Raw genomic sequence first — 144,179 nt, 5'->3', positions numbered from 1 at the left:
TAATAGATAACAAACAAAGAACTCTGAGACCTTATTCTGAGTCAGGGTCAGTTAGCTAAAGGGGTATAAGACTTTGGGAATGGAGGATCCAATCTGGGGATGGACAGAGTTTATAAAGAGCTGCCAAAAAACACAGCAACACCACTTCTTGATATTTGAAGAATATAAAAACATTAATTCAAGAAAATATATGCATTCCTACATTTGTGGCATTATTTATAATAGCCAAGACATAGAAGCAGCCTAGGTGTCTACTAATATATGAATATATAGATAATAAGTGGTACATAGGTGTGTGTGGTCATGCCAAGAGTGAGTGGAAGCTACACTGACCTCCTTCCAGGACCAATCTGGAATTACAACTAAAATGTGGAGAATTTATCTAGAGCAAACAACCGAAAAATAGCAAGAGAGAAGCCTTATTATATCAGACAGACAGAAGAATCATCTTCAGGACAACCTGACTGGTAAAGAGTATGGTGGAGACTTGAGAAGACTGGCTGGGCACCTACAGGCAGCAGCACCAGAGGGATAATTAAGTGGAAGGATGGAAGAGAAGAATGGTGTCTAAACCGTAGCTGGGATCCCAGCCTAAAACACTAGAGCCCAAAACGTACACAGATAACTAGCAGCAAAAAACATCAGGGTTGTTCTCTTCCAGAAACAAATGACTTGAGACACAAAAGCCATTTAAAGAGCCAACACAAATCTTCACTTGCTCTCACTTACCTGGGGATCTAGCAGAGGAAGGAGCAGAGTACAATTGAGATGTCTAAGGAGAGACTGGGGAGGAAGACTTGGGGAGAGAGCCAAGAGAGTAGCCAAGGGGATCCCAGTGCTAAGTTATCCCCTAAATGGCAGCAGCCATCATTCTCAGGCAGACCACTCTCCTCCAAGTGGCAGCAGCCTGCAGGAAAACAACAGCCCCACCCACAAGAGAGACTCTGCCCCAGCTCTGTGGTACTTAAGCCTGATTGCTGGGTGCAGAGTGAATAAATTAATAACTGAAGGAGGCTACCACAGATGTAGATCCCTGGCAAAGGGGAGTGGGAAGAGTGGACTAGAGACATTTCAGGAGAGACTGTGGACTGAGGCTAGGGGAGAGAACCAAAAGAGTGGCCACCAGGGTACCAGTGCTGAGTCATCACCAATCCTGCAGCAGCCATCCCCCTCAGGCAGACCATTCCCCTCTGAGCATCAGTAACCTGAGGGAAAACAATAGCCCTAACCCCAGGAGGAGTTCTGCCCTACCCTAGGAGCTTAAGCCTGTCTGCTGAGTACAAAGTGACTAGATTAACAACTGAGGAAGACAACCATAGACAGCAGATCTTTTACAGTCCCACAGCAGACTGCCTAAGGTCAGGCGGGGTCAACATCTAAAATCACCAGAGGTGGATCTAGAAAGAAAAAACAGTGGTAATACTAGAGGCTACCGAGATGAAATCCACTGTGATCTTCTCCATAATTAGTGATATTTTATTTCACGCAAAACTTTTTAACATTCATTTTTTGTCCACCAATTTTGTGTATATTAAGTCACTAGAATTTATACTATAGTTTATTTCTCTCCTTTCTCATAACAGTCTTAATCTCTTTACATTTATATTAATACTGATTCATTTGCTATTGATATTGAGATTGCAGAGTGGAGATATTTTTGCGGACATGTGTTTGATCCCTGGGCTTTGTGCTTCTCTTCTGGCAGCACCTGCACAACAGCATAGAAGACATGGTGGGCAGAGTAACTCTCAGGTGATGAGCTGGGAGTTAGGATCCAATAAAAAAAATGACCCAACAACCAACAAAACCCAATTACAACCAGAGAGCCAACATAAACACCATCCACAAGTAGCAAGTTCAGGAGATCAATGAGACTGCACCACTGAATCTCACAGGCCTCCTACCATTGAAGTTCACACCATTAACTCAGGGAGTCAGAATAGATCAATTTAAAAAGTAGAGGCTAACAAGAAGAGTCTCACAACACTGGGAAGACAAAGAAACAAACCCCAAATGAAAGGAAAGGAGGAAGCTTCAGAAAGAATGCTAAATGAAATAAAAGCAAGTCAACTACCATATATTGAGTTCACAGAAATAGTTATAAGGAAGTTCAATGAGCTCAGTGAGAATTACCAAAAACTACAGGAAAACAATGATGAACTTATTGCAAACTATATAAACATAAAAAAAGAAATAGAAACTATCAACAAGGGCCAAGAAGAAATTAATACAATTTCTGAATTGAAGAACACAATAGAAGGAATCAAAATCAGGCTAGAAGAAGCAGAAGATTGATCGGAGAGCTGTAGGACAAAGTAAAAAAAAATCCCAGAAAGAACAAGAAAATGAAAAAACTCAAAGAAAATGAAGAGGTGCTAAGGGAACTTCAGGACAACACGAAATGTAATAATATCCATATAATAGAGATACCAGAAGGAGAAGAGCAAGGGATAGAAAACCTGTTTGGAAAAGTAATGATGGAAAACTTCCCTGATTTGATGAGAAAAAAAGTCACAGAAGTCCAGAAAACATAGAAGGCCCCAATCAAGAGGAACCCAAAGAGGTCAATTCCAAGACACATCATAATTACAATGGCAAAATTCAAAGACAAAAAGAGAATCTTAAAGGCACCAAAGGAGAAACAGAAAGTAGCATACAAGGAAACCTCTATGAAACTAGTAGCTGACTTCTCAATGGAAACACCACAAGTCACAAGGGAATGTAAAGAAATAAGGATAATGCTAAGTGAAATAAGCCAGGCGGTGAGGGACAAATACCATATGATCTCACCTTTAACTGGAACATAATCAACAAAAGAAAAAAAGCAAACAAAATATAACCAGAGACATTGAAATTAAGAACAATGTAACAATAGCCTGAGGGGAGTGGGGAGGGGATAGTGGGGACAAGGGTCTACAGGAGCTACTAGAAAGGACACAAGGACAAAAATCAAGGGGGAGGGTAAAGGTGGGGGAGGGAGGTGGGATTGGCTGGGGTGGGGTGGAGGGATGGGGAGAAAATGCAGACAATTGTAACTGAATAAAAATTTTTTAAAATTTTTAAAAAAGAAAGAAAGAAAGAAAGAAAAGAAAAGAAATAATCCAAGTAATGAAAGCAAAGGCACACAACCAAGACTACACTACCCATCAAGGCTCTCAATTAAAATGGAAGGCGAAATAAGGAGTTTTCCAGAAAAAAAAAATGCTGAAAGAATACATGTCCACCAAATCAGCACTGCAAGATATACTCAATGAACTGCTTTAAGAAGACAAATGAAAAGTGAGAGAGAGAGAAAGGAACAGTTACAAAGAGGGTGAAATGGCAATGAAGAAGCACCTATCAATACAAAACTTAAATGTAAATGGATTAAATGCTCCAATCAAAGGACATAGGGTAGCCAGTACTACCCATCAAGGCTCTCAATTAAAATGGAAGGCGAAATAAGGAGTTTTCCAGAAAAAAAAAATGCTGAAAGAATACATGTCCACCAAATCAGCACTGCAAGATATACTCAATGAACTGCTTTAAGAAGACAAATGAAAAGTGAGAGAGAGAGAAAGGAACAGTTACAAAGAGGGTGAAATGGCAATGAAGAAGCACCTATCAATACAAAACTTAAATGTAAATGGATTAAATGCTCCAATCAAAGGACATAGGGTAGCCAGTTGCATAGGAAAGCATGACCTGCACATATGCTTCCTAGAAAAGAACCACTTCAGAACAAAAGACCTATACAGACTTAAAGAGAAGGGTTAGAAAAAAATATTCAAAGCGAATGGACAGGGAAAAAAAAGCCAGAGTAGCAATACTCATATCAGACAAAATATACTACAAAACAATGGCCATAAAAACAAGGGCCATAAAAAGAGGTCCAGGAGGTCGCTTCATAATACTCAAGGGAAGAATCAATCAAGAAGGGATAAGCATTATAAACACATATGCACTCAACATAGCAGCACCCAAATGCATAAGGGAAATGTAGGAGGACTTCAAGAAAGACACTGACAGCAACAGAATTACAGTAGGGAATTTTAACAGCCCAGTGTCAAAAATGGATAGATCTTCCAAACAAAATATCAACAAAGATATTGTGGCATTGAATAATGTCCTAGATCAAATGGACTTAACTGATATATATAGAACAATTCTCCCAGAAAAGCAAAATACACATTCTTTTCAAATGCACATGGAATATTTTCAAAGATAACCCACATGATATGACACAAAACAAGCCTCAACAAATTCAAGAAAATTGAAATCATATCAAGCATTTTCTCCAACCACAACAGACTGCAACTAGAAAATAACCTGAAGAAAAATCTCAGATACACTCAAACTCATGGAGATCACATACCATGCTATTAAACAATGAATGGTTTGAGAGTGAGATCAAGGAAGAAATCAAAAAGTTTCTGGAAACAAATTAAAATTAATTCACAACAGTTCAAAACTTATGGGACACAGCAAAGGCAGTCCTGAAAGGGAATTTCATTGTGATACAGGACTACCTAAAAAAGATATAAACATTTCAAATAAAGAACCTAACCCTACATCTATGAGAACTGGAGGAATAACACCAAACAAAGCCCAGAGCAAGTAGAAAGAAGGAAATAATCAAGAGTAGAGCAGAATTAAATGACATAGAGACAAAAAGAACAATTCTAAGAATTAATAAATACAAGTGCTTGTGCTTTGGAAAGATCGACAAAATTGATAAGCTTTAAGCAGAATAATCAAGAAAAAAAGAGAGAGGACCCAAATAAAAACAATCAGAAATGAAGGAGGGGAGACTACAATTGATATCACAGATACACAAGGAATTGTAAGAAATTATTATGAAAAACTACATGCCAAGAAAATTAAAAACCTTGGTGAAATGGACAAGTTTCTACAAAAATATAGTCCTCCAAAACTGAATGAATAAGAGCAGAAGAATGAACAGACCAATAACAGCTGACCAAATCGAAGGAGTAATCAAAAAACTCCTGGTACACAAAAGCCTTGACCACACAGTTTCATGGGGGAATTTTACAAAATATTTAAGGAAGAGCTATCTCCTAACCTTCACAGACTATTACAAAATATCCAAGAATATTGAAGACTCCTAAACTCTTTTTATGAAGCTGGCATCATCCTAATCCAAAAACCAGATAAACACAAAACAAATAGAGAAAACTACAGGCCAATATCGCTGATGAACATAGACACTAAAATCCTCAACAAAATACTGGCAAACAACATCCTGCAATACATTAAAAATATCATACACCATGACCAAGTGGGATTCCTACCATGGATGCAAGGATAGTACAATATTTGCAAATCAACAAACCTAATACATCATATAAACAACAGGAAAGACAAAAATCACATCATCATATCAACAGTTGTCAAAAAAGCATTTGATAAGATACAGAACCCATTTATGATAAAAAAAAAACCTTCAGAAAAGTGGGAACAGAGGGAGTATTCCTCAAAATAACAAAAGCTATATACAAGAGACATAAAGCCAACATCGTACTCCTTGGACAAAATCTAAAAGCTTTCCCAGTAAGACCAGGAACAAGACAATGACATCTGCTTTCACCACTTCTATTCAAAATAGTATTGGAAGTCCTAGTCGCAGCAATCAGAAAAGAAAAAGAAATAAAAGGCATCCAAATTGGAAAGAAGCACGCAAAACTGTCATTGTTTACAGGTAACATGAGAGTGTATATAGAAAATCCTATAGATTCCACCAAAAACTACTCAACCTAATAAATGATGTGGCATAACAGAGGGATACAAAGTCAATATTCAGAAATCAAAGGCATTTTTGTATACCAACAATGAAAGATCAGAAACAGAAACCAGGAAAAAATCCCATTTGATATAGCAACAAGAAAAATAAAGTACCTAGGAATAAACCTAACCAAGGAGGTAAAAGACCTGTACTGAGAACACTACACAACATTGAAGAAAGAAATTAAAGAAGACACAAACAAATGGAAGCATATACTGTATTCATGGATTGGAAGAATTAACATCATCAAAATGTCCATACTACCCAAAGCAATTTGTAGATGCAATGCAATTCCTATTCAAGTACCAATGATGTATATTACAGGTACAGAACAAACATTTCAGAAATTTATATGGAACCATAAATGACACCAAATAGCTGTAGCAATTTTGAGAAAGAAGAACAAAGTAGAAGGAATCACAATACCTGATATCAAACTGTACTACAAGGACACTATAGTAAAAACAGCCTGGTACTGAGATAACAACAGACACATAAATCAATGGAACACAATAGAGACCCCAGAAATATACACATGTCTCTATGTTCAATTAATATTTGACAAATGGGACAGAAGCAAAAAATGGAGTAAAACTAACATTTTCAACAAATGGTGTTTGGGAGAACTGGATAGCTACATGCAAAAAAATGAAACTCAACCACCACCTTACCACATACACAAAAATGAATTCGAGGGGATAAAAGACTTAAATATAAGTTGTGAGACCATAAATATCCTAGGGGAGAACATAGGCATGAAAATCTCAAATATTCCATGCAGCAATATTTTCACTGAGAAGTCCCTTTGAGCAAGGGACATAAAGGAAAGAATAAAGAAATGGGATCCCATCAAAATAAAAAGCTTTTGCATGGCTAAAGAAAACAGCATTATAATGAAAAGAACACCAGGTGTATGGGAAAACATATTTGCTAATGATACCTCCAATGAGGGTTTGGTGTCCAAAATATATAAAGAATGCACATGACTCCACTCCAGGGAGACAAAAACCCATTTAAAAAATGGGCAAAACCTAACCAGGTGGTGAAAGATAAATACCATATGATCTCACCTTTAATTGGAACCTAATGAACAAAGCAAACAAGTAAGCAAAATATAACCACAGACATTGAAATTTAGAACAAACTGACAGTAAACAGAGGGGAGGTGGGGAGTAGTGGGGGGAACAGGGGAAGGGTTTTCAGGAAAAATTATAAAGGACACATGGACAAAACCAAGGCGGGTGGAATCAGGGGAGAGAGGTGGTGATGGCTTGGGAGGGGGGAGTGGTGGGAAGAAAATGCAGACAAATATACTTGAAAAACAATAAAATAAATAAAATAAAATAAAATAATAAAATAAAATAAAATAAAATAAAATTAAAAAATGTTTTAAAAATTGGGCGAAGGACTTCAACAGACATTTCTCTGAGGAGGACACACAAAGAGTCTGAAGACATGAAATGATGCTTAGCATCACTAGCCATCAGAGAACTGCAAATTAAAACCACAATGAGATACCACTTCAAACCAGTAAGAATGGCTATCATAAACAAATCAGCAACAAGTGTTACAGAGGATGTGCAGAAAAGGAAACCCTAGTGCACTGTTGATGGGAATGCAGACTGGTGAGGCCACTGTGGAAAACAGTATGGAATTTCCTCAGAAAACTAAAAATGGAACTGCCCTTTGACCCGGCAATTCCGCTGCTGGGATTATACCCTAAGAACCCTGAAACACCAATCCAAAAGAACCTGTGCACCCCAATGTTCATAGCAGCACAACTTACAATAGGCATGTACTGGAAGCAACCGAAGTGCCCATCAGCAAACGAGTGGATCCAAAAACTATGGTATATTTACGCAATGGAATTCTACGCAGGGGTGGGGGGGAAAGGAACTCCTACTCTTTGCAACACCATGGATGGAACTGGAAAGCATTATGTTAAGTAAAATAACCTGGGCAGTGAAAACCAAATACAATATGATCTCACCTATAATTGGAACCTAATCAACAAAACACACAAAGCAAGCAAAATGTAACCAGAGACATTAAAATTAAGAACAAACTGACATCCGGACTTTTGGTCGGGAAGATGGCAGCGAGATAGGTGGGAGCAGAGTCCACTTCCCCTCAACACCAGTGAAACACTGAGCTGATCTGAGCAGCAGAGCAAACAGCCAATGGTATTCCAGCATATATGAAGATCGGAGACCAAAGATAGAGGACATTGAAAGATCTGACGGTAAGAAGAGTGCTTAAGGACAGTAAGGTCCCTGGAACCAGCGCGGGGACCAGGGGGGCTGAAGCCCCCTGCCAGGGTGCAGGGTCTGCTGCAGGATTCTTGGGAGAGAGCCAGGCTGAGCTGTGTAAGCAGCCAGGTGCTTGTTTGGACCAGGGGAGCTTGAATGGGAAGAATTTATCAAAAAGAAAAATAAAATAGAGGCACTCAGCGCCTAGTTAGAGAACTCTCTGCAGCAGCTGCTGCCTCTGGCGCCCCTCCCCCCTCAGCCCCAGGACTGTGAATGCGGGATAAGCAGCCCTGGTGCTCACCTGAAGCCCGGTTGCAAGCACCCTGATTAGCGGACTGGAGGCCCACACCTGAAACCTCGGGTGGGTGCGCACCTAGAGCAGAGGCTAGCTGCCCAACACACAGGCCCAAGGCGGAGGACCAGGAGGGCGTGCCACTCAGGCCTAAAGCAGCAGATCGGCTGAACAACGTCCTGGCTGCCTGCGAGGGACCACACCTAAAAGCACCGGCTCTGAACAACTACCTAGCCCCTGCCCACAGAGTCTTGCAGGGCCTACTGGCTCTCTGGAACAAAGGCAGAACACCCAGCAAAGGGGAGCTTCGGGGCTAGGGGAGACTGCATTCCCTGGAAAGACTCGCACCAGTAGGGGGCTGAACTACCCCATAGCAGCACCCATAGCACCTAGCATCTAAGACAGCAAAGAGCAAGAAGGGGGAGTGTCCTCACCAGTCTGCATTCCCACCAACAGTGCACTAGGGTTCCCTTTTCTCCACATCCTCTCCAACATTTGTTTGTGGATTTGTTTATGTTGGCCACTCTGACTGGTATGAGATGGTACCTCATTGTGGTTTTAATTTGCATCTCTCTGATGGCTAGTGATGCTGAGCATCTTTTCATATATCTCTGGGCCCTCTGTATGTCTTCCTTGGAGAAGTGTCTGTTCAAGTCCTTTGCCCATTTTTTAATTGGGTTGTTTGTCTTCCTGGAGTGGAGTCGTGTAAGTTCTTTACATATTTTGGAGATCAGGCCCTTGTCTGAGGTATCATTGGCAAATATGTTTTCCCGTACTGTTAGTTCCCTTTGTAATCTGGTGCTGTTTTCTTTAGCCATGCAGAAGCTTTTTATTTTGTTGAGGTCCCATTTGTTTATTCTTTCCTTTATGTCCCTTGCTTTAGGGGACGTGTCTGTGAGGATGCTGCTGCGTGGAATGTCTGAGATTTTCCTGCCGAAGTTTTCCTCAAGGAAAACAGTATGGAATTTCCTCAGAAAACTAAAAATGGAACTGCCCTTTGACCCAGCAATTCTGCTGCTAGGATTATACCCTAAGAACCCTGAAACACCAACCCAAAAGAACCCATGCACCCCAATGTTCATAGCACGATATACAATAGCCAAGTACTGGAAGCAACCTAAGTGCCCATCAGCAAATGAGTGGATCCAAAAACTATGGTATATTTACACAATGGAATTCTACGCAGCAGAGAGAAAGAAGGAGCTTATACCCTTTGCAACAGCATGGATGGAACTGGAGAGCATTATGCTAAGTGAAATAAGCCAGGCAGTGAAGGACAAACACCATATGATCTCACCTTTAACTGGAACATAATCAATAGAAGAAAAAAGCAAACAAAATATAACCAGAGACATTGAAGTTAAGAACAATGTAACAATAGCCAGGGGGGAGTGGGGTGGGGACAGTGGGAAGAGGGGATTACAGGAACTACTATAAAGGACACAAGGGCAAAATCAAGGGGGAGGGTGGAGGTGGGGGAGGGAGGTGGGTTCAGCTGGGGTAGGGTGGAGGGATGGGGTAAAGGGCATACAGCTGTAATTGAAAAACAATAAAAAATAAAAAAATTATGTTAAGATTAAACAAAAAAAAAAAAAAAAGAAAGAAGGGGGAGTGTGAGTTGCCCCTAATTGGTGAAACTCAAGGACAGCACAACTGGTGAACTAAAGGCCTAGTGGGGAGCAGAAGGACCCTGAGGAACTGAACTGGAGGCTGGAAAACAGCGAAGAGTGTGGCTCAGGAAGGGAGAAAAGTGAAACCAATCCTTCCAACCACCCCCTCCTCCACAGACAGGAAGACCAGCAGAACTAACCTGACTGGTTTAAAGCCAGGAGAAGACTTTTTTTTTCTTTCCTCCTTTCCCCCTGAATTCCATCTTCCTTTCTGTCCCTCTTTCTTTTCTTATTCCTTCTTCCTTCCATCCTTTACCTTTTTTATCCCTTCTTCCTGCATTTTTAATTTATTTTTTGTTTTAATTTTTGTTAAAATTCTTTCTTATCTTGCCTCCAATCTTTCTTTATTTTTTCTTCCTTCCTTCCTTTCCTTTTCTATTCCCTTTTTCCCTCCTTCCCTTCTTTTTTTTTCTTCTTCCCCACCCCCTTTCTCTTTTTCCCACAGGTGCAACAATAAAACCCGGAGTGCTGAAAAGACCAGAGTTAGGCCTTGTTACACCAATAAATCTCAGCTCAAGACCAGTGAGCACAGGAGATTAAGGAGACAGCACCACTGAATCCCATTGGCATTCTACCATAGAAGTTCATACCATAAACCCAGGGAGTCAGAATAGATCAATTTAAGAAACAGAGGCTAAAAAGAAGAGTCTCACAAACAATGGGAAGACAAAGAAACAATCCCCAAAATGAAAGGAAAGGAGGAAGCCTCAGAAAGAATGCTAACTGAAAAAGAGGCAACTCAACTATCAGATACTGAGTTCAAAGCAATGGTTATCAGGAAGCTCCCTGAGCTCACTGAGCTCACAAGGAACTACCAGAAACTACAGGGAAACTACAATGAACTCACTGCAAACTACATCAACATGAAAAAGGAAATAGAAACTATCAACAAGGGCCAAGAGGAAATGAAGAATACAATTTCTGAATTGAAAAACACAGTAGAAGGAATGAAAACCAGACCTGATGAAGCAGAGGATTGGATCAGGGAGCTGGAGGACAAAGTAGAAAAAAAACACCCAGAAAGACCAAGAAAAGGACAAGAGGCTCAGAAAGAATGAAGAGGGATTAAGGGAAAAGCAGGACAACATGAAACATAACAATATCCCTATAATACAAATACCAGAAGGAGAAGAGGAAGACCGGGGGATAGAAAACCTGTTTGAAAAAGTAATGAGGGAAAATTTCCCTAATCTGATGAGAGAAAAAGTCACACAAATCCGGGAAACACAGAGAGTCCCAAGCAAGAGGAACCAAAAAAGGCCCACTGCAAGACACATAATACTTAAAATGGCAAAATTCCAAGACAAAGAGAGGATCTTAAAGGCAGCAAGGGAGAAACAGGAAGTAACATATAAGGGAGCCCCAATAAGGTTAGCAACTGACTTCTCAATGGAAATGCTCCAAGCCAGAAGAGAATGGCAAAAAATATTCCAAGTAATGAGAACCATAGGCCTGCAACCAAGACTACTTTACCCAGCAAGGCTCTCAGTCAAGATAGAAGGCCAAATAAAGAGTTTCCCAGACAAAGGAAGTCTAAAAGAATACACTTCCACCAAACCAGCTCTGCAAGAGATGCTAAAGGGACTGCTTTAAGGAAAGGAAGGAAAAGAGAAAGAGAGAGGAACACAGGTATGAAAAAACGGCAATGAATAACTACCTATTGATAATAACCTTAAATGTAAATGGATTAAATGCTCCAATCAAAAGATAGAATAGCTGAATGGATAAGAAAACATGACCCACACATATGCTGCCTACAAGAGACCCACCTCAGGACAGAAGACCTACACAGACTGGAAGTGAAGGGCTGGAAACATATTTTCCAAGGAAACAGACAGGGACAAAAAGCAGGGGTAGCAATACTCATATAAGACAAAATAGACTTCAAAAGAAGGGCCATAAAGAGAGACCCAGAAGGTCACTTCATAATACTCAAAGGAAGAATCCACCAAGAAGACAAAAACATTGTAAATATATATGCTCCCAACATAGGAGCAACCAAACACATAAAGAAAATCTTGGAGGACTTCAAGAAAGATATTGACAGCAACACAATTATAGTAGGGGACTTTAACACCCCACTGTCAAAAATGGACAGGTCTTCCAAACAAAATATCAACAAGGATATTGTGTCACTTAACAATACCCTACATGAAATGGACTTAAATGATATGTATAGAGCTTTTCATCCCAAAGAAGCAAAATACACATTCTTTTCAAGTGTACATGGAACTTTCTCAAAGATAGACCACATGATAGGACACAAAGCAAGCCTCCACAAATTCAAGAAAATTGAAATCATATCAAGCATTTTCTCTGACCACAAGGGACTGAAATGAGAAACTAACCCCCCCCCCCAAAAAAAAACCCCAAAACACTCAAAATTATGGAGATACAGACACAATGAAGAAAACTTCAGGCCAAATCACTGATGAACATAGATGCAGCCATCCCTCCCTCCCTCCCCTGATTCTTCCCTCCCCTTTGGTTTTGTCCACGTGTCCTTTATAGTTGTTCCTGAAAACCCTTCATCCTCCCTGCCCCCGTTTTTCCCTCCCATGTCCCCTGTGGTTACTGTCCATTTGTTCTTAATTTTAATGTCTCTGGTTATATTTTGCTTGCTTGTTTGTTGTGTTCATTAGGTTCTAAAAAGAAAAATAAATAAAGTTATGTGGAATATTTTACCACCTGCAGGGAATGTTATTTGGGCAAAGAGAACAATACACACAAACTTCTGGGCAGGGGTCAAAGCAGTGGATTAAGAAAAAAATGAAAAAAGTAGAATTTTGGTTGCCAGGGATTGGGGGAAGAAGTATTAAGTCTTTAATGTTTTTATTGGGTGCAGAGTTTCAGTTCAGGAAGATGAAAAATTTCTAGAGATGTATAGAGTGAGGGTTGCACAATAATGTGAATGTAGTTAATGCCACAGAATGTTTACTTAAAAATAATTAATATGGCAAATATTATGCCATGTATGTGTTTTACCACAGTAAAAAAAAATCAGGAATCAGGAAATTTAACATCAAAAGAAAGAAGCATATAGGTCTATTTTTTTTTAGACTTTATTTATTTATTTTTAGAGAGATGGGAAGGGAGGGAGAAAAAGAGGGAGAGAAACATCAATGTCTGGTTGGTTCTCGGACACCCTGAACCAGCGACCTAGCCTGTATGTAACCTAGGCATGTGCCTTGACTGGGAATTGAACCAATGACCTATGGTTTGCAGGCCAGCACTCAAACCACTGAGCCACACCAGCCAGGGCAGAAGCACTTTGTTTTGAAGGACAGGTTCTCGTAATGTTCTCTGTCTTTACCCTCCGTCAGCAGGAGGAGCAGAAAGAAAGAGAGCCTCTATCCCAAACACAAACCAATTTTGACTTTCTCTGCCTCCACCAATCCCCCAGGTAACCTGATGGTTGCTTTCTCTTTCTAAAATATTAGTTATCTGACAGTACCTGGGGGTTGATGCTGGCCACTCTCAAAACTGTGTCACATATCTCAGAACATTTAAGGCCTGTCCAGATAGATGTCCAATTCCTGTACCATATTTGAGGTCATGTATTTCCAAAGAACCATCAAAACTAAGAACACAGCAGAGTTATTGCCTGTTAGCAGCTTATTTTACTCTCTAGAAAGTTCTGAAAATTAGGTCTAGGTAGCAAAAAATTTTATATGATGCAAAAGAAAAGCCTTTTCCTTAATCATTTAGCCACAGATCAGAGCTAGAATCAGGTACCAGTGTAGTTATTTCACCATTTGAGAAATGATAGAAGTTTTTTTCCAGCATCTGGCATAGCCCTTTTATGGGTGGTTGAGGGAACCTTGCTGGAAGGAAGTACAGATGCTGTAAAAGACAGAGATGCTGGCTAACATTGTTCAAATGCCTGAGGAACCCAGACTGAGACCCACAAGCCTCTGCTCTCCTGCCTCATCCCACACCTATGACCTTGTCCCTGAGATAATAAACCAGTGCATAAACATGCTTGCTACAGTGACATTCCTATTCTTTATCACTCAATGGTTGTTACTATTGTAACAATCACAACTGATTGTTACTATTTCACGTGTTGGGGGGGTACTAAGACAGCTGGCAATGCACCAATGAGAGAACAGAGTGTCCTTTCTCAGGGAAGGAGAGCCTGGATTGAGGCCTTGAGCAGATATGGGAGGTACATCCCTGAAGGTTGACAATGGGCACAGACCAGCACAGATCTGTGGATAGGTTTCTGCACTGGGAGGTCCTTGACAAAGATGGAAAAAGATAACTGCCAAACCAAAATTCCACATTCAGTGAAATGTATTTCTGGAATATATAAGTCCCTTAGATATATAGTATGATATAAACATGTTATCAGATAAAGAATAGGTACAATAGTTCATTGCCAGCATACCAGCTATAAAAAAAGAGTTAAAGGAAATTCTTCAACAGGCAAAAAACAATACTAAATGTTAAACTGAAACACCAGAAATACAGGAAAATAAATATAAAGATTTCTGTAACATAATAAACAATGTACTCCTCTTCAGTTTTTAAGATACAATTAAACAATTTATGGAGTTTTCAGTGTATATAATTTAAGAGGTAAGACAATTATAACATAAGGGGGGAGAATCAGGGGGTATTTATTGTGGTAAGATTTCTACATCCCACCTACAGTAGTGAAATAATGACCCTAAGTTGTCCTTTAAAAGTTACAAATGTGTATTACAATCCCTAGAGCAAACACTGAAAAACTTTACAAAAGATATAAGTAAAATTACAGTAGATAAAGTGAAATGAAAAATGCTCAAATATCCCATAACAAGGCAGGAAAGCAAAATCAAAGAATGAAATAACAAAAAAAAAATTAAGTGGTAGGCTAAATCCAAGTATATTAATAATTATATTAGATGTCAATGATCTAAATTCAAAGATCTAAATTCAAAAGATTAGTCAAAACTAATAAATTATGACACAACTAAAAGATCTCCCCATTTCAGACACGACATTATTGTTTGTATACATAGAAACATTATATAATTGTATCATGTTCTCAAAATCCCATGCAATCTACCCCCAAATCTTATAAACCTAGAATGTGTTATTTGCAAAGTGATAGACACACAGATACATGGAACAGAATAGTCAAGAATTATAACTGTTCATAGCCTACTGATTTTTTAGTATTGGTGAAAATGCAAGTCAATATTGAAAAAACGGTCTTTTCAACAAATGAATGGTGTTGGAACTATTGAGCTTCCTTACACAATAGAAATGACCTCGAACTCAACATCATATCTTCTGCAAAAATTGACTCATAATGGAATAATACATTAAAAATTTTTAAAGTTTTAAAAAATATTCAAGGCATGAGATTAGGCAAAGAGTTTTTAGATATAACACTAAAAGAAATATCTATTATTTTTAAAAATGTAGTTTTTTGAAGATGGCACCAAAGTAGGTGGAAGTTGAGCCCACTTGCTCTAGTGCCCAACTCAGATTCTTGGCTGACCTTCTGAGAAAAACCTGAAAAATCAACAGAATCTTAGCTGATATGAAGTTCTAGGCCAGGTAGTACAGAAGACGTTTCACAATAAGATGTGGCAGGGGTTGTGACTCCAGGTCAGCCAACTGGAGAGGAGAACCCACCAATGAATGAGCCACCAATAACCAAAGCCCAAGTACAACAAGAGAGCCAAAATAAACTGAACAAAGGGCATCCCTACAGCATCCAGCTTGGGATATCAAAGAGACTGCACCACTGAGTCTCACAGAAGTGCACCCCACAAAGACAAGCTGCCAAAGCAAAGCAATCTGAGATGCAGAAACAAACAAAAAGAGTCACCTAAAATTGGGAAACAAAGAAATAACCCCTAATTGAAAGGGAAGGAGGACTCCCCAGAAAAAGCTAAGTGAAATTTTGGCAAGCAATTTATCAGACATAGAATTTTAAAAAGTGGTTATAAGCATGCTCGAGGAACTCAGTGAGAACTACATGGACCTTTAAGGAAGCTACAAGGAACCTAGTGGAAAATACAGCAGCATGAAAAAGGACATGAAAACAATGAATAAGAATCAGGAAGAAATGAAGAATATACTATCTTAAATGAAGAATACACTAGAAGGAAAACAGGCTAGATGAAGCAGAGGATTGAATCAGCAAGTTGGAAGACAAGGTAGAAATAAACACTGAAACAGAGTAAACCAACCAAACAAAAAGAAACTCTAAAAGAATAAAGATAAGTTAAGGGAGCTGCAGGACAACATGAAATGTAATAATATCCATATCATAGGGATGCCAAAAGGAGAAGAGAAACAAGGACTAGAAAATCGGTTTGAAAAAATAGTAACAGAAAACTTCCCTAGCATGGTGAGGGGAAAAGTCAGACAAGTTCAGGAAGCACAGAGGGTCCCAATCACGATGAACCCAGAGGCCCAATCCAAGACACATCATAATTAAAATAGCAAAATTTAAAGACAAGGAGAGGATATTACAGGCAGCAAGGGAGAAACAGCTGGTAATCTATAAGGGAGTTCCAATAAGGCTATCTATCAGCTGATTTCTCAACAGAAACACTACAAGACAGAAAGGGTTTGCATGAAATAATCCAAGTGATAAAAGACAAGAACCTCCAAACAAGACTACTCTATCCAGGAAGGCTCTCATTTAAAATGTAAGGTGAAATAAAGAATTTCCCAGACAAAAGAAGGCTAAAAGACTATAACTCCAAGAAGCCAGCACTGCAAGGCATTCTAAAGGGAAAGCCATAAGAAAGAGGAGACAGAGAGAGAGAAAGAGAGAGAGAAATACAGGTATGGAGTAAATAACAATAGATAATTACTTACCAACAACAACTTTAAACAAAAATGAATTTAATGCTCCAACGAAAAGATGTAGGGTAGATGAATGAATAAGAAAAATGATCACATACATGCTGTCTACAAGAGTCCCACATCAAAACAAAAGATCAGCACAGGCTGAAAGTGAAGGGATGAAAAAAAAAAAAAAAAAAACCATTCCAAGCAAAAGGACATGAAAAAAAAAGAAAGTAAGGGTTAGCAATACTTATATGAGACAAAATGGATTTCAAAACAAGTCCATAAAAATAGACAAAGACAGTCACAACACAATACTTAAAGGAGTAGTCCATCAAGAGGATAAAACACTTGTAAACATATATGCACTGAATATAGGAGCACCCAAATACATAAGAAAAATCTTGGAGGACTTCAAGAAAGATATCAAGAGCAATACAGTCATTGTATGGGATTTTAACACCTCATTGTTAACAATGGATAGATCTTCCAAACAAAGAACCAAGAGCCCGGGTTAGTGTGACTCAGTGCATTGAGCACCAGCCTGCAAACCAAAGGGTCACTAGTTCAATTCCCCACCAAGACACATATCTGAGTTGCAGGTCAGGTCCCCATTGGGGGTTCCATGAGAGGCAACTACACATTGATGTTTCTCTCCCTCTTCCTCCCTCCGTTTCTTGAAAAATAAATAAATAAAATATTTTTTAAAAAACCCAAAGAATCAACAAGCATATCGTGGAATTGAATGACACTCTAAATCAAATGGATTTATGATATATACAGAACATTTCACACCAAAAGCAAAATATACTATCTTTTCAAAAGTGCATGGAATGTTTTCAAAGATAAATCACATGGTGGAATACAAAAAAATCCAAGAAATTCAAGAAAATTGAAATCATATCAAGCATGTGTTCAGAGCACAATGGCTTGAAACTAGAATCCAACATCAAGGAAAAAAAACCCTCAGAAACATTCAAATACATGAAGACTGAATAACATGCTATTAAATAATGAATGGCTTAACCATGAGATCAAGGAAGAAATCAATATGATCTCACTTACAAGTGGAACCTAATCAACAAAACAAGCAACCCTAGCAAAATATAACCAGAGACATTGAAATAAAGAACAAACTGACAGTAACCAGAGGGGAGGGGACAGATAATGGGGGGAAGAAAGGGAAGGATCATCAAGGAACATGTATAAAGGACCCATGGAAGAAGCCAAAGAGGGGAAGGATTGAGGGTGGGAGGTGGGGGTTAGCGGGGAAGGGGAAAGTGGTGGTGGGAATATGGAGACAACTGTGCTTGAACAACAATAAAAAAATTTAAGAAATCAAAAAGTACTTGGAAAAAAATGAAAATGAACACACAAGAGCCCAAAATCTTTGGAACACAGAAAAGGCAGTCCTGAGAGGAAAGTTCATAGCAATACATGCCTACCTAAAGAAGACTCAAACATCTAAAATAATAACCTAACACTATGTCTACAAGACCTAGAAGAACAACAATATACAAAGCCCAGAGAGAGTAGAAAGAAGGACATGATGAAGATAGAGCAGAATTAAGTGACATAGAGACTAAAAGAACAATTCAAGGGATCAATAAAGCCAAGAGCTGGTTCTCTGAAAAGATAAACAAAACCAAAAAGCCTTTAAACAGACTCAACAAGAAAAAAAAATGAGAAAAGGCCCAAATAAAATCAGAAATGAAAGGGAAAATCAGGGCAGGGAATTCAGGATGGCTGGGTCAGGTCAGGGGAGTGGTGGTAGTGGGGGGAAGCAGACAACTGTACTTGAACAATGATATTTAAAAAAAAAGAAATAATTGAAAAGAAACAGAAATGAAAGAGACGTTAGAAATTATAGCACTAAAATACAAAGGATTGTCCAAAATTACTACGACCACTATATACCAAGAAATTGGACAACCTGGGACAAATGGATAAATTTCTAGAAACATACAATCTCCCAAAACTGAATCAAGAAGAAGCAGAAAGCCTGAATAAACCTAAAACAGCTGGTGAAATTGAAGCAGTAATCAAAAAAACTCTCAGCATGCAAAAGCCCTGGAACAGACAGTTTCACAGAATTTTACAGAACACTTAAGGAAGAGCTATCCCCTATCCTTCTCAAACTATTCCAAAAATTTCAAGAAGAAGGAAGACACTGAAGCTCTTTTTATGAGACCAGTATCATCCTAATTCCAAAACCAGGTAAAGACACAACAAAGAAAGAAAACTACATGCCAGTATCTCTGATGAACACAGGTGCTAAAATCCTCACCAAAATATTGGCAAACATGATTCAGCAATACATTAAAAAGGCCATACACCATAATCAAGTGGGATTCATCCCAGTCATTCAAGGATCGCACAATATTTGCAAATCAATAAAGGTAATACACCACATAAACAAAATGCAAGACGAAATCACAGGATCATATACATAGATGCTGAAAGAAACATTTCACAAATTCCATCACCCATATGTGATAAAAATACTCAGTAAAATGGGAATAAAGGGAGCATACCTCAACATAATAAAGGCCACATATGAAAACATAGTCAACATTATACTCAATGGAAAAAAACTAAAAGATTTCCTCTTAAGATCAGGAGCAAGACAAGGTTGTCCACTTTCACCACTCTTATTCAGCATCGTACTGGAAATTCTAGCAATAGCAATCAAACAAGAAAAATAATTAGGTTAAAGAAACTTTCATCCAGACTGGTAAGAGGGGCAGAAACTGGCAGCCAAGCAGAGAGGACAAGTGGCAAGGCAGTATACCATGTGGGCAAGGAGGGGCTGGCTGAACAGGAAACTAAAGACTCAAAATCACTAGCTGTAAAATACTGTGGCAATTGTGAAGGTGGGAGAAACTCCCAGTCTCACAGGAGAGTTCATTGGAAAGTGGGGCTAGAGTGGAGCACGTGAGAGGCATAGCTCTCTCTCTGATCCCTACCCCAAAGACAGATCCACAACACATTAAAGAGGGTTGCCGTGTCCTGGTGAAAACCTAAGGCTCCATCCCTTACAACATAATAGGTGTGCTGAGCCAAAGAAATATGGCCCAAATGAAAGAACAGATCAAAACTTCAGAAAAAGAGCTAGGAGACAAGGAGATAGACAACCTATCTGATGCAGAGTTCAAAACACTGGTAATCAGGATGCTCACAGGATTTGATTGAGCTCAGTCACAAAATGATGGAAGAAATGAAGGCTACACAGAAGGAAATAAATCAAAATATACAGGGAACCAACAGTGAAGGAAATTAAAACAGGACTCAAATCAAAAATTTGGAACAAAAGAAAGAAAACCAGAACAGAATGAAGAAACAAAAATTCAAAAATATGAGGAGAGGCTTAAGAAACTATGGGACAACTTTAAGCACTCCAAAACATTTTTTTTCATTATTTCATTGTTGTTCAATTACAGTTGTCTGCATTTACCACACACCACTTCCCCCCACCCCAGCCAAAGCCACCTCCCTCCCTTGCTTCCAACCCCCCTGCCCTCGGTTTATTCCATGTGTTCTTTATAGTTTTTCCTGAAAACCCTTCCCCCCATTATCCCCTCCCACCTCCCCTTTAGTTACTGACAGATTGTTCTTAATTTCAATGTCTCTGGTTATATTTTGTTTCCTTTTTTCTTCTATTAATTATGTTCCAGTTAAAGGTGAGATCATATGGTATTTGTCCCTCACCGCCTGGCTTATTTCACTTAGCATAATGCTCTCCAGTTCCATCCATGCTGTTGCAAAGGGTATAAGCTCCTTCTTTCTCTCTGCTGCGTAGAATTCCATTGTGTAAATATACCATACTTTTTGGATCCACTCATTTGCTGATGGGCACTTAGGTTGCTCCCAGTACTTGGCTATTGTAAATTGTGCTGCTATGAACATTGGGGTGCATGGGTTCTTTTGGATTGGTGAATCAAGGTTCTTAGGGTATAATCTCAGCAACAGAATTGCTAGGTCAAAAGACAGTTCCATTTTCAGTTTTCTGAGGAAATTCCATACTGTTTTCCACAGTGAACGCACCAGTTTGCATTCCCACCAACAATGTCTAGGGTTCCCTTTTCTCCGCATCCTCTCCAACATTTGTTTGTGGATTTGTTTATGTTGGCAACTCTGACTGGTGTGAGATGGTACCTCATTGTGGTTTTAATATGCATCTCTCTGTTGGCTAGTGATGCTGAGCATCTTTTCATATGTCTCTGGGCCCTCTGTATGTCTTCCTTGGAGAAGTGTCTGTTCAAGTCCTTTGCCCATTTTTAATTGGGTCGTTTGTCTTCCTGGAGTGGAGTCATGTGAGTTCTTTATATATTTTTGAGATCAGACCCTTGTCTGAGGTATCATTGGCAAATATATTTTCCCATGCTGTTGGTTCTCTTTGTATTTTAATGCTGTTTTCGTTAGCCATGCAGAAGCTTTTTATTTTGATGAGGTCCCATTTGTTTATTCTTTCCTTTATGTCCCTTGCTTTAGGAGACATATCTGTGACAATGATGGCTCATGGAATTTCTGAGATTTTCCTGCCAATGTTTTCCTCTAGGACTTTTATGGTGCCACAACTTATATGCAAGTCTTTTACCCACCTTGAGTTTACTTTTGTGTCTGGTGTAAGTTGATGATCGAGTTTCACTTTTTGGATGTAGCTATCCAGATCTCAGGACACCATTTGTTGAAGAGGCTATTTTTGCTCCATTTTATGCTCCTGCCTCCTTTGTCAAATATTAATTGACCATAAAGACTTGAGTGTATTTCTGGGCTCTCTGTTCTGTTCCATTGGTCTTTGTGCCTGTTTTTATGCCAGTACCAGGCTGTTTTGATTACAGTGGCCTTGTAATACAGTTTGATATCATGTATTGTGATCCCTCCTGCTTTGTTCTTCTTTCTCAAAATTGCTGCAGCTATTCGGGGTTGTTTATGGTTCCATATAAATTTCTGAAGTGTTTGTTCTATATCTGTGAAATATGTCATGGGTACTCTAATAGGGATTGCATTGAATCTATAAATTGCTTTGGGTAGTATGGCCATTTTGATGATGTTAATTCTTCCAATCCATGAACAGGGTACATGCTTCCATTTGTTTATGTCTTCCTTAATTTCTTTCTTCAGTGTTGTGCAGTTTTCTGAATACAGGTCTTTAACCTCCTTGGTTAGGTTTATTCCTAGGTACTTTATTTTTCTTGTTGCTATATCAAATGGGATTTTTTTCCCTGATTTCTGTTTCTGCTGTTTCATTGTTGGTATACAGGAATGCCTTTGATTTCTGAGTGTTGACTTTGTATCCAGCTGTTTTGCCCAATTCATTTATTAGGTCGAGTAGTTTTTTGGTGGAGTCTATAGGATTTTCCACATGCATAATCACGTCATCTGCAAACAGTGACAGTTTCATTTCCTCCTTTCCAATTTGGATGCCCTTTATCTCTTTTTCTTGTCTGATTGCTGTGACTAGGACTTCCAATACTATGTTGAATAGGAGTGGTGAGAGAGGGCATCCTTGTCTTGTTCCTGATCTTAGTGGGAAAGCTATAAGTTTTTGTCTATTGAGTATGATGTTGGCTGTAGTTTCTCATATATGGCCTTTATTATGTTGAGGAATGCTCCCTCTATTCCCACTTTGCTGAGTGTTTTTTTCAGAAATGGGTGCTGTATCTTAAAAAATGCTTTTTCCGCATCTATGGATATGATCATGTGATTTCTGCCTTTGCTGTTGTTGATGTGATGTATTATGTTTATTGATATGTGAATATTGTACCATCCTTGCATCCCTGGGATGAATCCCACTTGGTCATGGTGTATGATCTTTTTAATGTATTGCTGGATGGGGTTTGCCAATATTTTGTTGACAATTTTAGTTTCCATGTTCATCAGCGATATTGGCATGAAGTTTTCTTTCTTCATTGTGTCTTTATCTGGTTTTTGGATTACTATGATGCTGGCTTCACAAAAAGAGTTTGGGAGTCTTCCATCAGTTTGGATTTTTTCAAATAGTCTGTGAAGGATAGGGGTTAGCTCTTCCTTAAATGCTTTGTAGAATTCTCCTGTGAAACCATCTGGTCCAGGGCTTTTGTGTGTTGGGAGTTCTTTGATGACTGCTTCAATTTCATATACTATTATTGGTCTGTTCCGGTTTTCTGCTTCTTCTTCATTCAGTTTTGGAAGATTATATTTTTCTAGAAATGTGTCCACTTCACCTAGGTTTTCAAATTTCTTGGCATACAGTTCTTCGTAGTAATGTCTTACAATCCTTTGTATTTCTGTTGTATCAGTTGTAGCCTCTCCTCTTTCATTTCTAATTGTGTTTATTTGGATCCTCTCTCTTTTCTTCTTGATGAGCCTACTTAAAGGCTTGTTGATTTTGTTTATCTTTCAAAGAACCAGCTCCTGGATTCATTGATCCTTAGTATTGTGCGTTTAGTCTTTATGTCATTTAACTCTGAGCTGATCTTGTTTATTTCCTTCCTTGCTCTGGGCTGTCTTTGTTGTTGTTCCTCAAGTTCTTGTAGGCGTAGGGTTAGGGTGTTTGTTTGAAATGTTTCTATCTTTTGAAGGTAGGCCTGTATTGCTATGAACTTGCCTCTGAGACTGCCTTTGCTGTGTCCCATAGGTTTTGGGTTGTTGTGTGTTCACTTTCATTTGTTTCCAGAAAGTTTTTGATTTCTTCTCTAATCTCATTTTTGACCCATTCATTGTTTAATAGCATGCTATTCAGTTTCCATGATTTTGAGTGCTTTGGGGTTTTTTTTTGGGGGGGGGGTTAGTTTCTCATTTCAGTCCCTTGTGGTCAGAGAAAATGCTTGATATGATTTCAATTTTCTTGAATTTGTGGAGGCTTGCTTTGTGTCCTATCATGTGGTCTATCTTTGAGAAAGTTCCATGTACACTTGAAAAGAATGTGTATTTTGCTTCTTTGGGATGAAAAGCTCTATACATATCATTTAAGTCCATTTCATGTAGGGTATTGTTAAGTGACACAATATCCTTGTTGATATTTTGTTTGGAAGACCTGTCCATTTTTGACAGTGGGGTGTTAAAGTCCCCTACTATAATTGTGTTGCTGTCAATATCTTTCTTGAAGTCCTCCAAGATTTTCTTTATGTGTTTGGTTGCTCCTATGTTGGGAGCATATATATTTACAATGTTTTTGTCTTCTTGGTGGATTCTTCCTTTGAGTATTATGAAGTGACCTTCTGGGTCTCTCTTTATGGCCCTTCTTTTGAAGTCTATTTTGTCTTATATGAGTATTGCTACCCCTGCTTTTTGTCCCTGTCTGTTTCCTTGGAAAATATGTTTCCAGCCCTTCACTTCCAGTCTGTGTAGGTCTTCTGTCCTGAGGTGGGTCTCTTGTAGGCAGCATATGTGTGGGTCATGTTTTCTTATCCATTCAGCTATTCTATCTTTTGATTGGAGCATTTAATCCATTTACATTTAAGGTTATTATCAATAGGTAGTTATTCATTGCCGTTTTTTCATACCTGTGTTCCTCTCTCTTTCTCTTTTCCTTCCTTTCCTTAAAGCAGTCCCTTTAGCATCTCTTGCAGAGCTGGTTTGGTGGAAGTGTATTCTTTTAGACTTCCTTTGTCTGGGAAACTCTTTATTTGGCCTTCTATCTTGACTGAGAGCCTTGCTGGGTAAAGTAGTCTTGGTTGCAGGCCTATGGTTCTCATTACTTGGAATATTTTTTGCCATTCTCTTCTGGCTTGGAGCATTTCCATTGAGAAGTCAGTTGCTAACCTTATTGGGGCTCCCTTATATGTTACTTCCTGTTTCTCCCTTGCTGCCTTTAAGATCCTCTCTTTGTCTTGGAATTTTGCCATTTTAAGTATTATGTGTCTTGCAGTGGGCCTTTTTTGGTTCCTCTTGTTTGGAACTCTCTGTGATTCCCGGATTTGTGTGACTTTTTCTCTCATCAGATTAGGGAAATTTTCCCTCATTACTTTTTCAAACAGGTTTTCTATCCTTCAGTCTTCCTCTTCTCCTTCTGGTGTCCTTATTACACGGATATTATTATGTTTCATGTTGTCCTGCTTTTCCCTTAATCCCTCTTCATTCTTTCTGAGCCTCTTGTCCTTTTCTTGGTCTTTCTGGGTGTTTTTTTCTATTTTGTCCTCCAGCTTGCTGATCCAATCCCCTGCTTCATCAAGTCTGCTTTTGATTCCTTCTACTGTGTTTTTCAGTTCAGAAATTGTATTCCTCATTTCCTCTTGGCCCTTGTTGATAGTTTCTATTTCCTTTTTCATGGTGATATAGTTTGCAGTGAGTTCATTGTAGTTTCCCTGTAGTTTCTGGTAGTTCTCTGTGAGCTTCCTGATAACCATTGCTTTGAACTCAGTATCTGATAGTTGAGTTGCCTCTTTTTCAGTTAGCATTCTTTCTGAGGCTTGCTCCTTTCCTTTCATTTGGGGATTGTTTCTTTGTCTTCCCATTGTTTGTGAGATTCTTCTTGCTAGCCTCTGTTTCTTAAATTGATCTGTTTTGACTCCCTGCATTTATGGCATGAAATTTTATGGTAGAATGCCAATGGGATTCAGTGGTGCCATCTCCTTAATCTCCTGTGCTCCCTGGTCTTGAGCTGACGTAATCGGTCTAACATGGTCTAAGTCTGGTTTTTCAGTGCTCCTGGTTTTATTGTCTCACCTGTGGTAAAAAGAGAAAGAAGGGGAAAAAAAGGAGAAGGGAAGGAGGGAAAAAGGGAATAGAAAAGGAAAGGAAGGAAGGAAGAATGAATAAGAAAAAGATCAGAGGAAAGATAGGAAGAAGTAATTTTAACAAAAATTAAAACAAAACAATAAATAGAAGAAGGCAGGAAGAAGGAATAAAAAAGGTAAATGATGGAAGGAAGAAGGACAAAGAAAGAAAGAAGGACAGAAAGGAAGAAGGAATTTAGGGGGAAAGGAAGAAGAAAAAAAAAGTCTTCTGCTGGCTTTAAACCAGTCAGTTTAGTTCTGCTGGTCTTCCTGTCTGTGAAATGGGAGGCGGTGGTTGGAGGGTTTGTTTTCTCTTTTCTCCCTTCCTGAGGCACACTCTTTGCTGTTCTTCAGCCTCCAGTCCAGTTCCTCAGGGTCCTTCTGCTCCCCACTAGGCCTTTAGTTCACCAGTTGTGCTGTCCTTGAGTTTCACCAATTAGGGGCAACTCACATTCCCCCTTCTTGCTCTTTGCTGTCTTAGATGCTAGGGAGTCTAGGTGCTCTTTTGGGATAGTTCAGCCCCCTACTTGGTCAAGTCTTTCCGGGCACTGTAGTCTCCCCCAGCCCTGCAGCTCCCCTCTGCTGGGCGTTCTGCCTTCCTCCTAACGAGCCAGTAGGCCCTGCAGGGCTCTGTGCATAGGGGTTATGTGGGAGTTGTTCAGAACCGGTGCTTTTAGGTGGGGTTGCTCGCAAGCAGCCAGACCGTTGATCAGGTTGCGTGGCTGATCTGCAGCTTTGGGCCTGGGTTGTGCTGCCAATCCACTGCTTTTGGCCTGTGTGCGGGGCAGCCAGCCACTGATCCAGGAGCGCACCCACCTGAGGTTTCAGGTGTGGGCGCCCAGCGGGGGTTTCAGGTGTGGGCGCCCTGGCCACTTATGGAGGTCCGCGCCCACCCAGGCGCTTTGTGTCTGTACCCCCAGGCAGCTGGGCCACTTATAAGGGTGCGCGCCCACCCAGGCTTTCAGGTGTAGCCCCCAGGCCACTTATTGGGGTACGCGCCCACTGGGGCACTTTGGGTCAGGTGCCCAGGCAGCTGGGCCGCTTATCAGGGCGCGCGCCCACCCGGAGTTTCAGCTTTGGGTGCCCAGTCTGCTAATCTGGGTTCGCGCCAGCTGGGCTGCAGGTGAGAGCTGGGGCTGCTTATCCCATGTTCACAGTCCGGGGGCTGAGGAGGAGTGGCTGGTGCGCAGAGTTCTCTAACTAGCCACTGAGTGTCTCTATTTTCTCTTTTTCTTTTTGAGAAATTCTTCCTATTCAAGCCCCCCTGGTCCAAACAAGCACCTGGCTGCTCACACAGCCCAGCCTGGCTTTCTCCCAAGAATCCTGCAGCAGACCCTGCACCCGGGCTGGGGCTTCAGCCGCCCTGGTCCCCGCGCTGGTCCCAGGCACCTTATTGTCCTTAAGCACTCTTCTTACCATCAGATCTTTCAATGCCCTCTATCTTTGGTCTCCGATCTTCATATATGCTGGAATACCATTGGCTGTTCGTTCTGTTCCTCAGATCAGCTAGGTGTTTCACTGGTGTGGATGGGAAGTGGACTCTGCTCCGACCTATCTCGTGGCCATCTTCCCTCAGGGGAAATCTTTAACTCTTAAGTTCCCCCCTCAAAATTAGAATTTTGATTAAATGATTGAAAATTTTCATTCCAAACTTTTGATCAGTTTTTATTTATAGGTTGTTTATTTATTTAAGAGTTTATAAAACATTAAAATATCTCAATAAGATTTAATGAAGTTTTAAAACTTTATTGATCAACAATGTCTTCTCTGATTTCTCTTTTTTTCTGCTTTTATGGTGTGTATTTCTGTGGCAGAATATCTGTGAGATTCAGTGGTACAGTCTCCTTGATCTCCCAATCTTCCTGATCTTGGGCTGTGGTTTATGTTGACTATTTGTATGTGTTTGGTTTTTGGTTATTGTTGGGTCTTTCTTTGTTGGGTCTTTCCCACTGGCAGGTCAGCCTGTCCCCCACCTCTTGTTTTCTGTTGTGCAGGTGTGGGCAGGTTGTGTTGGAGCTGGTTCTTCTGCATGTACAAGGTTTTGAGGCTTTTCTCTTGCTCTTGTTCAATTGTTTTTTCTTAGTAATTTCTTCACTATTTAGTTGTATTTACAGATAGGTCCTGGGTTGAGTTACTGTGTTTTCCACTCCCTCCTTCACCTTCTCCTGCTCTTAGCTGTTGGTGTTTCCTTTGTTGCTGGGTTTCCTCTTCCAGGACATATCCTCATGTTCACGGCTTCTACCTACTTTTTTTTATGGTAGGTTGTAGGGAGAAGGAGAAATAGTTTAGGAGAGTAGGTGTGTATTATATGATATTTAAAGTACCAGCCCTTAGAGAAGAGATAGAAGATTCTTTGGATATATATAATGTTAACCATGATATTTCACCCACCTAGCCACTTTTTAGAAAGGGTGGAAAGAAGATAAGACTCTTGTGTGTATAGAGGGGTGATTGTGAGTTGGATCTAGACAGGTGTGAGCTTGTGGGAGGTCAGATTACGAGGTGAAGTGAGAGTAAAGGGTAGAAAATAGGTGTAATGTGTGAGAGATTAGATTTAACCACACTAGTAATAAAGTTCAGGAAATAGTGAAGTAGGCTGAGATCTGGGAGAAGTTCTGTGTAGTATTTACAGATGTATGGAATAGCTATTATTTACAATAGTAATGGAGCAACAATCATATGACAGAATCTATGTGATCTGGATAGCTAGAATAGGGAGTATAGGTCCTAGAGTAGTGTGCTAATGAACCCAAGTGAAGTGAAAGACAGTTAATTAACAATACACTGTGAAAGAGAGAACAAGAGGAAACCAGTCAAACAATGCAAATTAACCAGTTAAGCGAAGAAGACTAAACAGAAAGAAGAGAGATACAAAAATACTAATAAAATGAGTGATGTAAGAATGAAAAACCTAATAATAATACAAATATACAATATCTTGCAAGTTCTCTGGAGTAGCAAAGTGAAATTTGTTTCACTGTCTCAGCTGTTGGGATGCCCCCTCTTTGGGTCCAACTTTGGTCTTTTCACAGTTCCTGATTTTACCATCTCACTTGTGGGGATTTAAAAAAAACAAAGAAAAAAAGATGGGAGGAAGAAGAGATATAAAAGCAGAGAAAGAAGGAGTAGAACAAGAAAGAATGGAAGATAGGAAGAAGGTGTTAAGAGAAAGAAAAAATAATAAAAATATAATAATAAAGAATTACGTAAAAAAACAACAACCCCCCCCCCCAAAAAAAAAAAAACCAACCAAACAAAAAAACCCAAGCCTGCTGACCAAGCCAGTTTTGCTGGTCTTTTTTGGCTGTAGCCAACTCAGGCAGCCTAGCCCAGCTCTTCTACGTCCCAACCAGTACTCAGGCAGCCTCCGACCCTGGTCTCCAGCATCCAGGTCCCACAGGTTCAGGCACTCACCCTCCTCCAGTCTCTGGGTGTGCATTTGCAGGGCCTTCCTTGATTCGCATTCTCCCCGATGCCTGTGGTCTCACATCTCTCTGAGTTGCACACTCCCTGGTTGGTGCCTGTGGTCTCGGGTGTCCACTCTCCCCCCAGTGCTTAGGATTTCAGCTTGATACTTCTCACAGCCCTGCAGGAGTGCTGGGCAGCTGGGTGGAGAGAAGACTGGAGCTGTTGCTGCAGGAGAATTCCTCAAACTGCCCCCGAGTCTTTTTCTTTTTGAGAAAATCCTCCTGCTCAATCCTGCCCCTCCATAGAAAGAAGGGCCTGTCCCCTCACACAGCCCACCTCTCCAGCTAGACCGGGGACTGTCCGGGTCAGGGCCCCACAGGACCCAACTCTCAACTCTCCCTAGCCAGCGCTCACTGTCTCCATGTGTTTACCACACTTCATCCTTATTCCCCTCCCTGCGACCTGAAGCAACCAGTTCTCTCTCAGTGCTGCTCAAGCCTTGTTTGGCAGGGGAGGGAGCTGTTAACCAGTCCTGTGGCAGGCCTGGAGGGCATGGGCCTGGGGCTGCAGTCGCCCTGTTCCCCGAGCTGGTCCCAGGGACATTTTTGTCCTGAAGCAGTCCCCTTACTGTTTATTCAGTGTCCTCTATACTTTTTGGTCTCCTATCTTCATAAACGCTGAGGTGATGTTGGCTGTTCGCTTTGTTCCTCAGTAGATTGGCTAGGTGTTTCACCCATTTGCAGGGGGAAGTGGACTCCGCTCCCACCTATCTCGCCGCCATCTTTTCTCTTGGACTGCAACTCTTATCCAACCTTTTTTCAAACCCCTTACCTACCTTTTCTTCCTTTTAGAAAAATGTCAGCTTAAAATGAGATGTTAAGGCAGTTTTTTGAGGGTATGTACCTGCCATCCTCTCAGACAGCCAGCCATCTGAATAAAGCACCCATAAAAATTCAATCCTTGTATGCACTTATTGGTTCTGGTAGTGACAGGCAGCATGAACATCAACTTCCCAAGTTTCAGTTTCAGAAGGAGTAGATATATAGGAAGGGTGAAATAAAATCATCCCACAATTCCCATCCCAGGGGGAATAGAGGAGTAGGAAAACAAATCAGGGCTAAAGAGTTCATCTTTTGGGAGAAAAGGAGTGAAAAAATAATAGTCTTTTTGAGAAGCAGATGTAATAATCATTTTATTTTAATTTAATAACATAAAAATATTTTTATGGGGAGTAATACTCTCTGCTAGATTGACAAAAATGGCTATAGTTCTTTAATCCTACCTATATCCATGCTGTTTGCAAAGATCACCTTGCAATTTGTCCCATGAAGAAATGGAATCTATTTCCCCACTAATGGAATGTGACAGAATGTCTGTGGGAATGTCTGAGCCTTGAGCCCCAAGGACCTAGAGTACATGAAGCCTGATAGCTAGTAATTAACAACCTCTAACCCTCTCCCCTCTGCAGAGATCAGTGGATGGGGGTAGGACTGAAAGTTCCAAACCTCTAATCACATAATTTGTTCTCCTGGCATGGAATACTCATCCATAGAGACCTCACCAACATAAACACAGGTGTCATTGAAAGAGGCTCGTTATGAATAACAAAAGACACTTATTTTACCAGAACTGTTCAGGGAGAGAGACAGAAGACAAAAGATGCTCCTATAAATCTTATCATTTAGGAAATTACAGGAAATTTAGGAGATCTGGCTAGAAGTCTGGAAAGAAGACCAAATATGCATTTCTTATTATATCACAGCACCACAAGTTGCAACCTAGTAACTCACTTTCCTTACTTCAGGATTGCTGGGCTCCTGCAGAAACCAACCTTGAACACAAATTAAAGTGTAGTCATTTATTTGGAATGTGGGCCAGGAAGCACTGGTATGAGAGTGGTGAAAAGTTTTCTTTTTTAAATTTAATTGTTTTTCAAGTATATTTTTCTCCATTTTATCCCTCCCACTCTCCCCCACCCCAGCCATCCCTGCTTCCCAACCTTGATCCTACCCTGCTTTGGTTTTATCCATGCATCCTTTATAGATGTTCCTGAAAGCCCTTCTCCCCTGCCCCGCATTATCCCCTCTACCTACCCTCTGGTTACTGTCAGTTTGTTCTTAATTTCAATGACTCTGGTTAAATTTTGCTTGTTTGTTTGTTTTGTTGATTAGGTTCCACTTATTGGTGACATCATATGGTATTTGAGAGGGAGATTTGCCTACAAGAAATTTCTTGTGGAGCATTCCCAGGACCCACATTTATGAGGCATGAGGGACATAGTCTGGGCAGAGGGTGTAGCTGAACTGAATAAGGATCCATCTGCCAGGTGTGCAGCAAAGCCAAACACTGAAAACCAAGATTTGCAGTGGTAAAATTAAAGCAGCTTTATTTGCAAGGCATCAAGCAAGGAGAAAGTACGGCTATTGCTTAAAAATCTGAACTCCCCAATGGTTTACAATTTAAGATTTTTTAAGGCAAAAAAACATGAGTGAGATGTTTAGTCGTGGTGATGCAGGTGTTCTAGGGGTCCATCACCCACCATGGGTACTTGGCTTGCACAGGAAAGAATTCAAAGATGAAGCATAGAGTTTAAAATGAAAGTGAGTTTGTAAGTGAACCAGTGACACATCTAGCAAGCTACCTACCCACAGGCAGAGCATTCCCCCCTTTAGCAAAATTTGCTCCCTTTACTAGGAATCATTTAATTAATGAATTTTGCCCAATTCGTTTATTAGGTCAAGTCGTTTTTTGCTGGAGCTTATGGGGATTTCTATGTACATTATCATGTCATCTGAAAACAATGACAGTTTTGCCTCCTCCTTTCTAATTTGGTTGCCTTTTATTTCTTTCTTGTTGGATCACTGTGGCTAGAAATTCTAATACTATGTTGAATAGAAATGGTGAAAGCAGACATCCTTATCTTGTTCCTGATCTTAGGGGGAAAGCTTTTAGTTTTTGCCATTTGAATATGATGTTGGCTTGTAGGTTTCTTGTATATGGCCTTTATTATATGCTCCCTCTACTCCCATTTTGCTGAGCCTTTTTTTAAAAATCATAAATGGGTGCTGTACCTTATCAAGTGCATCTAGTGATACAATCTCATAATTTTTGTCTTTTATTTTATTTATGTGATGTATTATGTGTATCGATTCATGAGTATTATAACATTCTTGCATACCTGCAATGAATCCCACCTGATCATGGTGTATGGTCTTTTTAATGTATTACTGGATCTGGTTTGCCAATATTTTGTTAGCATCTATGTTCATCAGCCTGTAGTTTTCTTTCTTTGTTTTGTCTCTTCCTGGTTTTTGGAATTAGGATAACACTGACTGCATAAGAAGAGTTTGGGAGTCCTCCCTATTCTTGGATACTTTGGAATAGTTTGAGCAGGATAGGAATTATCTCTTCCCTAAATGTTGGGTAAAATTCACCTGTGAAGCCATCCAGTCCAGCCTCTTGTGTGCCATGAGTTTTTTGATTATCGCTTCAATTTCACTAGCTGTTAGCAGTCTATCCAGGCTTTCTTCTTCTTGATACAGTTTTGGAAGATTATATGTTTCTAGAAATGTATCCATTTTACCCAGGTTTTCAAATTTCTTGGCATATAGTTGTTCATAGTAAGTTCTTTTTTTTAAAGTCTTTTTTTATTGTTGTTCAAGTACAGTTGTCTCCATTCCCTCCCCAGCACTACCCCCCACCCCAGCCAACCCTCACCCTGAAACTTATCCCCCTTTCTTACAATCTTTTGTATTTCTTTGGGATTGTTTGGAATTTCTCCCCTTTCATTTATGATTCTATTTATTTAGGTCCTCTCTCATTTTTTCTTAATGAGTCTGGTTAAAGACTTGTCGATATTGCTTAACTTTTCAAAGAAACAGCTCCTGGATTTATTGATCCTTTGAGTTGTCCTTTTAGTCTCTATGTCGTTTAATTTTGTTCTGATCTTCATTATTTTTTTCCTTCTACTTGCTCTGGGCTGTGTTTGTTGTTGTTCCTGTATTCCTTGTAGATGTAGGTTAGGTAATTTATTTGAAAAAGCTGTTTCTATCTTTTTTAGGTAGGCCTATATCGCTATGAACTTCCCTCTGAGGATTGTCTTCACTGTGTCCCATAAGTTTGGGGCTGTTGTGTGTTCATTTTTATTTGTCTCCAGAAACTTTTTGATTTCTTCATTGATCACATTATTAACCCATTCATTGTTTAATACCATGCAGTCTCCATGAATTTTAATGTTTTTGAGTGTTTTCTTTGAGGCTGGTTTCTACTTTCAAGCCATTGTGATCTGAGAAACCACGTGATATAATTTCAGTTTTCTTGAATTTGTTGAGGCTTGTTTGGTGTCCTACAATGTGGTCTGTCTTTGAAAATGTCCTAGGTGCATTTGAAAAGAATGTATATTTTGTTTCTTTAGGTTGAAAGGTTAATTCCTTCTAGTGTATTTTCATTTCAGATATTGTATTCTTCATTTCTTCCTGGAATATCTTAGAATATTCCTAAATATCCTGGAATATTCATAGTTTCTATCTCCTTTTTCATGCTGCTGTAGTTCCAACTCAGTTCTTTGTAGTTGTCACTGAGTTTCTTGAGCATCCTTATAACAATTTTTTAAATTATATGTCTGATAGATCACTTGCCTCAATTTCATTTAGCTCTTTTTCTGAGGATTCCTCCATTCCTTTTGATTGGGGATTCTTTGTCTCTTCATTTTAGGTGACTGTTTTTGTTTGTTTCTGCATCTCAGGATGCTCTGCTTTGCCTGCTTATCTTCATGGGGTGGCCTTCTGTGGTAGAAGTTCTGTGGGACTCAGTGGAGTAGTCTCTTTGATCTCCTGATCTGGATGCTCTAAGATTGTCCTTTATTCAGTTTATGTGGGCTCTCTTGTGGTAATTGGGCTTTGCTTGTTGGTGGGTTCTCCCCTCCAGCTGAATGACTAGCAGTCACAACTTCCTCTTTGTCCTGTATATGCCCATTTTGAAATATCTTCTGTACTCTTTGGCTTCCAAACTTCATATCAGCTAAGATTCTGTTGACTATTCACTTTATTTTTCAGGAGATCGGCTAAGTATCTAAATTGGGTGTAAGACCAAGTAGACTTGGGTCCCCCCTACTTGGCCACCATCTTATAGAGGCAAAGTATACTTTTATATTCTTTCCTGAAAGTTGCTTTATAGGATGACCTCCTTTAAACATTCTTTCTTAGTTTTTATTGGCTGCTTTATGACACAACCTGGCAGTTACCACTCTTAAAGGGCTAATTTTGTAATTTTAACTAAAAGCTAAATTCTAGTATATCTAGTCTTTTATGATTTTCTATTGGTTTCATGGAAAATGTTGGGCATTATGTATTCACCATAAAGGCTTCAGCTGATCCTTAGAGCTCTGCAGCCAGATGGCCCTAAAAATATGTCCCCCTCTGGGACAGCAGGCTGGGTCTTTGCACCTCCAGAATCTGTTTTCCTGAGATTTAGCAGTACAAAAAGACATCTGGGAATAGATGCTCCATTCTGAAATCTCTTTCTGAAATTGTTCATCCCCTGAGTATAAACAGTTTTCCATTATCAGTAGTAATCAAGATTGTCCAATAACAACACACAGAACCTTAAGATGAAGAAAAGCAAAGAATAAATACTCATTCGAGAGAGACAGAATATTCCTTAAATGCTTATTACACATTTAATAATTCTTCTCTGGGCTGAGAAAGAAGGTGAAAAATACATTGTGATTAGTTACTGTTTTAAGTTATACCAAGATGATGTGCACTGCCTTCTCCAAATGATGTTTCACATATTGCAAGAAATGGAAATTTCAGTGTAAAATTTGTTCAAGCTAGCTTCTGAATGTCACTGATAAGAACAGAGGACTTACCTGGGTCACCCACCTCATATAAAGTGATAGATGTACAGTATTCACCCATGCAGCTATGGCCCTCAGGAAGGCTCTGAGAAGAGTATACCCATGTCTTTGGAGCTTGTCACGGAGCTTTATGTCTGAGCCCCGTGTCTGCCATGGATGAAGAATAAGTCTACAAAGACATGATCTGCTTGGGGAGGAAAGGTGGCCAATCTCTCAAAGGAGAAGGGCCAAGAGCCTTTTCCTCCATGGGCTTTTATTAAGTTCATTCAGATAGGAATACAGACAAAGCTCATCAATCATTGTCAGGCAGTAAGGGTTAAACAATACATAACTTACAGAGAACTTTGAGGGCTTATTCTGAGTTATAGTCAATTAGTTAAAGGACTATAAAACCTTGGGTGCCAGACTCATCTCAGGTCTGGACCCTTATCTTTTAAGCTGAGGGTATAAATTAAGTAGGTTTCACAGGATTGTATGCATTTTTTCTTAGGCCTGATTCCCCAGGGAATCCGCCCCTCCCAGCACAGGACTGCACTGCCCTCTGTTATTGCTTCAGGCTTAAGTCAGGCAAGGGAAGTAAGGCAGCCAAGAGATTAGGAGACTTCTTGCAGACAGAATGAGGACTCAGGCTATTTCAAAGCTGAGGGGCGAAGGTCCATCACTCCCTTTCTCTGTAGCCCCCAAGTCCTTCCTTGTGGGCATCTTCCGTGACCACACCTGTTTTAGGTTGCTCCTCCCTTGAGGAATCTTACCCATCATTGGCTAACTGGTCAAACCCAGGGCCAAGCAGGGTGAAGTGGGCAGAGGTGGCACAGCTGCCAGGGATATAAGCTTTGTCTCCTTAATGGCTTATGGTTCCAACTCTGACTCAGCCTTAACCATGGGGGGTTACAGCTTCTGAAACCAGGCAGGGCAGTTTCCAACAGGAGCTGACCCCAGTTATGCTGTCTTCTGGGTTTAGTTCCTCCCCCAGATGCACCTGGGTTCAGGCCACATGGAGCATGGGATCCTGAGTTAAGGATGCTCATCAATTCTGGGACTGAGTCTGATGAAAAACACTGTATACCCAGAGGCATCCCACTTGGAGCATAGGGAGTCAGGTGTCACAGGTAAAAGGGCACCTCTTTTTAACAGAGAACAGTAATCTCTGGGGGAATATATACTAGAAGGTAGAAGAGTATGCCACCCCAAAATATGCCACTTTGGTATAAAAATATTTTGAACTAAAGAAAATTGAAAAGAAAGTACAAGAAAAGTTATTTCTCTTCCTTCTATTTGTCTAAAATCAGAGCATAAATTTTTCAAGGAGTACCCCCACCTCTCTCTATAAGGAAGAACAGAAATTAATCAATCACCAGAGGCAACTCTAGACTCTGATCAGCCCAGAGACACAATCTGGCTTATGTCACTCAGCATAATGCTCTCCACATCCATTCATGCTGTCGGGAAGGATAGGAGCTCCTTTCTTTCTGCTATGTAGAATTCCATTGTGTAAATGTACCATAGATTTTTTATCCATTCATTTACTGATGGATACTTAGGTTGCTTCCAGCACTTGGCTATTGTAAATTGTGCTGCTATGAACATTGGGTGCGTAGGTTCTTTTGAATTGGCGTCTCAGGATTCTTAGGGTATAATCCCAGCAGTGGAATTGCCAGGTTAAAAGGCAGTCCCATTTTACATTTTCTGAGGAAATTCCATACTGTTTTCCACAGTGGTTGCACCAGTCTGCATTCCCACCAACAGTGGACTACAGTTACCTTTTCTCCACAACCTCTCCAGGACCTGTTGTTTTTTTAATTTGTTTATGATGGCCATTCTGACTCGTGTGAACTGGCCTCTCATTGTGGTTTTAATTTGCATCTCTCTGATGGCTAGTAATGCTGAGCACCCTTTCATATGTCTCTGGGCCCTCTGTATGTCCTCCTTTGAGAAGTGTCTGTTTAGGTTCTTTGCCCATTTTTTAATTGGGTTGTTTGTCTTCCTGGAATGGAGTCATGTGTGTTCTTTATATATTTTGGATATCAAATCCTTGTCTAACATATCATTTGCAAATATATTTTCCCACATAGTTGGTTCCCTTTTTATTTTGCTAATGTTTTCTTTAGTTGTGCAGAAGCTTTTTATTTTGATGAAGTCCCATTTGTTTATTCTTTCCTTTATGTCCCTTGGTCTAAGAGACATATTGGTGAAAATATTGATGCATGGAATATCCATGATTTTCCTGTCTATGTTCTCCTCTAAGACTGTTATGGTGTTATGACTTATATTTAAGTCTTTTACCCATCTTGAGTTTATTTTTGTGTCTGGTGTATTTTGGTGGTCAAGTTTCTTCCTTCCTTCCTTCCTTCCTTCCTTCCTTCTTCTTCTTTTCCTTCCTTCCTTCCTTCCTTCCTTCCTTCCTTCCTTCCTTCCTTCCTTCCTTCCTTTCTTTCTTTTTCTTTTTCTTTCTTTCTTCTTCCTTCCTTCCTTCCTTCCTTCCTTCCTTCCTTCCTTCCTTCCTCCCTCCCTCCCTCCCTCCCTCTCTCTCTCTCTCTCTCTCTCTCTCTCTCTCTTTCTCTCTTTCTTTCTTTCTTTCTTTCTTTCTTTCTTTCTTTCTTTCTTTCTTTCTTCTTTCTTTCTTCTTTCTTTCTTTCTTTCTCTTTTTCACATGTAGCTTTCCAGATCCTCTAACACCACTTGTTGAAGAGGTTAGTTTTTCTACATTTTATGCTTCTGCTCCCTTTGTTGAATATTAATTGACCATAGAGACTTGGGTTTATATCTGGGCTCTCTATTCTGTTCCTTTGATCTGTGTGTCTATTCTTATGCTTAGTTTCTAAGATGCTTATATAAACATGCTATTTATCTACAAGCCACATATTATTCAGAATCATTAGTCTAGAAACAATGTCAAAAGAATAGTGGGATGTGTTACAATCCCTCACTATTACAGTGCCCTACTGTTACATTGGGAGAGGGAGTTTGACATCTGTTAGTGTGGGCTTTTGGGGGGGGTGCTAAATTATTCCAACAGGGAACCCCCACTTATCTTCCAAGATGTGAAGCAAGACGTTGTCATAATTCTTCCCAGATTAGTATAAATGCATTTGAGGTGCTTACAAGGATTTTGGGAGGATGAGCAGAGTTTTTGGAACAGGCATTCTCATATAACTGTTGGCAGAGCATAAACCAAGGAAGAAACAGAAATGACACCATCTTTTTTTTGCTAGGCCATAAGAAGCTTTGAAGACTTGACAGCAAGATACAGTTATGGTAAAGCTGACTGTTGTGTTCAGGAGAGACCAAAGTGAAGACCTCATGAGCACAAGGAGCTAGGGTATTACATGAGTCCACATGGATACATTGAAGAGCAGGCTGGGAGGTGGCCCTGGGTACACAGTTTGGAGAAAAAGGACTTCATTCACTCTTTCATTCATGTGTTCTTGCATTCTTTCAATATATTTTTGAATAATTACTTTGTGCAAGGCCCTGGGGATGCAGTCTTAAATAAAACAAATTCTTGATATGTGCTACTTCCATGCTAGAGATCTCTGAAAGGAATTACAAAGAATGACCCAATGAGACCTGGAGACTGGCTGGGCACAAAGGATGAGCAAGATGAGAGAGCCAAGTCTTAATCCTTGTGCATATGTGTGTTTGAACACTGCCAGTAATTCCTTCAACATCAGAAACTGCACTAGGTGTCTGATGATGATGATGATGATGATGATGATGACGATAGCTGACACTTCTTGAACACCATTCTAAGTTCTTTGCCTGAATTATCTCATTTAATTATCAGAACAGCCACATACATGTGCTGCACATGTATGCACATACAAATACATGCTATTTTATACCCATTTTCAAGATAAAACCAAGGCACATCAAATATAAATAAATTGCCTATAGTCACCTAATATAATAGAGCCAGCCATAAGCCCACACAGTCTGGTTTCACTGTCCTGAGGGGCTCAAAGTCAGGTGTCAGAGGCAAACAAAAAGCCAGAAATGGAAGACAGCCTTGCATACTCTTATGGAAATATGCCTAATGGAGTGGCATCTTTAGCAACCTGGGCAGAGAGAAAACCAATATATCAGAAGAAATTTTGGGGGGGGAGATGACCCTGGAGCCGTGTCCAAGAACATCAGTAGATGTTAACAAAGTGAAGAAAGGGGGACCATATTCACCAGAAGGGAAGCCTCAAGACTGAGCTAAGGCAGGGATGTAGGAGACCTGGTCAGAAGGCCACATTCTCAAAGGAAGGTAGGCAAAGGGAACCCCTGACTGAGAACTCAGACTTTCTTCTGTGGCCCAGGCATTCCAGTTTGGCCTCAGATCCATGGAAGAAAACCCAGGCAAATCAAAGTCTCAAAGGAAACTGTAGAATAAATTTGTGCTGTTTGAAACCACTGTTGGTGGTAACTTGTTACAGCAGTCAGAAGAAAGTAATGCAGCTACCAAGACAGCTGAGAAGAGGGTTAACTAGCAGTGGAGGCTACAGGAGTGCCAGGAAGGGACCCACAGAACAACCAGCTTTAAATTCCACCAAGTTCATGGAGCACTGAATCTGGAACCAGTAGCAACTTTCCAGTCCCTCTGCCCCTTCGACTTCCCCTAGTACCAGCATTAGAAAGGTCCTTAAACCCATGATTTTGAGATGTGGGAGGTAGAGTAACTAGAGTAGATGAGAGGAAAAAAAAGCAGTAATCACCCCTTCCCACATGCAGGCCTCTAGGAGGTTCAAAGCTCTGGCAATATGGAGAGGTTGCTGACCACATGGAACATCTTAACTATTAGGCTGAGACTGTCTTTATTGTCTGAGAGTGCCATAAAAGGTTGCAGGGGACAAACAGCATGGCTGAGTCCATCTAAAGGGACTGTAGAAAGAGAAAATAAATCAACAGCATGACTACATTTGTAAATGGAGCCTGTTCTCCATACAAGACACATCCTCTGTTTTTGGGGGATATCAGCTTCTCCAAGGGGACGCATGCACCTCCCGAAGTTAAGAATTATTAACACAGCAGAAGAGACCAAGGTTTGTGCCTGAGGGAGGCTTATATCTTGGTTAGCCAGAGAAGTGGGGAAGGGTGACAAGAAAATTCAGAAGGAAGTTCCAAAGGGCAGGGAGGATGTGGTGGCGTTTACCCACTCACCTGTTCATGGCCCACTGCCCTAAGATCCAGTGTCCCCTGTGTCTGTATCACTTCCTGTCACTCCAGACCTTCCACAATGCTAATTGAGTTGAGTTTAGTGAACCGAGGCCCCTGGCCTGGCTTCCACCCAAATAATGCTGGAGCAGCATAAGAAGCAGGGGGTGTTGCTGAGAGAGCAACCCCTAAGAGGGAAGAGATGGATGTTTGCATGAGTGTAGTCTGTGAGACATGAACAGGATGAGAGGAAGTGGGAGTAAGCTTTCCAACCATTGGAAAATCTCCCATTCATCAGGTTCAGCTACAGATGAAGAGGGAGGGGGAGGAGAGCTGTGTGTATCCAACACAGGCTAGCTTAAATCTGGCCAGAATGGTCAGCATCAGTGGGAACCAACTGTCCCCTGTCAGGACGTGGAGGGTGCTCTTTCTATTCCTTTACAGCTGAGGGACAATGGCCAAACCCTGGCAGGCCCCACAGCTTCTACTAGCCATTCTGGTGGCCCTGGTGGCCCTCAGCTACCAAATAAGGAAGAAAACCTTTATGAGTGTCCAAGAAGTACCTGCATCAGAAACCTATGTGATAGCCACCATGCAGTTCGTGACCGACAAATTCAACAGGGAAAGTGATGACAAGTACAGCTTCCGGATTGTGCGAGTCCTGAAGGTCAAAAAGCTGGTAAGTGAGTTCCTCTCCCCTCTCTTCATCATGCATCTATGTTAGGGGACTGCTGGCACTTTGGGGCAAGCCCCCTCACATGTCATTCAGCCTCATTTAGTGTGAAGCGGGCATGTGAAGAGAAACATAAATTCACTGGAGGAGCTAAAGTTAAGTCACCTAAATGGTGCCATATACCAGGGATCAGTATATTGTGGCCCAAGTGCCAAATCTTCCCACTGTTGCTTCTTTAAGTTATTTCATAGGCTCCAAGTCACACCATGTGTGTCATGTTATATGAGGCTGCTTTTGTACTGCAATTGCAGAGTTGAGTATTTGCAACTAAGGCCATGGCCCACAAAGCTTAAATGTTTACTCTCCAGCTCCTTATAGACAATATTTACAGACCTTGTAGCAGAATAATTGGCATAATTTGGGTTCTCTAATGAATGGCTTTGCCCACAGAGTGGTTTCTAGTGATTTCTCCTCTAGTAGCAAAAGAAGGCCTAAGAATCAGATAATTAAAGGAGATCTCCATCATTCTGTCCAGGATGGGGTCCTTGACTTTTCCTACCCACAGAAGTTATGGAGAAGAAGAAGAAATCCTTTTATCTCCTTACCACTTGCTTCCCACAGATTACAGACCACATGGAGTATCATGTGAACTTAGAGATGCGGCGGACCACTTGTCAAAGGCTGGAGACCAAAAACTGCACCTTTCAAGAAGGGGAGCTTTACAAGGTACTGGGTGAAAGCACATTAACTCGGAAAGAACTCATTTTTAATGGGTTTTTTTCTGTGGTTTTAGAATGATGTGGGGTAGAATTATTGGGGATATGTTTAAGTTTACTTAAAAAAGAATGCAGGATAACAAACACCTGCTTTCTCAAGACAGAACAGTGAAGGTGGTAGTGACACAGATCCTGTCTGGCAGACACCAATCCTTTGTTGCTGGAAAAATAATGGGGAGGTTGAAAGGGTTTAGAGGGGAGGGGGTTAAGTGGCTGAGCTGCATTGAAATACTCTGGGGTTCAGGGAAGTAGTTAATTATTAACAATATTTTAGCAACCAGTGGGACCTTGCTGGTGTGCCCAGATGAATATCTGACTATCAGCCTGATGTTAACACACAGTCACTGGGCTACTGGCCTCTGTTCCTTTAATCCAAGAGTACTAAAACAAAAAGGGAGAGGAAATCAGAAAAATGAGTTCAGAGATAGTTTAACTGGTGGTAGGAGTGGGTCTGGGTGGGGGAGGTCAAACCTGTATGTGTGTGATTTGCTGAGGAGCCACCTCCCCCACTGTGGCTTAGTTCCCTACACATTCATTCCCACCAGTGTTGTCATGTCCAAGGGAGGCTGTCTGGATCATCATGCATAGAGGCCTGCAGTGTGCACAGTCGGATGGGCCTGTGTGCATAGGGGCCTTGAAGGTCTCGAAGCCTACAGGCTCTGAACGTCACTTCATTTTACCCAAACAAGTTAAAATAAGGATGATCATATGCCCCACACTGCCTGGAATACTCCTGATTTACACTTAGCTTTTTAGTGACATCATTAATGTCATCCCCGTTTACTACAACATGTCCTGGTTCATAATTTTTATGATAAGCCTAACTATAGTGGCCTAGATGTTCTCAGCATAGAAACATATTCTCATGAGCTCCTCCACACTTTCTTCATAAATAATTCTTCTCTGGAGAAGACCATGAAATCTATGGGAAAATGATTAAAGATAGCAGTAAAGTAACATTAGAGGATCTTACTGATGTGACATATTTAGTGGGTGGAATTAGTATTCTGATTTTTAATTTAGGAGACAGGAAATACAGGGGAGTGGGTAAAAGTGGGTTCACAGTTGTGAGTATGTGAAATACAGTTTATTCTTGTATTTATTAATTGTTGTATTATTTATTTGTATTACAATGGTAAACCTACTTATATCCACTCCTGTAGTTAAGTTTCCCACCACCACTCCCATTTCCCACCCTGGACTTTTCAGTAAAGAGCAAGAGAACAAAATGACACTAAAAATGATAATATGTAAAATTTATTTATTGATTTTTCATAATGGGGAAAGAGGGGAGTAAAAGAGAAAAGGAAACACTTGAAAGAGGATAGGGACAAGGGAAGGAAAGGATGTGATGAATGAGTGTATGGATGGACAAATGAGAATGGGATGAAAGAAGGAAAGATGGGTGGATTGGGTGAAAAGAAGGTAAAATAAAGGAAAGCTACAAGGATGGAATAAGGATGGAGAAGGACGAGAGGATGATGGATGAATGGATAGATGAATAAGTGGATGAAGCCTCAGTGAATTCGTGAGGGGTAAACACTTTATTTCTAGTCTCTAAATTTAAATACAAATAGAAGGACATTTTCTGGGATGATCTCAGGCACAGTACTGTTAAGTAATTAAAATCAAAATAAAGATCAAACCATATCTGAATAGGAAGTGAGGTGGTGTCATTTTCCCAATCCACAAGTATTATTCCTCTCCTTTCCCCTCTAAAATCTTCACTTTGCATGTTATCTTTTTAAAATATTGTTTTGTTTTTGTTTTTTAGCAAATTGAGTGCTTTTTTTCAGTGTTTGTTGTTCCCTGGTTTGAAAAGTACAAAATTCTAAACAAAAATTGCACCAATGGCTAGGTGTGCTGGAGGAAACACCTGCGGTCACTACATGTGAAAGTATCCTGCAATAGCAGTGATTCTCAGTATGGAAAATAAATGTTTTTTCACCTATTCTCGTAATGTGTTTAATTCCACTTTCCCCCCAAACTCTTCAGTTCATAATAATATAATTTGAAGATCCTCTTGGCCAGGGTGGTTTTGGGGTCAAAATTAGGTGACATGAATAATACCTGGCTTTATAGCCTATATAATCTGCATGATAACAGAACTTCAACCCCATCCTCATATCAGTTAGGATTCTCTAGATTTTAAAACAAAACAGAGAAAGGGGGAAGAAGTAGAGGGAGTAGAAAAGAAACTCTAAGTTACTTAACTGAACAGACAATAGATATTGGCATAACATAGAGAAATAATACAAGTAAATAAAAAAGATAAGGGGGCCTTGTTGCTGATAAGGATTTTGTTGCTCTTGGGAGATGTGCCTTATTTATAGGCAAGTGCACTTTGTAATACTAAATTCTAGAATTAAACTTACAGACCCAGCATTAGCAACACTGGGCCACAGCAGGTCTTTTCACAAAGAGATCACTCTCCCAAAGTTGCCAAGGGACATGTATGCCCCCAGTGGGAAGGAGTATGACCTGGGCTACAATGTCCACATTTTCCTCCAAGTTAGACCAATTAGATTAATTCCTCCAAGAAAGAAATTATTGGAGAAATCAAGAATGCTATGTTAAGTGTCTCCTCTTCCATGGATGGCAAATTAGCAATGGAGAATAAGCATCATCCACCCAACAGCGTGATTTAGGATTTTAAACAAAGTCACCAGGCTCATCTCTCCACTCTAATTCCTCCTTTTGCAAAGTTTACTCTGTGTCCTTTCACTGTAATGAATCATAATCATCAGTAGGACTCTATGCTGAGTCCTTCTAGTGAATTGCTGATCCTGGGGGTTTGGACACACTCAAAAGACATGTGTCAGTCACAGAGTTGTATGTACATGGGGAAGAAACAGAGCTCCCCCAAGCTCAGGCCAGAGGTCGGGATGTACCTCAATAACGAAAAGCCTGAGATATGGGCTGAAGTAGAAAAATGTACGAGATTCCCCCAAAGACTTAACAACCCTCTTGCTCAAATTGAACCAGCCCCCTAAAGACCACTCAGTATGTATATGAGTCAGTGTGAGAGTGTGAGTGAATGTGAATATGTGTGTTTTTATGTGAGTGTGAGAGTGTGAATGTGTGTGTTACAAGATCCAGCTGAGGGCAATGACGTACTTCCACAAGTCTATAATAGAAAGTGCACAGCACACCCATCTAAGGTTTCATCAAGGATCTTTGCACGAACCTATTTAGGCCTCCAGACAGGAGTTGTTCCAAAGTTGATAATAGTTCATCCAGGGCACAGTGTACATCAAAAAATTGCAAATGAAACTCTGTGGAAGGAGAAAGTCAAATTCAGCTTTCAGGAGGATATTTTTTGAAGGCAAACCAAAAGTTTCTGACCCCCTGAGGCCCTCACTGGGGAGTTTAGAACCATCACTGAACCTGCACACTAACAATGTGGGTGGGGAGAATCTGCTCACAGTCATCTGGTGGCAGCAGAGGGGGTGTAGGCCCAGAACAGGAATGTCACCTTGGGCTCCCCCTGCCCAGCTACATGGGACCTGGAGCAGGCATGTCTTGAGAGCCCTCCTCCAGCCCCAGTCCTCCTACACTTGCACCCAGGCACAGGGAGAGCCATATATTTGCCCTAAGGTGGTACCACCAAGAGAAACCAGGAAAAGAATGGTCAGATTCTGGAAGACAAGGAAACAATGGGACAGGCCTCAGGGACTTCGAGAGTGCAAGTCAAGATCAGAACAAGGCCCCCAAGAAAAGAAAATGCTGCTTCCACTGAAGGCCAGTAGTGGGCAAGGAGACCTGGAAGCCTGGGACTAGCTTGTGCCAGCCTAGAGGTGGGAGAACTGCCCAATTAGAGAGCCTTCCTCCTACCCTAGCACCTTGGATGGCATCAGCAGTCCACACAGATGGAGAAGCTGTCAATGTCCAATTTGTGTTAACTTAAATGTTTTAGTTTTCTCCCCTTGATCAGGAATCCCTTCTCAGATGACTGCTATCACACACCTTTTTCAAATTCTTTCCGCTTTGAATGGGGCATGAACGACTTTTTGTGCTGTTCTTCTTGCACTTGGTCCTGCTAATCTTCACGGTGACCAGATACTCCACTCCTGTTGTCAGCTACCGAAAACCAATAGCACTGTCAGTTTTGACTCAAAGCATCCAGTTGCTGGCTCTCTCCAGGAAAAGCTAGGATGGAGAGTGAAGCCCCAGGAGGCACAGTCCTTGTGTCTGGTTCATTCACTAAAGCATGGCTCTGTCACCTGCCTCTCGCTGGAGGGTGCACAATGGTACCAGGGCCTCTGTCAGTGCCCAACATGTGCACAACCCATTCCTTTGCACTGGCTCCACTGAGGCAGCCACAGAAGGATCTCACCTATCCCTTGTGCATCCTCAGGAAGGGAAGCAACACATTGAGCTTGGCTGCCTGGTAGTGCCAGAGCACCCCCAGATCTGCACACATGATCCTCACAATGCATAGAGCCAGCAGTCTTTTCCCTCTGCTCCTCCAGTCCCTTCAACCATGTCCTTCTTTCCTAATCTCCTTCCCAACCAACCCAATGGGAAGCAGTCAGAAACACAGCTCAAAATATAAGCTTAGATAATGAACTGATTTGGAGCATGTGTTCTCCATACACTAATGCTGTGACCTTGAGCAAGTGCCTAGCAACCTTTGTTTCCTCACTTGCAGAGTAAATAATCCTATTCTAGAAGTTATTACATGGGTTAAGAGAAGCATCTATTTCACTGAAAGCACAAAATATATTTCAAAGTAAATAAGTAATCATGAATTATTAAATGTTTTAGCAAGTGTCAGAAACATTACTCTGAAGCAGCAAGGGAACTGGGAGAGTGTCAGAACAGAAGACAAAAGAACTGTGCTCAAGTTTTGGCTTTACCCCTGCCAACTCTATCACCCTGGGCAAGTCTTTCCACCTACCTGGGTCTCAGGTTCCTCATCTAGAAAATGAAGAGAATAGTGCCAGTTTCCTCCTATGATGTATATAAATAGTGAATATGTAAACCATGGAGAATGCACACCAGAGCTACTTCCTGTTGTTGTGATTTGGCTTCCTGTACTCATGTTCAAGTGCAAGATCTGAGGATGCAAGGGCAAAAGGCAGGAAAACCCTTGGTGGCAGGAAACTCCTACACCCAAAAGTAAAACTAACAAATGGTTTGTGTTGGAAATTGGACTGGATTCCCAATAACTGTGTGGACTAGAGATTTCTGCCTGGTGATGAGAAAAGCTCCTAGAAGTACTCTTTGTCCAAATGCAGTGGCCAAACAACATACAAAGGCTTGTACTCTCTGGAGTGGTGATAGAGGGAGAGATTACTCACACTGCCTCCGGGAGGACAATGCCCCTAGAAAACCTCAAGGTGTGCAGTATGGCTGGGGGAGGACACCTGAGGGGAGTGCCACCATCCTGGTCCCTGCATCCAACAATAACAACAACAACAAAAAAATCAGGAAGCAAGGCTCCTGAGTTCTTTATCAAGGGACAGTTCTATCCAGGCTTTGGCATCTTATAGGGCTTAAGCCAAGCACTGTTACACTGACCTTCAGCACATTCTGTATGTATAAAGAAATTAAAACACTTGCCATAAATTTAACTAACATTCTAGTGATTGTAGTGTTTTCTTATTCATTATTAGACTTGACTGTTAAATAACAATAGAAATATTCACAATAATTCAAATATGTTCCTAAGTGCTGCTTCACTCTTATCCTGACCACTTTACAGGTGAGGAAACTGAGGCCTGCAAAATATGAATGGCACTTAACCAAAATCCCACAATTAGAAGAATCTGGACATCAAACCCAGAAAATGCCCACCTCCTATATCCCTCTGTAGGGTATTAGTAAAAACACAGTCATGCAGTCACAGGTGTGGGGATGCCCAAGAATCCTTGCCCCAGATCACCCAGCTATGGAGGGGTATATTCATTTTGTCAGTTCATCCACTTGAATGACATCAAAATTTTACTTGCAAACAACTCTTCCAGAGGTAACTGTTAATGACAATGGATTGGGTCCACAAAACAGGCCTCCTTGGGTTGTCAGTTTATACTTGGGAAGACTAGAACAATGCAGTTTCTGCAAGAATTTTGGTCAAGGGCTGCCACCTTGTGGCCAATTCACCTCAATGTTCTCAGCCTTGACGAGCTGTCATTTTGTGGCAAGTGTGAATTACTGAGAAAGAACTCACTGATGCCAACCCATTGTAACATGAGGCCTATTTATTTATGTCTCATTAATACTGCCCACTCTTCTATAACCCCTGCCCTGGCAGTTCTCTCCTGTTGCCAATTGCCCTTCTCTAGTCTAGCAGTTTTCAACCAGTGTGACACAAGAGGAACCCTAGTGTGCTGCAAGAATTAAAAAAAATTTTTTTATTATAGTTGTTCGAGTACAGTTGTCTCCATTTTCACCCCACCATGGCACCCCTGCCTCATCCGTCCCTGCTTCCCACCCTCGAACCTACCCTCTTTGGCTTTGTCCATGTGTCCTTTATACATGTTCTTGATGGACCTTCCCCTGTTTTCCCCCATTAACCCTCTCTCCCCTCCCCTCTGGTTACTGTTAGTTTGTTCTTTATTTCAATGTTTCTGGTTATAGTTTGCTTGCTTGTTTCTTTTGTTGATTAGTGCAATACCTAACATTTAGTCAGGGGCACTGACCTCTTTTCCCTTTTCCCTTGTTCTAGTCTTCCCAAGTATAAACTGACGACCCAAGGAGGCCTGACATGTGGTCTCAATCCAGATTTAAAAATGACAAAGCCAACACAATAATAGCCTATAGCTAATGTAAATTCTTTCAGAAGGTTTACATCTTTCTTTCCCTTCTCCTCATTTGATATGTAAAAATGCTTGCAAACTCCAAAACAAGGGACACATCTGTCTTTCCCATCAAGCCATATGCTAGTGAATTGGACTTCATACCCCAAGACGGGTTTTCATTTTGGTTAGCATTTTTTGACTTTCAACCATGGAAGTTAAAATTTGTGTTTTTAACATTCCTATCTGACCTTTAGGGGAAGTTGGAAAAACAAAAGTAGTTTTCAAACAACTTTTCCTTCCTTTATCATCCTTCAGTTGATATCAGAAACTTTTATACACAAAACAAATGAGATGATCTGATTGAAGCCTAGCCCTTACCCCCCTGGTTTTGTCCTGCAAAAACCCTCTGTATAAGTCCAGGTTTCTGCAGAATACAGCTAGAAAGTCCAGACTTAGATTTTCCAACCCTGGACATTGAAATATTATTGTTGAGGGGAACCTACAAAGAACATTATATGTTTGAGGCTGTTAAAGAAAACAAAAACTGCCCTGGCTGGTGTGGCTCAGTGGGTTGAGTACTCAATCCAGAGCTCAGTTGGCCTGTGAACCAAAGGGTTGCTGGTTTGATTTCCAGTTTGGGGCACATGCCTGGGTTGCAGGCCAGGTCCCTGATGGGGAGGTGGGTGGCATGTGAGAGGCAACCACACATTGATGTTTCTCTCCCTCTCTTTCTCCCTCCATTCCCCTTTCTAAAAATAAATAGATAAAATCTTTTAAAAAAATGTTCTGGTCAATATGGTTATGCAGGTAAATGTGGTATTCAAAACTTCCCACAATTACATCAAAATTACAACTAAATTACAGAACAACCATTATTCAGAATGCCTGAAATCTAGCTAAATAAAAGTCCTATAACTAAATATATAAAGAAGAAGTCACATCAAGACTTGTAAGAGGAGCAGAGGTGCAAAATGGACTGGCGCCACACCCATGTGTTGCAGTTAAAAACTGGGAGGGACATCTTGGTTGCAGAGATCCCCTTGAGGAACCAGGTGTCCCAGCCCCACACCAGGCTCCCCAGCCCAGGATTTCAGTGCCAGAAAGAGAAGTCCCCATAACTTCTGGCTGTGAAAACCAGAAGGGTTTTGGCTGAGGGAGATGGAGGGACTCTGGAGTTCCAGGCATTCTTCTTAAAGGGCCCACCCATAGACTTACAAGGACTCACTTGCTCAGAGCTTCAGAACTGGGGTAGCAGCTTGAAAGTCACCAGGAACATGCAGGGAGGAACTGAATTGTCTGGTTTCAGGATCAGGACTAGAAGGGCAGCTTTTTGCTAGACAAAAGTACTGGCAGAGCCCTGGCTGGTGTGGCTCAGTGGATTGACCACTGGCATGCAAACCAAAAGGTTACTGGTTCAATTCCCTGGCAAGAGCATATGCCTAGGTTGCAGGCCAGATCCCTGGTTGGGGGATGAGCGAGGCAACTACACATTGATGTTTCTCTCCCTCTCTTTCCCTCTCCCTTCACCTTTCTTAAATAAATAAATAAATAAATAAATATTTTCAAAAAGTACTGGAAGATTCCATTGTTCCTTTGCTGAGACCTTCCCCAACAGAGCCTGCAGATGGGCACCATATCTGAGTTTCCATTAACCTGGCTAATACTGGTGGTTCCCTGAGACCTTGTCCCACTCAACCTTAGGGCCCACCAAAGCTGTTCCCAGTGGCTTTTCTATATAAATGGCCTTTCTCGGTTCATGCTTCAGACTTTCCTAAAATCTCACAAATAAGCAGTGTCTGGCCACTGTGGACCCCATACATATTGCTAAGTGGCCCCCAACTCAGCACAAATAGCAGCTATCTGCAGATCACTCTGTAGCTCATGTTGGGTGGCCCCAGGTAGGGCACAAGTAGCAGCTGACCTTGCTCCTCCTGGGAGTCCCCACAGCCAAGACACTGGGTAGACAGCTTTAGAACCAACCACTTTTACAGGTGGTTACAACTCAACCACCTTTACAAATGACACAAAGGTCAGACTTGGAATGCACGAAAGCCCCACTGAAGAAAATCCTGATCTGTGGGGTTGGCCCCTGCACAGCAGCTCTTCCACTGTAGTAACAGGTGGTACTTGCAGCTGATTGACCTGGGGGTCAGTCCCTCCCAGTGATATGCCAACAGCAATCAAGGCCCAACTACAACAAGACAGTGCACACAGCCCAAACAGGGAGCACACAGAACACCCAGCTCAGGTGACTGGGGAGGCTGTTCCACTGGACCCTACAGGACACCTACTAAATTAGGCCACTCTACCAAATCTCAGAGACATTGCAGTTTGACCTAATACATAGAAACAAACACAAGGAAGAAATCAAAAATAAGGAAACAAAGAAATAAGGCCCAAATTAAAGAACAGGATAAATTTCTGGAAAAAGAAATAAATGAAATGGAAGCAATCAAGGTATCAGATACAGAGTTCAAAACAATTGTTATAAGGATGCTCAAGAAACTTAGTAAGAACTTAAACAGCATTAAAAAGGAAAGGAAACCTATTAAAAAGAATCAATTAGAAATGAAGAATACACTAAATGAAATGAATAAATTAGATGAATATAACAGTAGAGTAGATGAAGAAGAGTATTAAATTAGCAATGTGGAATATAAGAAAGCAGAATACACCCAATAAGAATAGCAAAAAGAAAAAAGAACCCCCAAAACTGAGGGTAAGGTAAGGAGCCCTTGGAACAACTTCAAGCACAACACCAACATTTGCATCATAGGGGTGCCAGAAGGAGAAGAGAGACAGCAAGAAATCAGAAACTATTTGAAAACATAATAATGGAAAACTTCCCTAACCCAGTAAAGGAAATAGGCATACAATTCCAGAAAACACAGAGTTCCATATACGATGAACCCAAAGAGGCCCACACCAAAACACATCATCATTAAAACATCAAAAGTTAAAGACTCAGAGAATCTTAGAAGCAGCAAAAGAAAAGCAGTTAATTACCTACAAGGGACCTCCCATAAGACTGTTAGCATATTTATCAATGGAAACTTTGCAGGCCAGAAGGGACTGGCACAAAATATTCAAGGGAAAAGCAAGGAACTACAACCAAGATTACTCTACCCAGAAAAGCTATTATGTGAAATTGAAGGACAGATAAAGAGCTTCCCAGAGGGGAAAAAAAAAAGCCAAATGAGTTCACCACCAACAAACCAGTATTACAAGAAAAGTTATAGGGTCTTCTTTAAGAAGAAAAAGAAAAAAATATTTAAAATATGAATAATAAAATGGCATTAAATACATATCTGTCAACAGTTACTTTAAATACAAACAGATTAAATTCTATGATCAAAAGATGTAGGGTGACTAAATGGATAACAAAACAAGACCCTTACATGTGCTATATGTGTGTCAGGGACTCACTTCAAACCAAAAGACACACACAGACTGAAAGTGAAAAGAAGGACAAAGATATTTCATAAAAATGGAAACAAAACAAAACAAAAAAGGCAGGGTAGTAATACTTATACCAAACAAAATACACTTTAAAACAATGGTTATAGCAAGAGAAAATAAGGACCCAGCAACTCTACTTTGGGTATTTACCTGAAGAAACCCAAAACACTAAATTGAAAAGCAATATACACCCATATGTTTATTGCAGCGTTATTTACAATAGTCAAGATATGGAAACAATCTAGGTGTCCATTAATAGATAAGTGCAAAAAGAAGTGGTACACACGCCATATATATACAAATATACCATATTCCAATATATATAATGAAATATGATTCAGTCATAAAAAAGAATTAAATCTTGCACTTTGCAACAATGTGAATGGACCTAGAAGGTACTATACTAAATGAAATAGGTCAGACAGAGAAAAACAAATGCCATATGATTTCACTTATGTGTGGAACCTAAAAAGAAAAGAACAAAATAAATAAACAAGCAGAACAGAAAAAGACTCATAGATACAGAGAACATTTTGATGAAGGTCAGATGGGAGAGGGATTGGGGAAATGGGTGAAAGAGGTAAAGGGATTTAAAAGTACAAATCGGTAGTTACAGAATAGTCATGCGGATGTAAATTTACTACAGCATAGGGAATGTAGTCAATAATATTGTCTTAACTATGTATGGTGTCAGAGTCTAGATTTATCAGTTGATCACTTCTTGAAATAAAGAAAAACTGACAGTAACCTGAGGGGGAAGGGGGAGATGGATAATGGAGGAAAATAGGGGAAGGTCCATCCAGGAACATGTATAAAGGACACATGGACAAAGCCAAAGAAGGTAGGATTGAGGGTGGGAGGGAGGCATGGGTGGGGCGGAAGGTAGTGGTGGGGCTGGGGAATGCAGACAACTGTACTTGAACAACAATAAAAATAATAATTAAAAAAAACCAAGAATGTCTAATCACAGGATTGTGCACCTGAAACTAAAATAATGTTGTATATCAACTGTAATTTTTTAAAAGGGAAACAGAATCATCTCCATTTTCTTTCACTCTGGTAGGACCTCACTTCAAAATGAAAACAACTCTTCCCAAGGGAGAACAGTTGAGAAACTCAGGGAACATTTTTGCTTTAGACTAAGAGTAACAGACTTTAGGGTTCACTTCAGTCCTTCGACTAGCATTTTGGAAGATGGCTAAAGAAACTTAGGGGTCTGAACCACACTAAAGCTCTCCCATTCCAAGTGAAGACACTTACCAGAAGGTGAAACTATCATTTGGCTTTCTCTGTAAGCCACAACACATCTATGCATGTCCAAAAGGGCAAGAATTAGGGCACTGCTCATATTCAGAGAAACTGAGGCACAAACCTGCATATGACTTTGAAGTAGCTTGTCTATTCGAAATAAGTACATGTCATTGCTCACATTATTGTAGTTTTCAATGAAGAATTTGAGTGTTGAATTCATGTTTTTCTTGCTCATGGACTTCTCCTGGAAGCCTCCCCACCTTTGAAAGTGACCCAATTTGGCTGCCAGGACCAGGGCAGCCAGCAGCAGCAGGGTGTTTCTCCAGCATTCAACTCCCATCTCTGCAGCTTCAAAAATGTCCTATTCACAGTGCCTTCCAGGGTAGAGAGGTGCCAGGGTCAGCTTCATTCACTGTTCCTTGTCAGCCCTCGCCAATGCAGATTTCCTGAAGATAGTTGCCTGCATTTAAACAGAGCCTGAGACCTGAACCTCTCCCTTCCAAGGCCCTGCCCACAATTTGACCAAAAGAGCAGCCAGGGAGATCTCCCTGTATGGCTGTCCAATCCTGCTCTCAGGTAATTTTCCACACCCGTTCAATTCTTTGGTAATGGGCCAGGCATAATTTCTAAACACTTGCCAAGATGGACAAGAGCTCTCCCTACCTTTACATGTAAAAGGGAAAAAATCCCCCAGAATGTACTTTTATAGTACTAAGCAATCCAACCTGCTGTGTCAAACAGAGGAGCATCATTAGTGGGAATGGGAAAAGGCTTATTGAGAACATGATATTTGAACTGGGACATAAAACCCAGGGGCATGGAACAGGATTACGTACATTCTATTTAGCTACTTTGGGTTCATACTATCTCACCCAGACATCAACTATCCTATGCTTCTTTGGAGGTTCTCTTTATTCACCTGCCACATACTTACCACAGATTTCTGCCTGCTGGATCTCACTGTGCCTGCAGGCCCTGGCACTGGCTCTAGCTATCTTGGTATGACCCCAGCAGAGCTTTGTGAGGTAAATCCAACACACCTGTGATGGAGGAATACACTGTGAGCCTTACTTATTCAGAAGTTAATCATGAAGTTTTTATGGTTACCAGATGGGAGAGGGATTGAGAAGATAGGTGGAAAAGGGGGGAGGGATTAAATTGTATAAATTGCCAGTTATAAAAACAGTCACAGGGGTAGTACAGCATGGGGTATATAGTTAATAATATTAGAATAACTACATATGGCATCAGGTAAGTACTAGACTTACTGGGGTGATCACTTCATAAGTTATATAAATATCAAATGACTATGTTGTACACCTTAATCAAATATAATATTGTATGTCAACTGTAAATAAAAATTTTTGAAAGAAAAAGTGACTTTATGATGAAAGCAAATTACAGACAACCATTTAGCACTTACAGACCTTAGCCAAAATCTTAAGGCCCATCTGTCCTCAGACAGGTCTCTTTCTACCTCTCCATGGACCAAATGATGTGCATAAACAGAACCCTGCATTGGCAACCTTAACCATCTGGAACCCTGTCTCTCTCCCTGGGACTACTTCCTTTTTAGAAGGAATCAGGTGATCTCAAAGGGCCTCTGGTCTTAAAAGTGTAAATGTTTTCTTCTGACCCCTTCCACTCCCCAGGGATCCCATGGAAAGTTGGGGGTATGTATGGGAGGACTGTCTAAGCTAACTAGAACAAGAGTGGGACAGAATCCTCAAGGACTGGGAAACAGCAGCAGGGACAAGAGGGTTGTGGCAGGTGACTCCTGGGTTCATGCTGCTTCTTCAAGTCCAGGCTTAAGGCAGGGCTCCTGACAGGTGGGGCCTGCCCAGCCCCAGTAACAGCGGCAGTGGAAGAACTCCCAAGCTCCAGGGATGCCATCTGGCTACAGGTATAGAAAGGCTTCCAGCTGCCCTCGGCCTCACCAAGCACAGTTCCCATGGCCATTGCGTCACTGGTGACTGTAGGCTATGGCCACCCTGGTCACATTAATTACATAGGGGCCCAGGGTATCTATCCACCAGGTAGTCATGAAGATGCCAGCACTTCTCCTCAGAGCTGGAGATGCTCAGGTCTCCCTAGAGCACCATGCCAGCTGCCCCCAGTGTTGTGGTCTGCACAAGATCATCCTGAGATAGGAATCTCCCAGATCTCTGATGTGTGAAGCAGGCACAGACCAGGACAGGCAGGAGATGTGGATGCCCACCACGGGTCACTTGGAAGGCATCCTCTGGTAGATATCAAACAAATGCCTGTCAGTGAGCAGACAGTAGCCTGGGTGGGAGGTAAATGCTGGAGAAGAAGGCACTGGAGGTAGTCCAGAGCCAATGCACTTGGGTGTTGCATGGAAGTGGCCCGTGTAATGGAAGCCATACTATGCCAACTATCACCACAGGCTAGGAAGTGACAGACTGAAAATCCTTGAGTCTGCAGTACCTGGCCCAACCGTAGTGTGCCCTCTATCAATGTATGGGTTGCTTGTTCAAAGCCGGTACGGGCCTTGTAAAGCTGCTCCTGAGGGCCCAGGTGGGGGAATTCCCACTGTGCTCAAGCCTCTGGGGCTTCCTGCTAGGTTCAGCGGCAGTTCCAGTTCCCAGCCCAGTGTGGACACCATTCTTCCCAATCCAGCACTGCCAGGCCAGCAAAGCCAGGTCCCAGGCTATAGTAGATCTGGTAAGCAGCCCATGCTGGGTGGTGGTCAAGGACGCAGCTTGAGGGATGTCCCCATTGTGAGCTGTGCCCCTGGGCCCAAAGTAGGGAAAGAAGCCAAGCTGGTTTCTGTAGAAGTGGCGATATTCTGGCCATGGAAACACTGGGCACAGTTGACTGATACCCAGGGCCTCTAGTGGCAGGTGCACACCAAAACGGGCTCTATAGTGTGCTGATGGTCCATTCCACAGCACGGAGAAGGGGTCTTCAGGGGCCCACAATAGGGGATGGCCACATCCCAGGTACAGGGCCACCCCTAGTACCAAGGCTGCTCCTAGCTGCATGGTCATGCCCCAGGAATGGAAACCTGAAATCACCCACCTGTGCAGCAGCAGCTGTACCCCTCAACCAAGAGGGAGAAATCCCCAGGTTCTACCTGTAGTTCAGGAACCCTAGGTTTCTCCGCAGGTTTAACACCTTCAGTATTGACCCAACTGTTGCTATACTCAAGACATAAATACTTTTCACTACACTTGCAAAAATATTTTGATAAGAGGTATCTCTCAGATAAAATTTACAATCAAATATCACACACTCTAACAAAACATATGTTGTAACCAAACTAACAATTTAAACATTATGGCCTAAAATTAGTCACATACAAATGCATAGCTAGTCATGACCTTGAACCTATGCACCCAATATATGTAATAATATTTAAGAAAATAGTTTGTTTATATCTCTTAGATCAGCTATGACCTCTGCATGGTTAAACAATGAATAGGTCAATGATGATATCAAGAAAGAAATCAAAAGATACCTGAAACAAATGAAAATGAGAACATAACAACCCCAAATTTGTGGGACACAGGGAAAGCAGTTCTGAGAATGAATTCATAGAATTACAGGTCTATCTCAAGAAACAAGAAAAGGTTCAAATAAATAATCTAACTTTACACTTAAAGAAGCTTTAAAATGAACAAGAAACAAAGCCCAAAGTGAGTAGAAGGAAAGACATAATAAAGATCAGAGCAGAAATAAATGAAATGGAGTATAAAAAAATGATACAGAAGATCAATGAACTGGTTCTTTGAAAAGATAAACAAGACTGACAAACCTTTAACCAGACTCATCAAGAAAAAAAGAGAGAGGGCCCAAATAAATAAAATCAGAAATGAAAGAGGAAAAAAATAACAACTGACCCAAAGAAATACAAAGAATTTTGAGAAAATATTATGAAAACCTATATGCCAAAAAATTATACAACCTAAGTGAAACGGATAAGTTCCTAGAAATATACAATCTTCCAAAGCTAAATTGGGAAGGTCAGAGAATCTGAGTAGACAGATTACACCTAGCGAAATTGAAGCAGTAATCAAAAATATCTCAACAAACAAAATCCCTGGACCAGATGGCTTCACAGGTGAGTTTTACCAAACATTCCAAGAAGAATTAACACCTCTCCTGAAACTATTTTTAAAAATTCAAGATCAGGGAAGACACCCAAGCTCATTTTACTCAGCATTATTCTAACTCCAAAACCAGATAAAAATACTACAAAAAAATAAAATCATAGGCCAATATCCTTAATGAGCATAGATGCTAAAATCTTCAACAAAATATTAGCAAACCAAATACAGTAATACATCAAAAGGATCATACACCATGATCAAGAAGGCTTTATTTCAGGAATGAAAATTTGGAACAACTTGCAAATTAATAAAGGTAATAAACTGTGGCAGACTCTAGACAGCAGAGTCTGCGTGTTGTGGCTGAAGATAAGAACAAATGATCTCACCTTTAACTGGAACATAATAAATAGAAGAAAAAAGGAAACAAAATATAACCAGAGACATTGAAGTTAAGAACAATCTAACAATGGGCAGGGGGGAGTGGGGAGGGGACAGTGAGGAGAGGGGATTACAGGAACTACTATAAAGGACACATGGACAAAATCAAGGGGGAGGGTGGAAGTGGGGGAGGGAGGGGGGTTCAGCTGGGGTGGGGTGGAGGGATGGGGAGAAAAGGCACACAACTGTAATTGAATAACAATAAAAAATTTAAATTATTTTTTAAAAAAAGAACAAATGCACACCGACTACAATAGTCCTGTGGAGAAAAAGGGATGGTACGGGTACTCTCTTAAGATGAGAGTCCTGCAGCCACTTCTCTCAAGGGGAGAGCACCTTGGCCACTCTCTCAAGGGGAGAGCCTGCTGACCCTTACCTGGACAGGCTTTTAGTGTTTTTCTTGGGTCTTACATCAAAAAAGGATTTATTAGGGACGGGAAGATGGCGGTGAGGGAGGTGGGAGTGGAGCCCAGTTCTCTGTGTGCCCAGCTGGAACACCTAGCCGATCTTCCAAGGAACAGAGTGAAGAGCCAATGGAATCCTAGATTTTATGAAGTTTGGAGGCAAAAAATTGCAGAAGACATTGAAAAACAGACAGTGAAGAGAGTGTGCTGGGATGGTAAGGTCCCTGGGATCTGCGCCAGGACCAAGGCTGCTGTGGCCCTGGCCCAGCACCTGCTGCAGGAGGGGAAGAGAGTTAGAGCACCAGCTCCCTCCCCTACCAGAGCTGGGAGGGCAGCCCTGCACCAGGAGGGACCTGGGTGCTGGAAGTCACTAGAGGAAGTAGAAATGAAGTGGGAGACACACAGAGGCAGTACACAACCGCTGGGACTGTGGATTCTGGCACAAGAGAAATTGGGGTGCTGGGTGACACCTGGAGAAGGGAGGAGTTGGGCTGTGTTGGACCCAGACTTGGATAGTCTCCAGACTGGTTGAAAAGTGGGGCTGTGTGAAAAGCCATGCACTTTTTAAGAATGTCAGGAAGCTGCTTTGTAAGGAACTCTCCAGCAGTGGCTGGCACACCCTGAGGGAGATTTCAGCTGCGTGCACCGGAGTGAGTGGTAGAGGGGAACTGGGTGCCCCACTAGTCTCACAATGAGTGCCCAAAGACAGTAGCAGAGGGTAATCGTTCATCTCCCTTATCTTGGGCTCCATGCTGGAGATCAGCTCATGCTGTGTACAGCTGAGTGGCTGATTTGAGCCTGGCAGCTCACAGAAGACCTGGGCCAGAGGCTGGGAAACTGTGAATAGTGTGACCCAAACCTGGTCCCCATCCTCTCAGAACCAAAGGAAGGGAGAAAAGCAAAGCCCAGCCACCTCTTCCTGTGGCATCTAGGAAGACCAGCAGAACTCGCTGAACAGGTTTAAAGTCTGCAGGAGGCTTATTATTATCTTCTTTTTTCTTTTTCATTTTGGATCCTCTCTACCCCCACCCCCGACCTTATTTATTTTTTCTTCCTCCAAGTGAGACAATAAGATGCAGAGATACAAGGGTCCAAAGACAGATTGAAAAGGGGAGCACAAGGCTAACTCTCAAAACAGAAACTGAGACAAATGTCATTTTGCTATCCCACAGAGCTGTCATTTTATTGTGTATGTGTATTATTATTATCTTGCAATTATTTTTTACCACTTTTATGAGTATTTTTTTAATTTCTTTTCCTTATGTTTAGTTCTCCTCATTTTATTTCTCTGTTTAATTGCATCGCTTGACTGGTTTTCCTTATTCTCTCTGTATTGCATTTTAATTTTCCTACTTTCACTTCACCTGTGTTCCAATAACACACAACCCTTAATCGGGTACTTTCTATTCTGTTTATCTAAATCATATATTTTTTGTCATATTAATGTTGTTCCAGTACTATTGTAAATAACTGTTCCATACAATTGTACATACTACACAGCAATCTTCCATGATCTTAGCCCACTTCACTTTAAACCTGAGCATTATTATTGTTGTAGTTAAGTCTATTCTCTCTCACATTACATCTACTTTCCATACTTTAATCTCACTATATCTCATCATCTAACCTTGCACAAGTGCTCTGATTTCTGGATTCAGCTCCCAATCATGCTCCCCTTTAACAAGAGTCTTATCTCTCTTTCACCTTTTATAAAAAGTGGCTAATTGGGTGATATAACACAGTTAACACTATACTTATACAAGTATCTCCTATCTATTCTTTACTTGCTAATACTTTAAATCACATAAAATACTCTCCTGCTGTCTTAATCCATTTTGCCTACCCCCTGCCACTGATCACATACAAGAAAAGGTGGGAGCTGCGAACATCAGTATACCTGCTGGAGGAGAAAAACCACCAATAAAAGAACCACCAAAAGGTACTAACCCAAGTACAACAAGAGAGACCACACAAACAGAAGAAAGGGCAAACCTGGAGCATCCAGTCAAGGACATCAGAGACCATACTGCTAAACCCAGTGAAATTCCTACCATATAAGATCATCCTACAAAGACAGCTAACAAAGCAAATTGTCTGGAAGCACAGAAACAAACAAAAAGAGTCAACTAAAATGGGGAAACCAAAAAGGAACATACAATCAACAGAAATGGAAGACTCCCCACTAAAAAAGCTAAACAAAATGGAAGTAACCAAACTATCGGATACAGAATTCAAATTAATGGTTATAAATACGCTCAAAGAGCTCACAGACAAGTACAAGGAACTGAGTGAGAACTACATCAGTGTGAAAAAGGAAATAGAAACTGTAAACAAAAACCAGGGAGAAACGAACAATAAAATCTCAGAAATAAAAAGCACACTAGAAGGAATTACAAGCAGGTTGGATGAAGCACAGGATTGAATCAGTGAGTTGGAGGACAAGTAGAAAAAATCTCCCAGATAGAGGAAGAAAAAGAAAAGAGATGCGGAAAGAACGAAGAAGTGGTAAGGGACCTGTAGAGACAACATGAAATGTAACACTATCCATATGACAGGGATACCAGAAGGAGAAGAGGAAGAGCAAGGGATAGAAAACCTGTTTGAAAAAGTAATGAGGGAAAATTTCCCTAATCTGATGAGAGAAATAGGCACACAAATCCAGGAATCACCAAGAGTCCCAAGCAAGAGGAACCCAAAGAAGCCCACTGCAAGACACATAATAATTAAAATGGCAAAATTCCAAGACAAAGAGAGGATGTTAAAGGCAGCAAGGGAGAAACAGGAAGTAACATACAAGGGAGCCCTGATAAGGTTAGCAACTGACTTCTCAATGGAAACGCTCCAAGCCACAAGAGAATGGCAAAAAAATACTCCAAGTAATGAGAACCAGAGGCCTGCAACCAAGACTACTTTACCCAGCAAGGCTCTCAATCAAGATAGAAGGCCAAATAAGGAGTTTCCCAGGCAAAAGAAGTCTAAAAGAATATACCTCCACCAAACCAGCTCTGCAAGACATGCTATCTTGCAGAGGGGCTAAAGGGGCTGCTTTAAGGAAAGGAAGGAAAAGAGAAAGAGAGAGGAACACAGGTAGGAAAAAATGGCAATGAATAACTACCTACCAATAATAACCTTAAATGTAAATGGATTAAATGTTCCAATCAAAAGACAGAATAGCTGAATGAAGAAGAATACATGACCCACACATATGCTGCCTACAAGAGACCCACCTCAGGACAAAAGACATACACAGACTGAAAGTGAAGGGCTGGAAACAAATTTTCCAAGCAAGTAAACAGGAAAAAAAAAAAAAAAAGCAGGGGTAGCAATACTCATATCAGACAAAATAGACTTCAAAAGTAGGGCCATAAAGAGAGACCCAGAAGGTCACTTCATATACTCAAAGGAAGACTCCAACAAGAAGACATAAACATTGTAAATATATATGCACCCAACATAGGAGCACCTAAATACATAAAGAAAATCTTGGAGGACTTCAAGAAAGATATTGACAGCAACACAATTATAGTAGGGGACTTTAACACCCCATTGTCAAAAATGGACAGATCTTCCAAACAAAATATCAAGAAGGATATTGTGTCACTGAACAATACCCTAGATGAAATGGACTTAACTGATATATATAGTGCTTTTCATCCTAAAGAAGCAAAATAAACATTCTTTTCAAGTGTACATGAAATATTTTCAAAGTTAGACCACATGATAGGACACAAAGCAAGCCTCAACAAATTCAAGAAAACTGAAATCCTATAAAGCACTTTCTCTGACCACAAGGGACTGAAACTAGAAACCAACCCCAAAGGAAAAAACCCCAAACACTCAAAATCATGGAGACTGAATAGCATGCTATTAAACAATGAATGAGTGAAGAACGACATTAGGAAAGAAATCAAAAAGTTTCTGGAAACAAATGAAAATGAACTCACAACAACCCAAAACTTGTGGGACACAGCAAAGGCACTCCTGAGAGGGAAGTTCATAGCAATACAGGCCTATCTTCAAAAGATAGAAACATTTCAAACAAACAACCTAACCCTACGCCTACAAGAACTCGAGGAACAACAACAAAGACAGCCCAAAGCAAGCAGAAGGAAGGAAATAACCAAGATCAGCTCAGAGTTAAATGACATAAAGACTAAAAGCACAATTCTAAGGATCAATGAATCCAGGAGCTGGTTCTTTGAAAAAATAAACAAAATCGACAAGCCTTTAAGTAGGCTCATCAAGAAGAAAAGAGAGAGGATCCAAATAAACACAATTAGAAATGAAAGAGGAGAGATTACAACTGATACCGTAGAAATACAAAGGATTGTAAGAAATTACTATGAAGAACTGTATGCCAAGAATTTGAAAACCTAGGTGAAATGGACACATTTCTAGAAAAATATAATCTTCCAAAACTGAATGAAGAAGAAGCAGAAAACCTGAACAGACCAATAACAGCAGAGGAAATTGAAGCAGTCATCAAAAAACTCCCAACACACAAAAGCCCTGGACCAGATGGTTTCACAGGAGAATTCTACAAAGCATTTAAGGAAGAGCTAACCCCTATCCTTCACAGACTATTCGAAAAAATCCAAACTGATGGAAGACTCCCAAACTCTTTTTATGAAGCCAGCATCATCCTAATCCCCAAACCAGATAAAGACACAATGAAGAAAGAAAACTTCAGGCCAAAAGCGCTGATGAACATAGATGCTAAAATTCTCAACACAATATTGGCAAACCGCATCCGGCAATACATTAAAAAGATCATACACCATGACCAAGTGGGATTCATCCCAGGGATGCATCGTCCACTGGACACTAGAAATGTTCTGTATCTGTGCAGTCCAACACAACAGCCACTAGTTACATGAGGGTTATTGAGCAGTTGAAACGTGGATAGTGTGGCTGAAGAATAAAATTTCACACTTTATTTCATATTTTTATTTAAATTTAGATGGCCTCCTGTGGTAAGTGGCCACAATCCTAGTCAGAACAGGTATAGGCCATGGGTCCTTTGGATCTACTACAGGACAGCTTTTACTTCTACTTGAGGCTTTCACTTCCTCCCTAGTTCACACCAGAGCAGGTCTCTTTCACTGCTCCTTCGAGGATTCCTCATCTGTCTCTTTAGTTGGTCGTTACTCTATCAGGTTTGTCTCTGCCCTGTCACCCCCACTCACCTAACCTCTAGGGAAAATAAAACACTCACTTTACATGTTAAGGTTTGAAAGCTTTTCTCCCACTTGGCTGTGGATGGGGACACTGGGAGTACCTATAGGTTTCCTGTGAGAAAAAAAAAATGAAGGACATACCCAGAAACATAAAAAATTTCACCATATACCCCTGAAACCTTTACATCGTGAGTTTTAGTTTAGAGGAAGCAGTCCATTCCACCTCCCTTCCTGCTGACTCTATTTGAGAATCTAAAATTTTAAGCTTTAGAATAGTCGTGGACAGTGCTTTTTAAAATGTACAATTTCTGGACCTTGACTCTAGGAGATTCTGATACAAAAAGCTAGTGAATTAGGAATTGGTATTTCTTGAACAGCCTTTACAGTTTCCACATTGAGCCAGGATTGGGAACTGCTCCGATTAATGTACCGATGCTGCACTTCAGAGGTTTTGAGTTGGCCCTGCTCCATTAAATCCCCATAGACTCTCTGCTTTTCGAATACTTATGTTCGTTTTTTGTTTGTTTGTTTGTTTATTTTGGTTCTTTTTAGTTTTCCTCTTTACTCCTGCATTTACCGCCACCTCCAATTTCCTGCACCAAAAGTACACAAGTTAGAATAATGCATGTATTGCCAGTGGAAGTCAGGTTCTTCCACGGGATATGAGGATAGCATTCCAAGAACCCATGCCCAGGAAGTTGTGCTATGGCAAAGTTTAGTTGGGAAGGCTGCCCCTGGCTTTCTAATTTCCCATCTCATTCCAACACACCATGGAAAAAGTCCAATTGTGTCTTCAGCAAGGCCAAACAAAGGCCAGTGTCCAGAGTTTGTTTCATATTAAGCTTAGTTCTTTGGAGCCCACACAGTCTGCTGCAGGCCCACATGGCTGCTAGACCCACATGGTTGCGTATGTTCTTGGGTGAGAGAGAGAACCCATGAATGAATGGGGTGATTCTGGGTCACTGAGCAAGGAAAGCTCTTCCTTATTCCCCTAGAGTTATATCCTTTTGGTTTGCAAAAGACCAGGAGTCTTTTTTCAAAATAACTAATCAACTTCCAAGCTTTTGTGGGCTTCTGAAGGGTCCACCAGCTGGCCAATGATCCCTTTTCCAGGTTAGACTGACAGGCCTCTGTGAGTCTACACCATTTTGACTACTATTGCCCATTTACTTACCTCCTCCCAACAATGGTACTGGAGGGGGAAGGGAGGAATGTTAATCTCTGGAGGGGCAATGCTATGATCCCCTGGGGTATGAAGCTGTAGATTGCTGGTGAAGTAAATAGGTTCATGCTCCCTGGTTGATTATGCTCAACAATATCCAATTTCCTTTCCTTCCTTTCTTAGTAATGATTAGCTAACTATCTATGGTAACAAACATAGTAATAGTAAATAAACTGCCTGAAGATCTGAGATTTCCCTCTGTCTCTAGAATCCTGAAATGCATAAACTCTGTGACATTTGCTTTAGTTATCTATGTTTCTAGGAGTTTGGGCCTTCTTACCTTGCTCTCTAAAGCAGGCATAATACATTTTCTTATATATATTTTGTGTGGCAGTGCCCACAGTGTACTTAATTGTTTGAAATTATCAAATGTGCTCATTTGGCAGTCATCTTTAAATTTGTTTTACTACCTCTGTTCTAGCATTGCCAAATGTAAATGGTCTAACTAAACTGTGTATTAAAAAATAACTCCTTCTAGGACAGTCCTGGAAAATTTTGGCAGCTGATAGCATCTATCTATGGATACTTCTCCTTGGAGATTAGAATACTTTCTGGTAGGCAGATATTATGTAAAGGATAAGAGAGATCAGTGGGCCACATCCATTGAAAAGGATTCAGTCAATAACAAGAGTAGACTATAAATATATTGGATATTTGCAACTCAATTACAACCAAGGAAGAGAGGACCAACAGAAGGTTGCAAAATGGGGAGGCTGAAAAAAACCTCTTAATTTATATTGGGGGATTTTCTGACAGCTGTTGCCAGTGGGTAGGTGAGTGGGTTTTTTTTAATGTTATTTATTTATTTTTAGAGAGAGGGAAAAAAAGGATAGAGAGAAACATCAATATGTGGTTGTCTCTCATAGGTCTCCCATTAGGGACCTGGTCCACAATCAAGGAATGTATCCTGACTGGGAATCGAACCTGCAACCCTTTGATTTGCAGGCCAGCAGTCAAATCACTGAGCCACACCAGCCAGAGCAGTATCACATAGTTAATGAAGTTACTTTCAGTGACCGTTTTAGATTCATTTTGCGGAAATCTGCAGTAGGTTGAGCATTCCTTCTGTTGATCCCGTTTCTTCACCCATCCCATTGCCATGTGTCAGTCCTGCTGAGCAGGAATTCCTACACCAAAGTAAGGCTGAGTGTTTGAGGACATCTTTACTGAAAGCCAGGAGTCATTTTCCATTTCCCTCATATTTAAAGGATTAAAGTTTTTGTCCACCCAGGGACCCACCGCCTCCTCCCGCACTGCGCTTCAGCAGGATCCCACCTGGCCTGGCTCTGCACCCCGCAGGTAACTGTGCGTGACGTCTGGTACTGCCCCAGCCGCTGGAGAAGGGCCTGAGACTACATCCCCTCAGTACCTGCGCGCCCCGCCTGCGCTCCGCTCCAGAGTAGGTCCCGAACTACAAATTCCGGCAGGCCTTGCACACTACGCCGGCGCTCTCCGTAGGTCCTAGGAAAGAGCGGAGGCGCGGAAGGTGTGGTTCAGCTGACTCTGGAAGCTGTGGCGGCTGTGTGTAGCAACATGGACAACGCAGGGAAGGAGCGTGAGGCAGTCCAGCTGATGGCGGAGGCGGAGAAGCGAGTTAAGGCCTCCCACTCTTTTCTCCGAGGGCTGTTTGGGTGAGCCTCAGATCTCACGTCCCCTGAGGGGATCTCCATTCTGGGCCCCGTCCCAGTCTCTGGCAGCTGCGGCCGAAGCACCCCCTAAAAAGCCTTTAGGGCCCCCAGACCTCCCCACACCGCGATCTCTAAAACAGCTAGAAAGCCGCTGGGGCCCCCAGCCCCAATGCACTCTCCAGGGATTCTGTAGGGCCTGCAGAGCCCCTCCACTTGTCGCCACCCCCCTATTCCCTCAGCCCCCGCCCTCTCCCTATCCTTTCCCCTCTGCGCTATCCCTGCGTTCCTGCGGGCGTCCCACCGCCTCACGGGTCGCGGCAGCCCTGGGTGTGCGTTGGCCCTAACCGCCGTAGCTAGACCATTTGTTCATTTCACCACGATTGAACCGCATAGCTAAGGAGGCCTGTGTCTGGTCGGCGAGTGGTTGCCAGAGGAAGGCTGAGGGGCGGGTCTTGGGACCCCTGACTCGCGCTTTTGGGGAATGTCCGACTTGGCTCTGCGCCCTGCGGAGAAACGGACGTTGCGCAGCGCCGCCATCCCAGGGTGGGAGTGCCCGTTTGCCTTGCGCCAAGTAGACTTTTAATAAATACCCGTTAGACGTTTTCTCAGCATAGCAGTTTTCCTTCACTAGAGATTGATGTAATAGTCAGGACCTCCTGGTTGATGAAGGATAACGCAGCTCCCGTTTCTGTCAGCGTCTTTTGGGAATAATTTTAATTTACTGTAATTCTTCCATGCTGTTACAGTGAAGGTCTTAAATTCGTACTTTACAAAAAGCAAAGCCTGCGATGACAGTTCTTGGAAGCATTATGGGCAGTTGAATATGTGAATGGTTCAACTGTTTAGGCTTAGAGAAGCAGTTTTTATTTTTTTTCCTGTTGAAAGTGAAAGATCCTTGCCGATACCAAGAGAGTTTTTGGGGGGAGGGGATTGTTTTTTGTTTTTAAGTTCTTGAGAAGGACAAGTGGCCCATACTTAACCACTGCATTATTAGACACGGTTTTATTTCTGTACAAAATCAGTTTGTAATCTGCTTGTTTTGCCAGCTTCATTCTTTTGGTTATAATAGTTTACCATTGTTAACACATCTCCAGGAACTGCTTAAAGGCCGTTTTCATGCAGTGCACAGCAGTGTGCAATACAAACATACATGAAGGTAAGGGTTCCTGTCCTCAAGAACCTTCTAGAGGGTGTTTATCCCAGCTGGGTGTTAAATTTCTCATGTGATGTGTAGTTTGAAATACAACAATGATTTGATTTCTAAGTTTGTTCCCCTTTAAAAGTTATCACAGTACATAAGGAACACTAATACTTGATGCTAATATCAAACAATAGCTCCTTTCTCTGATTCAGAAAACGTTTAAAATTTATTTAGACAAAATTTAATGCCATAGCACCTAATGACAGGGCATGATTTAATGTCACAGCATATTTCAAGTCATGATGTCCTTCCCTGGATGATAAGTTGTGATTGGCAGAAGAAAAAAGCATTACAGCACTTGAGGCTTCTTTCAGGGGAGCACATTGCTTTTTTTTGAAGAGGTGTTGCATTATTATTGTTTTTGTGAAACTAGGCTACATCTTGTCATTAAGCCTAAAAGGATTTTGAAAGCCTTTTTGTTGTTGTTGAAAGAAACATTTTTTTTCCTTGGCTCTTGATCACATATTTCACTGATAGGCTGTATAGGAAAACTTTCATCTTCACCATTCACATTCAGCTTGTACCATCCTAGGTATGACTGGATATAGCACGTGAGTTTATTATCCTAGCTTTGGAGCCTGGGGGCCAGTGACTTAGTCTCTCTGTTCTCAGTTTCCTCTACTGTAAAAGTGAGTAATGATAGTATATCTCATAGTTTGTGAGAGTTCAATGACTTTATGTTTGTAAAACATTTAGACCGATTGGAAATAATGAGCATTTTCATCAAACTTGTCAGTCCTAGTTATTTATCAAGGAAGCAGAGAGCCAGGAAGATTAAGTGACTTCGCCAATATCTTAAAGGTAGACCTTTGGAGCTGGATCATTGGTCTTTTAATGAAATAAAATATTTGAAAGAGATCTCTATGAAATAAGTGTTATTTATACTATCGGGGACTGCGTTATTTTCAGTAATTCTTGGTTCCAGGAAAGCTTAGGGAAGAATACTCAGAGTTCTGTGACTTTTAATAGTAGTGTATAATTATTTGAAGCCAAAAAAACAGGCCTAGTTTCTCTCTTAGTTATAATAGGAAGGCAGATTCTGTATCAATTTTATTTTATTTATTTTATTTTGGGGGGAGTGCTATAGTTTTGAAAGCCTTGTATTTTTAATTTTTTAAGTATATTTTATTGATTATGCTATTATAGTTTTCCCAATTTTTCTCCCTTTATACCCTCTCTGCCCTGCACCCCCAACCCTCCAGCATTCCTCCCCCCTTAGTTGATGTCCATGGGTTATACATATATGTTCTTTGAGTTCTCTGTTTCCTATATCATTTTTGACCTCTCCCCATCTATTTTATGCCTAGCAGTTAAGCTTCTGCCCTGTACCTTTTCCCTCCTATTGCTCCCCTCCCCCTCCCCACTGAAAACCCTCCATGTCATGTCCATTTCTCTGATTCCGTTTGTGTTGTAGTTGTTTGCTTAGTTTCGGTTTTCATTATTTTTCTTTTTTTAGGTTCAGTTGTTGATAGTTGTGAGTTTGTTGTCATTTCACTGTTCATAGTTTTTGATCTTCCTCAATTTCTTAGATAAGTTCCTTTAACATTTCATACAATACGGGCTTGGTGATAATGAACTCCTTTAACTTGACCTTATCTGGGAAGCACTTTATCTGTCCTTCCATTCTAAATGATAGTTTTGCTGGGTAGAGTAATCTTGGATGTAGGTCCTTGCCTTTCATGACTTTGAATACTTCTTTCCAGCCCCTTGCCTGCAAGGTTTCTTTTGAGAAATCAGCTGATAGTCTTATGGGCACTCCTTTGTTTTAGGTAACTCTGCTCTTTCCTTTTGCTGCTTTTAAGATTGTCTCTTTATCTTTAATCGTGGGTAACTTTTAAAAAATTTTTATTGTTATTCAATTACAGTTGTGTGCCTTTTCTCCCCATCCCTCCACCCCACCGCAGCCAATCCCACCTCCCTCCCCCACCTGCACCCTCCCCCTTGATTTTATCCATGTGTCCTTTATAGTAGTTCCTGTAATCCCCTCTCCTCACTGTCCCCTCTCCACTTCCCCCTGGGTATTGTTAGATTGTTCTTAACTTCAATGTCTCTGGTTATATTTTGTTTGCTTTTTTCTTTTGTTGATTATGTTCCAGTTAAATGTGAGATCATATGGTATTTGTCCCTCACTGCCTGGCTTATTTCACTTAGCATAATGCTCTCCAGTTCCATCCATGCTGTTGCAAAGGGTATAAGCTCCTTCTTTCCCTCTGCTGTGTAGAATTCTATTGTGTAAATGTACCATAGTTTTTGGATGCACTTATTTGCTGATGGGCACTTAGGTTGCTTCCAGTACGTGGCTATTGTAAATTGTGCTGCTATGAACATTGGCGTGCATAGGTTCTTTTGGATTGGTGTTTCAGTGTTCTTGGGGTATAATCCCAGCAGCGGACTTGCTGGATCAAAGGGCAGTTCCATTTTTAGTTTTCTGAGGAAATTCTACAGGACTCCACTCCAGGAAGACAAACAACCCAATTAAAAAATGGGCAAAGGACTTGAACAGACACTTCTCCAAGGAAGACATACAGAGGGCTCAGAGACATGAAAAGATGCTAAGCATCACTAGCCATCAGAGAGATGCAAATTAAAACCACAATGAGGTACCATCTCACACCAGTCAGAGTGGCTAACATAAACAAATCAACGAGCAAATGTTGGAGAGGATGCAGAGAAAAGGGAACCCTAGTGCACTGTTGGTGGGAATGCAGACTGGTGAGGCCACTGTGGGGAACAGTATGGAATTTCCTCAGAAAACTAATCTTGGGTAACTTAATGATGATGTGCCTTGGTGTGTTCCTCCTTGGGTCCAACTTCTTTGGGACTCTCTGGGCTTCCCAGCCTTCCTGGAGGTCTATTCCCTTTGCCAGATTAGGGAAGTTTTCCTTCATTATTTGTTTAAATAAGTTTTCAATTTCTTGCTGCTGTTCTTCTCTTTCTGCCACCCCTGTAATTCGGATATTGGAATGTTTCAAGTTGTCCCACAGGTTCCTAAGCCTCTCTTCATTTTTTTGAATTCTTGTTTCTTCATTCTGTTCCAGTTGGATGTTTATTTCTTCGTTTTGTTCCAAACTGTTGCTTTGACTCCTGGTTTCCTTTCCATCACTGTTGATTCCCTGAATACTTTGCTTTATTTCACTTTGGTTATCTTTAATTCGTTCTTTCATTTTTTAACTAAGCTCAATCAGTTCTGTGAGCATTTTGATTACCAGTGCTTTAAACCCTCCATGAGACAGGTTTCAATCTCCTCACTGCTTAGCTCTCTTTCTGGAGTTTTGCTCTGTTCTTTCGTTTGGGCCCTGTTAAGTTGTAAGGGGGAGGGGCCTTAGATATTCACCAGGGCAGGGTAACCCTCTTTGCTGTGCTGCTTGCTGCCTGTGGGAGAGGGGCCAGAAAGGGAACAATGCAGCTTGGCTGCTTAGCTCTAACCCCACTTTCCAAGAACTCTCTCTTATGAGACTGGGGGTTTCCCCCACCACGGCAACTGCTGTAGTCCACAGTCAGCTCTGAGTCTCAGTTTCCCACTGAGTCAACCCCGCCTGTGCAGTCTACTGCCTTGCTGCAGTTTCTGTCCATCTTACCGGTCTAGTTGGTCTGGTTGACTGTTTAATTCCTTGGTTGTCGGAATTTCCTGTAGTTTGATTTTCCGGCATTTCTGGTTGTTTATTGATTTTAGATTGCTTGTTATCCTCTTTTTGGTTGTGCAAGGAAGTGAAGGGTTTCTACCTACTGGTCTCCATCTTGGCTGCAACTCTTCTCTAGAGCGACAGCTCTATATCAATTTTAAATATTTAGAATCTTACATTATATTTGGCACCACTTGCACATATCATCATCCTTCTGGACTGGAAAACGTTACTCCATTTTCTTTTCCCTTAGCTATAGAATTTTCCCAGGTACTTGTTATCTTTTATCTAAATCATAGTGTAGTCCTTCTGCATGTCAGACTCCTGAATTAACAAAACACAAAGTGATATGACTATCATCAGTATCATTTGACCCCGTATATTCAAGAGCTGACTAGCTAGTACTTTAAAGGGGACAGGTGATGCTCTTTTGCAGATGTGGCAGCCATTAAAATGTGCTCAGCATTTTGCAGATATTTTACATCATGGACTCAGTCTTAACTGCAGATTAAACCTACTAGAAGTTCATCTTCTTCACTCAGTTTTTATTCACCACTCACAGTGGTTTTGTGGCAATACTGTAGTCTCACAACCGTTCTCTAGTTCTTTTTTGTGGCTTTTAGTAAAATTAGATGAAAATATGCATTGTGTGTTCCCAAGAAAAAGTCAGTCATGTATTCTTTTATATGTAAAGCACAAGTCCCATGCTTGTTTTAGAAATGTCGGTGTTCCTTCCCCACATTTCCCCATGGGAAAAGAGATGCCAAGGAGACTGAACCATCACAAGAAAGCACTGTTAGTGTGTGTTGTTCTGTGTTCCTTCTTGACTGCCAGTTATACAGTGATGTGTTTTTGTAGTTGTGGAGTTAAATTAAAACTTACTTTTCTGAATGGGTTAGCATACTATAGCAAAACTACCAGCAAAAGAGCAGTGTTTTTATTTCATGTGTTTCCGGGGCTGAGCTATTGAATTTGGTACTTGATTTCAAATTTCAATTTATAATCTTAGTAAACTGCTTAGTATGATCTCTCAGTGAACTGTTTAGTATCACCTGGGTTAGACAGTAAGATAGTTTTGAATGGCTAAGGCCTCTCTTACTGTTCTCTCTATCTTGTTACCAGGAGACCAGATTGGGGATAGCCTATACAAATGCACATTGAAGAGAGTGGCTGCTTAAGAATGACAGTGGGTAGATATTCTGGATGATTATTAATTAGTGCTTTCTTCTCTTGGTTCTGAATGTTCCCCAATTTCATAGCTTACAAAAGAGACATAAATCTGGCAGTGTCAAAGTAAATTTAATGAAATAACCCTGTTGTGTTATCTTGAAATAATTATAAGTCTATAATTTCTTAATCTACTTGTGAATATAGGGAATATATCTTAATCATTGTAAACCATTAATTATCAGTATTCTTTACTCAGCTTTATTTTGACAAAGATTATATATTTTTTAAATTTATTAAAGATTACTTATTTATTTTTAGAGAGGGGAAGGGAAGGGGAAAGAGAGGGAGAGAAACATCAATGTGTGGTTGCCTCTTGCGTGCCCCTCAACGGGGGACCTGTCCTGCAATCTAGGCATGTGCCCTGACTGGGATTCAAACTGGTGACCCTTTGGTTTGCAGGCCAGTGTTCAATCCACTGAGCAACACCAGCCAGGGAAAGATTATGTTTTAAGTTTTTCTAAAATAAGGTGGAGATTGTGATACCATTTGTAAGGCATTTAGGTCTTCTTGAGTTACAATAGATTTTCAAAGGCAGATTGAAATTTTAAAAAAGTCCTTAGCTCAGATTTAGTTATAGATAGATAGTATATTATTCCTTATGTACTAATATAAGAAATAGAATAATCTATATATTGGGTAGCTATTTTACATATTATACAATATATATTTTATATGAACTATAATAACAAATATAACTCTAATTCTCTCATTTACTAATTTGGTGACCCTGGCCAAGTAAATTATACCTGGAACTTCTGGGGTTTGGTTTTTTTCTTTTCAGTTTTCAAATGCGCAGAGATAATATATTTTTCAGAATTGTAAGGGTTGAATGAGGTGTCATAATGCTTCTTAAGTTGCACAGAGCTATATTACTATTAGTTATAATTATTTGGTTTTCAAATTACACTGTCAAATTACAGTTTGTATATCAAATAATAAACTGTTACCAGATTGGCCTTTTTCTGTTTGGATTTTTTCAGTGTTCACCATTTCTTCTCTCATTTTTGTGAGCCCCGTGAGGTAAAGACTTGTTTAGAAAAGGTAGGGATGACCCAGTGGTGGTATGTGGCTCTAGAATGTAAGCTCTCAGGGAGTCTTTCTTATTGCTGTGGCACATCTCATTGTGGTGAGCAAGAGAGCATCCTGGAAAGGAGTCACTCACACATGTTTGTGTCTTTCCACAATGCCAGGTTAATTAGGGGAGACCTCCCCAATAAGCCTATAGAGTCACATGCAGGTTATACACAGAAGGGGAACTTAAGCAATAGAAGTGAGCGGAGTGAGTTGTGGCACAAAGAGGAGAGGTGGACATTAGTCTCAAGCCAGGTGTCTACAGTGGCGGCATATGTCCAGTGGAATGGAAGTCTGGCAGGGCTTTGAGCATGACCCATGCTATAACCAAGCTTGGGTGAGTGGTCAAAGCTCTGAGTTTATATAGCCTACAAAGGGTACAGGTCCCACTCATATCAGTGTCCAGATGGAGTCCTTATCCAAATGTACAGACTTGTAGTTTAGAGTATTCCTAGCCCCTCCTAAGGGCATTCCTGTTACACCCCATTGCCTCACTCTTGACATAGCACTTGACATAACCCATGGCTGACAGTGACCCCATATTGGATTGTCAAAGGTGGCCAAAGTGCTCACTCTGTGTTGCCCTGTATCCTCACCCAGCACATGTTATGCAGTAGGCACTTAGTAAATATTGAAGGAGAGAATGAATGTGTGAATGCTAATACAAATACTGATTTTTTTTAACTCTTTTGACTAGCTTTCAAAAACAAAGGCAGCAATATGAAGGGGAGTTCATGTCACTTCTATGTTTTACTTAAATATCTGTTTATTGTAAACTACTTTTTAAAAAAGATTTTATTTATTTATTTGTAGAAAGGGGAAGGGAGGGACAAACAGAGGGAGAGAAACATCAGTGTGTGGTTGCTGCTGATGTGGCCCCTACTGGGGACCCAGCCCACAGCCCAGGCATGTGCCCTGACTGGGAATCAAACCAGTGACCCTTTGGTTCTCAGTCCATGCTCAGTCCGCTGAGCTACACCAGCCAGGGCAAATATCTGTTTATTATAAATGTAGTAGCTACATATGGTAGAAAAATGGAAGGAACACAGAAATATTTCAATTGAAAAGTAAAATTTTCCCCAAATCTCCCCTCCTAAACATTCCTCCATAGAAGTAACTTTTTAAATTTCTTTTTAATTCTTCTGATGAATTACCATCATAATTCCAAATAATTTTAGAGTACTTACATGTTCTGATTTATTAATTTTAGACAGTACTTATTGGTTCTGCTAAAAATAATGAATTTAGCATAGTTACATGGCCTTGCATTTTCTCCTTTACTTCCTGATTTTACTTAGTTAATTCTCAATGTATAACTACTACCTTTTATATTTAACTAACATGTAAACCTGTGACTGTACTTTAAAATTTTTAAAAATATTTTCCTATTTCTGTGGGTGATAGAGTGGCCGTGAATATATTGTCCAAACTGGGATATTTTTGAGGTAGCGAGAAAATAGATGCAAACTAAGAATGTTCATACAACCAAAGTATAGTTATAGGAGACTTTATAATCTATTTTTATGCTTTCACTTTGTGTTTATTTGCTTTGACGATAAAATCAGTTAAGCTTTTGTACCTTCAAAATTTTTTCAGTGATTGATAATTAGAATTTACAGTAAGGAAACTTGGTAAGAGAATTTCATATGTTAGCCATTCCTATATTTAAATGAAGCTTATTTTAAAAATGGTATTCAATTAAAATCTAACAAATTACAAGTCAGTACTTTCTTGGATTCAACTATATGTTTTTTCATGGTAAGAAAGTACCTGTCAATTGCTGTTTTCATATGTATTTTAATAGGGATTGAATGAAGAGTTATATTTTGAAAGCCTTTTCAAAATCAATAGAGATAAACATGATTTTTCTCCTTTAATTAGTGTTAATTCATAGATTTCCTTATACTGAGCTGTCCCTGCATTCTTTGAATAAACCATCTGGATTATAATGTATTTTTCTATTTTTATGTATTTTATTTCTAATTGTTTTGTATAGACTTTATCAGATTGAACTATTGATGTTACAAGTGCCTCATAAAAATAATTTGAAGTTTTTCTTTTTTCCTATGCTCTGAACTTCAAAGGTTTAAGTATATAAATCAAAATTAGTTTTAGACAGTAATAAAGAATAAAAAGCATTTATTGAACAAAAGGAGTTGCAGCTTGTGAGACACAGATTCAGGTAGCAACCTAAATTGTGCTCTGTCAAGACCTAGGGGAAGGTGAGACTTGTTCATTAATTGTCAATGTGCACTTGAGAAGAAGGTGGTTTCCTCTTATCAGAGTGTATATAACTTGACAGAGATCCCTAAGGTCTAGTTGTTGATTATGTTGTCTAGGTCTTTCATGTCTGTTTATTTTTTGCCCACTTGACCTCCTTTGGACTAAAAGGGTATATTGCTGTTTCCTTTTATTAGTGTATTTCAGTCTGTCTTCTTGGATCTTTTTTAAAAATTATGTTTTACTGATTATGCTATTACAGTTGTCCCAGTTTTTTCCCCCTTTACTACCTCTCCCCAGCACCCCCCACTCCCTCAGGCAATTCCCCTACCATTGTTCATGTCCATGGGTCATGCATATAAGTTCTTTGGCTACTCCATTTCCTATACTGTACTTTACATCCCCATGGCTATTCTGTTTGTACTATCTATTTTGTACTTCTTAATCCCCTCACCTCCTCACCCCCTCCCATGTTTCTTTGTCTCCTCGTTTTGGCAGCCTCCCTGTGTTTGTTTCTCTGTATTAGGTAGAGCTGCTTTGACTCCATGTCTTGGTAGTGTGGCCTAATGTAGTAGGTCCTGTAGGGTTCAGTGGCACAGCTTCCCCTATCACCCAAACTGGGTACTTGAGGTACACCCTTTGTATGCGCTGAGTACACCCTCCTCTTGTAATTGAGCCTTGGTTGCTGTTGGCAGATCAGTGGGAGGGAATTACCCAGTCCAGTCAGCTACAAGGATTGGCTGTGACCCCTTACCACCAACCTCTGTCTTCTGTGGAGGATCAGCTGTGCAGGGGTAGGGTGGTGGTGCTCTGACATGGTCTGTAGCTGTCCAGTGGGTGAGCTGGCCCTGGGATTTCCTGGGTTATGCAGGCCAAGGTCAGTGCCCACCTGTGTTTTGCTCATGGCCCCCTTGCCTGAGCTATAAAGCACTCCGAGATGGTTGCTACTTGTGCTGGGCTTGGAGATTCCCAGGCAAAGCCAAGCTGTGAACCTAGGCTGGCTGCTGCTAGTGCCGGGCTGGGGGCTAATTGAGGCCAGCTGTTGCTTATTTGATAGGATTTAGGAAGTTGTGAGGCATGAGCCAAGACCAACCATTCTTACAGAAGAGTAGCTTGGTTGGGCCTGGAAATTGGGTGGTGCAGAGTCTCTGGGGATCTCTAAGGTGAGTCAAATAGTGTTAGCCAGGTTGATGGAGTCAGGCTTGCCAGCTCTGTGGTAGGAGGATTTAGAAAAGGGATAATGGCCTCTGCTTGCCAGACACTTCAGTTTCTCCCCGTATACCTCTGGTGCCTTTCAAACTGCTACCCCGGTACTAGATCTCAGAGGGAGTGAGTCTGAGTAGGTGAGACCGTGTGTGGGTTCTTTAAGAGGAACTGCTTGGGGCTCCAGCAGTTTCTTCCACTGACTCAATCCCCACTGGTTTTTGTAGCCAGAAGTTGTTGCGTACATACCTTCCTGGCACTGGAACCCTGGGCTGGAGGGCCTGGTGTGCAGGGACTCCTTGCTCCCAAGATAGCCCTCCTGAATTTTTATTTGCCACATGAGGGTGAGAAAGCAGCCTGTTCTGCACCTGCACCCCTCCTACTAGTCTGGGTGAATGTGGTTCCTTTAATTCCACAGTTGTCAGACTTCCATTCAGCTCGATTTTTTTTATAGTTTGAATGATGGTTGTTCTATATTTTAGTTGTGATTTTGATGTGGTTATGTGAAGAGGCGAGCCATGTCTCCATACGCCACCATCTTGACTGGAAGTCTCCTTCATCTCTTGTAGTTTCTGTTTTATAAAAGTGGCCACTATGTTTTGGTACATAGATATTCACAACTAATATAATTTCATTATTGATTGTATCTTTAGCATTATGAAGTGAATTTCTTTATTTCATTTGATACTTTTGAGCCCAAATTCTACCTTGTTTAATACCAGGGTAGTAGTGCTTGCTTTCTTATTTGTGTTTACCTGCTTTAGGACTGTATTTTGTAAGAGGATTATATATTCTGCCTGTTGGCATTTGACCTATGCTGCCTGACTCTGGGAGGAGAGCACTTCCTTTTCCCATTGCATGTCTTGGCTAGTGAGTGTCTTTGACTCAGGGAGTGAGAGTGGAACGGATGCACTCTCTCTCTGAGCAGAGGCTGCAGGGGCCATCCATGCTTCTGTCATGGTTTTTTTTTTTTTTTTCCTTGTGTGTCATAAGAAGAGTGCATTTCAGATGGGGGCTGCATTCCAGGACAGAGAAAGGTGACCCATGGAAAAGGAACTATCATAGTCATAACCAGCCTGCAATAATAGGTAAAGTGAGCAAGAAGGAAGCCCTTTGGGAGATTTTAGGGTTGTTGCAACACATCTAACAAAAGCTGTTCAATGTATTTGATACATTTTTGACCATCTTTTTATCTTTGGCCTTTCAGAAAAGCTTTATTTAAGTTGTAGCTCTCCTATTTGAGCATAGACTTGGTTTTTATTTTATTAACAAATAAAAATCTTCAGCCCATTTACATTATTGGTATGACTGGTTTTAAATTAATGTCTTCCTACTTTGCTATATTTATTATGCATTATATTTTATTTGTAATTTTTTCATGTGATCTCTTCACTTTTTATTTAGGAAATTTTTTAGTTATGTTCTGCGGGTTACTTTTATTTATAGTTAATTAAATAATTTATTAGAAAGGGGGAGGGAAAGAGAAAGAGAGGGAGAGAAACACTAATGTGAGAGAGAAACATCCATCTTGCCTCTTGTATGGACCCTGACCAGGACCAAGCCTGCAACCTAGGCATGTTCTGTGACTGGGAATCAAACCTGTGAGCTTTTGCTTTGCGCGGTGACGCCCAACCAACTGAGCCATACTGGTCAGGGCTGGTTACTTTTATACTATGAATCTTTTTAAATATTCTTAGCTTCTTCTTACTTAGGCTTCTAGTATTTTGTTTGTCTGTTCTGGAAAACACTGATTACCTATATGTCAATTTGTGAGCATTTTCTACTCCCCCCCCCCTTTTTTTTTTATCCTCACCCAAGTACATTTGGTTTTCATTGCTGGGAGGGAGGAAGGGGGAGAGAGAGAGAGAGAGAGAGAGAAATTGATCAGTTGCCTTCTCATACACTCCCCAACTGGGATTGTACCTGCAACTCTGGCATATGCCCTGAACCAGTAATTGAAGCTGTGACCTTTTGGTCCACAAGATGATGCTCCAACCAATGGAGCCCCACCAGCCTGGGCTGTACTTTCTCCAGGGCATGTGTGTAGGATGAGGGGAAGTACAGTTATTTTTAGTTTATCAGAACAGATGTTTCCATGTTATTTTTCTCCTCGTGTCCATATTTTTTAGTCTTAGATCTCTAATAAAACGTACTCAGCACTGCCACTACCAGTCTTTACTGATGTTTCCTATTCATCTCTTAGTTGGAAGTTAGTGCAATATTCATTAAGTGATAGAAACAAGAACAAGAAACAATATTCTTGTTTCTATCAGTGCTTCGTAGTGGATGAGTTGGACAACTATATAATCTTTGGCTTACACTTTATTTATCTTGAGTTTCTTGAAAAATGTTCCTCTGTTGTCTTGCTTTGTATGTTGCTGTTGTAATTAGTACTAACCAGATGTTCTTATCTTTGCAAGTGACTTTGACTTTTTGCCCGTAAGCCCAGAGGCTTTCTTTACATTTGGTTTGGCCAAAAAGTCCATTAATAGGTGCATATTTCATTTTCACCAATAACTTTATTGATTTGGATATTTTGAGTATGTCAGCTATCTGCTGCTATTGGCTTCTAGTGGGTAGGGGCCAGGGGTGCTGCTAAACATTTTCCAGTATATAAGACAGCCCCACAGCAAAGAATTATTTGCCCAAAATGTCAATGGTACCAAGAAGCTTCACAAACCACTTTTGATATGTTCAATCCATCTCAGTACTTTCTCCATACACTGCACAAATGTGGGGTTTTTTTTGCATTTCAGTTGCATTTTTACATTTTTTGAAATAATAAAGCAGAATATGCTGAAAATATTGCCTATCTTCTATCATCTTCAATATTAAAATGGCTGCACAAAAATTCACCAGTTTTGAAAAGATTTTTTTTATCGCATGCTAATATGACAGCTGTCACAATGCAGTCTAACAATATTGTTTTAAATGAAGTTAAAGACAACTAATCACTCATTAGTAGAGGTTGTATGAAAAAAACTAACTGAACCTTTTGGCCAACCCAATATAAACTGGAATGGTCTTACTAAGTTGTTAGACTATTCTGGGTCAGTTTTCCCAGTACATGGTAGGCCTATTACAGAACCCTGCCTGTGCTGTTCTGGAACAGCTGTGGGGTCTGATTGCCTGCCGACAAGAAGCATGGCTCCCAATGCAAGAGTTTAGTGAAAAAGGAAAGGGGTTATTTATTTAAAGGTTATACAGATTCAGAATGATGGTAGATTTCTGCCCTTAAGGTTTACTCCCCTTTAAAACAACCCAAAACACATAATCCTGCCTCCCTTTGCCAAACTAAACCAGAATATGCCAGTCAGAGATACTGTCTTTCATTAAAGCAGAAGTCCGTGGCTCAGCATTCCCAGTTACAGTTCAGCATCCCAGGCATCTCCCATTAACCTGTGTTTGGTTAGGCAGGTCCTCATAATCCCCAGCACCGTTAGCCCTGCCACTGTGTTCTCCAGGCAGGTTTCCCAGAGGGTCTCCTCTTTCTTATTCCAGCTTTTAATCAAAAACCACGTGGCACCTCCTTATACACGAGACTTCGTGGTGAGCCCTTCTACATCCTTTCAAACTTCATAACTGCTACCCTCATGGCTGTGCTGTTCATGGCTGCCTGTCCTTATTTTAAATCCTGACCCAGAGCTTAAGTATCTTCCTGCATGACCTCATACTTGGCATTCTGAAAGTCATGTAGACCTTTTATCTGGGTGGCAGGCAGCATAGCTTCCCTTCAGGAAAGACTTGCCATAATTATGCAAAGTATCTTAAGCTGTATTATCCACTCTCCTTTTCCCTAACCAAGGGCTTCAGGGAATGTGCTCTATTTTGGGGTCCCTTTGTTGTGCACCCCATTTCAAGCCCTTTCCATATTTAGATTCAGATCTTCATTTGTATCCAGAAATTTTTCCAAGATTGTACTTTTAATAATTGTTTCATTATTTTCCCTCTCCTCAGGGGCTCCAACTACATGGCTTTGCCTATCCTTTATATCACTTTTTTTTTCCCCTGATCCTTTGTCCTCCTTTATTTAATTTTTTTTTCTCTGGGCTTTTTTTTTTCTTTCTCCTCAGTGTTGGTACAAGCTATTCTCCCCTTAAGTTTGTTATAACTAAGATTTCTGAGATGATTGGGTCTTTTTCTTTCTTCTAGAATTCAAAACGAGTTTATTGTCTTATTTTCTGTGTGTGCATGTAGGAGAGAAGAAACTTAACCTCTTTTCTCTATACTCCTAGGTTTTCCAGTGGGGGCCCTGCAAATTAGACCAACAAAATACATATTAACAGGAAAAAAGTTTATTAAACACGTGCAGTGATTAGTAAAATGAAAGGGTAGTTAGAACTTGAGCTTTTATAGCATCTCAACAAAGAACAATATATTTGTAGAGAGTATCAAGACAAAAGGTTTTTTGGCTTCCAAGAGCAGCAAACTAAGAAACAAACTTTGCACTACCAAACCTTGGAGTAAGCTTTGGTAGTGCAGGTTTATCTTGGTTCCCATGGCACCAGCTTTCCATTTTTTTTTCACAGCCATAAATCTTGAATGGGAGAAGGGATTTATGGCAGTCCTCTTGTCTCAGAAGTTTCTGATTTTAGTCAGATAAGGGGAGCTCTGAGAAAGATCCTTTATCCATCTGCTGATTCCCTTTTGACTTCAGCTCAGAATAATCCTTGTATCAAAGTGACATATTTTGGGGTGGCCTACTGTGGTCCATGCAATGTGGTCTACTCTAAGTTTTGAATTTCTGACTTATGATGTAGTTTCACATTAGTAAATGTTTGTTTAGTAATTAAATTATACAGGATTGTTTTCTTTTGCATTGTGATGGTTTAGGGGAACATATTTTTGTTGGCTGCCGTGTTTTTATTACTTCTTATGTAGTGACTTGGTATAGACATTGCTTGTTTTTTTCTGTTAGAGTGCATTGAGTTTCTTGGGCTTACAATAGCACGTCTTTCTGTGATGGGACAGGGGTTTAGGGGGCTCACATGTTTCTTAGTCTGAATGTTCTCTTCTGTTGGTACTGTTAAGGGAGGTTTCTTTAATGTATAGTGTCATAGAGTGGTGGGTAGGGGCTTGGTGTGACACTCCTCAGTTCTGTGATCCTCAGGCCTTTGTTTCAGTAAGACTCTTAGTTTATTTCTACCACGTGCTTTTTCCCCCTTTACTGCCAAGGTTCCACAGAGCTTCCTTCTCCTCTCTGAGAAGCAGTGCCTTCTGGAGACTGCCACCTGTGGCCAAACCACCTTTCTAGTCCCCCAGTTCTAGTGCGCTGGCCTTTTTGGTGTCACACCTGGCTTCAGTGTTCCCCCACTCTGTGTGGTCCTTCCTTGTTGAGTGTTACAGTGAACTGCCATTGCTAGGATCCTGTGCACTCCGTCTTGTGTACAGGTGCCTCCTCCTGGCTTTCAGCTGGGACTGTGTCTCTAGTTTGAGGTTTTTATTTCTCCAATTATATTTAAATGGAATCTTGTCCTAATTTTGCTGTCAGAATGGATTCTGGCTGGTTGTGTTTGCTGCTTACTGATCTGTATGGGTTTTGGAGAATGTGTGGAAAAAATTGTATTTAGGTAACCACCATTATCCTATGGGGATTGCAAGTCTCATCAGTATTTTTTATTTTTAAAAAAATTTTAAAGATTTTATGTATTTACTTTTCTTTTCTTTCTTTCTTTTCTTTCCTTCTTCCTTCCTTCCTTCCTTCCTTCCTTCCTTCCTTCCTTCCTTCCTTCCTTCCTTCCTTCCTTCTTTTCTTTTCTTTTTCTTTTCTTTTCTTTTCTTTCTTGTTCAAGTACAGTTTTCTGCCTTTTCCCTCCAGCCCTCCCCTCCACTCCAGCCCTCCCCACCTCCCTTCCCCATTTCTACCACCCCCCTTGTTCTTGTCCATATGTCCTTTATAATTGTTCCTGTAAACCCTTTACCCTTTTCCCCCATTATCCCCTCCCCTCTCCCTTCTGATCACTGTTAGCCTGTTCTCAATTTCAATGTCTTTGGCTATACTTTTCTTGCTTGTTCATTTTGTTGATTAGGTTCCTGTTAATGGTGAGATCATATGGTATTTGTCTTCCATTGCCTGGCTTATTTCACTTAGGTCGATGCTCTCCAGTTCCATCCATGCTGTCACAAAGGATAGGAGCTCCTTCTTTCTTTCTGCTGCGTAGAATTCCATTGTGTAGATGTACCATAGTTTTTTGATCCACTCATTTACTGATGGGCACTTGGGTTGCTTCTAGCACTTGGCTATTGTAAATTTTGCTGCTGTGAACATTTGGGTGCATAGTTTCTTTTGGATTGGTGTTTCAGGGTTCTTAGGATATAATCCTAGCAGTGGAATTGCTGGGTCAAAAGGCAGGATCATATGAATAGATGTGGAAAAAGCACTTGATAAGGTACAGCACCCATTTACTATAAAAACAGTCAGCAAAGTGGGAATAGAGGGAGCATTCCTCAACATAATAAAAGCCATATATGAGAGACCTACCGCCAATATCATACTCAATGAACAAAAACTAAAAACTTTCTCACTAGGATCAGGAACAAGACAAGGATGCCCTCTCTTACCACTCCTATTCAACATAGTATTGGAAGTCCTAGCCACAGCAATGAGACAAGAAAAAGAAATAAAAAGCATCCAAATTGGAAAGGAGGAAATGAAACTGTCATTGTTTGCAGATGACATGATAGTATACATAGAAAACCCTATAGACTCCACTGAAAAACTAATCGACTTAGTAAATGAACTTGGCAAAACAGCGGAATACAAAGTCAATATCCAGAAATCAAAGGCATTTTTGTACACCAACGATGAAATATCAGAGACAGAAATCAGGAAAAAAATTCCATTTGATATAGCAACAAGAAAAATAAAATACCTAGAAATAAACCTAACCAAGGATGTAAAAGACCTGTACTCAGACAACTACACAACACTGAAGAAAGAAATTAAGGAAGACACAAACAAATGGAAAACATATACTCTGTTCATGGATCAGAAGAATTAACATCATCAAAATGATTTATTTATTTTTAGAGAGGGGGTAAGGAAGGAGAGAGGACAAGAAACATCAATGTGTGGCTGCCTCTTGAGCACCCCTTACTGGGGACCTGGCCTGCAACCCAGGCATGTGCCCTGACTGGGAATCTATGCAGCGACCCTTTGGTTTGCAGGCTGGCACTCAATCCACTGAGCCACACCAGCCAGGGCCCTCATCAGTATTTTTTAAAGATTGAAATTCAGTTATTGAATTTTTGTAAAATTTGAAATTAAATTTGAAACCTTCTCTTGGCAAGTCATGTAGTGTGTGGCAGTCATTTCTGAGTTAATCCAATAAATATTGTTCTTAGGTTTTGTTTGTAAAGTATCTTGATTTTGTTTTATTAATAGGTCCAATCTATACATATCTCCCCTCTATGAGAAAGGTGAATCCCTATATCAAGTTGAGACATTGGCACTATTACCAAAATAAAGTCCAGCTAGTTTTCTTTGCCATGCAAGTCCTCTTAAACTTTATTTCAGGAAATTATGTTTAAACACAGATACGTTTGTTAGATAGTCCTCAGATGTCTCATTGTTTCCTTTGAGAATTTATGATGATTTTTTTCTAAAATAAAGTGAAAAGTTCTCAGAAAATTGAATCCCAGTGTTCAGGCCAGAGCACTAAAACCATATTGATCAGTAATGGCATGTTCCCCCTGCTTAGCATGTGTCTGTTGCTCTGGTGGGATTTCTCTGAGCCTTGGAAGGACTGGTTTGTTCTCTCCTAGAAGTATACAGCTAATAAATGACAGCAATAATTTGTAGGTAGTCTGAGTCAAGAGCCTTCGTCCTTACCACTCCACCTCCTGTTACTGGCTTGTGAAGAAACAGAAGACCTCAATCTAGTGCTTTCAGGCACTTAGTATAAGATTCAAATAGCATTCAGAAATGATCTTCCCAGGGCTTCTGCAGCTCCCCTGCTGCTGCTATCTCTGCTTCCCATATTGCGTGAAAGAAGTTGGACTGTTTCTAAATATATTTAACCCAGAAATAAAATAATCTTGGAAGGGGTACATTTATCTAGGAAATCTCCCAAGTTTCTACAAGTTATGATTAAATAAATGAAGTCTTAGGTGAAAATAAATTGCTTATGGTGAGTAAAATATATCACAGAATAAATATGGTTGTGATACTGTTATGTAATAAGAAATGTATATGTGTTCTTCATCCCTGATTCATGATACAGAACTCAGAAAACCTTTGTAAGATCCTTAGTGATAAGGGTGAGAGAAGTGCATCTTCTGTTGTATGTGTTCTTTTAAAGCATACCTGAGTTCATGAATAAGGTGACCCTTTATGGGTCCCTGGAAGGCAACAGTGTGTGGGCTGATTTTCAGAGGGACCCAATCATATGATATCAGGGTTGAAACTTTCTGTCCTACTGTAAACCTTCAAGTATGGGAGAGGGCCTGGGGTTGAGTTAATCAGCAATGGCCAAGGGTTTAATTAATCATGCTGTGTAATGAACAGCCTTAAAAATCCTAAATGGCAGGGTTCAGAGAACTTCTGCGTTGGTGACCACATGGAGGTGTTGGGAGGTGGCATACCCAAAGAGGAAATAAGCTCCATAAATGCTATTTCCCCATACTTTGTCCTATGTATATCTCTTCCATTTAGTTGTTCTTTAGTTATATCCTTTATAATAAACTGGTAGTGGTAAATAGTGTTTCCTTGTGTTCCGTGAGCTATTTTGGGATATTACTGAATTTAAAACAGTCATAGGGACCCCTGATGTATACTCCTTAGAGGTGTGAGTACCCTGGGGACCTAGTACTTGTGATTGGTGTCTGTTGTGAGGGGGGCAACTTGTGAGATTGAGCTCTCAACCTGTGGGGTCTGTACTAACTCTGGGTAATATCAGAATTTTAAATTGTAGTACACCCAACTGGTGGTGGCCACAGAAAATTGGAGTACTGCTTGGTGTGGAAAACCTACACATTTGACATCATAAATGTTGTGAGTAGAGAAAGAGTGTTTTCTTTAATGGTAGAGATATTTTAAGCAGATTTTAATTTTTCACTTCTTTTCTGTATTTACTTGTTTAGAGGGATACATGAGGAAACTTTCTAAAAAGTCATGCGTATAGTTTCTTCCATTGAGACATTGAGTAATCAGCATTGTTATCAAGGCCTGCGTGCAAGCTCTGTGCTGGTCTCTCTCCCCAGAGAATCAGTCCAGTGGCTAAAGAAATGTTGCTCATAAATAATGAGAAGAAGGAGTTATCCTATTTGGTGGTTTTTCCTCAGAGAGTCTTTGGCGCTACTAAAAGTGATCCCTGCTTTCAGTCCTTTGGCATAGGTTGACATCCTTCAGGGTATTCTGATGATAGACCTGAATTTTGTCTCTAGTTCTACTTTCACATCATCATAGCATTGTCACTCTTCATGATATTTATAATCTAATATCTTATGATTTTAGAAGCAGCTTTATTACTACCATAGCAATTGTCACCTTTTCTTTTGGACACATGTCATGATGTGTGTCCCATTCTTGCCCATCAATTCTGCTGTAATGTCTCCATCCTCCCACCTACAGTTTTAAAAGAGCACGTATTGTAGTTGCCCATGTTTCACAGTGCTCCAAAATAGTTGTTATTCTGCGTAGTAATGTTGACCTCTGAAATAAAACAATCAGTTATTTTATAGGCAAAATGGGTTTATTTGAGAATAACAGAGACTTGCAATTTGGGACAAGCAAGCTATGGCAAAACCATGGCCAGTTTGAAGAACAAAGGAGAGGGGCTTCCTTTTTATTAGGTTTTAGGAGGAAATTGGGGAGGGATGTTTTGAACAAAAGTTCACTGGAGAAGAACAAAAGTTTGAAGTTTCGATGGTTTCTCATTGGCTCTAAGTAATGGTTAGTGTGTTGTTCCTGGGGCAGGGAGGGATCTTCCTTCTTTGTCTTAAAAGTAGGAGATGAAATTCTAAGTGATTAATATCCTCCCTTGTTAAAATAATTATTCCTTTTCCTGCTGTTATTCAGGCTGTAACAAGTGGTAGGTGGGTGAGATGGTCCCCTTTCAGGGCTTCCCAATTCCATTTTAAATGAGGTTTCCTTTATGTAATTTCATAAGGAAAAAACAACTTTAGATTATTTGATGATTAATTGGTTTTTAAAAGACAAATTACTTATCTGCATGTAGATATCAACTGAGCTCTCTGAAATAATGGACTACAATTTTCCTGAGCTGATTCACATACCCCATTCCAATCATCTAAATGGGAATGAACAGGATAGCATAGTGGTAAGAAGCAGGGACTCACAGGCCAGACTCAAGGACTCAAGACAGAGCTCCATTATTCACTGGTGTCTCGTGGGACATGTGGCTGTGACCAGACTTCCTCAGTGGACATGGCCATGGGTTGGACACCCTGATTTTTTTTAACCTGAAGTTTAATATTCTTTCCTTAGCATTATGATCTCCTTGTGGGCAGGAACTTTGTTTTCTGGCACATACTGATCTCAGTGAATGATTGCTGAATAAACATGGTCAAAAAGAAGGAGGTGGTCAGCTTTGCCCCAGGAACTGGAGGGAAGGGGAAAGAAAGGTTGGCTGGGGCTGCTTGGTGGTGTGGGGTTGATGCTGTTGGTTCTTATGCAGGCTGGTCATTTTTTTCTTCATGGTGGTAAAACTATTTCCTTTTTCAAAGTCAAGATACTATAATACCAAAAAATAGTCAATTTGGCTTAGTTTAGCTCTTATAATGTCAATTTAGTGCTAAGTGTGTGCATTGTGTCACTTTATAATGTAGATTCTCACAGAAACTTGTTTCTGTTTTCTAGGATCTTCATCCTCACTATGTGGTCTCTGGATAACATTCAGTTGAATTATTTTGAACTCTGAATATTTGTCCTTAAACTTCTAAAAGTTAACTTTCATATGTATAAAAGAGTAGGCATTTGGAATAATTTCAAAAGTACATTTTTTATTAAGTTTTAAACTTAATTTCTATTTATGACAAGTGAGTTTCTGTAGTGCTTTTAAAAATTACTTCTGTTTTAGGAGAAGTGAGGGTCTTAAGTATAGAAGGGTTCACTTAATATTTCTATAATGATCACTAAACTTGAAATTGAGTGTCAGCTCCACCGTTGACCTTGGCTGAATGACCTTGGGCAAGCCATTAATGTCCAGATATAATTTTCTCTTCTGCAAAATTAATATAGCATCTATCATGGTTGTTGTAATAGTGAAAATGATATAATGTGGAAATATTCAGCCTAAAACTGGGTATAATGTAGGCATGCTATATCTCTGAAAACAACAGGATAAAGTAGATTTTAATTAAGCTAGTTTTATTTGGAAACCTTTAATAAGAATGATTGCACTATAATTACAGTTCTGTAGAAAAACAAAACCTAAGAAAGTGGCAAGCCTTTGTTATCTCCAAGGGGTCATAGCTAAGATGAAAGCTTTCTCATGTTAGGAATTTTCGATTGTGGAAATTAGCTAAATGTTTAAAATATAAATATAAACATACACACACACACCCTGGCCTGGTAGTTCAGTTGGTTGGAGCGTCGTCCTGATACACCAAGGTTGTGGGTTCAGTCCCAGTCAAGGGACATATAAGAATCAACCAATGAATGCACAAATAAGTGGAACAACAAATAGATGTCTCTCTCTCTCTCTCTCTGTCCCTTTCTCTTCCTACCTCCCTTCTTCTCTCTAAAAATCAATCAATAAAAACTATATATATACATGGGGGGGAATTGATTTGAGGTGGAAGAAAAGGAACCTGAGGTGAGAGAAGGCTTTGCTTATTCTGACACTTGCACTTTTGGTATGTCTTGTTGCCATTCTGTTATTCACAGTGTGACATAGCCCTGAAAGGTTTTTTGTTTGCTCTTTATATGTGCATATATAATTTTATATATCATAAAATTAACTCATTTAAAGTGTAGAAATCAGTCATTTTTAGCATATTCACAGAGCTACGTAACCATTCCAACAGTCAATTTTAGAACATATTCACAACCCAGAAAGAAACTCTATTCCCCCATGCCCCCCTTTTTCCCCAGTACTCCACTCTAAGCAACCAGTAATCTGTTTTCTGTCTCTAGATTTGCCTACTTTATACCTTTCATATAAATGGAATTATACAGTAGGAGCTTTTTGGTGACTGGCTTTGTTACAGAACCCTGCCAATGCTGTGGGGTCCACCACCAAGAAGCTTAACTCCTAGTTGAAGAGTTTGGTTAACAAGGAAAGGGGTTGTTTATTTAAAGGTTATACAGATTTAGCCTGCAAAGTTTCTTTTGAGAAATAAGCTGACAGTCTTATGGGAGCTCCCTTTTAGGTAACTAACTGCTTTTCTCTTGCTGCTTTTAAGATTCTATTTTTGTCTTCAATCTTTGGCATTTTAATTATGATGTGTCATGGTGTGGTGGTCCTCTTTGGGTTCATCTCCCAGCCAAGAAAGAGCTAAAGGAGTTTATCATCACCAAACCAGTATTATATGAAATGTTAAAGAGTCTTCTTTAAGAAGTAGAAGAAAATCAACAATATAAACAATAAAATGGCAATAATTGAATATCAATAATTGAATCTAAAAAACAAAATGAGCAAACAAGCAGAACAGAAACAGAATCTTAGAGACAGAACATTTTGATGGTTGCCATATGGAAGAGAGGTCAGGGAGATGGGTAAAAGAGGTGAAGCAATTAAGAAGTACTTCACCTTAATGTACTTCTTAAGTGCATTAAGAAGCTACAGAACAGTTATAAAGATGTAAAGTACAGCATAGGGAATAGAGGAACCAAAGGACATATTTGTGTGACCCATGGACATGGACAATGGTGTGGGGATACCATGAGAAAGTGGGAGTTGGGGAGCTGGGTAGTGGGCTACAAAGGGAGAAAAACTGGGACAAGTATAATAGCACAAACAATAAAATATAATTAAAAAATAAAGGTTGTACAGATTTAGAATAATGGCAGATTTCTGCTGTTAAGTCCTTCTCCCTTTAAAAACACCAAAAACATATAGTCCCCTCTCACTTTGCCAAACCAGGCCAGTTTCAGTATATACTACTCAGAGGTGCTGTCTTTGAGAAAAACGGAAGTCTGCAGCTTATCATTCCCCATCAGAGTTCAGCTCCAAGCATCTCTCACGAATCTGGGTGGTTAGGCAAGTCTCCATAGCTCCATCAGCTCTGCCACTGTCTTCTCTAGGCAGATTTCCTGGCTGACCTCCTTCTGGCAGATTCACTGATTTTCAGACCTCCCAGTGGACCTCCTCTCCCACTGCAGACCTCGTGGCTCTTTCTTCCTAACCTTCAGCCCACTCTAATTTAAGTGCTTGGCCTGGAACTTCCTATGTGATCTCATATCTGGCCCTTCCTATGGTACATTAGCATGCACCATTTTTGTCAGTTCCCCAGTGTCTTTTACCCTCTTTCAGCTGCCATCTTTAGTCAGGGCAAGAGGTTCCAGTGACACAGGTGCATCCAGGATGGGCATCCACCTCTCCTAGCTATGTCACAAGTCCCTGATGTTCTCAAAGTCATAAACACAATTTGCCCTGGGCAGCAACCGTCTTCTTTTTAGTAAGGCATGGCGATTAACGTGCCTTTTGTGATGCAGTGTATCTTAAATGCTATACTATCCAGTCTTCCCTACCCCCAGTCGAGGATTGTGGAGGTTTTCAGACGACCATGCTCTGCACTCTATAACTGCTTCGTTCACTTAACATACAGGGTCCAGAAGAGGTAATGCCTGCTTGAGTGTGTGGTTGGTAGGGTAATAATATGGGTGTAATAATTTGTAATTTTTAATTTGAACATTTCACCTAAAATGTCATATGATTTGCTTGAGTGTGATGATGTTATGTTACAGAATTACATGCTTATGATTTTGTAATGAAAGATTTTGTAATAAAAAGGGACGTTATTTGTACTAGCCCCGTATATTGCTTTCAAGGCTTATCATAATAAAGGGACATAATAAAGGCCATAGGGACATTATAGGTATCCCTATTACATGGATATTATTACATTTCATATTGTCCTGCATTTCCCTTAATCCCTCTTCATTCTTTCTGAGCCTCTTTTCCTTTTCTTGCTCTTTCTGGGTGTTTTTTCCTACTTTGTCCTCCAGCTCGCTGATCCGATCCTCTGCTTCATCAACTGTGCTTTTGATTCCTTCTACTGTGTTCTTCAATTCAGAAATTGTATTCTTCATTTCCTCTTGGCCCTTGTTGATAGTTTCTCTTTCCTTTTTCATGGTGATATAGTTTGCAGTGAGTTCATTGTAGTTTCCCTGTAGTTCTGGTAGTTCTCTGTGAGCTCAGTGAGCTTCCTGATAACCATTGCTTTGAACTCAGTATCTGATAGTTGACTTGCCTCTATTTCATTTAGCATGGTTTCTGAGAATTCCTCCTTTCCTTTCATTTGGGGATTGTTTCTTTGTCTTCCCATTGTTTGTGAGACTCTTCTTGTTAGCCTCTGCTTCTTAAATTGACCTGTTTTGACTCCCTGGGTTTATGGTATGAACTTCTATGGTAGAATGCCAGTGGGATTCAGTGGTGCCGTCTCCTTAATATCCTGAGCTCGCTGGTCTTGGGCTGTCGTTTATGTTGGCTCTCCATGTGTCTTTGGGTTTTGATTGTTGTTGGATCTTTCTTTGATGGGTCTTTCCCTCGAGCTGGTTAATTGAGGGTCACTCCATCTATCATGTCTTGTATTCTATTGTGCAGATGTGGACAATTTGTGTTGAAGCTGACTCTTCTGTTTGTACAAGGTTTTGAGGCTTCTCTCTCACTCTTGTTCAGTTGTTTATTCTGAGTAATTTCTCCACTATTTATTGTATTTCCAGATCAGTCCTGGATTGAGGTTAGTGTGGCTTCCACTCCCTTCTTCACCTTCTTCCGTTGTTATCTTTTGGTAGTTCCTTTTTTGGTGGGTTTCCTCTTCCAGCAGGTATACTGGTGTTCACCACTCCCACCTTGCAAGTTCTCTGGAGTAGCAAAGTGAAATTTGTCTCACTGTCTTGGTTATTAGGATGACCCCTGTTTGGGTCTAACTCTGGTCTTTTCACAGCTCCAGGTTTTATTGTCTCACCTGTGGGAAAAGGAGAAAAAGAAAAAAAAGAAAAAGGGAAGGAAGGAAAAAGGAATAGAAAAGGAAAGGAAGGAAGGAAGAAGGAATAAAAAAAAGATTGGAGGAAAGAAGAGAAGAAGGAATTTTAACAAAAATTAAAATAAATAAAAGAAGGCGGGAAGAAGGAATAAAAAAGTAAAGGAAGGGAGGAAGAAGGAATAAAAAAAGAAAGAAGGACAGAAAGGAAGAAGGAATTAAAAAAAATAAATAAAGTCTTCTGCTGGCTTTAAACCAGTCAGGTAACTGAATAAAAATAAATTAATTAATTAAACCAGTCAGGTTAGTTCTGCTGGTCTTCCTGTCTGTGAAACGGGAGAGTGTGGGTGGAGGGATTGGTTTCACTTTTCTCCCTTCCTGAGCCACACTCTTCGCTGTTGTCCAGCCTCCAGTCCAGTTCCTCAGGGTCCTTCTGCTCCTCTCCCTAGGCCTTTAGTCCACCAGTTGTGTTGTCCTTGAGGTGCACCAATCAGGGGCAACTCACACTCCACCTTCGTGCTCTTTGCTGTCCTAGATGCTAGGGGCTCTCAGTGTTCCTTCAGAGTAGTTCAGCCCCCTACTGAGTCATCTCTTTCCAGGGACTGCAGTCTCCCCTAGCCCTGTAGCTCCCCTCTGCTGGGCATTCTGCCTTCCTCCTAGAGATCGAGTGGCTCTGTGTGCAGGTGCTAGGTGGGAGGTGTTCAGTCCCCGGTGCTTCAGGCATGGTGGTCTGCGGGCAGCCAGGCTGTTCATCGGGGTGTGCACCATCAGGGGGCCTTGGACATGTGCACCTGGGCAGCCCAGCCATTGAGCAGGGTGCGCTCCCACCCGGGGTTGCAGGTGTGGGCACCCAGGCCACTGATCTGGGCATGCACCAAGCTGGGCTTCAGGTGTGTGCTGAGGCTGCTTATCCGGTGTTCATTGTCCAGGGGTTGAGGGAGTGGGGGCGCAAGAAGCCATGGCTGCTGCAGAGAATTCTCTAAACAGCCGCTGAGTGCCTCTATTTTCTTTTTCTTTTCGAGAAATTCCTCCTATTCAAGACCTACCCCCCTAACCCCTGGGTCCAAACAAGTACCTGGCCTCTCACACAGCCCAGCCTGGCTCTCTCCCAAGGATCTTGCAGCAGACCCTGCTGCCCTGGCTTGGGGCTTCAGCAGCCCTGGTCCCCGCACTGGTCCCAGGGACCTTATTGTCCTTAAGCACTCTTCTTAAGATTTCTTAAGAAGATTTTTCAATGTCTTGTACAATTTTTGGTTTCTGATCCTCATATATGCTGGAATACCATTGGCTGTTCACTGTGTTCCTCAGATCAGCTAGGTGTTTCACTGGTGCTGAGGGGAAGTGGACTCTGTTCCCACCTATCTTGCCGCCATCTTCTATAATTAATAAGTAAGGTTTCTAATTTCTCCACATCTGTACTATAACTTGTTGTTATCCGTCTTTTGATTCTAGTCATCCTAGTGGGAACGAAGTGGTACCTCATTTGTGGCTTTAATTTGCATTTCCCTGATGATTAATAATGTTGAGCATCTTCTTATATGTTATTGGCTATTTGTATATCTTCTTTGGAGAAATGTCAGCGTTGATCCTTTACTTATTTCTTTAAAGGCTTTTTTAGTCTTTTTATTATTGAATTGTACAAGTTTCTTACATATTCTAGATACAAGTCCCTATTAGACATGATATACAAACATCCTGAATGAATTTTATGCCTTTAATATGTGAATCCAATTATAATGATCATCCTGATTAAGTACATACTCTTGGTCAAGTATTTCTTTTGATCTTCATAATAACCCAAAGGTATAGATAATATCCTCAGTACACAGGCAAAAACAAGAGACCCAAAGAACTAAAGAACTAACCTAGAGTCAGACATTAGTTACTGTTGCCTAAGGTATAAGTCACACCTGGCCCTATCAGTTCCTCTGCACTAGGAGTATATTGACTGAGCGGCATGCTTCTAAGTTGGAGTTGGAAGCCTGTTTGAGTTTGTGGCCTATGTAATGCCCTCATTCATGTTTGTATCATGGCCACTCTTGTCAGCCTTGACCTCACCTGTCACTTGGTTATTATGTCTCTACTTCACTCTCAGTTAGTCATTATGTGTATTGCACAGTTAATAGTCTGCTGTGTTGTGGTTTTCTTGTGGTTATTCTGTGTTCATAATATAGATAGACATGATACAGAAACATCTTTAATAGAAGGGCCTTAGCTTAATGAAAACAAGTTTGACTTTGAAAACAGGTGGAAATTATAGAGAATTATTTTTGGCTTTTATGTAAAAACAAATTTCTAAGCAACTAAAACTGTTCCTCGATGGAATCAGCTGCTGAAGAACTTTCCAAAAGTGTATGTTTTGAAAGCAACAGTGGAGTTGCTTCCTCTTAGGTTGTATTTCCACACGGGATGAGTGGCTGGAATGTATAGCCCCTTCTAAACTGGGGAAGGGTGTGTTCCCTATCACACAGCTGACAGATAATATAGCCATAGCACTGTGTGGCACTTTCTTATATGCTCTGGCTTTAGGTTTTGTTTTTATTTTTAAGTCTGAATAAGCATGGTGCTAAACTCTTGGAAGTTAACATGGTAAAGATGTCTTTATCCTTCCAATTTTTATCTCCTTTGAAAAATGTAGTTCTAATTTCTCAGATTGACATATATTTAAGTTTTCATTCATGGAGATGACTCTGGTTAAGAGTAAAGATCTAGGGTCAGCCAGATCAGTATTTGAATCTCAGTTCTGTGGTATCTTTGCTATGTGACCTTGGCTAGTTACTTTACTTTTGTATGCCTTAGTTTCCTCATCTGGAAAACAGGAATAAGAATATCCCCTTTAAGCAGCTGTTAAGATTCTGTACCGCTTGTCTGGCCTATAGTATTATATGTGCTAATTAGATAATTATTGTTTAAGGGACATGGATGATTGTTATAGTAAAACTTAATTCCATTTTTAAACTTTTCTCAGAGGAAACACAAGAATAGAAGAGGCTTGTGAAATGTATACCAGAGCTGCAAATATGTTCAAGATGGCTAAAAATTGGAGTGGTATGTATACAGTTTTTGTTTGTTTGCTTTTCAGGCAGATAACTAAAATTATTTTGAAGGAGGAAATGACTGCTGTCTCCTTAGAGAGCCAGGTGTCAGTGCTGAATAACTGGTGTGGCCACCATGAACTGGGATTTAAAGGACTTTGATTTAGTGAAGTTGAAATACTGACATGAAACATAAGGACTGTATCTCTTTTAATTTCTATAAACCACTTCATACACAAGAGTAATTTTTGCTTCTTACTAATGTGCTCCAGTAAATCTGTTGCCATAAAGATTGAAGTTGTAGTAAAACTCAGTGAAAACAAGTAGGATGAATAAAATGCTTGCTTTTCTTTACCTAAACATTAGTAGAGAACTTATGTTTCTTACTCTGAGAACAGCTCTGTGATAACTGATTGTGGTTTCACTGAGAAATATGACGATGGGAGTGTTGTTTATATAAATCCCAAAAGACTTATTGCCATTTTTTAAAGTAATACTTTCTACCTAGTGAAATTACACATAAAAAATGAACAGAATTATTGTTTTTATTGGTCTGAGAGGGGATGTCTCCCTCTATCGCTGATAGAGAACCAAGTTTATCCCCACCCCTAGAAAAAGGGGTTTGTCATGGTAGGGTATTTCTGTAGTGAAATGGAGGTGGCCTTCACAGGGACATGGTCTCTGGCCCTGGCTTATACCTGCTAAGAAGGGGGTCCTTGGCCTCTCCAGGGTTGTTTCCTCATTTGCTCCCCTCCTCCAGCTTTCAGATATAATAGACACAAAATGTTGTGTAAGTTTAAGGTGTATAATGTTTTGATTTACTCATTTGCTTTTAAAGCTAGCTCTCTAAAATCATTTCAGTGAAGAAAATGCTGTTGAGCTAGATAAATCTGAAAGGTCTTTTCTGGCTCTAATTTTTTTTTTTAGAAGTTTAGCTTTATAAGGTTATGTTATATGTTTTGAGAATGTACTTACACCTGAATTATAATGTACCGCAAAAAAAAAAAAAAAAATGGAGAAAAAAAGTATTATTCCAGCATTCACAGGTTTTGTTCAGGTCTTGTAATCAGAGGTGAAAAGTGATCTTATCTAAAAAGATCAGTTATTTCTTTTACCTGGTAATCAGATGTTCTAACACTAAGGAAATTCCATAAGTCAGCTTATGTCATTTTAAATAAGAGCTAAAGTCCTTAACAATGGCCTTTCAGGATCTACCTGAACCTTGATCCCTGTCTTTTCCTGTCTCTGACCTTATCTACCCACTCCCCTCATTCACCTGGCTCCCTTCTCAAAGCCTTTCTTCACTCTCTTCCTGAAAATAGAGTGTGGCTGATTCTGTTTACTTTATCCCCTTCAAATGTTGTCTTCTCGGGTCTTCCCTGGCCACCCCTTTTAAAGATAGCAATCTTCTTTTTCCTGGAAGTCCCCTTCCCTTTTCTCCAATGCCCTTATCACCATCTAGCAAAAATGAGTGAACAATGTTTACTAATTTATATTGTGTGTGTGTTTTTATTATGTACTGTCCCATCACTAGGATGTAAACCATAAAAGGTGAGGATGTTTCTGTGTTTCATCTCTGCTATACCTTCAGGGCCTGGACTGGTGCCTGCAACATGGTACATGCTGACGATATTTGTGTAGTAAATGAATAAATATTAGATTCTGTGGAATTATTTCTGTGTTGCAGCGGTGGTGATCCTAATACCACTGTATCTTTATAGTCTTAAAGTTCTTTTATAAAGATTAAGCTAGTTTGTTTGATACTGAGCTTTTAAGAGATAATCCTGGCAGGTATTAGACCAATTTTACAGGTGAAGAAATTTAACTTGAGAAGTTGTATGACTTTACTATATGCTTCTTTAAAGACACTTTTAAGTTTGGAGAAATCAGGCTGGTATTTGTTAGCAGTGATTGGAATGAGTGTTCTGTGAATAAGTGAGCCAGCAACTAGTTTTGGGAGGTAGGAGCATGAAACTATAAAATCAAAGCACTTAATATTGTCTGGGGAAATATTGCCCTCGAGAGTCTGGATGTTGTGGTATTGTACTCCGTGGGGAAAGGCTGGACCATAATTGGTCAATATAGATAAACTGCAGAAATGAAATTACTGGTGGGAGAGAAAAGATATAAGTTTTAAAGGAAATGATAACGTTTAAACATGCCAAACCACTGCTATTGGTAGATTTGCCTGTAATAATAATAATGATGTGTAACTGGAGCCCGTCTATTCTAGGCACTTTACTTAGGAGATCCAAGTTATCACTCTACTCTTCCAAGGCGGAATCCATCAAAGCTTCCATTTAGTTGATATATACCTGAACTGCCATTTACAAGTTAGCTGCTGCCCCAAGTACTTCAGGTGCCTGCCCACTACCAATGAAGTGGCATTGGCCCTTCCTCTGAGAACTCCAGCCTCATGATTCACCAGTGAAAGGGTTAGAGCCAGATGGGCAGGGGTTCTCTGTTCATGCTGGTGGTTAAATATTTTCAAAACTGCCTGGGCATTCTTTCTGTCTTGTACAGAACAAGAGTTAAACCTGGGCAGGATGACTAGGGAGTTTGTACTACCTCTTTTCCCTCAAGTGAAAGTCCAGAAACTCGTAGTGGGAATTATGTGGTTACCTCTGGAAAAGGGGTTGGGACAATGGACAGCAGGTGAAGCTTTAATGGAAATGAATGGTTTATCTCTTTAAAAGGAATTTAAAGTAAACATTTAATACCAGCAGTGGGTACTTAGGCATCTGACACTATAGTCTGTATATTTTTGAAACGTATTTTTTTAAGACCAAAAGGTTCCATAATATTCTTAATTTTTCTTTTTCCAGTGGAGCAAATTCCTTCCTCTCCTTTCCTGTTGGTACTGACTTCCCTATTCCAGATCTTACTGAGCTGTGTCTCCATAGGCCTTTGTGCTTCCCAGTCTCTGGTACTCATTTTTCTGAGGCACAGCCATGGTGCTGTGCTCTCTCTGAACTGAGAACTTCATGTTGAAGTAGATTCATCCTTGCCCAGGTTTCTCATGTTAACATTTAACTTCCCTGAACTGACCTGTCAACGTCATCAGCCTTGATTTTCGCTGTCCCTGCACTTTGATTCCTCCTCCCACAGGCAAGCATGGGCTTCTCTTTGGCTTGGTTTCAGCCCTTTCTTGCCTTCAAGTGTTCCTTGTTCCTGTGACTTCTCTGTTAGGGATTCCTTCCTTCATTCTTTTTTGCCACTCCAAAATTCATAGTCCCTGATCCAGAACCTTTTCTGAAAAAAATTTAGTGCACAAATCTTTCACATTGTGCTATATCCCAAAAAAGACATGGGCAGCACCCCATCACCAAATCCATCTGTGATTCTGCAGGGAAGTAGTATGAGTTTTCAGACTAAGTGGGATACAGACAGATTAAACCGCTTATAAATTACAGTTATGTTGTGTCATAAACTTAAGAAAAAACTGAATTTCATAATTGTAGGCCTTTTTATCACTCTTTGAGAAACTTTTGTCCATGAAGCCTTCATTAGCAGTTTTCTTCAATCACAACTAAGTCCAGGGGACACCATAAGATAGAAAGATGATCAAATAAATGATCTCAGTAGTTTACCTTTGTTTAAACATTATTAGCTTAAATCTGCCAGTCATTGTTCAGTATACTCTGTAGAACAGATTTGAACAGCCTAGGATTAGGCTGTTGCTATTGAATGGAGGCTTATTGCTCAGGGGCCACTTGGGAGGTCCTCTGTGGTTGAGAGAAGCTTTTATCACTGTTTGACTGATTCTGGTTATTTTTATATACACCTAAGATGTACTAGATCACATTTTCATATGGTTCTGACTGGAGTGCTTCTTTTCAGTGGAATGGAACTTTCTAGGAACTTCAGCTTAGGGCATGGGCTGTTCTGTGGGGATACTTGTGCCTCTCTGTTTAATTGTAGTACTTTATCTTCCTCAGCTGCAGGAAATGCATTTTGTCAGGCAGCCAAGCTCCATATGCAGCTTCAGAGCAAACATGATTCTGCTACCAGTTTTGTGGATGCTGGGAATGCTTACAAAAAGGCAGACCCTCAAGGTAAGACACACCTCTGTCTAGACAGTGATTTTCAACCAGTGTGCCGTGGCATGCTGGTATGCCACAAGAATTTTTAAAACGTGATAACTGACCCTATTTAGTCAGGGACACACAGTAACTACTTTTCCCTTAGATTGTCAATGAAAAAAATAATAGCAACCAACACAACAATAGCTGTCCGTTGTGCATGAATCAAATTATAACTTTTTTTGTCAGCTTGGCAAAAAATATATCTTTTGGTGTACCACAGAATTTTAGTAATAAATTTATGTGTGCCATGAGATGAAAAAGATTGAAAATCACTGGTCTAGGGCTGATGTTGGTGACCTTTTCACAGGTTATACGGCTGGGCTTTTTGAGCCTTGGTAAAAATAAATTTTTGTACTTTATAGTATAGAGATTTTGGTAACTTTAGAAATTTTTATTTAATCATGTGGAAGTTTAATGACAAGATATGTTAAATTTATCCTGTTTATCTGCTTAACATCATTTTCTTAAGCTTTCTGTGGCATTTTGGAGAATTTTTTGGAAATTAGCTTTAATTTTATTTAATATTTCTTATATCCTAATTTTATGAATATGTATGTATATTGCTTATTAAAAGAAACTCCTATAGTCCCTCACTCCTAAATACCTAGTGAGTTTTAAGGGCCAGTTAATGGGAGATGGTAATATCTGATGGTTAAAATCAACTTACACATAATAGTCATCTAACTTTTTAAAGTGCTTTTCAAAGTATTTGGTTTAAGGAAAGAATGAAGTTGGGTACTTAAAGTGGTAAAGTTTTATAAATATTACTTCTCTTTTAGTTATAGGAGTGCACACTTAGCAATTAAAAGCATTAATTTCTTTCCACACATGCACTCATAGCTATGGAGTTCTATTTTTTTCATTTAGCAGTCCATTTTAACATAGAAATTCCATATTTTATGACTATATCATAAGGTATTTTCAAGGTCTTTTGTATAGAGATTGATCACAATTTATGTCTAAAAGAGAAAAAATGAACAAAGCCTAAATGAGTAAAAGATGAGAATAGTTTTAATGCATCGGTATTGTAGAATATGATGCAGTCATTACAATCCCTTGTTTCAGAGAATCTTTAGTGACCTGGAAATGTTCACATGGTAACTAAAGAACCACATGAGAATTGAGATCTCAAATTTATAATAAAGTCTGTGCACATAGAAATGCATCTGAAAACACTAGAAGGCAAAGCACATCAAATACTAAGAGTGAGTTTGAGTGGGATTATAGGTAACTTATTTTTCTCTTTTTGTATTTTTCAAGGTGTGACAATGACTCCACGTTTCTTACATAGTTTAGTAGGAAATTGCTTTTTGTTTTTGTTTTTTGAAGAGGTACTACTTTATTTTTTAAAGATTAGGGGAAGGGAAAGGAGAAAGAGAGGGAGAGAAACATCAGTGTGTGGTTGCCTTTCCTGTGCCCCCTGCTGGGGACCTGGCACCCTACCCAGGCATGTGCACTGATTAGGAATAAAACTGGCCACCCTTTGCTTCAAAGGACGGCTCTCAATCCACTGAGCCACAGCTGCCAGGGCTATTTTTTGTTAATCAACTTTCTATGCCTTTTTATTCTGCTGCCTCTTTTCCAGAAGCAATAAACGTGGGACTGTCAAACAAATGCCAGAATTAAAAACACCACCATTTTGTGATGGTGTGTTGACTTATTGTTTTAGAAGATTAAGGCTTCAACTTCCAGGCTGCCTTCTGATCATGTCTTCCAAGAAGAACAGAAAAGGGTTCAACTGGAGCTCCAGTAGTGGTTCGGCCTCACCCACTGGGGCTCACTCCCGTGCAGGGGCCTCTGAGGCTTGTGCCAAAGCTGGTTTCGCAGCACCAACCGAGACTCTGGTGGTGATCAACTTCTTAGAAAAGGATGACAAAATTCCTAAAAAGTTCCAGAATTCCCTTGTTCAACTTGGACTCAGCACCGTGAAGTCTGCAAATACATGTATAGGTCGACCAGTGCTGCTTACCAGTTTACATGGAAAACAAGGGGTCTATACTGCCTGGCCTTTGTCCAGGTTTCCTGGAGGCAAGGTTGGCCTGAGTGAAATAGCCCAGAAGAATGTGGGTGTCCAAGTTGGCAGCGCCATCCACGTCCAGCCTCTGCTGGGCGCTGTGCTGCAGGCCGAGGAGATGGACGTGGCACTCAGTGACAAAAATGTGGATATCAGTGAAGAACAACTGGTCTGTTGTCTTCTGAGAAAACTAGATGGCAAGATTGTTTTACCAGGCAACTTCCTGTACATTACATTCTACAGACGACCATGCAAGTTGCAAGTGCTGCAGGTGAAAGGGGCAGACAGGATGGTATTGCAATGACTGCAGAGCAGCTCTGACACTAACACCCAGGGAGCGGCCTCTGAACAGGCCTGCACTGAAGCCAGTGCCCTGGATCAGCCCTTACACCTAAGCTAGCTGGGTCTGGACGAGCACCAGGTCCCACCGTCAGGCAGTATTCCCTGCAAACCAGGAGATAACAGAAAGAAAAGTAAAGCTGGTGACACTCTGTTGGATGCCACACAAAGTCCTGGTGGCAGCAGTGGGCTTGGGCTCGAAGAAGTCACAGCCCCTGAATGTCACTTTGCATCTGCCGGAGAAGGAAACAAGGACCTTGCCAATGAAGAGAGCGTGCCAAAGTCAAACAGTCTGGGAGCACAGTGCAACACTGATACGTTTTATTTCATTTCTACAACAACCAGAGTCAATTCTATAAAAATTCATAGAAATTTAAAGGAGCAAGAGAACCAATTCAAAGTAACTTATGACATGATAGGAGGCTTAAATGGTCAGCTGAAAGCAATTAGAGAAATGAACTTCCTCTCACGAAGCTTGAACTTCTCAAGAGTTACAGAATCCCACCACCTAGAGGAGTGCTATTATACCCCCATTCCCCCCGCCCCCCAATCATAGAAAGACTATGATTGCCAGGGCCATCGCCCATGAGGTTGGGGCCTATGTGTCTGTGATAAATGGTTCTGAAATTGTGAGCCAATTCTATGGGGAGACCGAAGCAAGATTACATCAGATATTTGCTGAAGCCACTCTGCGGCACCTATCAATTTTTATTGATGAGCTGGATGCATTTTGCCCAAAAAGAGAAGGAACTCAGAATGAAGTGGTAAAAAGAGTTGTAGCTTCTCTCCTAACACTGATGGATGGTATTGATTCAGAAGGAAGTGAAGGACAGGTGTTAGTCATTGGGGCCACAAATTGCCTGCATGCTTTGGATGCTGCACTCTGCTGACCTGGGCTATTTGATAAAGGAGATTGAGATTGGAGTTCCTAACACTCAGGACCTGCTCAGTATCCTTCAGAAAGTACTTCAAAAGGGGCCCCATGTCTTCACTGAAGCTGAGCTGCTACAGATGGCAAACAGTGCTCATGGATACGTTGGAGCAGACCTGAAAGTCTTGTGTAACCAATCAGGTCTCTGTGCCTTGCAGAGAGTCCTGAAGAAACAGCCCAACCTCCCTGACAGCAAGGTGGCTGGGTTGGTGAAGATCACGCTGAATGATTTCTTGCAGGTGATGAATGAAGTCAGGCCCAGTGCCATGAGGGAGGTAGCAGTTGGTGTTCCAAATGTATCCTGGTCAGATATAGGAGGACTGGAGATATCAAACTGAAACTGAAACAGGCTGTGGAATGGCCCTTGAAGCACCCAGAGTCCTTCACCCAAACGTGTGTTCAGCCACCTAAGGGAGGTCTTCCCTACAGGCGGCCTGGATGCTCTAAAACAATGATCTCCAAAGCTTTGACCAATGAAAATGGACTGAATTTCCTAGCCATAAAGGGGCCTGAATTAATGAATAAGTATGTTGGTGAATCTGAAAGAGCTGTTAGAGAGATCTTCCGCAAAGCAAGAGTGGTGGCTCCTTCCATTGTTTTCTTCGATGAATTGGACGCCTTAGCAATTGAAATGGGCAGCTCTTCAGGTGCTGGGAATGTAGCTGACCGTGTTCTGGCTAAGCTCCTCACAGAAATGGATGGCATCAAGCAGTTATAGCACATGACGGTTTTGGCTGATACTAACTGCCCAGATAGGATAGAAAAGGCATTGATGTGGCCTGGAAGAATCAATAGAATCATCTATGTGCCTTTACCAGATGCAACCACAAGGAGAGAAATCTTTAACCTGCACTTTGACTCTATGCCCATCAAGACGTTGATCTGAATGAACTCGTCCTCCAAATGGACACATACTCAGGAACAGAGGTCATAGCCATCTGCAGAGAGGCCACCCCGCTGGCTCTGGAAGAAGACATGAAAGCCAAGTGCATTAGGAGAAGACATTTCACTCAGGCCCTGAGCACTGTGATGCCCCAGATTCCCGAGTCCCTGAGACGCTTCTATGAAGACTATCAGGAGAAGAGTGGGCTTCACACCCTCTATAATCATGCATATTCTTGAGTATGGAAATGCTTCCTAGAGAAAACTGGTTTTGTTTTGAAGTTTTTTTGTGGAGAATGTTAAACCTTTAAGAAGCAAAATGTCAAGTGTGTTAATTAAGGGCCTGCAGCTCTTGTAGACATTTTAAATTCTGTGGATACAATGAAAATGTCCATGAAAATCTCTGGACAGGAGTTTAATCTGTTTTACCTGGAAATGTGTGTTCAGTTTTAAAATGCAAACTTCCAGCTTTTTTATTTTGGACCTGGTTCCTTCATCCAATGAAATGCTTTCCTTACCTCAGAATCCATTTCAGTGTGTCCCTAAATGCCAACCCTGTGGCATCAATTTTATACAAGAACATATATGATGCATGTGGATGAATGTGTGGTGGAAAGTATTTACAAAGCTTTATTTTTGAAGGCCAGTGAAATGGCCTAATGCATCAGCCAAGCTTATGTGGCCTGGTTTCCAAATACGTGTTGGTTTTCATCATAATTCATGCCTGCATTTTTGCTGTAGCCATGTTTACCTTTACTTTTGGTGAAAAGAAAAAAGAATTGAGTCATTTCTTACAATGTATTCTTACAAAATTTAAATGCTGTAAGTAACCCATATGAAGTATTCATGTTTTAACTTGTACACGTTTTCAGGTCACCAATAAAGTTTTCAGTTAAAAGGTAAAAAAAAAAAGATTGATACACTTTATTAACACTGTTATTTATTAGATTTTTCTTCCTTTTGTGTATATGTTAGCACACCAAACTTTAGCATCTTTAACATTGTACAAAATGTTGACTTCATTTAAAAGCTGTCTGCACGAGGATTTCAGTCTTTCTGGTTTGGCTGCATGAACAGTAGCCTATTAAGTCATCTTTCTTGTAAAGTATTATCTTCCAAAATGAATATATATACATGATGTCACTGAAGGATTCACTTACATTTGTGTTATAGCTGATGTAGATGATCATTGTTGTTGACAACCCGCATTTGTTTTCTTTATAATGCAGTGTATCCCTTGGGTGGAGTCCTCACTCTTAGGTTAAGAGTACCTGATCCAATGCCACTCTAGCTCCAGTTCCCTAAGTTGCACTGCAGCTGCTGTGTAGAGAGCATGGTGAGGAGGTCTGGATTTGTGTTTGATTCGTGTTTGCTTCTCACTAACCAACCTGCCCACTCTCTGCCCCAGATGGGACCCCCTTAATATTCTAGTAGCAGCCAGAAAGATAGGCTCACCTGAACCCTCTGTGACTGAATGGATTTTTCATTGTTTTTCTTAAATGCCTACGCTTCAGAGGCTATCAACTGCTTAAATGCAGCCATCGACATTTACACAGACATGGTAAGACATTGCCTTGCTTGAGTGGCTGTGGGGTGGACTCCTTGAAATGATTTAGAGTTGTATTCTTTTTTTCTTGCTTCTCAATGGGTTGGCATTAAAATAGGCAAAACAGTAAGGTGACTGTGTTTTTTGTTTCCCCCCAGGGAAGGTTTACAATCGCAGCTAAACACCACATTACCATTGCTGAGATTTATGAGACTGAACTTGTAGACATTGAGAAGGTAAGCAGTGGATTCACTTCCTCATGAACTTGGTGTGAAGCAGGTAGTTGACTCCAGGGACCCTTCTCTCTTCCAGTGGTGTGGAGTGGAGTAAAGTAATAAATCATACATGGCTTCATGTGGAAGTTTTAGGGACATGGTAGCTAAGGAATAGATGGGCTGTTTTCCCAGAGTCAGTGTCTAAGATGAGAACTAGTGAAGATTTACTTGTTATTTCTGCTCATGTGATTCATGTCAGGAGACTCTCTCTTTTGGGGAGGCCTCTGTGACCCTGTGAAGGAAGCTTAAATACTGTGGGCATTTGCATACCCTGATCTTCAGGCCTTGACCCTGGGGAAGAAGGTAGGTGAACACCAACTTAGCCATGTGTCTGCTTCTCTTAATTCTGGCTTTCTGAACAGTAGTTTATACAGGCATACCTCAGAGATATTGCGGGTTTGGTTCCAGCCCACCACTATAAAGTGAAAATCAAAATAAAGTGAGTCACACACTTTTTGGTTTCCCAGTGCCTATACAAGCTATGTTTAGACTATACAGCATATCCTTGTATAACATCATTTGTTTCACGTTGTTCCATTATAACATAGATGATATATTATAGGAACTTAACTCTTCCGTATATCAATTGGCCTATGGTAAATTTAGTTTCATTATATGCCATTAAGATGATAGAACCTATTGACAACGTTAAATGAATAGTTACTGAAGTCTGTTAAGTGTGTAATAGCATTATATCTATTAAAACAATGTACATACATTAATTTAAAAATATTTTATTGCTAATAAATGCTAACCATGATCTAAGCCTTCAGTGAGTGCTAATCTGTTTGCTGGTGGAAGATGTTGCTTTGATGTTGATGAAAATTTAGTATCAGTGAAATGCAATAAACAAGGCATGAATAGTAGAAGAAAAGAGGAAGGAGGAAACACTTATTGAGCATCTACTGTTTTCCAGGTTTTGTCCTTGATGGCATGCTGTGAATTTTACCACATTTCAGCTTTATAACACTAGTGTCCCTTTATTGCTGTGGAAACTAGGACTCAAAATGATTACGCTGCCTAGGATCACTCAGGTTGGAACCAGTGGAACTGAGGCAAAAGCGGCCCCACTCTCCTGCCTCTTACTATTAGGGGATGTCCAGCAGGGCTGGAGAGGAAAACACATTTGCCAGACATCAGAGGCTGCCTCAACTCAGACTGAAGACAAATGTTTATGTAAAACTGTCCTCCCGAGTACTGTGGAAGACAACAGGTGTGAATCAGAAAGAGAAACAGTATTGGAGATCATCTCTATTTACTGTCAGACTAATGAACACTAAGCATGCTGGGAGATTGCAGTTGCATCCTATCTCAGTGGTCATGGCACACACTCCCTGTGCCTGCTGCAGCATTGGATATTTGTCACTCTTCCTCTCCTTGTTTTACTTCTTTCCTTGGCTTCTGGAATCCATCCCCTACCTGGTGCTCTGGCAACCTCACTGAATGCTCTTCCTGACTCCTTAACCTGTTCCTTTTCTTCTCCTCACCCTATAGTGTGAAGTGTCCTGGAGTTGGGTTGCTGTCTTCTCTCAGTCTGCACTTGCTCCCTTAGTACCTCTCTCTGTAGTCAGCATCACAATCTTAGGTATCATCTGTATCCCGGTGACTTCCAAAGCTCTCTGCAGCCTAGACCTCTTTTCCAACTTTAGATTCCTATGTCCCTGTTTCTGCCAGACTGTCTACTTGAGTCTCATACCAAGCATGTCTGAGACTGAATTCTGATCTTGCCCTCTCTCCCACATTGATGTTCTCCTCCAAACTACAGGCATACTTGCCTTTTCTGTTTCTCCACATCCAACATGTGAGCAATTTCTGTGGGCACTGTTCTCAAAACTCCCAAGTGTCAACACTTCTCACTGCCTTTATTGAGGTGGACTCAGTCTTGAGAAGATGAGCAGTTGTGTATCATCTTGCCAGCTGAGGCTACTGCATCAGCTCCTTGTCCACAGTGGTCAGAAGAGCACTCTAGAGGCAGAAGCCTGAAGTGCTGTGTGTCACTTATGCTGCTAGGGCCTGGTCTCAGGCAACCACTTCACTACACAGGCTTCCTTAAAATTGAAGGTAAATCAAATTATTTATGGTGTACTGTTGTTTGCTTTCTTTAAAAAAAAAAACAATGATTTGCCATGGCAACTTCTGAAATGCCCCCCATTACTCACTATTCACAGTATTCCTGCCATTCTGTGAGTTGGCCAGTAGGTGGCATCTTTTTTCATTGATGTTCTTTTAAAAACAATTTAAGGCTATGACTCAACAGAGTTAGCTTGTCATGTTCACTGATGTTTGGCATCCTGTGTTTTAGAAACATCATTGCCTTCAAGTCCCTGGTTGGACTCACCAGATTTTGGTAGGTGGTATGTGAAGTTGAAGTTTGAAAAAATGTTACACAAGATACTTTATATTTGATTTGTTACAAATGAATTTCTTCCCTGTTAATACTTGCCTCTGTATGTTCTCTGATTCATTCATAGATTTTAGCTAGTGAACAATGAAGTGTGAAGCTTCATAAACTAACATTACTACTTTGACTTCATGAAGTAAAACACTGAACCAAATAATAAATGGGTACTTTAAAAAAAAAAAGACTTTATTTATTTATTTTTAGAGACAGGGGAAGGTAGAGAGACATTGAGGGAAAGAAACAACAGTGTGTGAGAGAAACATCGATCAATTGCCTCTCACATGCCCTCAACTGGGGACCTAGCCTGCGACCTAGGCATATGCCTTGACTGGGAATTGAACCAACAACCTTTTGGTTCACAAGCTGGTTCTCAATCCACTGAAACACACCAGCAAGGGCAGATGGGTCTTTTTTAAGTGATCCAGAGGAATTATGTCTCATTTCTTTTTTTTAAATATATTTTATTGATTATGCTATTACAGTTGTGCCATTTTTTTCTCCCTTTTATTCCCCTCCACCATGTACCCCCCTCCCATCATCATTCCTTAACCTTAGTTCATGTCCATGGGCCATACATAGAAGTTTTTTGGCTTCTCCATTTCCTATACTATTCTTAACCTACCCCTATTTATGCTTATTCCCTGTATCATTTCTCCCATTCTACCCTGTCCCCTTCTCTGTGGATAACGCTCCATGTGATCTCCATTTCTGTGATTCTGCTCCTGTTCTAGTTATTTGCTTAGTTTATGTTTTTGTTTTAGGCATAGTTGTTAATAACTGAGTTTGTTGTCATTTTACTGTTCATATTTTACATCTTCTTTTGTTAGCTAAGGCCCTTTAACATTTCATATATGGGCTTGGTGAATATGAACTCCTTTAACTTGATCTTATCTGGGAAGCACTTTATCTGCCCTTCCATTCTAAATGGTAGCTTTACTGCATAGAATAATCTTGGATGTAGGTCCTTGCCTTTCATGACTTGGAATACTTCTTTCCAGCCCCTTCTTGCCTGCAAGGTTTCTTCTGAGAAATCAGCTGACAGGCTTATGGGCACTCTTTGCAGGTAACTGTCTCCTTTCCTCTTGCTGCTTTTAAGATTCTTTCCTTATCTTTGATCTGGGCTAATGTAATGATGTGCCTTGGTGTGTTCCTCCTTGGGTCCACCTTCTTTGGGACTCTCTGAGCTTCCTGGACTTCCTGAAAGTCTATTTCCTTTGCCAGATTGGGGAAGTTCTCCTTCGTTATTTTTTCAAATCCGCTTTCAATTTCTTGCTCTCCCTATTCTCCTTCTGACACCCCTCTGATTCAGATGTTGGAACGTTTAAAGTTGTCCCAGAGGTTCCTAAGCCTCTCCTCATTTTTTTGAATTGTTTCTTCATTCTGTTGTGGTTGAATGTTTCTTTCTTCCTTCTGGTCCACACCATTGATTTGAGTCCCACTTTCCTTCCCATCACTGTTGGTTCCCTGTACATTTTCCTTTATTTCACTTACCTTAGCCTTCATTTTTTCATCTAATTTGCGACCATATTCAGCCAATTCTGTGAGCATTCTGATTACCAGTGTTTTGAACTGTGCCTCTGATACGATGGCTGTCTCTGTCACTTAGTTGTATTTTTTTCTAGACCTTTGATCTGTTCTTTCATTTGGGCCATTTTTTTTGTCTTGGCATACCTTTTACGTAGTAAGGGGCGGAGCCTTAGGTGTTCACCAGGGTGGGGCAACCTGCATCACTGTGTTGTGATGCTGCATGTGGAGGAGGGGTTTGAGAGGGAACAATGCCCATTGCTCAGCTCTTTGCAGGCTTTCAGTCACTTCTTCTGATACCCACAAGCAGATTGGGCCTTTCTGGTGCTAATCCCCGGGTGGGTGGGTTTGTGTACATTCTAGTACCTTGTGGGTCTCTACAAGGAACTCTCCTGTGAGGCTTGGAGTTTCTCCTGCCACCACAATCCCCACAGGTCTTTACAGCCAGAGGTTTTGAGGCTTTCTTTCCCCACGCTGGAACACTGGGTTGTGCAATCTGTCTTGCTCCCCAGTTGTTCCTCCCAGTTATCTACACACCAAAGTGGGACCACCCAGTCTGCTAACCACTGCCTTGCCCACCCAGTCCTCCAGCCACAGCCTTGCCACACATCCTCTCTGCCTGGCTGCCTGTCTCTGTCCCTCCTACTAGTCTGAATGAATGTTTATTTTTTAACTCCTTGATTGTTGGGATTTCCATACAGATCGATTTTCTGGCAGTTCTGGTTATTTTTTGTTTTTAAATTTGTTGTTTTCCTTGTTTTGGTTTTACGAGGAGGCAAAGTGTGTCTACCTATGCGTCCATCTTGGCCAGAAGTCTGCAAGTCTTCTGTTTTGTATTGGGGTTTTTTGCCAGTACCATGCTGTTTTGATTACTGTGGCCTTGTAGTATAGTTGATGTTAGGTAGTGTGACTTCTCCAACTTTGTTCTTTTTTCTCGTGATCACTGTTGCTATGTGGGGCCTTTTGTGATTCCATATAAATTTTTGAAATATTTGTTCTATTTCTGTTAAATATGTCATCGGTATCTTGATAGGAATTGCGTTGAATCTATAGACTGCTTTGGATAGTATGGGCATTTTAATGATGTTAATTCTTCCTATTCATGAACATGGTATGTGCTGCACTTATTTGTATCTTCTTCAGTTTCTTTCTTCAGTGTCTTATAATTTTATGAGTACAGGTCTTCTACATCCTTGGTTAGATTTATTCCTAGGTATTTTATTCTTTTTGAAGTAATTGTGAATGGGATTGTTTTCTTAATTTCCCTTTCATATAGTTTATTATTGGTGTATAAAATTGTAGTTCATTTCTGGATATTAATTTTTTATCCCAGTAATTTACAGAATACATTTATCAGTTCTAGTAGTTTTTTGGTGGAATCTTTAGGATTAGCTATATACAGTACCATGTCATCAGCAAATAATGAGTTTTACTTCTTCCTTTCTAGAATGGATGCCTTTTATTTCTTCTTGTTCGATTGTTGTGGCTAGGACTTCCAGTACTATGTCAAATAAGAGGGGCAAAAGCAGACATCCCTGTCTTGTTCCAGATCTTAAGAGGAATACTTGTAGTTTTTGCCTCTTGAGTCTGATGTTGGCAGTGGGTTTGTCATATATATCCTATATTATGTTCCCTCTATTCCCACTTTGCTGAGAGTTTCTATCATAAATGGGTGCTGGATTTTATTAAATGCTTTTTCTGCACCTACTGATATGACCATGTGGTTTTAATCCTTCATTTTGTTTATGTGGTGTCTCACGTTTATTGATTTGCAGATATTGCATCAACTTTGCATCCCTGGAAAAAATCCCACTTGATCGTGGTGTATGATCTTTTTGATGTATTGCTATTTTCAGTTTACTAATATTTTTTGAGGATTTTAACATCAGTGTTCATCAGGGATATCGGCCTATAATTTTCTTTCCTTGTAGTGCCTGTGTCTGGTTTTGGAATTAGGGTAATTCTGGCCCATAATTTGGGTTTGGGAGTATTCCCTCCTCTTGAATTTTTTGAAATAGTTTGAGAAAAAGAGGTGTTAGATCTCTGAATGTTTGATAAAATTCACCTGTGAAGCTATCCAGTCCAGGGCTTTTTTTTGTTAGTTTTTTGATTATGGCTTCACTTTTACTGGTTTTAATTTGTCTATTCAGATTCTCTGATTCTTCCTGATTTAGTTTTGGAAGATTGTGTGTTTCTAGGAATTTATCCATTTGTCCAGATTGTCCAATTTGTTGACAGATAGTTCATATTATTTTCTTACAACCCTTTATATTTCTTTGGTGTCAGTTGTTACTTCTCTTTCATTTATGTTTCTATTTATTTGCTCCTCTCTTTTCTTGATGAGTCTAGTTAAAGGCTTGTCAGTCTTGTTTATCTTTTCAAAGAACCAATTGTTGGAATTAGTGGTCTTTTGTTTTGTTCTTTTAGACTATTTTGTTTATTACTCCTCTTGTCTTTATTATTTTCTTCCTTCTACACACTTTGGGCTTTGTTGTTCTTTTTTGAGTTTTCTTTAAATGTAAAGTTACATTGTGTATTTGAGCTTTTTCTTGTTTCTTGAGATTGGACTGTAATGATATGAATTTCCCTCTTTGGACTGCTTTCCCTTTGTTCCACAGATTTTGGTTGTGGCCTCATTTTTATTTGTTTCAAGGAATGTTCTGATTTCCTATTTGATCTCATTGTTAACCCATTCATTGTTCAGTAATGTGTTATTTAGCTTTCATATCTTTGTGTGTTTTTTGGTTTTATTTTTGTGATTGGTTTCTGGCTTAATAGCATATGGTCAGAGAAGATGTCTGATATGATATGTCTTCTTAAATTTACTGAGACTTGTTTTGTGTCCTCACTAGTGGTCTATTTTAGGAAACTTTCCATATGCATTTCATAAGAATGTATATTCTGCTGCTTTGGGGTGAAATGCTCTGAAGATAATCGATTAAATCCATTTGATCTATTATAGTGTCTCATTTAAAGTTGTCATCTTCTTGTTGATTTTCTCTTCATTGATTTCAATGGGGTGTTAAAATTTCCTGCTATGACTGTATTTCTACCAGTCTCCCCTTTTATGTCTGTGAAGATTTGCTTTACATATTTATGTGTTTTATGTTTGGTGCATAAATGTTTACTAGAGTTAATATCCTCTTGTTGGATTGTTCCCTTTATCATTTTATAGTATCCTAAAGAGATTATCTTTGATTAATCATAAATTCAGTGAAAGACTTTTCTGGGCATTCCAAAGTAATCAAAGTATTGGCAATAGTTTAATAGAGGGCCTTCATCTGAAATGCAGTTTACATTCATTTACTTAGGTTTATTGAGTACTTGCAGTGTCATAGGCATTATGACAGGCTTAGTGACATAATAGTGAGCAAATCTATAATGGGACCTGCCTTCACAGAGCTTACATTTTAATGGGAGAAGATGTACATTTATCATATAATCCCCCATCTGTATGTATATAACAGCTCTGACATGTGCATCAAAGGAATATATTCTACCAGATGTCTTCTGGATGTGTCTATATAGTTGTAGAAAGAGGACTATAATGTACCTGTTTTTTTATGGCTTTAATATTTCATAAAGAAGTTTCTGTATTGAATTTTCTATGCATTACCATTAATAATAGCTTAGTAGCCCATTATATTTACTTAAATTGTTTCCAGTGTTTCTCCTATAATAAATAATGCTGAGAAAATTTGCGGGTGGAGAGGGGTGCATATTATTTGGTTAGGCGAAGTGGCTGAAACAAATAGACCCAAAACATATTCATTCAAACACAGAAGTGTTTTTTGTCAAAAACTGCAGTCCAGTCAAGGCTGATACTAGAAGCTCTGCCCTTTTCAGCCAGTGGCTCTGCATTCTTTGTTATCACCATTATCACCTGCAGGAAAGGGACCTTTGTTTTATGAGCCAGATCTGTTTGCTTTCATTTAGTTCCCTGTGCCTATAACTGTACCCAATTGGTTTCCTAATATAGTTCCCCCTAGCTTGTTACTGGGTTGGCCAAAAAATCCATTTAGTTTTTTCTGTAAAATAAAAGACACATTTTTCATTTTCACCAATAACTTTGTGACTTGGATATTTTGAGTATGCTGGCTATCTCCCACTATTGGCTTCTAGTGGGTAGGGACTAGGGTTGCTGCTAAACATCTTCCAATGCATAAGGCAGTCCCACAGCTAAGAATTATTTGGCCAAAATGTCAGTAGTACCAAGAAACTTTGCAAACCACTTTTGACATGTTCGATCAGTCACAGCACCTTCTTCATACACTGCATGAGTCTTTTTGTTTGTTTGTTTCAGTTGCTTTTTTAACTTTTTGTGAAATAGTAAAGCATAATACGCTGAAAATGTTGCGTATCTTCTTTCATCTTCACTATTAAAATGGATGCACAAAAATTCATCAATTTTGATTTTTTTAATGCATGCTGATATTACATCTGTCACAATACAATCTAACAAAATTATTTCAAATGAACAATAAAATAAGTTAAAAAAAGAATAATAATCAAATGAAGTCAAAGACAACTAAGCACTTCTAGAACCATTGTACGGAAAAAAACTAAATTAACTTTTTGACTAACTCAATGTGGGTCCAGCAGAAGTAAGACCTGTTTGAGTGTGGTTGGTAGGGTAATAATATGGATGTAATAATTTATAGTTTTAATTTGAACATTTCACCTAAAATGTTTTATGGTATGCTTGAGTGTGATATTGCTCTGTTACATAATTCCATGCTTATAATTTTGTAATAAAAGATTTTATTACATAATAAAAAGGGGTGTTACTTATGCTGGACCGTGCATTTATTTTTTTCCCCTGTCTTTGGGCTTCTCTTAACTCATTAGGGCTACTTTGAAGTCATTGAATTGATGGGCAGCACCTGTAATACGATTTTCACATAGGTTTCTTTTAGGTTTACTGGAAAAACCTTGAAATATAATCTACAAACCAACCAGCTGTTTTTGTATGTCTGAAAGCTAAGAATGGTTTTCACATTTTTTAATCATTGAGGGGAAAAGCATCCATGACATAAAAATTAAATGAAACTGAAATTTTGTTGCCCATGAATAAGGTTTATTTGCATATAGGAACACTTGTTCATTTTTGTATCATTTTGGCTACAGTTGTGCTACCACAGGAGAGATAAATAGTAAAAAACAGAATGTATAGTTTACAAAGTCTAAAATATTTATTATCTGGCCTGTTACAGAAAAGTTTTCCAGACCCCTAACTTAAAAAAATTATTCAGACTTACTTGCTATTAGGGGTATTGGCCTTTCCAATCTTATAAGGCCCTGTCTCTGCACTTTATATGTTTCCTTTCATAATTGCCTACCAAACGGCTAATTACTTGCACTATTTTTTTCTCATAAAACCTTGCTGAAAATAGCAGTACACACTGTCAGTTGGCTTTTTCCATAGATTTTATTTCCACAGAGTTTTCAGCTCTAATAGGCATGTGTTTTGCCTTCTTCATTGTCACATGCTTCATTTTTTTAAAGTCTTACACCACAGCAGGACAATAGCTTCTAGCTTGCAAGCCTGCAACCTCTGTTTCCTCTCCACATCACTGTTTATTCAGCACCACACATTTTAGTTGCAAACAACACCTTTATTTTAGATGACACTTATGTTATTAGAGAAGATAGTCTGCTGCTTTAGCAAGCCATAAATCTAAATCTAATAGGACTCTACATATCTCAAAATTAATAATCCAGTTTAGCTGTTCTGGGTTTGGCAATGGTGGGAACAAGGGGTTTGGGGTACATTCTGCCCTTTGTAATTATTTAAGATCTGGGAAGACAAAAGTTCTGCCATCTGGCTCTTGGCTTCCATTGTTACTCTAGACTTGGCCATTGACATTCTAGCTCATGAGAAAAGGAAAAGGCCTAAAAAAGGATAAAAAGTCAGATGTATGGACCAAGTCTGGAAGTAGTTTACAGCATGTCTATTCATACTCCACTGGAAAGAATAGGTCTCATGGCTACCCTAACTGGAATATGGGCTGGGAAAATGGTATAGCTGGGTTTGCCACTGGGGAAGGGGAGAAGAGATTTTTATAGACAGCAAGCATTCTGCCACCAGGCTTCCAGAGCTGCATGTATTTTTCTGTTCTGTAAATAAAGTAGGCTAAATTGTGAAGGGTTTACTGTTGAGATAGGTTTATTTATAAGAAAAATACCTATACAAATTAATTTTTTAAATGCAACTCTTTAAACAAGTTTGAATAACATATGTGTGTCTTTTCAGGCTATCGCACATTATGAACAATCAGCTGATTATTACAAAGGAGAAGAATCCAATAGGCAAGTATGGGTTTTTGTCAAGTGTGATAAGAGACAAATCTTCCCAGCCAAGACGGAGGCGTAGGTAGACACACTGTGCCTCCTCGCACAACCAAAAGAAGGACAACGACATATTTAAAAACAAAAAACAACCAGAACTGACAGAAAATCGAACTGTATAACCAAGGAGTTAAAGAAGAAACATTCATCCAGAACAGTAAGAGGGCAGCTGGCGGGCAAGGTGGTGGCTGGTGGACCCTGCGAGGCAGAGGATTGTGGACTGGGCGGTCCCACATTCGAGTGCAGATAAACCGGAAGGAACAACTGGGGAGTGAGACAGACTGTGCAACCCAGAGTTCCAGTTAGGGGAAATAAAACCTCAAACCTCTGATTGAAAACACCTGTGGGGGCTGAGGCAGCAGTAGAAACTCCCAGCCTCACAGGAGAGTTCACTGGAGAGACCAACAGGGTCCTAGAATGTACAGAAACCCATCCCCCTGAGAATTAGCACCAGAAGGGCCTGATTTATTGTGGGTAGGGGGGGGAGTGACTAAAAACCGGCAGAGAGCTGAAGAAGTGGCATTGTTCCCTCTCAGACCCCTCCCCCACATGCAGCATCACAACACAGTGATGTGGGTAGCCACACCCAGGGGAATACTTAAGGCTCCGCACCTTTAAGCAAGAGGCGTGCCCAGCCAAAAAAAAAAAAAAAAAAAAAAAAAGGTCCAAATGAACAGATCAAAGGTCTAGAAAAAAGTACAAGTGACAGAGACAGCCATCGTATCAGAGGCACAGTTCAAAACACTGGTAATCAGAATGCTCACAGAATTGGCTGAATATGGTCGCAAATTAGATGAAAAAATGAAGGCTAAGGTAAGTGAAATAAAGGAAAATGTACAGGGAACCAATAGTGATGGGAAGGAAAGCGGGACTCAAATCAATGGTGTGGACCAGAAGGAAGAAAGAAACATTCAACCACAACAGAATGAAGAAACAATTCAAAAAAAATGAGGAGAGGCTTAGGAACCTCTGGGACAACTTTAAACGTTCCAACATCTGAATCAGAGGGGTGTCAGAAGGAGAATAGGGAGAGCAAGAAATTGAAAGCGGATTTGAAAAAATAACGAAGGAGAACTTCCCCAATCTGGCAAAGGAAATAGACTTTCAGGAAGTCCAGGAAGCTCAGAGAGTCCCAAAGAAGGTGGACCCAAGGAGGAACACACCAAGGCACATCATTACATTAGCCCAGATCAAAGATAAGGAAAGAATCTTAAAAGCAGCAAGAGGAAAGGAGACAGTTACCTGCAAAGAGTGCCCATAAGCCTGTCAGCTGATTTCTCAGAAGAAACCTTGCAGGCAAGAAGGGGCTGGAAAGAAGTATTCCAAGTCATGAAAGGCAAGGACCTACATCCAAGATTATTCTATGCAGTAAAGCTACCATTTAGAATGGAAGGGCAGATAAAGTGCTTCCCAGATAAGATCAAGTTAAAGGAGTTCATATTCACCAAGCCCATATATGAAATGTTAAAGGGCCTTAGCTAACAAAAGAAGATGTAAAATATGAACAGTAAAATGACAACAAACTCAGTTATTAACAACTATGCCTAAAACAAAAACATAAACTAAGCAAATAACTAGAACAGGAGCAGAATCACAGAAATGGAGATCACATGGAGGGTTATCAGTGGGGGAGTGGGTGGGAGGAGAGAGGGAAAAGGTATAGAGAATAAGTAGCATAAATGGTAGGTAGAAGACAGGGATAGGTTAAGAATAGTATAAGAAATGTAGAACTCGAAGATCTTATATGTACGACCTGTGAACTAAAGGGGGGGAATGCAGGTGAGAGGGGGTGTGCAGGGTGGAGGCGAATAAAGAGGGGGGAAATGGGACTGAAAAAAAAAAAGACAAATATTCACTATACTCTGTGAACGTATTGTATTCTACCAAATGAAGGTGCACTGGGGTATTTTTTTATTTCTCTATCAATTTGTTACTTACTGTACTCTGGTTCTTGATTTCAGTTCAGCTAACAAGTGTCTGCTGAAGGTGGCAGCGTATGCTGCCCAGCTTGAGCAATACCAGAAAGCCATTGAAATCTATGAGCAGGTGAGGTTACTGCTGTCTCTTCAACTTCTGGTAGACTTTACTCTGAATCTTTTTTAATTAAACTTTTAATTTAACTTTCTTTTATTGAGATACAATTCATACATTTTGTAATTCATCCTTTTAATTACTACCATGTCTGTGGTGTTTAGTATATTCACAGATATAATCATCACCATTACCTAATTCCAAAATGTTACATCCTAAAAAGAAACCTCATTGTCTCCTCCTCCCAGTCCTTGGAAACTACCATCTATTGCCTTTCTAAATGTATTTGCTGATTCTAGGCCTTTAACATATATGGAATCATATACTATGTGGCCTTTTGTGACTGGCTTCTTTCACTTAGCTTTTGTTTTTTCAGGGTTCACTTTTGTTGTAACATGTATTGATACTTCATTCATTTTCATAGCTGAGTAATATTCCAGTTTATCCATTTATTATTTGATGGAAATCTGGGTTGTTTTCACTTTGATGCTATTATGAATCCTTGCTGCTATGAACACTTGTGTCCAAGTTTTTGTTGGGGGTATGTTTGCAGTTCTCTTAGCTATATATGGTAAGTCATATAGCTAAGGTCATATGATAAGTTCATTTTTAACTTTTTGAGGAACTGCTATACCACAGTTCCACAGTTGTCATACCATTTCACCATCCTACCAGCAATGCACAGGGGTTCCAGTTTCTCCACAGTCTTACCAGTACTTCTTGTTTTATGTTTGTTTGTTTGTTTGTTTAATAATAACCACCCAAATGAGTGTGAAGGAGTATCTCATGTTTTTGATTTTCATTTCCCTCGTGATTAGTGATGTAGATTATCTTTTCATGTGCTTATTGGACATTCATACATTAATTTCTTTTTTTGGTATTGAGTTTTAGAGAAGTTTTTTATATATTCTAGATATTAATCCTTTATCAGATAAGTGATTTGCAAATGTTGTCCCCCATTCTGTGGGTTGTCCTTTTACTCTGTTATTAGTATCCTTTGATGTACGAAGTTTTAAATTTGTATTGAGTCTAATTTTTCTATTTTTTCTTTTCTTCCCTGTGTTTTTCATGTCGTATCCAAGAAATTACCAAGCCCAAGGTTATGAAGCTTTTCCTCTATGTTTTGTTCTATGAATCTTACAGTTTTAGCTCTTAGGTTTAGAATTTTGATCCATATTGAGTTAATGTTTTATATATGGTGTTAGTTGAGGATTCAACTGTATTCTTTTTTGCCAGTAGACTTTCAGTGCTCCCACCACTATTTGTTGAATACACTTTCCTTTTGCCATTGAATGATCTTGGTACCCTGTTGAGAATTATTTGATCAATATGCAAAAGTTTATTTCTGGGCTCTCTGTTCTAATCTATTCAACTGTATGTCCATCTTCATGCCAATATCACACTGTTTGATTACTGTAGCTTTGTAGTAAATTTTGAAATCAGGACATGTGAGTCTTCCAACTTCTTTTTAAAGATTGCTATGGCTATTTGGGGTTTTTGCATTTCCCTATGAATTTTAGGATCACTTTGTCAATATCTGCTAAGAAACCAGCTGTGACTTAATGGGGATTGCATTGAATCTGTAGACCAATTTGGGAAGTATTGTCATCTTAACATTAAGTCTTAAAATCTATGAACATAAGATGACTTTCCACTTATTATATCTTTAATTTTGTTCAATATTTTATAGTTTTCAGTGTGCAAGTCTTACACTTCTTTGGTTGAATATACCTCTAAGTATTTTATTCTTTTGATGCTATTATAAATAGAATTTGTTTCCTTTTCAGATTGTTAATTGCTAGTTTCATAAACTGAAACATTGCTGGGCTTGTTTATTAGCTCCAGTGTTTGCTTTTTGGATTTGTTAGGATTTTTTAATATACAAAATAATGTCATCTGCCAATAGCAATAGTTTTACTACTTTTTCTCCATCTGAATGCCCTTTACTTCATTTTTTTTTTTTTTGTCATTTGTCCTGGCTATAACTTCCAGTACAATGTTAACTAGAAGTAGCAAGGGCAGACATCCTTTTCTTGTTCCCATTTTAGGAGGAAAGCTTTTAGTCTTTCACCATTAAGTATGATGTTAGCTGTGGGTTTTTAAATAGATGCTTTTTATTAGTTTGAGGAAGTTCCCTTTTCTTCCTAGTTTAACTATTTTTATCATCAAAAGGTATTGCATTTTGTCAAGTGCTTTTTCTGTATCTATTGAAAGGATCATATGGTTTTTGTCTTTTAATTCTATTAAGATGCTATATTTCATTGATTTTCATACATTGAACCAACTTTACATTCCTGGGACAAATCATAATTGGTCATTGCAAAGTTTAGGGGTCTCTAAGAACACCTGCAGGTTTGATAATTCCCTAGGACTCATAGAACTCAATGAAAGCTGTTATAGTTAATGGTTTATTATAAAAGTATACAGATGGAAATCAGCTAAAATAAGTAGTGTCATAGGGCAGGATCCAGGAGAGTTCCAAGTGTGGAACTTCCTGTTGTCCTCCCCAGTAGAGTTGTACAAATAGCACTTACTTTGTTTAACAATATGTGAAAATATGCATAGAGTGTTGTCAACAAGGGAAGCTCACCTGAATGTAGTGTCTAAAGTTTTTATTGGGGCTCAGTCATGGAGATGTGGTTGACCATCCATATGGCTGACTATATTCTTCAGTCCCTCCAGTTCCTCCACAGGGTGTGTTGAACCATACTGAGTAAGGCCCCCAAGTAAAGAAAATCACTCTTACCAGGCAGGATATTACAAGAGCTTAAGAGATTACCTACCAGGAGTCATGGGAAGAGGACAGACTTCACTGTAGAAAAAAATCCTTAACTTTATAGTTATGCAGTTCTTTTCATAAGTTGCTGGAATTAGTTTGCTAGTATTTTGTTGAGGATTTTGCATTCATATTCATAAAGGGACATTGATCTTTAATTTTGTTTTCTTGTGATGTGTTTGTCTGGTTTTTGGTAGTAAGATAATACCTCATGGAATGAGTTGGGAAGTATTCCCATTTCTTCTATTTTTTTGGAAGAGTTTGTGAAAGATTAGTGTTCATTCTTTAAACACTTGGTGGAGTTCAATTATTTTCTCTATTGTTTTTTCTGTTTTCCAGTTCACTGGTTGTCATGGTTACCTTTATTATTTCTGTCCTCCCAGGTTTTTGGATTTATTTTGCTTTTTTAGGTAGCAAGTTAAAGTGGGAACTTGGCTTACTGATTTTCCTCTTTGTGTGCATGCAATTTCAGTGCTATCAATTTCCCTCTTTGCACTTTTGGCTATGTCTCACTGTTATATTGTTCTTTTTTTAAAATTCATTTCATTGGATTTATTGATTTTCATGGGTTATTTAGAAGTGTTTTAATTTACAAGTGTTTGGAGATTTTCCTGTTATCTTTCTGTTGCTGACTTCTAGTTTGATCCATTGTTTCTGGAGAACACACTTGCAGTTGGTTTTGTAGCCCAGAATATGGCCTTTCTTCGAATATGTTCTATAGTTCTGCTCTCCTGGGTGACATGTTCTATGAATGTTGATTATATTATGGTTGATGTTGTTGAGTTCTATATACTTGTCAGTTTTCTTTCTATATCTGTCCATTGTTGAGCTTAGAATGTGGAAGTCTCCACCTATAATTATGGTTGTGTCCATCTCTCCTTTCATTTCTATCAGTCCTTATTTCACATATTCTGTGACTCTGTTGCTTGCTACATACATATTTAGAATTGCTATGTCTTCTTGGGGGGTTGACCCTTTTATCATTATACAGGGTGGGACAAAGTGGGTTTACAGTTGTCCTTATGGAAATAACACAATTAATAAATAATAATACAAGAATAAGTTCTGTGTTTTGTGTACTCAGAACTGTAAACCTACTTTTGCTAACCCTCTATAATGTTATTTTCTGGTAGTTTTCTTTGCTCTGAAGACTACTTTTTTGGCAATAATATGGCTTTCCCGCTTTCTTTTAATTGTTTATATATATATCTTTTTGCACTCTTTTCTTTCAGCCTGCCTATATCATTATAATTGAAGTGTCTTATGGACAGCATGTTGTTAGGTCATGCTTTTTAATTCATTTTGCCAATTGGCATATTTAGACCACATTTATTGTAATGATTGCTCTATTAGGGCTTACATTTTCCATTTTATATGTTGTTTTGTATTTATGTTGACTTTCATTTCTCTGTTTTCTGTTTTCCTGCTGTCCAGTGACTTATCTGTAGTGTTTTTGAGTGTATCTTTGAATGGCTTTTTTAGTGATTGTTCTAGCTGTTACATTTATATAACATATCATAGGCTAGTGGTATCTTCATTTTGTCAGTTCCAGTGAAATATAGAAATCTTACCTTACTTTTTACTTTGTCTCTTTACTCTCTTGGTTCAGTATATAATTGTCTTATTGTCTTTACATACATTTAGAACCACATTAGTTAGTGTTAAAATTTTTGCTTCAACCATCAAACATAATTTAGAAAACTTAAGAGAAGAAAAGCTCATTGTATTCACCCACATTTTGTTAGCTGTGTTCTTCCTTCCTGATGATTTGAGATTCCTTCTTTTATTGTTTCCTGTCTGTTTAAAGAATATCCTTTTGCCATTCTTTTAGAATAGGTCTATTGACAACATATTCTTTTTGTTTTCCTTCATCTGGGAATGTTTTGATTTCCTTTTCATTCCTGAAACATATTTTCCCTGGGCATACAATTCTGGGTTGATGATTTGTTTTAGTACTTGAAAAAGGGCAATTTTTGGCCTTTGTGGTTTCTGATGAGAAAGTTGACTGTCATTCGTATTGCTTTTCTCCTGTAAGTAAGGGGATGTTTTTCTCTGCTTTCAGTTTTTTTCTTTTTCTTCAGTTTTCAGAAGTTTATGTGCCTTGGCATGGTTAGATTTGCTCTTATCCTGTTTGGGTTTCACTAAACTTACTGAATCCGTAGGCTTTTGTTTCTTGCCAAATTTGGAAGTTTTTAGCCATTATTTCTTCAAGTACTGTTTTAGCTGCTCTCTTTTTCTCCTTCCCTTCCAAGACTTAGAGGACCCCAATATTAGTTGCATAAGTCCCTTATGCTCTATTTATTTTTTTCAGTTTGTCTTCTCTCTGTTGTTCAGACTAAGTAATTTCTAATGTTCTGTGTTCTGTCATCAGTTTGTTGATTCTTTCCTCTGTCCCATTCATCTACTGCTCTTGAGCCCATCCACTTTTGATGTGGGTTTTGTATTTTTTGGTTCTAAAATTTCTATTTGGTTCTTCTTTATGTCTTCTGGGATTTTTTTTGCAGTGGATTTCTTTTACTCTGTTGATGTTTATTTATTTTTTTTAATTTTGAAGTGTGTTTGTATTGTTATTTTGAAGCATTTTTCTGAGGGCTCCTTCAAAACCATTGTTAGGTAATTCTAACATTTCTGTCAATCTCAGAGCTGTCATCTGTGGGTTGCCTTTTTTAATTCAGCTTAAGATCTTTTTTTTTTTTTTGGTATGGTGAGTAAGTTTCAGTTGAATACTGGACATTTTCACATTATTTTATGAGACTGGATATTACTTAAACCTTCTCTGTCAGTGGGTATTCTGTAACACTGCTCTGGCTGGGAAAGAGTGTGTCATCTCCTTACTGCCAGGTAGAGGTTAGAAGTTCAGGCTCCCCACTGGCCTTCATTGACATCAGGGGGTGGCCCTCGTTTTGTTCCAGCTCCTGCTGACCCTCCACCACCTCTATGCTGGGGTTGTTCTTGCTACTGCCAGGTGATGGTGAAATCTTAAACCTCTACTAGGCCTTTTTTGAAACCAGCTGGGAGATGAGAATATCTGGTTCCTGCTGGATAGAGGTAGAACCAGGTTCCTCATGTGGTCTCCATTACCTCAGCGACAGGGGTGGAGGGTGGGCTCATTACTAGCTGGCAGGGATGAAGGCTTAGCTCCCCTTTGGGCTTTCTCTGAAGCTGCCTTAGCAGGAATGTCGAGCTCCTCTTCGCAAACTTGATAAGATGGACATCTTGGTTCCCTCCTTGGCCTTTGATAATGTGAGTGGGGATAGAGCCACAGTTTTCTTGTGGTGTTTGGCTATAATAGAGCAATATTAACATTTTCTGTCTTGCTAAACTGCCTCTTTGCTAGTCCTTTTGACTAGAGATGGCAGACTCTTTGTCTATTCCCTTTCTTTTTTTTGTCCCCCCTGCATCCAATGGCTTTTATAGGTGGCTGGTTTTCTCTATAAAAAGTCAAGGGTACATGAAAGAAAAAGAAAACCCAGGGAACTCACGGTCATGTTTTCCCTCGTGTCTCAGGGTCCCTATCAGTCTGTTCTTTTCTCTTCACCTTTCAGTCTTAAATTTGTTTTATATAAAATAACTGGGCTTTCAGTTGTACTTAGGAAAGATAGAAGAAAGTATGTCTGTTCCATCTTCCTGCAAGTGGAAGTCTTCTGAGTCATTTTTAATAGGTCAACACTTACTATTTTTTTCTTCTAATAAAATTTTCTAGTTTATGATATTGTATTAAAAGAATGTATTTCATTGTTAAACTAACTTTTATAAGATACAGAAGTATTTTCTTAAGGAATTAGATGAGAATCAGTATGCCTAATATAAGAAGCCAAACTGTTTAAAAAACTGGATATATCTACAGCACATAGACATGGTCAGCAGTATCCCTATAGCCAGAGGGAAAGGAGGGTGGGGGGAAGTGGAAGTGGGCAAAGTGGGGATAAATGGGGATAGAAAGAGACTTGATTTTGGGTGGTTAGCTCACGATGCAGTATGCAGATGATGTTTTATTGAGTTGTACACTTAAAACCTGTATGGTTTTATTAATCAGTGTCACCTCAGTAAATTAAATTTTTCTTTTTAACCTGCAATGAAACACCACTTCACACTGGCCAGGATGGCCATCATTAACAAATCAACAAACAACAAATGCTGGTGAGGATATGGGGGAAAGGGAACCCTGATGCTCTGTTGGTGGGAATGCAGACTATTGTGGCTGCTGTGGAAACCAGTATTTCCTCAAAAAACTAAAAATGGAACTGCCTTTTAACTTGGCCATTCCACTGCTGGGATTATACCCTAAGAATCCTGAAACACCAATTCAAAAGAACTTATGTACCTCAATGTTAATAGCGGCACAATTTACAATAGTCAAGTGCTGGAAGCAGCCTAAGTGCCCATCAGTAAATGAATGGATCAAAAAACTGTGGTACATTTACACAATGGAATACTGTGCAGCAGAGAGAAAGAAGAAACTCGATAAATTAAATTTTTTTAACAAAAAAGGAAAAAGAAGCAGCCAAATGTTTTAAATTTGACTCTGCTTTCTGTGCCTAGGTTGGAGCAAACACCATGGATAACCCTCTGTTGAAGTACAGTGCAAAGGATTACTTCTTTAAAGCAGCCCTCTGTCACTTCATAGTCGATGAGTTGAATGCCAAGGTAAGGAATCAGGCCTTCAGTACCAGTTTTCTGATACACATTACCCATGAGAGGAGGTCTCACTCCGGTACTGTGTTGTTCTTGATACCACTTCATTTGGGTGATACACGTTAGTTGCAAGACTAAACTGAGTACCTTAAAAAAAGTTGTATGCCCCAGCTGTAATCTTATAACAGCTGCCTAAGCTGTTCTCTTAAAAGTTCCCTGGTAGTCACATTTCCTTCAGTGGTTTTGCCTTAAAGAAATTAGGGAGCCTAGGGGAAGACAATAAAAGTAGAATGCCTTACTTTTTTAAAAAAACTTAGAAATGTAGTTGGAATGAGAATTGTGAGAAAGTGAAAAGCCACGTGAAGGCTGAGAGACAAGAGGCAGACAGTTGGATAACCTTGTTGTTTTTTAGTTGGAGGTGGAACAGCAGGATTAAAACCACTAAGAGGAAAAGCATTCTTTCCTCTACCTTTGAACAATGGTCCAAGTGATTTTTGGGAGGACGCAGAACAGTGTTAAGGTCAAATTCCATTTAATGAATGCCAACAGACACCAGTCTATTGAGTTTTCAGTAAATTATCTAATTTATTCTTAACTGAAATTGAAAATCAGAATAAATAGGATTCCTATGTAATTTTAATGTTGAATTTATCACCCTACTTCTTATACACTTAAATAGGATATAGACGAGTCTTAACTGAAGTTAATAGGATGTTCAAAGCTTTGTTTCCTGGTTTAGTGAGTCAAATATTAACAAATGGTTTTTCTCTCTCAGCTTGCTCTTGAGAAATATGAGGAAATGTTTCCAGCATTTACTGATTCAAGAGAATGTAAATTATTGAAGGTAAGTAATGTTAGAACTTTGAAGAAAAAAGCCTTTGCTGTCAGGTGGAACTGTGTATGAAGTGAAGTTCTAAATCTGTGAAGTATGCTGAAGAGTCTTTTCTGCTTTTGTGTAATAGATTTCATGCCACTAAGAGTCAGGGACATAGCATTGTGTTCTGAAGCAGGCAATTCAGAAATTGTTAACACAATTACCAGATTCATGACTTGGGGTAATTTTGTATTGGTACTTGAATATTTCTCCAATTTTGTAAAGTATTTGGTAATATCAATTAATGTGATACTAAGGCTGTTTCTCTATTTAAAATATCTTTATTTAGAGATGGAACTTTTTAGCATACTGAACTAAATTTTTCACATTTATGTTGTTAGAAACTTCTAGAAGCTCATGAAGAACAGAACAGTGAAGCTTACACTGAAGCAGTAAGTTATGTCTTTGTGATATAGTACATTCTTTGAAGGTTTAAGTTCTAGAAACTTCTTTTTCTTTTCATTGTATAAATGCTAAACATTTAACATTGTTCCAGTATACTGAAATTGTGTTGTCCAAAGGTCATGTTTTATATATTCTGCAAACCTATACAGTTATACAGCTTCATTAGCCATGGTAAATTTAGCTGTGAGACAAATTCAAGAAAAAATATCACATAGTGTTACAATTTGCTCTTGTAAGAATGTTTTCTTTTGAAAATAGTCTGCTCCATAAATAAGTATAAAGTGAGGTCAGTTAAATGCAATTTAAAATGTAACGACAATATATGCCTGGCATAAAATAAATGGAAGTTTTTTTTCTTTATATTCATCAATCTTCCATTTTCCTATCTTTTGCTATCTTATGCTTAGAATCAAAAGTTTCTCTGTATCCGCCATTAATATATTCATCATGGTGTTGAAGCAATAGCAGAAAGAAATATTCTCTCATTTAAGTTTTGCTACAAAACTGTTTTCATCCTATTGAAATGTCTTTCTTTAGTAGTGTATTGAAATGAGTTAAAGGAGTTCTGCTTTTGTACATGCAATGAATATTGGGACACTGTTAATTTTCCATGTTCCCATCTAAGTCTTATACATGGTCTAATTTCCTCTGTCACATTAAATGTGCTCTTCTTCCAATTATAAAGGCTGTTAGGATTTTTTGTTATCACAAGTTAGCATACAGAGCAATATAAAAGGCACAGAAACTTAATAGCTCCATCAAAATAGGCAGAGGATAATTAAAAAATAAGCAAATTTTAATGAAGAAAGTTAGGAACCGGAATGAATAATTTTAAATGAAGAAAGTTGGCAGATTATCAGTATATATTTAAACAGCTGTTGTTTTGATTGTATTTCAGTGGACTAATTCCTATTCCTCTAATCTTAAACTAGGTGAAGGAATTTGACTCAATCTCTCGCTTGGATCAGTGGCTTACTACCATGTTGCTTCGTATCAAAAAGTCCATCCAAGGGGATGGAGAAGGAGACGGAGACCTAAAGTGAAACAATTATAAGTCTTTGTGGCATGCAGTTAACCTTTCTTTAGTTTCCTCTTAGGGCCAAGTGATCTTTATGGGATGCCCATTTAATGGCTTAATTTTATTACACATGAGCTTAATGATGTGTGTGTGGTTTTCAAGTTTGCTGTGTTTGTGTCAATGTTAAGCGGATGGATAAGAAGCTCCTGTGCATACTGTGGATATAATGGGTTATTTCATGCTTGCCAGAGTCCCTAGAGTTTTCTGAGAACTACTTCAAAATTTTCTTCTTAGTATTTGATGTTTGCAGAACCCATGTTTAATTTTGCCACATATTTTTCTGTTCTTTTTCTTGAACTTGAGTATCCAACCCAGTTGTTGTAATTGATGCTTTGCATATTCTCTGTAAATTTGCATCTGGATATATTCTCTAAGTGTATGCATTTAGTTTAGTGTGGTGGTTAGGAATAAGTTTATGACTTTATTAGAAATTTTTTGTTATTGTTATCTTGTGATTCTTTTGATGTTGGTAATGACTAGTTTCTTTGCTTTTGATATTGTTCCTTATGCCAACATGCATGTGAAAATTCAGAACAGCCAGGGTCTGCCTGCATCACACTGTGAGAAAAGGGAACTTCCTGGTGCCGCTTGCTTATGTGTGTGAATGAATGTCAAGGTGGGTTCGACTGCTTTGTATTTATACACACAGGCACACACACACACGAATATAAACGATCTGTGAAACAGAACTTTTCCTTTTCCTAGATAGTTTCTCCTTTTAGTTCGGGTAAAAATCCATGTTTATATTCACATAAAGGTGTTTTAACTGGCACATCTCTGCTCTTTCATGTTCATATTCTTTCCCATTGAGATGGCATCCTTTATACATCCACAGTCATGTACATCCTCATTGAGAAAGTGTTTCAATAATTTTAGTCATTTATTGAACATGATGGGTTAGGTAGGTACACATGGTACAGAGGCTTGTTATATGCCTCCAACTAGCTTCTGAGGGAATTTGACTTTCCTCTTGGCTGATGGAATTGTTTTAACTTTTGTGTTAGAACTTTGAACTCTGTCCTTTTGTTTTACATAACTAACATATGCTTTGTTGATTTATAAACTTGATCCCATTATGTTACGTGCTGACATTATATTTTAGACATTGTTTCTTGACCCTGTTTCTTGAACCTCCCCTATGCATATTTTTAGGCTTAAATTATTTATTTCATGTGCATTTGTTGCCAGAGATAGCCTATATTTCTTTCGAAATTGTGCTTTCATTAATGACAGGTGGTGAAATTCCCTATCTTATGTTAGATAGTAACTGGTATTTAAATGATGTTTTCATTTTGGGTTTTTTAAAAAAATATTTTATTTATTTTTAGAGAGGGGAAGAGAGGGTGAAAAACATTGAAGAGAGAAACATCAATCAGTTGCCTCTCATATGCACCCCATCCCGGGACTGAACCTGCAACCCAGACATGTGCCGTAACCGGTAATCCAACCAGTGACCTTTCACTTTGAGGGATGATGCCCAACCAACTGAACCACACTGGTCAGGGCTGATGTTTTCATTTTTAGATGATCGTCAACTGGGATTATGGGCCAGAAGTAGAATGGGTGTGCCCAGACCAAGGGCACAGTGAGAAGGAAGGTTTGGGAATGGTGAATATCTTAGTTGGGATAAAGGAGAAAGTAGCAGAAAAGAAAGTTGAGCCCTGGCTGGTGTGGCTCAGTGGATTGAGTGCCAGCCTGCGAACCGAAAGGTCACCAGTTCGATTCCCAGTCAGGGCACATGTCTGGATTGCAGGCCAGGTCCCTGGCTGGGGGTGTGCGAGAGACAACCGACCAGTGTTAATCTTCTTGCACATCCATGTTTCTCTCCCTTTTTTCCTTCCTTCCCTTTTCTCTGAAAATAAATAAAATCTTTAAGAAAGAAATAATAAAAAATAAGTAAGAGGAAGGTTGAAGGGCCAGCTGAGGCCATATTGTGGAGGCTCTTTCTCAGGTGGTTGTGAGGATTCCCTGGCTGTAGTTGCAGAGTGGTGTGCGCCAGGTGGACTGATGGAGAGGAAGGTTAGTGGTTTCATAGTATCAGCTGAGAGCAGAAGGACTGGACCAGAAGACAGGGACACTCTGGTGTTGGGCCCTGGAATCTGAGGAGGATTTCTTTTTCCTTTCAGAAGTCAGGGATTCTTATAGCTGGTTATCACTGATAGTACAATTTGGAATGAAGTTCATTTGTTACTTTATTTCCTGTTGGAATCTTATGAAAATAGTAGAGAGAAAAGTGGGTTTTTGATGCTTTACCTAATCTGTTTCACAACCATCCAAATGTACTCTGTAAAAAGTTTTTTTTCCAAATGCACTTCTGTGAAAGTGAGGCATGCATGGGCAGTGCTTTTGTAGCCCATGTCCTCCAGCCATAAGTCTCTGCCATCTGGAAAGCATTTAAATCCTAGCCAGCCAGCATGCTTCTTTTATTGCTAGCTTAAAAAGTTTGTTTCCACTTGCTAAAAGAACCCTCTGGTCTGACCACTTAAAGTAAAAACCAAATGCTTTCTTTTAAGGCAAGTCCATTTAGCTTTTATGATGAAGGTACAGTTTTTAAAAATAATATTGGCAACATTTTGTTATGTCAGAGACTTGCCTGTTTTGAAACGAACAGTGGGATCAGTGTCTGAGTTAAAGATTTTTTTTAAATATTTCACAGGAAAGAGTAAAAATAAGTGTAATGACTAGAACAGACCTGCTAGAAAGTGAAAGGAAAACAGAGGGAAAAAGTTCCATTAACAGTATCCAAACATCCTTCCTTGAAATGTTCCATTGTTGAACATAGGATCATGAACAAAATATAGTAAGTTTATGTTACAGTTCTTGTATTTTAGCAAATCTGGGGTTAGTTCATGGTCAAAGTCAGTTAAAATTTCTTACAGGAAAGCTTTGCTTTCTGTGGCAACATTTTATAGCTTGTGTGAGTTCCTTTTTTATGTAATGATTTGAAAACAGTATTTTGCACAGTCGTGACTGTTATGATGGTGTCACTATAATCAAAGAGTGTGCATTTGTTTCCTTTGACACTTTGCATTTAAAATATCCAAATGCAAACCTTTGTGGCTTTGGAGGGTTTGGCAGCGCAGTATTGCTGCCTGTGACCTACCACCTATGGTATGCTAGCAGGTTCCTGCCTATGAAGTTCTGAGTTGTTCTCTGTGGTGTTTTCCTCTCTTATACTCTCAGGGGGAGGATTGTATTATGAAAACTAACCATAAACCTACCTTAGCAGAAAAGAGTTATGTATGTTTTATGTGAACTTGTTCAGTAAATAAAATGGAAATTATGAGTAATATTTTGACAGGTCTTTCCTACCTAAATTTATATAGATCATGAGTAACTTCCTTTCTTGAAGTTATTCCTATTCAGTTTAAGGTAATAAGCATTAATATTCTCTAGGCTCTTTGAATATCCTTTGAAACATGAATGTGACTATGCTAAAATCTCTTTTACTTTTTGGAAATTCAGGGAACTGTAATGATTTTGCAAGCCAAGGGTTTATGAATGAAGCCCTGGTTGTAGTCTGTTGACAGTCTGTTAAATTTGCACAATGACTTTGTAAGCCTCCCGTTCTCATCATCCCTATCTATTGCTCTGATAAGGAATGCTGCCTTCATCCTTTGGGCTTCCAAAGTTGAGGGAGGATTGGTTCATAGAAAACTGCTATGTGGATGAGGGAAGAAGGAGGGGGAGGGAACCCTGAAGTCACTCAACTCTTTTGGCCATTTATTGAACTTGCAGATGTCTATACAGGGTTAGCACATGCCCCTGGGCCACTATGGAGGAAGAGGGTGCCATGTAGGGTAGTAGTATGGGTCAGCTCATCCTAAGACAAATGTTCAGGTCATTGAGTATATTCACAACTTAAAGATAATTCACAGCAAGTTTTGAAAAAAAGAATGGTAGAACAGGCCATCCCAACCTAGGAATTCTGAGAAGTTGTTGATCATTCAAGATTTAGTTTATCTCAGAATCATTATTTCCTAATAGAAGGAAGCCACTATGGTGGTTAAAAAACCTAGTTTTGCCACCCTTGGTAAGAGTCCTATACAGATTGACAAAGGTAAGTGGAGCTTGACTAGATGACATGCTAGGTAGCCCCTCACCTGTGTTTGTAGCTTGCTCAGTCATATCTGCCCCCATTTAGGTGTATGTGAGCAAATGGTCCTTTGCACAAGTGCCCTCCCCTACTGAAATAAAATATTGTTACTTCAAGTTTCATACTGTGAAGTTTAATTAAAAAGATGCTCACTCATTTGGTTTCAAAAAATGTCCCTGTGTGACAAGGTATAAATTTAACAAGTTATAATTAAATTGTAACTCATTGTCAAATTTGTTGGTTTGGATTATCATCTGATTCTATAGCAAAACCACATTTCTGTTAAAATTACCTTTAATAAAGGTCTTTTCCCACCACATGATCCATTTTTTTCCCAAATTGTAAAACACAAATTTTGGTAAAAATAAAATCAGAAGAGATCTTTGGAGTTCAGGCTGAGACTATTTCCCACATTATGGCTGAAAGGCACTAAATCACTCCCTTAATTGCCTATCCTGACGCTCTAGGAGAAGCAGCCAGCACCAAGGGCACTTTCCCAATCATGGATTTAGGACTGACATAGTGATACAATAGCTTGCTTTCACTCAGGGAGACTACTTGGATTAAAAGAAATAGGGGGAGATGCCCCACAAATCCCTCAATGATGAATCTTCCACAGGGTTAAGATTTCTATTCTCAGAGGCAGCTTTACCTTCCCAGGAAGCAAATAAATAGATATACTGGAGAAGTAAGTCTCTATGATGCAAACTTAAACACGACATTGAAGAAACCAGTCCACTTACCCACTCCACAGCACCAGCTGCACAGGTTACTTCTATACAAGCAGAGATTAGTGTGACTTATCACCAGGCCTTGTACTTCTAAAGAAGTAAAGAAGTATTCTTTACCTCTAAAGAATAACTATGTGAACTATGTGCAGTTCGCATAGTTATAACTAAAGAGATTATTCCCAGGACTATAGTCTTGATTTTAAACTTCATGATCCATGAAATTAAGGAAATTATACCTGTTTCAATCTACAGAGCCTAAATTTTAATAATGGGAAAAAAAAACCTTGCAAAACTATTTTACAAACATTTATTAACACATTAAATGACTTTTTATAGAATTTCTAAAAAAAATTCAAGACAAAAATTCATCTAGTAGGTAACAAAATAATCTATTATTTAAATTCCTTCTCATTAAAATGACTTTACTCCATGAAACAGTACATCAGTTGGGCAGGTTCATTCTCTTACCAAGAATAAAATGACTGTGTAACGGTCACTATTTGTTGTTGTTCTGTAACACAACTAGGATATATTGTCATAACTGAATTTGAACTAGTTCAGTACCACTGTTCTTTAAGAGCAGGTGTGAAACATATTATCAGCACCTAAAACACACCTTATAGTGGCTTTAGTATGTGACATGTTATAAACTAGAACAAAATAAGCACATAGGAAGAAAGTTTTCCATCATTAGTTTCTGGAATGGTGTAGCTATGTCTTCATCCTGGAACTTATGGATAAGTTCTTTCTCTTAGAAATGAAAGTGTTTTCACAGTAAGTTAATAAATTAAAATGTAGAAAAACTGGTAAACAAAAGAATTCCCTTTTAAGGCTGTCTTTAAATTAATATGTTTTAGGGTTACTTATGAGTCACAACTACATACAAAAGCCACTGGAACCAAGAATCAAGCTTAGTAAATACAGCAGAATTATCTTTTCATTGCAAATTCATTAACTCCAGCATAACACAGCCAAAGGGGCATTTACAACAAATTATTGGTTCTCCAAAATCTACTTTTAAGGCATAATCAATGATGTGTGCCAAGGCTTTGGTCCCTTTGCTATATTCTTACATGCTCCTAAAGAAACAAATGTGTAAGTTTGGGTTTCTGGAAGTTACAGAAATTAAGTTAGAAAAGACAGAAATACTAATACTCTGTGCTCTAAGGTTTGCCATAATCACCTCATTGCTACTGGTCAATAAAGTAACATCACAATGTTTCAAGTGTTGTAAAGCCTGTGGCTTAATTTTTCACACCTCTTTGAAAAAAAAAATAATAAATTACTATAGATTGCTACTAAAATCTTTGGTAGGATAGATTTTACCTTATCAGGTTTTTAGGAATGAAACTGAACAGCCACTTCTCATTTCAAAAGTTATTTTATGACAAATTTCCTAGCTGTGTATGTGCTGTGAGTAGGGGTTATACTAAGCTGTTTCCAAGTGTCATTCCTTTTTTAGTTTGGGTGTGAGGGAGTGGAAGGAAATGAATTCAGTAATTCATTTCTTCAGTCCCATTCAAGAGTCCCTTCAGCAAATCTGATTTGCTTCAATTTGACAGGAAAGAAACAATACATGGCCCCAATTTTATTTCAGGTTATTAGAAAAATATCTTAAAAATATCAGAGAAATAAACCCACATGGGATAAGTATAAGGCAGGCTGAGAGACCAGGGAGACCATTAAAAGCAAATTCAAGAGCTGGATCAATGCTCTATACTCTATTATTAAGGTAAATAGCTGTCTAAACTTAACATCAAGGTACTCAAGCATTAGAATGATTAATGCATATAGCAGCCTACACCAGAATTAGGTGAGGTTATATTAATTGCCTTATGTATTGATAAAGTGTAGCTGGGATCGTGCAGATCAGCATTTTTAAGGGAAAGCTTTAAAAATGTTTTGATAAAAACGTGCAAGTTATCAAAATTTAGGGACAATCAGAAGCCATTCTTCCCCACTTCCTTGCCTATTAGCTCCTGACATCATCTTGCATACACTATCACACAAGGTGCAGGATGGGACCTGCTTGGCAGGTAATTTCCAGCTCTTACTCCATGTTGGTCAAAGATTGAAGTTGTGTGGGTATCAGATGTGTCTGTGGAGTCAGCTCACTAAGCTCACTGATGGTGGTGGCCAACAGAGCATCCTGGGACACCACAGAATTATCCAACTTGCAGGCTGTGTCTGCAGAACTATTCTCGTGCACAGTAGATATGCTGCCTTGGACCGTGGCCAGGTTGTGAAAATGGTTATTTTCTGCAAAAGACAGCAATTTATCTGAAAGTTTGGATGATGCATATTCTTCATCAGGCTGTTCAGTTTTATGCCCTTCATCATTCTTGGGTGAGCCATCTACAATAACAAGGAAAGACTTCCATGGCGTATTCTTATCATGTACCTATAAATCAAACACAAAAGTCACTGAATGTGTCTTTGGACAAGTATCTATAAATCTTCCAATTCACAGCTATTGTTTTTCTTTTTTTTAATCCTCATCCAAGGATATTTTTTTACTGATTTTAGAGAGGAAGGTGGGGAAGAGGGGAGAGAGAGACAGACAGACATCAATGTGAGAGAGAAACATCAACCAGTTGCCTCCAGTACACACCCCAACTGGAGATTGAACCCACAACCTAGGTATGTGCCTTGACCAGGAACCAAACCTGCAACTTTGGTGCACAGGACAATGCTTCAAGGAACTGAGCCACCTGATTAGGGCCACAGCTACTTACTAAATGCATCTTTAAAACAATAGTCTCTCTTCAACCTAAATTTCTACTTCAGCCAATGCTCTTTACTAATTGCCAAGTATCTGTCTACCTACCACTACTGTTGCTGTTAGAAAGTGTCTATAGACCTCAAGACTTGGCTCTTCACTTCATTCACACTGTGAATGTGCTCACAGCAGAGAAAACCTGAGGAAGAAAATACCTGTTGTTTGTCTTCTATAACCACCTAATGGAATAACAGGCATTTCTGACTGTCTAGGGTTACGTATACCCAGGAACCAGCAATTTGCTTTTCTTAAGCCATACTGTTGCTTACTGAGGTGTGCCGCCGGAGAGTGGACTTGTCAGTAAAGGTCCGTCCACATGCGTTACACATGAACGGCTTCTCTCCTGTGTGGATCCGATGGTGGCGCTGGAGTGCATTGAGCTGGGTGAACTGCTTACCACACTGGTCACAACAATAGGGACGTTCTCCTGAGGCAGGAGAGAAGAAAACTGGTTGATCCTGTTAGCCTGGAGTATTTAATTCTGAATACAAAACTGAATAATGCTGTTGGTAAACCACTGGAAATTATCAGCATTCTACCATAAAGAAGATCAGTTGAGGGTCAACTGACAGGTACAAATCAGTCCTCTATACATGTTTCCCTGGTCCAAAAGTAGTGTTCCCGTGAAACCTTTTGTAAGCTGATAGGGCATAAAGAGAAGAGCATTCCCCACTTTCCGAAAGTTCATGTTAGTCATTTCCAAAAGTTACATTTTTTTCAGTTAGTGAAAACATACTAATGTAGGTCTTTCATAAAAGCAAAGTGGCCCAACACGAACTTCTGAAGAGCAGGAATCCCTGTTAATACCAAGAGTTTATACCCTACACCAAAAAAGGGCCAAATTCATACCTACAGCTCATATTAACATCTATTGAAATTTCACCTATTTCCATAGTGAGGAATGTAAAATTCCCGCATCCCATAATTGAATTTGCATGCATGTACATATACACTAATATGTATAGATTATCCCTAATTCTAATCTGAAAATGTTAAAATGTTCACACATCCATACCTTTTCAGTTTCTCAAGAGCCAGAAACTAGAAACTGAAAATTTTAAAAATGGTATTATGACATGCAAAGTTTGGTGAAAGGTTTTTTCCTAAAGCTAAATTCCAATTTTTCTAGTTAAGTCAAAAACCTTTGGGACATTTCTCTTGGTACACTGAATTCCCTTTTCTGGTGGCATTCCAGCCATACCTGTGTGGACTTTAATATGCTGGTAAAGTGAATTCCGCTGGGCAAAAGTCCTGAAACAAACTTCACATTTAAAGGGTTTGGATCCAGTATGGATTCTATTGTGATGTTTTAAGTACTCCTTAGAAGCAAAACTCTTGCCACATGTTTCACACATAAAAGGTCTTTCACCTACATGAAAAGATGAAACAAAAAGTTAGAAATGAACAGGCACTAGAACACACAGTAAGAGTGGGTCCAAACTGTAAAACCCATATGAACTCCAACAGTGCAGGCAGCCTGTTACATTTTCTAGTTAAAACTGTCATAAAACATTTGTTTGTGTAAGATGCATGCTACTTGCTGAAAATTGGTATAAAATATCCTTGGAAATCCCAAGAAATATTCCATTAGCCAGCTCACATTTTGGTAATTTAGTCATTTCAAACAAGTAATGGTACAACTTGTTTAGAGAAATTGTTAGATTTCTCTCAAAGAAGCACTTGTGTGGATCTTTTTCAGAATAAAAAATAAAAGTCTTACTTGAAAGGGAGAGGAAGTTTACATTGGCTATATATGCATAATTATTTTAGAGTAGCAACTCCTAAGCACTTTAGGTTGGATTACAAGACAAGGAAAAAATGGTTAAATAGCACTTTACATTGTGTAGTTGGAATCCTTTAATTGTACAAATCAGACTTATTAGGTGTACTCCTGATTTCACAAACATCAACATAAAAATACTGGGTTTAATAAATTCTGAATATATTAGTATTTTCATCAAATGATTGACTCTAACTTAATCCTTCAATTGTGACCTGACTTCACCTCTATCCCCAAGCATCCATTACACACAGATTCTGCTCATTTTACAGTCTAGTAATTCACATCATTAAATGTCTCATCTCTGCCTCACCTGGATTTGAACTTGAGGAAAATATGACAGTGTTTAGAAGTAAAAAAATTAAAAACACAACCAATTGAGGAACTGGATTAGCATGAAATTACACTATACAACAGATTATGTATATACTTCTGTGCCAAACAATAGGGTTTTCTGAACTGCGGGGTTACTGTGCTGAATCAGAATAAAGCCAACTTAAATTTTGTCCCTCACATAATAAAATACCACAAAAATTTTGAAAATGGAAATAATTCCCACCTTGATACATCATATAATTATTTTCTAGTCTTCTGTGCAGGTGTTAATTATAGTTGGGATTAGTTGTATGCTTCATTGTGCACTTTTCAAGTCAATATTCAAGTACAAGTGTTATTCAGAATGTTCAGAGCCCTCACCCTGAATGGTCATGGCATGAGCCAGGCGGATAGATTTTCCTGTTTACTGAACCACTGTGGTTGAGTAAGCAGGTTGTTCCTAATGCTCTGTTACTAGAAATAGCAAGATGACAGAAAATAGAGCTTTTCTCATATTCTGAACAATTTCTTTAGGACAGATGCCTGAAAATGGAATTTGGGGCTAAAGCAGTAGACACTGTTTCATACCTTTTTGGTACATAAGACTCACATGCCAGTTCCTACTGCATAGTGTGCAGAAGGCCATCACCACAAGCATATTTTATTTATTCATTTTTGTTCACTTTCTAAATGGGAAAGACAGATCATGGCTTTAACCTGCACCACTTTGGTAGATGCCAACTTCTAAATTAATAAATTGCAGTTTTCTTCTACCACTAGGAAAGACATTCAATCACAACAGCAGGAGTATTTACCTGTGTGACACCTTTTATGATAAATCAGCATGTGGTTCTGAGTGAATCTTGCACCACATTCATCACAGACAAAAGGTTTTTCCCCTGTATGAATTCTGAAAGTACAACATTCAGATGATAACTTAGGATGTATTTCAAACCTCACTTTGCAATTCAATTTCCACTCCAGCCTGCAAAGATAGTTTGTTCTGTGAGACCTAATGAGAATGACTGGAGTGAAGCCCATAATCTTCATCCCCAAATCCACCTCTGCACAAGAACAACTACGCGTTTTCCCGTAAAACACTGAATGTCCACCCACACCTGCCTTAGGGTTTATTTCGTACAGCTCATTTAGGCAGAGACCATGCCGTTGCATATTTTTAAAAACACTGACGAGCATCATGTAATATTTGTAAAGTTTTCTTATTCAGAATAATCAACCACAAACACTCTAGAACTGTAGCTATGAAGAACCACATAACCAGAAAATTAACTATCATTTACTAATATGTATGACATAACTAGTCTAGAAAGAACTGTTCTCAAAATGCCAAAGAAACCTGGCTTCTGGAAAGGCATAAAATGCATAAGCATTTTAATTTCACAACTAGTATGAAGTAGATTATCAACTGTGATTTACTGAGCACTTCCTAATAAGCCAAGTTTTTAAACTTGTTATATAGAGTAAAAGAGTAAACACCATGCTATCCCCCCAAAGACTAGCCCAAGTTTGAGGGCAGATCTAGAACAGGCTGGAAAACTGGATTTGAAACATACTAAGCACTATAAGAAAACATAAAAAACAGTACCATCCACCTACAGTGCGTAAGTTAACTAACAGAAAACACTGTCCTAATTCTGGGGTTTAGACTAACCAAACAGCACAGTTTCCAAGCCCAGAGAATGAACATGACCAGAGAAGCGTCCAAAAGCCCTAAAATGACATCTCACTGAGCTCATTAATGGGGCTGTGGGACCCAGATGGTCACAAGCCCATGTTCTAAATCAAATCAGGAAAAGAAAAATAAGTTATTAGCCTCATGTGTGGTGGAAAGAATACACACCAGAGGCTCCTCTGGGACTGGGAGAGCTCTGGCCGGCAGTTGTATGCCAGGAAAGACCTGTGGGGCCTGGCATGTTCAGCAGCTGTTTGCTGCCCTGGTCCTGGGTCCAGGCTTCCATGCTGTTACCACACAGGAGCTGAGAAATCCTCGTCAGCCTGAGGCCTACAGAACACTATGAGATTTTTGTACTGTAGAACAAGACCATCTCATAGCATCTCTACCCATTAAGAATCCCCAGCTTTTAGAGGGAACAAGTTATGAAGTGAAATGTAGCCACACTAGTCCAAATCCTAGAGCTATCTCAATTTCTGACACACATTTCAACAAAATTAAGTACACAAGCCACATTCTGGAAAAAATTATTTTTTAGAGGGTCTCTGCTATTGCCCACACCAATCGGCTGGGGCCGGGTGCACATACCTCATGTGGGTCTTCAGTGCTGAGGGCTGTGAGAACTTGGCCTCACACTCAGTGCAGCCATAGGGCTTGTGGCCCGTGTGTGTCCGCTCATGGAGCCGTAGGGCCGTCTTAGAACTCAGGCCCTTGCCACACTGCTGGCAGTGGTGCCGCTCACCACCCCCCTCGTGGACCTGCACCACATGCCGCTTGACATCTTTCTTCCTCTTGAATTTCTTCCCACAGAACTCACATGGGAAGTGGCGCTCACTGCTGTGCACGTGACGCTGGTGGCTCTTCAGGTTGCAGCGGTTGGCGAAGGTCTGGCCACAGGTGTCACAGCGGTGAACCATCTCAGTGGCCACTCCGTGGTAGTGCCTGATGTGCTTCAAAAAGCTCTTCTCATACAAAAAGGCCTTTTCACAGATAGTGCACTTAAAGTTGCTCTTCCTCTTCTCCTCCTCACCGTCCTCCTCCCCTGCATTCCTTGCCTTCTGCAGCACCTCCCCCACCTCCACTTCAGCACTGAAATCCTCATTTTTTGTTACTGGCTCCATCTCTGTACCCACAGTGTCTAGGCTGGGTTCTTGTGGCCACCTGTAGTCCCCCACATCATCTTCAGCACTTTTCTGCTGTTCTCGGAGTCTTCTTGTATATTTCTTTTTAGGAATTTCTACAAATACCTTTCTGCCAGCCAGCCTTCCACTAGCTCTTCTGATTTTAGGGTAGGAAGGCTTAACTACATCTTTCTTCTTGTCTGGTTTCTCCTTGGACTTCCTTGGGGGCATATCTGGCAACATGCCATTGCTGATTCTCTGCACTAAGGGGTCAGAGGAGTCCATAAGGCCATTGGCAAGAGGACTGTCTGCAGCCACACTTGCCCCAGTATCAGGAGTAACACTGCCTTCACTGCCTTGGGAGCCACTGCTCCCTTCCACCTCCTGAGACTCAGAGAAATTCTGCAACTCCAAAAGTACTGACTCTAACATCTGTTTCTTTAATTGAAAACAAGTTTCTGATAAGTCCAAACATTTTAGCTTTTCAGCCATTTCCAGCATTCGCTGCACCCGATCTTCTTCTACCTGTACCTTTGCGGTGTAAACGAACTCAAGAAATGAAGCAAAGTCAACAACTTGTACTTCATTTAAGTAGACGTTAGTCCGAGCGCCATCCACAGTCTTCTCATTAAGGAACATTTCCTTAAAAAATTTGCTGGTGGCTGCCAGCACTGCCTTATGGGCCATGAATTCTTTGCGGACGCCCTGGTACTCCACACTGACAGTCACGTCACATAGGTGACCCAGAAGGCGCAGCTGATGCATTTCATGCAGAAGGTTAACCGGTGAGGATTTGGATTCCAGCAGAACTGCACCACTTTCCATGTTTCTTCTTTCTAAAAACAGCTTTGAAAACAAAAACAAGAATTATCTCATGCATGAGCAACTACTGAAGTAAAAGGGTTAAAAGTTATGATTGTTTTTTAGAGAATATAAACTTAACCTAAACCTAACTTTTCTTATGTGAAGATTGAAGTCACACTTCAGTTATTAGCAGTTTTCTGAAGTGAAGTCCTGATGCACCTTCATAAGATAATGGCGAGAAAAAAATAAGCGTATTACTAAGATTTCACCCAAGGATACACATAAATGATTAAAACTACAATTAATGAAATACATTAAAGCAGTAAATTTGCTAGGTCATTTTCAAATTTGGTTAGAGAGACAGCCCCCAAAATAAAAAAGAATTTATGGCAACAACAATTCTAGTTCTTTGATCAGGAAACCAAACAAAACACATGGCTGATCTGGGAGCAAAACTTCAAGAAGCATGTCTGTCTTTGAAAACAACTAAATTACAAAAAACGTAACTACTTTCATGGTGAAAACTTCATAGAAATGTAGTCAACACCTCATGCCACTTCCAACAGCCCAAAACACCTCAGAGAATTATTGTTAACTCTACTGAAGTAATACAAGTTCCACAGCTTTAACTAGCTGCTTTACCTTGAGTAAGTAAATTCTCTGAACCTTAGTTTGTCTGCTCCTTTGTAGGAGGCTGGCAGGCTGTTGTGAGGCTTCAGTGAGTACAAATATTTCAAATGCTTGCAGCCACAGCTAAAACTTGTTAGTTAGTTGGTATAAGCTTCCCATGTACCAGGCCTATGTGCTGTTATCCCTATTTCACAGATGACATGGGAACTATCAAGGTAAGTGGTTGCACTGGGACTTGGTCCTGGACCTGATGGGACCCTGGACTCACACTGAAACTGCTCAGTACACCCCTCACCTCAGCCTTGCCAAATGAAAAGAGCTGCTTTTACTCCCGCCATGGGCACTGTAGATTTCACACCAACCCCACCCTGAGGTCTTCTCTCCTTGCTTTCCTTGGTACCCCATACCATCTTGGGTCATTTCTTTCGTTTTGCTTGTTCTGTCACCTCAGACTCCCGGATACGGGCTTTCTCCTGAAGGTTCACCCCCAGCCTTCTTCAATCTCCTTCTTAAGTTAGCCTTTGTTCCTAAATTCCACTCACCCATCCAAAGTGCCCACCTTACTTCTAACCTCCTTCAGCCAGATGTTAAATGTCATCTCAGACCCCATGTATCTAGAGCAGAACTTTCTTCATCTTCCCTGAAAACCAATCTCACCTCTCCCCACTTCTCCAGTCCCATCAATTACACCTGAGGCTACAACTGGCTCCCTTCAACCACCAGCACCCGGCCCCCAACATGAAAAACGACTTCACTCTTGAGATTTAACTGTAAAAATGATCTCTACAAGACCTGAGCAGTATCACCTGAAGAAGACTCCACAGTAAATAGAAAATACTGACCAAAACTAAGGTAAGTCTATATTAGGGGCTCGTGGATGGTGGAACGCTAACACAGGACTGTCACTGACTCCAACCCGTGTTGGGAGAATTAGCAGGAAGATTCGTCTCTTAAGCCTGATGCTCATACTTACCAGCAGCCCTCCACTTCCCCAAACTTCTGCCGACCTAGCCCTGGAGCAGAGATGTGTGAGCTTACAGGGGGCCCTGACAGTGATTCAGAAGTCAAAGTTGTTTCTGGACACGATTTCCCATTTTGCACGAATAGGGTAAGAGAAGCAGTGATCACAACAGAACATTTCGGCTTGGGTGACGGCGGCATCTCCCATTGTAACTGGTACCCTGGCAACACCTGTGTCCCGGGCCATCGCCCTACCGTCAGCCGATCGCCGCGGTCCTCCCCTCCAAACTAGAAGGCTGCGGCTTTCCAGCCCGGCCTGAGCTTAACTGGGCCCCGCGCCTGACAGCGTCCATCCCCGGCCCCCCACAGGGAGCTCGCAGCCACCGCACGACTGCCTCTCGGCTCCTCCGATCCGCACGTTTCCCAAGGACAGGGCCCCAGTTTCAGGCGGACCGTGAGCCCGCTGCGCCGCCGGCAACCACGGCGCCCGCGCGATCGGGCCAGTTCCTCCCTCTTGACCCCGCCTGCCCTCTCCCCCCTGCCCCGGCTCCAGCACCCCTAAGGCCTGCCGCTCCTCCGGGGAAGGGCCCGCAGGAACAAACGAGAAGCAGTGACTGGGCGGGCCCTCGGGCCGAGTACTCACCTCCCAACAACTGCCACCCACAACGCCGCCACCACCGCTGTCGCGCTTCCGCCGAACCAGGCCCGCGGGGTTGGCGGGCCTGCTGGGCCCAGCGCGGCACCAGCGCAGGCGCTGCGGATTGGCCGTCGCAGGCCCCTGCCGAGCCCCGCCCCCTCGCGGGTCTGCGGCGGGACTTACGCGCGCCAAACGTACCGCTGCGGAGGCCTTTCTGCCAGAGTTACGTGAGCCGACGGACACTGGGGTTCCGCGTTTTGCTAGCGGTGCAAGATTGCGTCACTGGCCGCGAGCCAGGGTGTGAGCCTGCGCAGAACGCCGCGAAAGCGCCAATGCGGATGAGGCGTAGCGCGGGCGGGGTGGGTAGCCTCAGAAGGGGACGTGAGTGGCGGGTCTTGTGGTCAGTTTGGGTTTATTCCAGCGGCTTGCTCTGCAGCCTGCGCGCTGTGCGCTGCTCAGGCCCGGGTTCTCCAAGAAGAGGTAGGTCAACAACTAGAGCCACGGGCCCACAGCTACCGAGTAGGGGCAGGTGCCTTGCAGACCTCCTCAGGCTGGTGAGCAGCGGAAAAAACACCTCTACGCGCGGAAGGGCGCCTACTTGGCAGCGGTCATCCTCTTACTCTGGGTTACATGATTGTTCTGGTAGTCCCCAGCCAAGCACATGGTTTGGTCATTATGGAACTTCCCCCAAAGACCCATCAGCTCCTCAGTGGAAAACAGTTTATGCCCCAGCAGTCTTTGAGTCCTTCAGCTCAAAACCTTGATGCTTTCACCCATTCTCACGCCATTCTAACCAAAACCTTGCTTTGCAAGACTCGACAGGGATCAAACGTCCAGTTTTGTTAATTCTGACCTTGGCATGCTGCATCAAGCCACTGCTAAATAAAGCTTAGCAAGCGTATGTTCTCCTTTACTGCAGCCAGCAATACACTCAGCTTTGTCTCATCTGTAGGTTGTGTCTAATGTTTGGGAGTGTAAGACAAACATTAAGAAGCTTAATACTCCCTGTTGAAAATGAGGGAAGTCATTTTTTTCTCTCCTTTTCTTTGAGTATGTACTTTAGAAAATTGATAATTGTAAATGCAATAATGCGCCGAATGACAATGGTTCCAAATTATAAAATTAATTTGTCACAAAGATAGAAGTTTGCTTTTCCTCTGGATAAAGCCAAGTAGCTAACCTAGCTGGGAATCCCATTTACACATCTCCTTCCTGCAGTTTCTCCCAAACTGGTCCTAAGGCTTGGGCTAAGGCTAATTATAATGAAAATAAGAATAAGACTTGTTTAGTTCTTATAATGGATGAGTTGCCATGTTAAGCATGTTACTGGTATTAGTCACGTATCACAAAATTCTATGAAGGTGTATCACAAAAAAAATTTTAAATTTTTTTAAAATATATTTTATTGATTATGCTATTACAGCTTGTCCCATTTTTGCCCCCTTTATTCCCCTCCACCCTGTACCCCCGTACCACCAATATCCGCCCCCCCCCTTAGTTCATGTCCATGGGTCGTACATATAAGTTCTTCGGTTCTTCATTTCCTATACTATTCTTAACCTCCCCCTGTCTATTTTGTACCTACTATTTATGCTTCTTATCCCCTGTACCTTTTCCCTCATTCTCACCCCTCCACCTACCTGCTGATAACCCTCCATGTGATCTCCATTTCTGTGATTCTGTTCCTGTTCTAGTTGTTTGCTTTGTTTTTGTTTTTTTTAGGTTTGGTCATTGATAGTTGTGAGTTTGGTGTCATTTTACTGCTCATATTTTTGATCATCTTCTTTTTCTTAGATAAGTCCTTTTAACATTTCATATAATAAGTGCTCAGCGATGATGAACTCCTTTAACTGGACCTTATCTGAGAAGCACTTTATCTGCTCTTCCATTCCAAATGATAGCATTGCTGGATAGAGTTAGAATGTAGTTCCTTGCCTTTCATGACTTTGAATACTGCTTTCCAGCCCCTTCTTGCCTGCAAGGTTTCTTTTCAGAAATCAGCTGGTGGTCTTATGGGAACTCTTATAGATAACTGTCTCCCTTTCTCTTTCTGCTTTTAAGATTCT

General features: G+C 40.1%; 4 protein-coding genes and 2 pseudogenes across 8 annotated transcripts; 3 read left to right on the top strand and 3 right to left on the bottom strand.

Annotated features, from left to right (window-relative positions):
• Positions 1 to 29,022: 29,022 nt before the first annotated feature.
• Positions 29,023 to 53,789, bottom strand: CSTL1 (cystatin like 1). The gene is made up of 5 exons (XM_053926049.1): positions 53,725 to 53,789; positions 52,912 to 53,250; positions 45,304 to 45,417; positions 44,525 to 44,612; positions 29,023 to 29,092 (listed from the first exon to the last, which is right to left on the bottom strand). Exons 2-4 carry the CDS (start codon positions 53,128 to 53,130, stop codon positions 44,529 to 44,531), a joined length of 417 nt encoding a protein of 138 aa, XP_053782024.1. The 5' UTR covers positions 53,131 to 53,250; positions 53,725 to 53,789; the 3' UTR covers positions 29,023 to 29,092; positions 44,525 to 44,528.
• Positions 40,343 to 43,195, top strand: CST11 (cystatin 11). The gene is made up of 3 exons (XM_024559202.3): positions 40,343 to 40,567; positions 41,183 to 41,287; positions 43,112 to 43,195. Exons 1-3 carry the CDS (start codon positions 40,343 to 40,345, stop codon positions 43,193 to 43,195), a joined length of 414 nt encoding a protein of 137 aa, XP_024414970.1.
• Positions 53,790 to 54,573: 784 nt separating the features above from the next.
• On the bottom strand, positions 54,574 to 55,801 carry LOC112304234 (hyaluronidase-3 pseudogene; annotated as a pseudogene).
• Positions 55,802 to 65,567: 9,766 nt separating this feature from the next.
• On the top strand, positions 65,568 to 130,936 carry NAPB (NSF attachment protein beta). 3 transcript variants are annotated; one of them, XM_024559386.4, is made up of 11 exons: positions 65,568 to 65,735; positions 94,357 to 94,436; positions 98,362 to 98,478; positions 104,189 to 104,235; positions 104,379 to 104,456; positions 114,674 to 114,729; positions 116,730 to 116,814; positions 124,118 to 124,222; positions 124,986 to 125,054; positions 125,426 to 125,476; positions 126,422 to 130,936. In XM_024559386.4, exons 1-11 carry the CDS (start codon positions 65,638 to 65,640, stop codon positions 126,530 to 126,532), a joined length of 897 nt encoding a protein of 298 aa, XP_024415154.1. In that variant the 5' UTR covers positions 65,568 to 65,637; the 3' UTR covers positions 126,533 to 130,936. The 3 variants fall into 3 exon arrangements, with proteins under 3 accessions (XP_024415154.1, XP_071077905.1, XP_071077904.1); XM_071221803.1 differs by lacking the exon at positions 65,568 to 65,735 and adding an exon at positions 66,733 to 66,888; XM_071221804.1 differs by lacking the exon at positions 104,189 to 104,235 and having other exon boundaries at positions 65,582 to 65,735.
• On the top strand, positions 100,130 to 103,895 carry LOC112303834 (ATPase family gene 2 protein homolog A pseudogene; annotated as a pseudogene).
• Positions 130,937 to 131,687: 751 nt separating the features above from the next.
• GZF1 (GDNF inducible zinc finger protein 1) lies at positions 131,688 to 142,357 on the bottom strand. 3 transcript variants are annotated; one of them, XM_053926046.2, is made up of 6 exons: positions 142,120 to 142,357; positions 138,550 to 139,928; positions 137,084 to 137,253; positions 135,375 to 135,542; positions 134,443 to 134,600; positions 131,688 to 133,795 (listed from the first exon to the last, which is right to left on the bottom strand). In XM_053926046.2, exons 2-6 carry the CDS (start codon positions 139,905 to 139,907, stop codon positions 133,445 to 133,447), a joined length of 2,205 nt encoding a protein of 734 aa, XP_053782021.1. In that variant the 5' UTR covers positions 139,908 to 139,928; positions 142,120 to 142,357; the 3' UTR covers positions 131,688 to 133,444. The 3 variants fall into 3 exon arrangements, with proteins under 3 accessions (XP_053782021.1, XP_024415325.1, XP_053782022.1); XM_024559557.4 differs by having other exon boundaries at positions 137,084 to 137,178; positions 142,120 to 142,356; XM_053926047.1 differs by lacking the exon at positions 142,120 to 142,357 and adding an exon at positions 141,490 to 142,020.
• Positions 142,358 to 144,179: the final 1,822 nt, after the last annotated feature.

The sequence above is a fragment of the Desmodus rotundus genome, chromosome 6 (assembly GCF_022682495.2).
Source record: "Desmodus rotundus isolate HL8 chromosome 6, HLdesRot8A.1, whole genome shotgun sequence".
Taxonomy (NCBI): Eukaryota; Metazoa; Chordata; class Mammalia; order Chiroptera; family Phyllostomidae; genus Desmodus; species Desmodus rotundus.
Note: the sequence above shows the minus strand (reverse complement) of the source record. Positions and strands in the feature narration are given on the sequence as shown.

Excerpts from the sequence above, each read along its gene's own strand:
- CST11 (XM_024559202.3), top strand. The coding sequence starts at position 40,343 with ATGGCCAAACCCTGGCAGGCCCCACAGCTTCTACTAGCCATTCTGGTG. Across the intron at positions 40,568-41,182 it reads TCCTGAAGGTCAAAAAGCTG|ATTACAGACCACATGGAGTA; the intron begins GTAAGTGAGTTC and ends TGCTTCCCACAG. Across the intron at positions 41,288-43,111 it reads AAGAAGGGGAGCTTTACAAG|CAAATTGAGTGCTTTTTTTC; the intron begins GTACTGGGTGAA and ends TTTGTTTTTTAG.
- CSTL1 (XM_053926049.1), bottom strand. The coding sequence starts at position 53,130 with ATGGGAGTTGAATGCTGGAGAAACACCCTGCTGCTGCTGGCTGCCCTG. Across the intron at positions 45,418-52,911 it reads TACTTCAAAGTCATATGCAG|CTGACAACAGGAGTGGAGTA; the intron begins GTTTGTGCCTCA and ends GGTTTTCGGTAG. Across the intron at positions 44,613-45,303 it reads GCGGAAAGAATTTGAAAAAG|AGTTTCATTTGCAATTTTTT; the intron begins GTGTGTGATAGC and ends CTCCTTCCACAG.
- NAPB (XM_024559386.4), top strand. The coding sequence starts at position 65,638 with ATGGACAACGCAGGGAAGGAGCGTGAGGCAGTCCAGCTGATGGCGGAG. Across the intron at positions 65,736-94,356 it reads TTTCTCCGAGGGCTGTTTGG|AGGAAACACAAGAATAGAAG; the intron begins GTGAGCCTCAGA and ends AACTTTTCTCAG. Across the intron at positions 94,437-98,361 it reads GATGGCTAAAAATTGGAGTG|CTGCAGGAAATGCATTTTGT; the intron begins GTATGTATACAG and ends TATCTTCCTCAG.
- GZF1 (XM_053926046.2), bottom strand. The coding sequence starts at position 139,907 with ATGGAAAGTGGTGCAGTTCTGCTGGAATCCAAATCCTCACCGGTTAAC. Across the intron at positions 135,543-137,083 it reads TCATAAAAGGTGTCACACAG|GTGAAAGACCTTTTATGTGT; the intron begins GTAAATACTCCT and ends CTTTTCATGTAG. Across the intron at positions 133,796-134,442 it reads CTCTCCGGCGGCACACCTCA|GTACATGATAAGAATACGCC; the intron begins GTAAGCAACAGT and ends TTTGATTTATAG.